The sequence below is a fragment of the Vigna angularis genome, chromosome 1, assembly GCF_016808095.1.
Source record: "Vigna angularis cultivar LongXiaoDou No.4 chromosome 1, ASM1680809v1, whole genome shotgun sequence".
In the NCBI taxonomy this organism is placed as follows: domain Eukaryota; kingdom Viridiplantae; phylum Streptophyta; class Magnoliopsida; order Fabales; family Fabaceae; genus Vigna; species Vigna angularis.
The window spans coordinates 49,215,281-49,359,459 of NC_068970.1; the positions used below are offsets into that span (position 1 = coordinate 49,215,281).

The 144,179-nt window shown below is 34.3% G+C and overlaps 9 protein-coding genes and 1 long non-coding RNA gene across 31 annotated transcripts; 7 read left to right on the plus strand and 3 right to left on the minus strand.

The window, feature by feature from the left end:
* Window positions 1–701: 701 nt before the first annotated feature.
* LOC108320953 (tobamovirus multiplication protein 1) lies at window positions 702–6,793 on the minus strand. Of its 8 annotated transcripts, none has more exons than XM_017552556.2 (12): window positions 6,512–6,787; window positions 6,268–6,358; window positions 6,127–6,179; window positions 5,367–5,459; window positions 5,211–5,282; window positions 5,017–5,101; window positions 2,925–2,970; window positions 2,780–2,843; window positions 2,596–2,649; window positions 2,434–2,511; window positions 980–1,646; window positions 706–889 (listed from the first exon to the last, which is right to left on the minus strand). In XM_017552556.2, the coding sequence occupies exons 1-11, from the start codon at window positions 6,629–6,631 to the stop codon at window positions 1,554–1,556; spliced, it is 849 nt and encodes a 282-aa protein (XP_017408045.1). In that variant the 5' UTR covers window positions 6,632–6,787; the 3' UTR covers window positions 706–889; window positions 980–1,553. The 8 variants fall into 8 exon arrangements, with proteins under 8 accessions (XP_052727507.1, XP_017408044.1, XP_017408040.1 ...); XM_017552553.2 differs by having other exon boundaries at window positions 707–889; window positions 980–1,163; window positions 1,519–1,646; window positions 5,211–5,459; window positions 6,512–6,790; XM_017552554.2 differs by having other exon boundaries at window positions 707–889; window positions 980–1,148; window positions 1,488–1,646; window positions 5,211–5,459; window positions 6,512–6,789.
* Window positions 6,794–16,295: 9,502 nt separating this feature from the next.
* LOC108320952 (probable protein phosphatase 2C 9) lies at window positions 16,296–24,522 on the plus strand. Of its 3 annotated transcripts, XM_017552547.2 has the most exons (6): window positions 16,308–16,601; window positions 16,790–16,886; window positions 19,763–20,002; window positions 20,340–20,616; window positions 23,232–23,386; window positions 24,112–24,522. In XM_017552547.2, exons 2-6 carry the CDS (start codon window positions 16,851–16,853, stop codon window positions 24,250–24,252), a joined length of 849 nt encoding a protein of 282 aa, XP_017408036.1. In that variant the 5' UTR covers window positions 16,308–16,601; window positions 16,790–16,850; the 3' UTR covers window positions 24,253–24,522. The 3 variants fall into 3 exon arrangements, with proteins under 3 accessions (XP_052734499.1, XP_017408036.1, XP_052734501.1); XM_052878539.1 differs by lacking the exon at window positions 24,112–24,522 and having other exon boundaries at window positions 16,296–16,601; window positions 23,232–23,660; XM_052878541.1 differs by lacking the exons at window positions 16,308–16,601; window positions 24,112–24,522 and adding an exon at window positions 18,167–18,219 and having other exon boundaries at window positions 23,232–23,660.
* An 8,878-nt stretch (window positions 24,523–33,400) lies between these two features.
* Window positions 33,401–34,745, plus strand: LOC128195196 (uncharacterized). The gene is made up of 3 exons (XM_052872269.1): window positions 33,401–33,492; window positions 33,817–33,886; window positions 34,248–34,745. Exons 1-3 carry the CDS (start codon window positions 33,401–33,403, stop codon window positions 34,743–34,745), a joined length of 660 nt encoding a protein of 219 aa, XP_052728229.1.
* A 9,260-nt stretch (window positions 34,746–44,005) lies between these two features.
* Window positions 44,006–47,536, plus strand: LOC108320955 (threonine--tRNA ligase, mitochondrial 1). Of its 4 annotated transcripts, none has more exons than XR_008246380.1 (5): window positions 44,006–44,239; window positions 44,652–44,747; window positions 44,837–45,057; window positions 46,029–46,100; window positions 47,139–47,536. XR_008246380.1 is itself a non-coding variant. In XM_052871428.1 (5 exons), exons 1-5 carry the CDS (start codon window positions 44,021–44,023, stop codon window positions 47,150–47,152), a joined length of 543 nt encoding a protein of 180 aa, XP_052727388.1. In that variant the 5' UTR covers window positions 44,006–44,020; the 3' UTR covers window positions 47,153–47,536. The 4 variants fall into 4 exon arrangements, 2 of the variants coding, with proteins under 2 accessions (XP_052727388.1, XP_052727387.1); XR_008246381.1 differs by lacking the exon at window positions 47,139–47,536 and adding an exon at window positions 46,647–47,132; XM_052871428.1 differs by having other exon boundaries at window positions 44,837–44,978.
* Window positions 47,537–49,467: 1,931 nt separating this feature from the next.
* Window positions 49,468–51,575, minus strand: LOC108320943 (uncharacterized). The gene is given in 2 exon segments (XM_052871100.1): window positions 49,468–49,802; window positions 51,124–51,575. A coding segment is annotated over 1 exon segment (282 nt). The 5' UTR covers window positions 51,425–51,575; the 3' UTR covers window positions 49,468–49,802; window positions 51,124–51,142.
* Window positions 51,576–52,716: 1,141 nt separating this feature from the next.
* On the plus strand, window positions 52,717–81,549 carry LOC108320951 (outer envelope protein 64, mitochondrial). Of its 9 annotated transcripts, none has more exons than XR_008248606.1 (13): window positions 52,717–53,111; window positions 53,641–53,793; window positions 53,874–53,998; window positions 56,932–57,057; window positions 57,405–57,587; window positions 57,768–57,909; window positions 61,063–61,231; window positions 61,450–61,584; window positions 61,687–61,887; window positions 74,461–74,616; window positions 74,886–74,937; window positions 80,746–80,815; window positions 81,113–81,179. XR_008248606.1 is itself a non-coding variant. In XM_052877069.1 (13 exons), exons 1-13 carry the CDS (start codon window positions 52,867–52,869, stop codon window positions 81,193–81,195), a joined length of 1,812 nt encoding a protein of 603 aa, XP_052733029.1. In that variant the 5' UTR covers window positions 52,718–52,866; the 3' UTR covers window positions 81,196–81,549. The 9 variants fall into 9 exon arrangements, 4 of the variants coding, with proteins under 4 accessions (XP_052733037.1, XP_052733041.1, XP_052733029.1 ...); XM_052877069.1 differs by having other exon boundaries at window positions 52,718–53,111; window positions 74,461–74,588; window positions 81,113–81,549; XM_052877073.1 differs by having other exon boundaries at window positions 52,718–53,111; window positions 74,461–74,579; window positions 81,113–81,549.
* Window positions 81,550–96,946: 15,397 nt separating this feature from the next.
* Window positions 96,947–105,143, plus strand: LOC128195510 (uncharacterized). Its single transcript, XR_008247137.1, has 3 exons — window positions 96,947–98,668; window positions 98,791–98,886; window positions 105,033–105,143. It is a non-coding gene; the product is annotated as an uncharacterized LOC128195510 (long non-coding RNA).
* Window positions 102,562–104,455, minus strand: LOC108320948 (berberine bridge enzyme-like 8). The gene has a single exon (XM_017552544.2). It carries the CDS (start codon window positions 104,350–104,352, stop codon window positions 102,739–102,741), a length of 1,614 nt encoding a protein of 537 aa, XP_017408033.1. The 5' UTR covers window positions 104,353–104,455; the 3' UTR covers window positions 102,562–102,738.
* An 11,630-nt stretch (window positions 105,144–116,773) lies between the features above and the next one.
* On the plus strand, window positions 116,774–122,701 carry LOC108320942 (metacaspase-3). 2 transcript variants are annotated; one of them, XM_017552539.2, is made up of 5 exons: window positions 116,774–117,501; window positions 117,966–118,296; window positions 118,398–118,515; window positions 118,618–118,800; window positions 122,488–122,701. In XM_017552539.2, the coding sequence occupies exons 1-5, from the start codon at window positions 117,003–117,005 to the stop codon at window positions 122,545–122,547; spliced, it is 1,191 nt and encodes a 396-aa protein (XP_017408028.2). In that variant the 5' UTR covers window positions 116,774–117,002; the 3' UTR covers window positions 122,548–122,701. The 2 variants fall into 2 exon arrangements, with proteins under 2 accessions (XP_017408028.2, XP_052722667.1); XM_052866707.1 differs by lacking the exon at window positions 122,488–122,701 and adding an exon at window positions 119,421–119,550.
* Window positions 122,702–124,195: 1,494 nt separating this feature from the next.
* Window positions 124,196–125,954, plus strand: LOC108320950 (metacaspase-3). The gene is made up of 5 exons (XM_017552545.2): window positions 124,196–124,705; window positions 124,856–125,192; window positions 125,259–125,376; window positions 125,452–125,649; window positions 125,770–125,954. The coding sequence occupies exons 1-5, from the start codon at window positions 124,264–124,266 to the stop codon at window positions 125,827–125,829; spliced, it is 1,155 nt and encodes a 384-aa protein (XP_017408034.1). The 5' UTR covers window positions 124,196–124,263; the 3' UTR covers window positions 125,830–125,954.
* The last annotated feature ends 18,225 nt before the right edge of the window (window positions 125,955–144,179 follow it).

Here is a 144,179-nt window from a genome sequence, read left to right on the forward strand (position 1 = left end):
AGACTACTGCTCTCAACAAATTTGCTGGTATTATGGCCACAACATCATGTTAATGTCAACACTTAAGCCACTAATGAAACAATTTAAAACAGTTTCCTCTTCAAACCTTCTGATCTATTAGCCAACGTCATGAATTTTAAGTAGTAATCCGATACTGATCCATGTTGTTGCAACTTGAAGAGATCTGTCATTGGGAAATCGAATGGTGAAGGTCCAAATTAAGACTCCAAAGCACGAGTTAACGTTGTTCAAGTGGTGGCTGCTTCGATCTTTTGTAACTTCTGACACTATGGTATCAGCTCTTTCTCGAAATACACTAAAGCAATTTCCACCCTATTTGAATCAGGCGTATGATAGTTAAAGAACTTGTCTGCTTTAAATATCCACCCTAGGATCGGAGTCGAACCATCAAAATGGAAACCCAGTGAAATATCCTTTACCATAGGAACCATGGCGAACGGAATAACCTTCGTTGCTGATCCTAAGTTCAATGAACTTCCCAAAGATTGAGATGCATTTTCTAACAATTGTTGTAATGCTATTTGGATTGGTCCATCTTCTTGTCCTATGATTTGGATTGCACTGTAAGAGCTGCTTCGAGCTTCTCACGGTTAACGATAAACAATACATATAGTCGAAATTTTTTTTACCTCATTTTGTAACTCTCCTTCATAAGTGTGTCTCAACCAAGAGTCAATTAAAACACCAATGTACCAGTTCTTCTAGAATTTGAGGGAACAAAAAATTGCTTTTGTATTAATAGAAAAGAAATGTATATTGTTTGTAACAACAATCAACAAAAAATTGAGGGAGCAAATAATTTATGAAAGAAGAAAATGTGGTTGCAGTGGCCATAACTTCTGAGAAATCAATTTGGGATGAATCATTCCTGAAATGAAATTGGGGAATAAAGAGATAAGGTTAGAGAGAAGGTTACAAAAAATATAGCAGGAAGAAGGATAGCAGAAAAGAATCATACCACACTTGTCCTCAATGGGTGGAATTGGGTGAATCCACGCATTTTTATACTCTCTTCTCATATGTGTGCTTTTACGCACCTCTGCCTTCTCCTCATTGCTTGCCACGTGGCCCTCACTCTCCACCAATTTTCCCACTCTCTTTGAATCCTTCTTCACGCGTGTTACAGACTGCAAGAGTTATGACTGCAAGAGTTATGATTATTGAGACAAATATTATAATACTATCCGGACCCATTACCATCCCTATTATTATTAACATGAACCTTATTTTCACTTTTACTGAATTTTTAGTTTCCAAGTATCATAATTAATAGTAATAGTAAAGCATAGGCTAGATAGTGGACACGGTTTCTTTAATGCTAGTTTTCACTTTAGAAAAACAGAAATAGAAAGGAGATGTAGTTTAGAGAATAAACGACATTAATTGAATAAAAGGAAATTATGAATATACAGAACAGTTATGGACCATATCAGACCGAAGATATGTAGAAAAAAAAGGTTATGGACCATCTCAGACTGAAGATATAAAGGAACAGACATTGAGTGTTGGTGGGAGGCTTTTAAATGCACAACTCATCTAATGGGGTGGTACTGGTCAGAAACTCGTCGTGGGGGCAGCTTTCGCAGTATGAAGAGCACCAACGCTGAGGGAACAATCTCTACCATCTGCAGTACAGAACAATCCAGGGAGAAAGAACCATTCAGGTTGAGAATCAGAATACAAGGGAATTTTAAGCAAATGTTGATATTTGTATTGATCATATGAAATCCTTCTGGTCTGTTTAGGGTGACAAAAATATTATGTTCTTGGAGGATGTCACATGACACTTTGATATGATGCTAATGAATTAAATGCATTGTTAGGTGTATATGATCTCAAATCATATCATAGAAAGTATGCACTTAAACATTTAAATAGTAACTGATAATAATTATAATAATAGAATAATAATCTTAAATCATAAGGTGGTCAAGAAAAACTTTTTTGGTATTGCTAGCAGTTAGAAAATTCAAAATAAAAAGATTTTGCTAAAATTTATATTAGAAATGCATTGAAAAAAGGGGAATTAATGATACTTTCTAATGAAAGAATCCTTTGTTTACACCTTAATAGGTGCCCACTGGCCAGGACTTCTGTCCTTTTTTGTTGGGGAGCAGTAATTACACTAATGAAAAGTTTCCATTGTTTACAACTTAAACAAGTACTCACTAGTTAAGATGTTTACTCCTTTTAACAAGTTACCCACTGGTTAGCATTTGCATTTTATGTTGTGTGAAAAATTTCTATTTTTACTCCTTAACTGGTTCCCACTGGTTAGGATTTGCCTTTTTTTCTGTAGTAAATCAAATGATATTTTGATCACCAAATAGAGTAGTCATTGGTTTAGTAGAGAAATTTAACGCAAAAATTAAACATGATTCCCTGGCTAAGAAATACAAGAAGTTGACTTACCAAATAGTAAACCAGGTTAAGAATGGGATGGTTCAAGACATCAAGATCTGTATTCTTACCAAATACAGAAAATGCAAGCTATATCAAAGGTGAAAACTAACATCATGTCAGAAAACAATAACTATAAATAAATACAGTAGCTTTAAATGGGAAGGAACTCACCAAAGCACATCTTATCAGAAAACAAGTGCAACAAATACTAGTAACAGACCCAACCTGCCATGGTGAAACGTTAGTCACAAACAGCAAGAGCTTTAAAGCATACAGTTTTTACCTCACACAGTTTAAGGATATATTTCTCTCTAAGGTTGAAAAGCCTGAAGCAACAAATATTTCAGAAAATAACCTCGTAAAGTTTCTTTTGACGGCCTCTAGATTCAATGGGGAAACGCCTCAATAAGAAAAACAACCTACGCCATCCTGAAAAGGTTAGTGTACAATGGCCAACAAAGGATTGTGCCATCTGAAAGACAACATGTTAGTTAGCTTACCTTCCACCGTACAACAAAAATCCAAGAAGAGAAAAGAATGATATAACTGCAAAAGAACATTAAAGCAAAGGTCACAATACCAAACAACTATACATGAAGTTTCTTAGTAGCGATAATCGATTCACATATTCTCGAGTTTCTATTTTAAGAGTGTTAGTGGGATTTCAGAACAAATTCCCCTGTTTGCGAAATGCAAAATAAGCACCATGCAGAAGCAAAAGTTAAGAGTAAGAGTAAGCATACAAGTATGTTCTCTTTCTCAAAGAATCGCTTGAAGAATCTCCCCTCTTGTATGAGCATTTCTCAATTCTCACCAAATATGTGAAAAAGGAACCACCTTTCTTCGCACCCATAGCTTCTCTCCAATATCTAATCCTTCTAGATTGGCATTGTCTTGGTCATTATCTCAAACGAATTAACGTTTGTATTGATCTTTTCTATCTTCAAAGCTTCTCATATCCAATGATATGATGTGTTTAGAGCGTGAATGGAATATGGCTAGATAGACTGTACTTCAATTATCTAAATTCACCTCATAATCATATGGATTCTGTGCATTTAACTTAGGAAATTCTTCATCCATGGATTTCTTAACACACTTCTATTGTAGAAATGCAATTTTCTTCAAAAGTAATTAAATAACCTAATATAGATTTTCTGGAATAAACATCTTTGGCCATATTTAAATCTTAATATCCAACGAGCATGGAATTTCCATTACCAAAATACAAACTCCTTTTGGTAGTTCCTCTTAGATACCTTTTTATCCATTGCCATATCTAAAATCTTAAGCGTGGAATTTCCATTGCCAAAACACAAACTCCTTTTAGTAGATCCTCTTATCTTAGATACCCTTGTGTCCATTCATAGCTTCTAGGATTTGATAAGAATCTATTCTCTAAGAACATAAGCAATATATGGTATATTTCATAGCTTCTAGGATTTGATAAGAATCTATTATCTTAGAACATAAGCAATACATGGCTTTGTACCAATCTTTCATGGCAAAAGACTTGCTCAAATCCTTCGTGAGATGTAATCCACCAAGTTTAGTTTAGCACTAAAAGATGGTTAACTTGCTCCGTGTGTATTTCTTCTTCCAAGTCTCCCTATGGGAAATTAGTTTTAACATCAAGTTCTTCAATCTCCAAGTTTAGTTTAGTACTAAAAGATGTTATCCTCACTACTGGTAAAAAAGAGTCTCGTCAAAATCTATGTCTTCGTAACCCTTCACAACAATTTGTTCTTTATATTCACAACAATTTGTAATGTCAATGTTTTCTTTCTTCTGGCAATCTGATGTCCATGTCGTTCACTTTTGGAAATACCGCAAATCATGGGATTAGTTCTCCTTCAAGGATTGAATTTCTTCATTCATGTGCATGCAACCATTTGTCATTGATCTTAATGGCTTCTTCAAAGCTGTGAAGTTTCCCTTCATCTGACATATTTTGTCACGAACTACCTTAAAATTTGGCTTCCCAGATATCTTGAACTGTTTGATCCTCAAACATACCATATATTTGCTTCGAACAATTCTCTTCTCTGAAGAGACCCATAACTTGAAACCAAAGTTCATCTCTATGAGTATATGAAGAAAACTTTTACACCCAAATATACTCACAAGAGGTTTTCTTTCTATATATCATACTTTATCGGTATCTCTTCTCCATCATTATATGAAGGTGAGAGATGTTGATCAGATTAGTAGCCCTTCTGATCGTATCCCCATATTCCGAGAACTCCGGAATTAAAACTTCAGGAAATTCCCTCCTGGATGAGGGCAAAATAGGAGCACTATGTAAAAGTATTTGAGTAAAAGATTTGTCTTTCTTCTTTTAAGAAGATTGAAAGGATTGAATAGAATGAAATACTCTCCCTATAGGAGATGAAAAAACCGTTCATCATTCATATAAAGTTGTGATTCTTCACTCTTTATGTAAAAAGATAGATAAAGAGATGTGATTCTTAGGAGAAATGTTTCATCGAAGAGGAATTCCAACAACATTTCCAACAACATTATTTGAGGGCAAGATGAAAATTAAATAGACACATAAAAGTCATCAACTATAGTCATGTTGATAGAAATAACCTGAAAGGAAGAGTTCTGCAGCTTCCAAGCCTGTAGCAGGTTTGCTTGCAATCATGTAAATCCACATGTAAATCCAGAGGCAGATCTATTATTATCAGGCGAGATGATTAAAATAAAATCATTACATTAACTAGTAAGAATTCTTATTTTAAGGACTAGAATGGTGGACAAGGAAATCAAGATTGTGCACTTGCCTGTACCAAGTAAATAAAACCATTAATAATAACATAAGCAGGCCTAAGTTTCTGTGAGGGTTCACTTCTTGCCTGAATACATTCGAGACAGATAAAGAAAATATTCCATAAAATAATGACTGTTAATGTAGTTCTCCCAAAAGAAAGTAAACATACCTCGTGATATATCTCAGCCCAGAACAAGACAAGCAATGTACACGTAGAAAAAAACAGAAGACTAGGAAGCTCCATTAACATCTGCTCTAGTGCCTATAAACGTAATGTGATAATAGGTCAGAACATGAACAGAAACACTTAAGGAGGATAAGCTGACTGGACAAAAGAAAAATAAAGGTTGAAAAAAAAGACAGATAGATGAAAGCCTAGCAGAAGGGTAGTAAATTTGTAATTCAGAACATTTTCTTATAAACTGGTTTGTTATTTATTCTTAGGGGAGGGGAAAATTATTGCATGGTCCGACGTCATGGATCACCATGTTTTTAAGACCAAACTCCATGTAATTAGTAACTAAGTTTTTCAATTTACAATGAAGAGTAAATAAAAGCAGGCCACAATTGGACCTGACCATAGCTTATTATGATCTTGGACTACACACTAATTGAACTTGTTTTATAAGTCATAGTAGAAACTAAAAACATGTAATGGACTTCTTAAAATGGGGCAAGAAAATACAATTGACTGAAACCTCTTTGGTCATGATATTTATCAACAGACAAAATTAAAAAATCTTGATGAAACTAACTATTTTCATAATCCATCTTCCATTGTAAACTCAATCATTCAAAATCCAAGCTTAGCAAAAGACACGATGTGCTCTACTTTAATCCTACTTCCCTAACCTACCAACATAAGCAATAAATGAAGAAGTGGGATTAATGCTTAAATTACAGTATGAGATTTTAGAATAGAAAAATACCTTTGCTCTTATTGCAAAAACACTTTTGTATAAACCGAAAAGGACAGCCCTCACTGCAAGCGTAATATGGATTCATCAAGCATAAAAATAAAAACAAATAAGCTATCAGAGCTGTTTATAGACTATTCACAAGTCACATACATCCATTGACAACAAAGTTCATCAAGTGGAAAATCTTCTGCATTGTCCACCCATCTTCAGGTACCCTTATTTGAATTCGCACCAGTTGTACCTGAGAAATAAACAGGTTACGATTATGGGTTCCTTTGCAAAAATCTGGCTTGGGCACAAACAGCTACAAACCCATATTTTACCAAATTGGCACACAATTCACATCTCAGGCACCAAAAGACAACCATTCACATTCTGCATGAAGAAAACCTACGCATTCAGAGTTCACAGGGGTTGCAAAACAATGACCCTCATAGAGAAACATCAGTGTTGGATCATAAATGAGACCAAGGTATAAGCGACACAAAGGGCATAGTAAGTGCCTCTCTGCCATTGATCCGAGTCATCAATCTGGTTCCACCATTGGAATGCACTCACAAACTCAGGCTCTCCTTCTATGAACCCAAAGCTCTTGGTTCGGAGTCCAAATGCCATAACAGGATTGGAAATGACGAAGGAGTTAATAACAAGGAAAGTTTCAGTGCACCGCGAAAAGTGAATAGAATGTGACGTGGCTAGGTCCAAATTGCACCCGTATGTGGGTGGTGTGACACGTGTAGCATGGTGGCATATTCGTTAATTATGCAGGAGACATGCTTTGCTTTGGTTTCTGAGATGGGATTAGACGAAGATGACGCATGATTGATTTGATGCGAGATTAGTAACAACAACTTTTGGTTTGTGACCTAAATGGATTTATATTTTTACTTTTGACTTTATCATTTTCCTCGGATCAATCAGTGCAAAGATACGTTGACTTACTTGTTCAGTAAATAAATTACTAACAGAAGAAAAAAAAACTACCTACAAAATAAATATTTTTGTATATATAATTTTAATATTGTTAATTTTTATTATTTATATTTATGTATTTATTTTATATTTATGCATGAAAATTATAAGACCGGAAAATAAGAATTTTAGAAATAAAGTTTTTGTTAAAACTTGATAATATTTTCTTTTAAGAGTTTATATGTTTAATAAAGTATTGTGTATAAATATTTTTGTTAAAATATAATTATATTAATTTTTTGATGTTATTTTAATTAAGTATAACATATGATTGGTCTGTTGTTAATATGGTGATGTGTATGTTTGATAGTACCAATACGATGGATTGGCTTGTTGATAGATCAGTGGTATAGGATTGAGTGATTTTGGGTTTAATTCTAAGTTCAGAGTAAAGAGGAAAACTTTAATTATTTGAACCTGGAGCATAAATTAAATAAAGGAGTGTAGAAATAAAAAACATGCAAAATAAATTAAATAAAAATAAATAGATAGAGGATTGAACCTGGAATAGAAGAAAGATAGATGTTAAAGATAGATATTTAGATAGAGTTAGATTTTAAAATATATTATTTTAAGTAAGAGAATATTAGACACAGGTTTTAAGTGATTTATAAAAACTAAGGTGTAAGGGAGAAGGATGACATTTGTTTTTAGAAACTCTACATCAAAGAGAGAAACATAGAGAAAGAGAGAAGAAGGACATTTTTTGGAGAGAAGAGAAAGGGTTGTAACAAACCTTAGTGCAATGGGAGATTTGTGGTGTTTTTGAAGTATAGATATAAAGCCCTAGTATTGGTCATGGTATGGAGAAGTTTACCTTTATTTGTTTGTTGTTGTATGTTATATGTTCTTGATTATTTTGATTGATAATCATTGTTTTGATGCATATGTACATGATTATGATTATCATTATTTGTAGTTGGGTAAGGATTGTGTATATATGGGCATAGAGTTTATGTAATGTTTGTGTTGGATTTTCCCTATGAAAGTATGTATGGTTTTGTTGGGTTATACCAAGATAATAGGTTTTGATGCTAAGGGGGACCAACTTATGTAATGTTTGTGTTGGGTTTTTTCTATGAAAGTATGTATGGGTTTGTTGGGTTATACCAAGATAATAGGTTTTGATACTAAGGGGGGACCAAGTTATGATGCTCGGGGGTTTTACTATGCAAATATACGTTATATAGAATGGTATGATGATCATATGCAATATGTTGGGTTTGTTTAGGTTGTAATATGCATAATGATGGGTTTTGGATGCTTCCAGTAATGTAATGTATGTATTAGGATTTGTTCATAAACGTATATGAGGCTTGAATGCATGCATGATGTTTTAGGTATGTTCCCTAGAGTTAATGTATATGTGTTTTGAATACTTGAATTATGTTCAGGATGTGTTTCAAATTTGATTTGAGCTATGTTTCAGAAATAATCGATTATATGGGATGATAATCGATTATCCTTTCATATGTGATGATTTTAGAAGTTTGATGTGCTAAGGTCATTAAGATAATCGATTATCTTAATTTAAAATCCATTATCACAGTATAATTTAAGAAAAATATGAGTTCTTTGGAATAATCGATTATCACTTATGATAATTGATTATTCCTATGCATTTTTGTTAAAAATGATAAATTTGAAGAAGAATAGATGTAGATTAGGGATGACAACGGGTCGGGTCGGGTACGGATAGTGTCTACCCACAACCCGACCCGTAAATGAAAACTACACTCGCAACCCACCTGCTACCTACGCGGATACCCATTTCAAAAAACCCGTAGATATTTTAAAACTTGCGGATACTGCAAATATTAAAAAATATATATTTTATATATTTTTAAAATAAAATTTAAATAAAATTACAAAAAAAAAATATAAATTTTAATATAAAAAACATAAATTAAAATTTAATTTTAATTAAATTTAATCTAATAAAATATAAATTAAATTTAATTAAATAAAACATGAATTAAATTTTTATTTTTATTTTTTTGAGTAAGGGATATCCACAGGTCGGGTGGTATAATATCCACACCCGACCCGTTTATAAGCAGGTATTAAAAATACCCGCAACCCGCGGATAGTAAATACTCGCATGTACCAACTATCCGTCGTGGATTTTATCTATGAATATCCACGAACGTAGCTATTTTTGTCATCCCTAATGTGAACCAAGCTTTAGGAGCTATAAATCGTGATGATAATTAGAGAATGAGATTAATGACTATGTTTAGGGTTAGATTTGACTTTTGAATCGGTGATGGAGCATGCACAAAAGTGTATGTGGTTAATGAGCATGAGGCATGTGAGATTAATCTACTTGTTGTACCTAGTAAATCCTGAGACTATTTGTGGATAGGTGCTCCCTTTGACATTGGTTGTTGAAAAGGGAGGAATATTCTCTTTGACATTTGTTGTTGAAAAGGGGTGACTCTCTTTGATATTTGTTGAAAAGAGAGTGATGTTCTCTTTGGCAAATAGTTATAGAAAAGAGAATGATGTTCGAGTACTGAATCTTCTTTGGTGGGGATAGATGTTTCGCCTTGTGTGATAGGGGAACAGGTCTAAAGCTAGAAGAAAGATGACTCACATATGCCTGTAGGAGAGGCTACAGTTGGGTGAGGTAGGGTACAAGAGTGTGACTTAGTCTTGTCATGATGAAGATCATGGTTTGGTGATGCTCATGGTGTTATTCATGATTGGGATAATCATGATAATGATGTATCTATGATGATGGTCATGGTATTGAAGGTTCTCCTAGTTATGCTATGTTGATAATGGTATTACTATAATGGTTATAGTAAGTAGTTAGCACAAATGTTAATGAGTGGAAAAATCAAGAGTCTGTGTGTGAGATGTTAGTGATAACATCAAGGGTTAGGGATTGTGGATGAAGGATAAAAGATCGAGCATCGAAGATCAAGGATCAATATCCTTAAACAACGTATTAGAGGTTGGATAATTGACATTGACCCTACATCTCGAAACACTTTCAAAATCTTTTTTTTTTCATCTTAAAAAAGCTATTTTCAAAGGACTAATGTTTTATGGTATGGACACACTCATCATGTCAATGCAAATAGTCCTTATAATAATATCTTAAAATTAGCATTCATTTCTTTTAAACATCCCAAGTATATTTTTTTTAATCCTTGCAAGAGTTGAAATTTGGAGAGATATAATATTCCATGAAATACTTTGAACCCTAGTTTTAGTTAAGCTTGCATGGTTGATCTTACAAACTTTAAATACGAAAGAAAATTCCTCATTATTTTGAAAAAAAAATGCGTAGATTGTCTTAACAATTTATTTGATGAAGCGAATTTTTTCTTTTTTAACTTCCAAAAGAAATTTTTCCTGTTAATTTTCACAAATTTTTTCATTATCTCTTGCTTTTAGTGGTAAAGGTTTCAATGTGTATAACCAATGTTATTGAAATAAGTATTAGAAACACTCCTCTATCAAATTGACAAGGTCTTTCTAACATTAAAGGACTAATTTCTATAAACATAAAATAACAAAGAATGTTAACATTACCATTAGAGAAAGAAAAGAAAATTCATTTATTCTCTACAAGCAACTTGACTTCTTGACTTCTTTATTTAACTGTTGAATCTTGTAGAGTGAGGATTGGTTAATGAAAATATATTTTTTCTATCATTTAATTGCTTGTAATGTTAGTAGAACTTATGAATGATCATAGTACATGTTTCGGTTATGGGGTTGAGTCACCAAACTCCTTCACAATTTGCCTTCTTGTCGTCCGGTCACGCTTCAAGCTTTGTTGTCTTGCTCTTCCGTCCGAGAGGGAACCTGTCAAAGATCCTCCGATGCCAAAGTTAGTATTCGAACCGTTCGGCAATTCAATAGAACAATAATAAATATGCAGTAAATGCAACCTATCTACCACTTACCTTTGACCTGTATTTATAGTTTTCGCCATGGGCTTGGGATTAGTGAAAAGTTAATCATGGCCCAATTCTAGCCCAATGGCTCTAATCATTATTTGCCTTAATCATGGTTTTAATGACCCAGTTCACCTACCGACCGATCTTGTACAACCGTCCGGTTAAATCGATTCGGCGCTGTTCCCTTTGGACTGCTCGGTCTGTACGGTACATGGTTATTACTCACCCGAGTGAAAGGATGAATGATCGAGTAGAACAGTATGCAGTGAGTGTTTATGCAAGCTGTCTAGCAATGCTATGAGAGGACCAAAGTCAAAGGAAAAAGGAATTTGAGTGCCGTGAGTGAGACACAGAGAGCGCAGTAAAAAAGATTGAAGAAATGCCGGCGATTAGGTTGATGTCGGTGCTGCTCTCTGGACCGCCCGGTCCGTATGGTACACGCCGGTGGTTAGGTTGATGTCGGCGCTGCTCTCTGGACCGCCCGATCCGTATGGTACAGTACACAATTTATTATTGACTAGAGATATATTGTATGAAAACTATTTTGTCTTTTGAGAATCATTTAAATCTTTTTAAACTTAGTAAATCATGTGTCTAACCATTAATAAATCTCACTTTAAAAAAAAATACTTTCATTATCACTACAAGAAGTAGAAGATAAAGAATTTGAGAAAAAAAAAGATGAATGCTTACTATACTCACATGTCTTTCTTCTCCTAAGACCATAGTTCTTTTGTTAGAACAATTAGAAACAATGTATTTATATTCTAAGTATTTAAAAACATTTAATTAAACCATTATTATGAATATTTAATTCAAATATTTTTAATTGTTTAGAAAATCTTACGTGCTCTCATTAAAATGAGTAATGATCTACTCACTCCAAGAGCCAACAAAATGGATTATCCTCAATAACAACCTTTAATCTTATTTTATCAACGTATGAGATTAATAGATTATATGCACATATTAATTAGGATAATGATACTTTAACAATATTGTTTGACAACATTTTGACACGGGTTACGTGTCAAAATGTGACTGGTCCACATGGAAATGAAAATAGAAAATGTAAAATGACGTGGAAACAAAATTAGGGGCAGGTTTTGAATTGAGAGGGTTTCAATTTAACTTTTCAGAATTTGAATTTGAGGCACTTTTAGAGAGATAAGCCAAGCTCAGAGAGAGAATGCAAAAATTGTACAGAGAGAACCCAAGCTCATAGAGAGAACGCGAACCCTGAAGAGAAGTTCTTCCCTCCACCCATCCACCCATTTTCGTGTTGATTCCCAAGAGCGTCGTCGGAGTGTCGGAGTCCTGGAGTGCCACCATTGACGAAACTCACCCACCCACCGATGCAGTCACAACTAGAGTGTCGGAGAGAACCCGAACCCTAGAGAGAAGGACTTCCCTCCCACCCTCCCATTTTTGTGCTTCTTCCGAAAAGTGTGTGTGTTTTGATCATCATTTAGCATCGTTGTTGAAATTAAAGGTTCTTGGAGATGTAAGTCAATATTAGAAGTTCAACAACACCTTGATGTAAAGATGTCATCTTCGTAGTTGGCCTGCATGTGCAAAACCTTTGCCTAAAGTACCCACTTATTTTGCCTTCGCTACCATTGTTGTTTTTGCATCATGAGTTTGACAAAATATGGTTCCTTGGCCACAAAATTCTTCATAAATGGCATAATAATTGGTTCCACATCACTTTTAAGTTGAAAAAGAGGATGAGACATAAATTAGGCTGCCTAATATGAGTGTCATCTTCCTAGTTGACCCGCCTGTGCAAAACCTTGCACGAAGTACCCATTTATTTTGTCTTTGATACCACTAATGTATCTACATCATGAGTTTGACAAAATATACTTCCTTGGCCACGAAATTGATCATAAATAGCATAATAATTGGTTCCACATCACTTTTAAGTTCAAAAATTGACGAGACATAAATTAGGAAGTCCAAAATGAGTGTCATCTTCCTAGTTGACCCGGGTGTGCAAAACCTTTGCCTGAAGTATCCAGTTATTTAGTCTTTGATACCACTGTTGTATCTACACCATGAGTTTGACAAAATATGCTTCCTTGGTCACATAACTGTTCATAAATGGCATAATAATTGTTTCCACATCAATTTTAAGTTGAAAAAAGTATGAGAAGTAAATTAGGCAGTCGATGACTTTTAAGATGGAACAAGTCAATGTACCTTGTTGTGCATAATTTGAAGGTATTTATTGGGCACGACAACAAGATTACTCTGGTTCACAAAATCTAGAATTCAACTGAGATTAGATTCGTTATCCAAGATGAAGAATGAAAGAAAGGAAGAAATTTTAAGTGAAATTGGAGTTAGGGTTTATGAGAGAAAACGAAGGTCTAGCGGCACAAGGATTTGATGGCGGTGGCCTCTTCAACATAATTCCTCGACCATGGCATAATAGTGAAAAGGTTTGGATATATGTGATTGTGAGAGTGAGTATTGAAATTGCAGAGCGCATAGATGGTGGTTTTCACATTGAATGGTGCTTCAAAATGCTGAAGCGTTCGGCTCCAACAACTGCGAACACAATTCCAGTGAATGGTTGGACGCTCCTTTGTCGGTGAACGACTGGTTGTGGTCAACGAAGATTTGTGGGTGGGAGGATCTTCTCTGGTTCTCGTGGGTTCTCTATCCGAGATTTCAAATTTTTGAAACCCCAAAATAAAGATGCCTAAATGAAAACCCTGCAACCCTCTGACTTGCATTTCCACATCATTTTCCTTTTTCAAAGTTGTTTTTCATGTGAACCAGTCACATTTTGACACATGACCGTCTCAAAATGTTGTCAAAATATGTTATCAAAGTGATTATCCTATTAATTATCTCTTATGAAAATCATAACATTTTTTCTTGTAAAAGCGTCCTAATTATGTCACCTCTTTATTAACATACTAAAAATATATATTGAAGACAAAAAGAGAAAGTAAAATAGTTATCCATGGATGAAATTATGAATTTATCTTTTCTTTTATTTTTTTTACTCTGCATATATAATATAATTATAGTATTCAAAATATTGTAATAAAATATAATTAAGTGTAAGTATGATCATAATTATATTTCATTTAAATAAGTAATGTTAACTTTTATTTTAATAATTAATTATTTTAAGAAAATATCTGTTTTTCTTTTCTTTTGCTTAACATCTATGGAGTATTGGTACAATACGTTATTTTTTATTTACTTTTTCTTTTGGTAAAATAATAAAGTGAAAAATTAGATATATATATATATATATATATATATATATATATATATATATTTATATTTATATTTACATTAGAAGATATGGAAATTATACTTGTTAAATAACGCTTTAGTTGAGTCTAATAAATTAAAATTAGATGCTAATTAAATTCATTTTATATTTTGGATTTGCTTAAAACGTATTCGCACAGTAAACCTTTTTATATCTTCATTCAATTTCATATGTAAAATAAGTTATTAACTTTTATGATAATTAATTAAAAATATTTTAAATTGATTTCTGACTAATTAATAATGCATAGACCTTTTATGTTTAATAGTCCTGTTGAACAATTTTACATTGTCCTACATAGTTATCATAGAAATCAATAGAAAATGGTACTTTTACACAAAGACTTTTTTACAGCCGTTAATACTATCTTTCATTATTCTTCATTCTCTTTTTTTTTTCCTTTAGTAATACAAAAATTTACTTTGTAAGGATCATTTTATTCTTATAAAATATTATTAAATGATAATTATTGGTGTCAAATACTTTTTTTTTTCTATAAATATAATTATCTTACAGGTGATAATGTAAAACTATTACATTATAGTAGATTTTCTTTGTTAAAGTTTAACCATGGACGTCTACATTCTAAATTTGGAATTCAACTTTTTTATATTGTCCCTTGTTAAATCTTCAAAATATATTGATTAACATTGATGTTTCAAAATATATTTAACATGTTTTTAATACTATTGTGAAAATGGGTTGAAATTTATAAGTTATCTCGGTCCACCACGAATTCAAATCGAATTAGTTGAAAAAAACTTTGAGAATTGAGTTTATCCGGATTGAACCTACAGTGAGTCAGTTAGTTCATCAATTCACCTAATTTTTCTAATAATTATTTTATGTTGGATTAGTCATTTTATAAAATATCAAAAAGAGACTCGAGTAGAATTATTTTTGTATGGAATAATTAGGTAACATGAAAAGTTCACGAATCTATACTTAATAACTTAAATTTTATGCAAAAATAATATTGAATCCTTATGAAACTACTAAAAATTTTGTTGAAAAAATTTTATGATCTTGTGTGTGAATGAAATCTTATGTTTGGTTGATCATAAATAAGTAAGTCGGATTAGATTGATTCACTAAATAGTCAATCTATAATAAGTCCTACCCAATGATATTGAATAGTCCGTTTTGACAACACCATTTTTTAATATATTGGAAGAATATAAAAACTCAACCAGGACTAGTTAATTCTTACAAAAGAAATACTCAAATTCAATTTAAATATGATAATAATGTAATATTTTATAATATTATTAAATTATACATGTCAGAAGTTATCCAATACAAATAAATAATAGAAACATTCATAAATTTATTATCTTAAGATTTTAATTAATATTATTAATTATTTTTATAAAAATTTATTTTGAATTTATTACTATCAATTTTTTTCCTTTTAAAAACCCTAAGAATATATCAAAATCGATAACTAACCAGTAACAACTCAGAAAAATATGAAAAGTAATATGGAATCTTTCCTATTTCTCCAATTAAAAACCTAACAAAAAAAAATCCAAATATTGTGGTCCATCTACCATATTATTAATGTTTAGAAAAATAGAAGCTTTTGTTTGCTGTACAGAATCCAAGTCTTTGTAGTAATAATTTTACAGCACTCGAGTACACAAAGGAGTATTGTACTGTGCTATTGTAATTTGGTTTGTTTTTCCTTTTGACTCTTTTGGGGAGGAAGCAAGAAGGAGAACATGGAAGGTTGAAAATTTGGCCGACCTTGGAGTGGACCCCCCAGATCGGGTGAGAAACTCCACCAATGAATGACAATGCAGTAGAATACAAAACAATACAATCAGCTTGTTCGATGTTGGGTTTATAGGAAGGAAGGAACTATGTAATGTAATCACGTTATTATTGTGAAGTCAAGTGAATTCTGAAAACAAAAACAGCTGTAATAAATCATAGAAAGAAACAAACAAAGAAACAGTGTCAGCAATAAAACAAGGCACAGAGAAACTGCAAAAGTCAACAAGGGCAACCTATGCCTTTTGGCCCCATTCTCATTCCGTTGCTAACAAAACTGCGCAAAGACTTTCTCAACAAAACCAATACAAGACGGTTATCTAAGTCTACTCTTTCAACCATCCATCCCCTATTCCATCTTCCTATTCCTATATTATCAATCAATAAAATTTCACTCCTTATACGTTCTTCTCCTTCTTCCCTTTAATTTCTGCCTCTCTCTCGCTCTTTCCTTCCTTTAACAATTAACTAGAGACGACCCAATTGACTTCCAGATCTTTTTCCAGGGAAAAGTTTTGATTTTTGGATCGGTAAGGGAGTTTTTGGATTACCAATTCATTATCTGGGTGTTGGGAATTTCCTTTTTTTTTATCTTCTTTTTTTGAATTTCTTTTCTGGGATGATTGAATTGCTTCCTTTATTGATCGGCTTTCTTTTGGAACTTTTTAGTTTTGGACTTTCACTCGCGTTGAGCTCTTTTTTTTTTTTTTTTTTGCAGTTTTGTGGTAAGAGTTAGATGTTGACTGATAGACGGAAAGTTTGAGGTGGGGCTGGATTATATGGACAGTCTTTGTTGCTTCAGCTCTGTCAGCCAGGTGAGGAATTCTGTCCCTTTGGAATATTTTCTTTTTCTTTTGGAAATAATCAATCTCCATATGAGGATGTGAGGATGTCATGTGGTGAATTGCTGATTGAGAGTTGAGATTTAAGCTCTGCTGCTGTGCTAGAGAATGGACTTGGGACTTTTCCAAATTTTATTTTCTTAATCTTGATGAGAAAGGTTCTGTGAATTGATTATTTCTGTTCAAACAGTTGCCAATAACCAGCTTTTCTGAAAGCTTAAGCTTTTGATAGAGACATAACAATATTTTTTTCATATCTCTAACATGTTCGTCCGTGCGAGAATGTTTTGGACTTGACGACTACAAAATGAATGAGTTTGAGATATCTCATACCGACATTTAATTATAAAGAACAGTGGGGCCTTGGAGGATTTTCCTATAATAGGAATGCACTACAAGAATGGATGAAATTGATAAGTGACTGTGTTATTTGTGATAAAACAATGGAGCTCATCAGGCTTAAAAGGAGATTTTCTAAATAGCTACAAGACCAACTGTGTTTTATGGTATGTCTTAGAAATTTGGTTTGGGTCTAATTCAACACTACGATATTTACTTGTGAGGTGAGAGTTTTTTCTTACGTATATACTTTAATTTGGTCATTGAGTTAATTGATGTAGGAACTCCATCTCACTTCCCTCAATGATAATTGGATATTTCAAGTGTGAAGTTTGCAGAATTGAACATTTGTGGGTTGTCTAATAATAATGACATAATAGCAAGTGACTTGATCAGATAAACTGGAATCTTAGAATTTGAATTTTAGTCTAACTCAATCAACAAAACCAGTTTGCTTTGGGCGAAGTATCTTCCATTATATACTTAATTTGGTTATACCAGGAGGCATTGTGATATTTCCAACAGTATTGATAGCTGGGTGGTGAAGTTCTAGCTATAGCGCAAGTATTCTGGAAATAGAATATTTTGTTAGATGAATGTTCTTTCTAGATAAAATAGGATTAGTAATGGATATTTACATAGGAATACCACCTTTCGAGGAACATTTGACATAATCTTGCCTGAAATGGTTTGTCCACGTGTGGAAGCGAACAATTGAATCACCTGTTGAAAGAATTGGTTAGATGGAGGATAGATCAATGACAGGGTAGTGGTTGACCAAGGAAAACTCCAAGAGAAAATATTGAAAAAGCCTTGAATGTAAAAGCTCTTTCTCATAATTTGGTTTTATACAGTAGACATTGGTATTGTTTGATTCATGTACCTGCAATCATATGGTTTTGTTGTATATACAGTAAAGGTTTCACAGAAACTCATGAACCCTTGGTCATAGAAGCACTAATTCCAAGTGAGATCATCTTCTGTTTCTCTCAAGATTAAACCAATGAATTGTTGGTCCTTCCTTTGTTAATTTAGGCTATATAATCTTCACTTCTTTGCACTTCAAATTATTTTTCTGCCTAAGTGATCCATTCTTCACCTCTGACGATCTTCACTTTCTTAACTGGCATAAAATGCAAACCTTGGAAATTCAATCTGACCCCTGGTTGGAATAACTCCTTTCCTTATGATTGGAATTTTCTTTTTACTCCATTGTTCTCTTTCCAAGCATTCTCACAGAGGTACTGCAAAATGATTGTTGAATAATGTTTATAAGAGAAGTGGATGGTTGCCACGATGAATGTCCAAAACGTCAGTTGAGGACTGGAATGTGAAATTGAGTCTTCTGAATTGGCTTGATCAACATATAGCTGGAAGAGAACATGGTGAATGACACAGCAAAAGAATATATCTAAATTAAACAAACTGCCAAAAAAAAATATACCAACTATGCCAGCCAGTTTAGGAATAAGAACCAAGTAGCTATTGTGTAGCGTAATGGAAAGAAATGGGCCAAAGAAGGCAAAAGCAGATAAACCCACGTAAGGAGTTAATTTGAGGAAAAAGAGAGACGAAAGCTAAACACACCCGTAAAAGTACAACATGAATGCAAGAATAACATGGGCGCAAGCAACCATTAGGATACAAATGTTATCAGACAATGGAAGCTTCTCAACTTCAAACTTGGTCACAGATATAGTGATGGAATCAGATCATCAGATCATCAGATCAGAGATGGTGCCATGTCAACTAATTCTCTTAAGCTATTAAGTGAAAGCCTAAAAATGACTTTATATTTGTTTACAATGGCTACCAGTTAATTTGAAAATAAGTTGGCATATACTGACAGAAGGCTAGTCAAGAATGTGAAGACAATCGGTAATAGGTAAACTTGAGCAGCTTGTGTTGACTATCTGTTTGAAGGAAGAAATAGTCCTTTATGGATTTTTCTTTTGGGAAAATTTATTTTAGTAGATTTGAAGGTCAGGACATGCCAAGAGGCTCAAAGAGGGTTAGTCACTTCCTGGCTTCTTCCTTCACTGCCTGAAAATATTGGTGCCAGAGTGGCCAGAAGTGTTACTTGCATCATGAGAGAAAGAATATGGTTGGTTTTGTGAGATGAATAATTCACAAATCATGATCAATCTTTTACTGGATCAGAAATGTTGATACTGAAACAGGTTGGAAAGAGAACAATGGAGTAAAAACCCCATATGTTTAGTTACGCTGACAGATAATATTTTGGTACCATGCCAATGATGGATTTCTTGCAGCATCTGGGCATTGATTAAATAGAAAACCCCATAGCTAGATGGAAATATGAGATCATTATTAATATGTTTCTTCATTTTGTTTCTCACATTGTCTTAGTGACATCTTCCAACTCATTCCCTTTTGGTAATAATAGATATAAAGTTTTTCTTTCCTTTCCGTTATTATACATTATTGAAATATGTTAAACAAAATCTATAAACTCTCCTGTTGTTGCATTTCAATTTCTCTATCTGAAGGTGGTTGGAGGAAGATCTTCATCTAACTCTGGCAAGGGCAAGAGCAGTCAGTCCTCAGTCAAATATGGCTATAGCCTAGTCAAAGGGAAAGCAAACCATCCCATGGAGGACTACCATGTAGCAAAATTTGTCGAGTTTAATGGGCGAGAGCTTGGCCTTTTTGCTATATATGATGGACACCTGGGAGACAGTGTACCAGCCTATTTACAAAAGCATCTGTTTCCTAATATCTTGAAGGAAGTAAGTTGTTGAATCAAACTGAAGAGCTGTTATGCATTTATCATAATTTCATCTGATTTATCTGGATAAGAGTTTTGTTCATTTCAATTTTATATTGCTTATAGTATACTGATTTTCTTTTTCTCAAGTTCCTATACTTTTTGGCAATCAATATACTGCTATCAACCATATGAATGATAAGTCCTTTTAGTTTTAAAGTCTTGAAGAGGTTGGTAGTAAGATCTCTGTCCTAGCAAGATAAATTTGAAAGATCAAATACTGGTAAATTTGGCTTATTGTACCTTTTCTTACTATCTTTAGTATATTTATGATTGTGAATTTGTGATTCTTTATCCAGGAGGACTTCTGGAATGATCCATTCATGTCCATTTCTAATGCCTATGTAACAACAGATCAGGAAATTCTTTCTCATAGTCCTGATTTGGGACGAGGAGGATCAACTGCAGTGACTGCAATTCTCATAAATAATCAGAAATTATGGGTAGCCAATGTAGGAGATTCTCGAGCTGTTGTGTCAAGGGGAGGGGAGGCTGCACAGATGACAACTGATCATGAGCCCAATACTGAGAGGGGCAGCATTGAGACAAGAGGTGGCTTTGTCTCAAACATGCCAGGTTCATCAATTAACCCTCTGCAAGTTCTGAGTTGTTGCCTTAGGTGTTCTATGCTGATTTTTTTTTTTCTTCCCATAATGAGATTTTACAAGTCTCAATCTATTTTTCCTTTTCAAATTACATTTAACTGAGAGATGGACATGATATGTGTGTGTGAGAGAGAGGTTTGACTGTTCTATATGCATGATTTGTACTCATTAGAAAAGTAAAGGATGGGTTGAAAGAAAAGAATGAAAGTTTAAAAAAAGTGAAGGATAGGTTAAAATAAATCAAAGTAAGCTGCAGCCAATGTAAGTAACCTGAATTTAAATGTAAGATATTGTCCATATTGCTTTATATATGGCCACCATTCCAATTTTTAGATGGTTGGATCTTATGAGATATCTATAAAGTAGAATGAGTATCATATGGTTGTGGCTAATGCATGTTAAGTTGTTAACTTCATTACACGAGAATAAATTCAAGATAGATTTCTGTAATTTATTCAGCAGTGAAATTTATTTTGAGAGATGATTTTCTCAGACTTAATGACAATTATTTATATATGTATATGTTTAGTCCTTTCTTGAAAAAGTGAGTTAGATGTCATGTGCAAAGCTGCTTGGTTATCACAACACAACTTCATTTGTTGAATTAATGTTCCCTGAATTTTAATTTTGTAGTTATTATTTAATCCAAATAAAATCACAAGCAGCTATGGTCAAGCTCTATACTCACATTAAACCTTTGATCAAATAATGTGATACGAACTAATCATGGTTTTGTCTTGTTGGAAGCTTACCTTAACAATGGACACTCATAACCTGCCATAGTTATGACCATTTTGGGAGTTGTCCGGATTCTAGTCTTAAAAAGTAGGTGGTGTTAAGAAATGGACTTTAAGTCTAATTCAACCTTACAAAAATGGTTTGTAAGGTGAGGTTTACATCCAATATTGTGATTTGGTCTTATCTCTAGTCAATATAAGATCTCTACCACACTCCTCATGCCTAAGCATATACAACTCGAGCGTGGGATTATATATCTATGGGTGGTTCGATAACCAGACGATAACATGTGGAACAATAAATGTAGCAAAGAACGAACTTTGCTGGATAGACTCTAATATAGCTCTGATACTATGTTAAGAAGTGAATTTTAAACCTAACTTAACCCTACAAAACCAACTTATAAGATGAGGTTTTCACCTACTTGTATATTGTAATTTAGTCTTATCTCTAGTTAATGTGAAATCTCGTAGAAATTAAAAAAAAAAGTGTATTCCAAGAGGTAGTAGAACATATGTTCACTCTTGAAGGATTCCACCATCATTATGAGAGGTTAGGAGGAGAGGTGTGATAATTTAAGTATACTAAATCATATTCGTGAATGAAGTCATTTACCACCATTGTAAATGAGAGCTCTTGGCAAGAGAGAAGAGACTATATTAAGAGGAAGATTGTGTGAAGGGAGGAAAATTTAATAGAAGAGACGCGAGAGTCACATGCAAGTGAGATAGTCTTTATCATTCTATTGAAATTTTTGAGTGGGATACTCGGGTTTTTGCTATTTGGGAAGAGTTCCTCAAGTCTATTCATAAAACTTATGTTATAATTGTAGAAATAGAGCTGCGCAACAGAAGTGTGGTTGGCCCATAAGTCACCTGTCCTTAGATCAGAATCAGGCTTTAATACCTTCTTAGAAAATGAATTTTAAATATAACTTTACTTTACAAAATCAGTATAAGGTAACTTATATACTTACTTATATACTATAATTTAGACATATCTTTAGTCAATGTAGGAACTTCAACAACTTATAATTAAGAGGGTTTTTCAAATTTGTTAAAAAAAATTGTAATGAGAACAATTTTTTAAAAGAGTGAACATTTGTTGAGATGTTCTTGTGGACATAAACAAGAAATGTAGCCAATAAGTGTATTATTTTGGAATGGAATCATTTGCTTCTAGGGTGTGCTGAAAAAAAATTCGTTTGCCTAAGTGTTCTAAGTTGTCTTTAACTGATGGTCCAAATGGTTACTATTTTCTGTGTTAAAACCCAACCACAGGGGCATGCTACTCATTGTGGCTACACTTAATCAATCCCAGTTTATCACATGTTCACTTTGTAGAATGACTCTGAACTTCTCTGTTTGGACTCTGTTCATCATTGAGCATCTTTTTTTTCTCTTTAATCATGATTTGTTATTACTATTACCATAATATCATTATGGTTTATGATTACTATCATCGTTATTTTTTTTTCTAGAGAATAAAGGAAAAAGCCTTATAGTTCAACATAGTTTCCTACACTTTTGGATAAGTATTACACACTGAGGAGAAACCATATGAGGAGGAATGATTTGACATCACTGTAAAGTCCAAATTGCATGAACAATTTTTTATTGAATAACTTTATCACCATCATCACAGTTACTAATTAAACGTTTATCAAATAAATTAGATCTGTATCACTAATAATTTGAAAAAACAAAACAATGTTATACTTTCAAAATGAATTAAGAATTATTTGATTACATACATTCTATATGAAATATGATTGAAAATATTAGGATTCCTTTTTGTTGAATGCTTTCTATTTTGTAATAATTTCTTCATTTTTGTGGTTTATATCAGGTGATGTTGCAAGAGTGAATGGGCAGCTAGCAGTTTCTCGAGCCTTTGGAGACAAAAACCTCAAAACACACTTGCGATCTGATCCTGACATTCAGTACGCTGATATCACCCCAGATGTTGAACTTTTGATACTTGCTAGTGATGGTCTATGGAAGGTTGATGTTATTCTCTTTTTCTCTATTTTTCCATTAAGGCAAAACTGCACTTTCCATGCCTTAATTCACCTTGAATTTTTTATTTCTTTTACTTCTGTCCTCCAACAATTTAATTCATTTTTATTTCAACTTTTCTCAAATCCAAAAGTTTGTCCCAATTTCTGACTAACAACATCATTGCAATTGCTAATAGTGGCAGCCTATGTGTGGACAAGTGCATCATTGGCACTACATCTAGGGTTCCATTTCATTACCATTCCCAATATTTTGAGTCCAGATTCTCTTCTGAATTTTTTCTGTTACCTATCTGTTGAACCTTCAAAATACACTAAAAGGTTAATAACACACACTTCCAAAAAGCACTATAATTGAGTCAAATAATCAAGAATCACTAAAAAGTGTTTGATAGTGTGTTGCTGCTAATAGTTGCAAGTGTTTTTTTTATGCCATACATGCAAGTTCCATTAGCATTTCAGCAGGTTCAGTGGTTGGGAACTTGGGATGAGGGTTGAAAAGTTTAAGTCTATATCAAAATAAGTTTCTCTTGTAGGTAATTTATGCATAAAGTTTTTACATTATACATTTTATTTTCTTGGAAGTGTTAACACAGAAGTCTTAGACAATAGAAAATGAAACTCAATGATGCATCAGGAAATTGGGAAAGGAAAAACACATTGTTTTGGCAAATAATTATTCCATGTACTTAAAATTTGCACTTATTCCAGGTAATGGGAAATCAAGAAGCTGTTGATATTGCAAGAAGAATAAAGGATCCACAAAAAGCAGCCAAACAACTAGCCACTGAGGCATTGAACAGAGACAGTAAGGATGATATTTCCTGCATTGTAGTTCGTTTCAAGGGTTGAAAATTGGAACATACACACTCTCTAAAATCAGGGTATATATTTATATATATATTATTCTACAAATCAAGATGCAATTCCATACCCATGAAAATCCATCATTAATTTGGAATATCCTGCAAAATAGGTTTTGCCCCTTCCCTTCATATGTAAAAATATAAAATTTAAATTCTCGAATTTAGGTCGTGGCGTTTAGTATTTCTTGATTTCTTCGTGGTGTAGATTCACACAATAATTTTCTTTCAATATGCATTATTATTATTATTATTATTATTACTATTATTATTATTATTATTTATTATTATTATTGTGTCGTGGAGCAGTGTGAAGAAGATGACAGCAGCAGTTTATAATTTCAACTGGGTAATTTATACATTTATTTTATAAACCGATGGTATGATATGGTTGAAATGACCTAACTTGTGTATTTAAATTATTATTTAAAATTATTGTTGCGAATTTAAGTCACAATGAGTATTTTCTGTTGGGAATTTAAATTATTATTTAAAATTGTTGTTTAAAATATTAAATTTATTTTCCTTTTCACCATAGGTGTGCCCACCAATATTAAAGAGTTAAATTCTCGCCGTGTGATTTGGTGCGGCTTTTATTTGGGCTTTTTTTTTCATTTCCATAATCTCTAACTGTGCTTTTATAACTTTTAGAATAATTATTTTATTTTCTACGAAAGTGACTTCTGAATATCTATTATGGAAAATTTTTAAATAAATATTTTAAAGTTTTTGAAACATGAGTCTTAGAATAAGATTTTTAGAAAAGAATTTCTGAAATAAATTTATCGAAACAGAATTTTAAGGAGAAATTTTTCAAAACAGAAAATTGTTTTCTGGAACAAGTTTTTCGGAACATATGTGATATATATTAGAGAAAGTTTTCTGAAATACATAAAATACGTTTTGGAACGAGTTTTCAAAATGAATTTCTTTCTACAATTTCCAAATATATAAAAAAGAAAAAAATTCCAAGAACGTGTTCTAGAAAACAATTTCCAAATCTGAATATATTTGTCAAAATACGTAATACATTTAAAAAAATACTTTCCGGATTAGTAAATCTGAAATTTTGTTTATGTTTTTTTTTTAATTCAGAAGTCTTTTATAAATCTGAAAAAAATAAATAACAAAGAACATTTTTCTATATAAAAGTTTAAAACCACAATGCAAATTAATTTTTATCATATTTTTTGAAACTCGTTATAGGTACATTATTGTAAAACATTAGTTATCACCCGCAAATCCCTCACTTTGGTGAGATGGGATGAGGAAGTCATCCTACAAATCTACTCTCTCACTCTTGCGAATTCGGGAAAGTGAACACATTCGATACATGCCAATTCGCACTTGCAAATCCTTTCGCACAGTAAACCCTCTCAAAGAAACACATCCTTGGTGATTCAGTGTCGGAACTCTAAATATGTTGTACAAATTCACATATGATATTTTCGCCCTTGTTTGTTCCTTTTACCTTGTTTGATGACACGAAGATCTATTGAGTACATACAATTTTTCAGTTGAAACAAGCAACAACTAAAGAATCTTTTTTTTTCCTTTTTCTGTGTTCACAGAGTAACTATAAATTGGCTGAATCTTAAGTCACCTTTTTCCTGCTGTATACCAAAGCCAATGAGATAGTGGTAATTTTGACCAATTTACTACAATGGAAACAAAATCGGTGACCGACATGAATCCAATCGGAATGGTTGTTTGAAATTTTCATAAGTTAATTTAATTTTTGGAGTGGTATATATGAGTTAGTCTGCCTGTTTTGGCTCATGCAACATGGGTATTTCACCATACACCTCCAAGTCTTTCACTTTGCACCTCCAAATATTCTCAAAATGTCAATATTGTCCATACTTAAAACAGTATTAATATTTAAAAGAATTAAATGGTCAAAGATTCTCTAAAATATCAGTTATTATTCCTCAGCAGGAGCTATTATTTTTCACACTTGCGCATTTGAAAGCACATCACATCTCACTTTCTCTCTTTCTCTCTTTCGTTCCTCCCCTCTTTCGCATCTCATTTGAACAACACACTCTCTACTTCCAGGCACACTTCAGCAACACAGAGGCACCACAACACCATAGGTTCGTCTTCTTCCACTACTTCCAAGCACATTCCAGGCACACACAAACACCACAACTTCGTCTTCTTAAGTACCAGAGGTTCGTCTTGTTATTTCTGTGGAGGTTGAAGTTGTTTTTGTTGTTGGATCCAACGACACACCACATTGTTTCGTGTTTGTCATTTTGGTGGTGTTGTTCCTTTCGTCGATGTGAGACCTGTCAATTTGGCCCTCCTTACATGGTTTGGCCCTAACCCGCGTGGGTTGGGGCCAAAAAAACCACAGGGCCAAAAAGTCCCTCGCAGAAAAAGTCCACGGGGCCAAAATATCTTCAAAAGCCCTGTGGACCAGGGCTAACCCATGGGCCTTTTTTTTAGAAAAAATGTTCATTTTGAATACAAGAAAAAATATAATTAACTCCTAATTTGTTACAAAAATAGTTACTATAGAAAATAAATTGAAATTTTTATAAGAGGAGAGTTCTAAAATCAAGAAGCAAAAGCAAAATGACAATATTTATTGAGTTAGATTCTCTAAGTATATAATTAAAAGATCATTTTATAAATTTGAAATTTAAATATTTAATTTCACTTTTTTTTTAAGTTATAAGTAAGAAATTAAATTTTTATCTAAAATTATCCTAATTGAAATTTAAGAGAAGATTTTCTCTAATTGAAGCTCTTGATTTAAAAAAGTAGGCTTCTTTATTTTCTTAGAAAGTTATTGAAAAAGAAATTAAATATAAATGATTTTCTTTTTCATTTTATACTCAACATATCATGTTCATAACAAAAATAAAAAATAAAAAGAAAAAACCCATAAACCTTGTGCAGACTGAAGTTGTATTCGCCCATAGAATTCAATCTCGTCATACTACTCACTCAAAATGTTTACATTTTAAATGTCATAAACATAAATATAAACATAAACATAAACATACATTTATGTTATGTGTTCTAGTTGAAAGTTAAAAATAAATTATTTAATGTGTTAGTTAAAGAATTGAAACACTATAACATTTGTCATTCTTTAGTACTTTAGGTCTATTTAAAATTTTCATTTTTTTTATAAATTTTTAAGAAATTAACTTTCTTTTTATAATATATCTTATGGTGATTTTGAGAGAAGATTATCAGAGAGAAAAAAACAAAATAAAACATAAGTTTAATTTACACATAAAATATTAATACTATTTTTGATCAAAAAATTTTAGATAATAAATTTTTGAATTATTTTTAATTTTAAATAATTAAAAGCAGACTGAGTGATATTTTAGAAGTCGAGAAAACAAAACAGTGATTCTTTTTAAGAACTGTAAAAGCAGTGCAAATATTATTAATTGGTGTCTGCAACATAAGACATAATTTTATTAAAATTGACAACAAAATAAAGCATTTTTATAATATTTCAGTAAAATAAATTTGTAATACTATTTAGTTGTATAAAATTAAGTGTGTGGTTTGCAATTGTTTTTAATTATTTAAAAAAGTGGTTATTTTGAATATTAAATATTCTATTATACTATAATTAATTAGTTTTATTTAATAATTTGAAATAGGAAATCAATTACATGAATATAAAATTTAGTACTTTTAATAGTTACTATTAAGAATGTTGAAGTTTAGTTTCCAAAAAAATTTTAGTGGGCTAAACTCATCTTAACCCTGACCCTAACCCCCTTGAGATGGGGGTTGGGGCTTTTTTTTGGCCCCCATTTGAGGGACTTCTTAAGAGGGGGCTTTTTCAAGAGTGGGTTAGGGCTAGTCCCGGATCATGGGTCAAATTGACACCTCTAGTCGACGTTGCTTCTACTCGCTGCTAGCCAAAAGTTGGTGGATTCCCATATTTATTTTCAATTGGATAGTGTGTTGTAGATATAGATCTTGTAGGGTAGTATTTATAGAGGATTAAAAGTTGTTATGTTACTATTTTCACGACTGATTTGCACTTAATCTATTATCCAAACGCGATGAGATTGGATCAGATCTAGATAATTGATTCATCCGATATAGGTTGAATTAATTATCCAAATCCAATTCAGTCCTCTTTGCGTTTGGATATCCGATTCGTAACCTCTTCAATTTTTTTTAATGATTTAATGATTATAAATGTTCTATTTATATTTTTCCTATAATAAATGTTCTCTTTTATAAATTTTCTGTTATGTTAATTATTTTTATGGTTAATAAAATTTAATTATTTTTATAGACATAATAATATTTAATTATATTTATAGACATATATTTAATTTTTTTAATGAATTAAATATTTAAGTTTTGATTAAGCTATGTTGATTTTAATTATTTTATGTTTTTTTATAGTTTTATGGTTTTTATTTTATTTAAATTGTTATATTTTAATTAATTAGTTTTTTTATATAAATAGTGGAATTAATTTTATTTATTTTGAATTCTATAATTATTTGAAATGGATGTTTTCTGTGTAATGTTGTTAATAAAAAAAAATGGAATAGATATGCCTCGTATTTGAGGTGCACCTTCACATGACGGAGAGAGTTTCTCACAGGGTAAGAGGAGGAGACCTACTACTTCTACTCACAGAAGACATGGAGTAGCTTAGCATAATGTTAATGTTGAGGAGCTTGAAGATGTGAGGGTTGAGGAGGATGCAATTGAGGAGCATGATATTGAGGAGGAGGAGCATCAGAATGTTCCTGAAGGTGAATTTCTTGCAGGTCCAGTAGATGTTTTAGTACTGACACATTACATTCACCATGTTGTCTATGCAATATGGCAGGGTCGGGTAAGTGCAAAACTTTAATTGTAATTATTATTGTCTAGTTGAAATAAATTTTATATTAAATATTATTGTTTAGGTTCGGAAAAGATCAAGTTGATCTCCCATGGGAAGAAGTTAAACAAACTAGGATCTTGCCACGAGGGCATTATAGACATCGTGTATGGTTCTGGTTTGATGTCTCTGGTGGGCATCTCATATGACTACGTCGATAAGAGTCTAGATTTCATTTCGAGACCAACAGTTTTCATCTCCCCGTAGGTGAGATGTCTGTGACTTTAGATGATGTGTCATCCTTGCTGCACCTCTCAATTTTAGGCTAGTGTTGTAATATGGAGGAAGTAGACTTTGAAGAAAGTCGACGTGCCATTGTGGAGCTTTTAGGCGTGAATGACGGGAGAGCTAATGCTGAGATACATGCAGCTCATGGTGCGAAAGTGAGCTGACTTCGAGAGATCTATGCTGAGTATTGTGAGCAGTAGTAGTGGGAGTACGTTGCCCAGGCATATTTGTTGCATCTAGTTAGATGCACTATATTTGTTGATAAGACTGCCACATCCATTCTTGTGTCTTACCTTTTGCTCTTTAGAGACGTACATGCATGTGGCCGATATGCGTAGGGCGTTTCTACACTAGCATATATATATATATATATATATATATATATATATATATATATATATATATATATATATATATATATATATGAGCAACTAGGAGATGCCAACTTGGCTTCCACTAGGCAGATGACAAGTTATTTGAATCTATTACAAGTACAAATATAGTTTACACTTTGATTTGCTTGAATTGTTTCAATGTGGATTATGAAATAATTTTTAATTTTTAATTTTGTAGAGTTGGATATATGAGCACTTCCCTACATTGGGAAGAAGGCGTCTAGTGTCTTTGTACATGGAAGACAGATCACGTGTTGTAAAGTGGGAGTCACCGAGGTAGGGTTCCACCCTCGTAGAGGTAAGGGTACACTTGGCTGACTGACATATGGTTCAGTCACTTGGTCCCTATTTGAGTCACATCGGGAGACTCGTCCTTTTTACGACATTTGTATGTTCTTGCGATGGATCAGGATTGGTGACACGCTAAGCCGTCATTTGCGTGAGCGTGTTTTGAGCCAGTTTGGGTTTCAACAATCCATCCCTCGAGACCTACCCATTGTTGCATATGCGGACATATTGGCGACCAATAATGTCTGGTTGCACTTTCAACATCATGTTGTTAGGGTTGTGTTCATCGATAGATTCCCATCTGACTATGTTGATAGTTACCTTCCGTGGTTTGAGATGATATCCCATCATTACATTATTCTTGTTGTCGATGAACACCGGTCGAATCTTGCTCCCAGACTCCGACGTGATATTCCAGATGAAGTATCGCATCGTCGTAGATTGCCTTCACAGTCTAGTGTGCTGGTATGTTTACCTACATTTTTTATGTTATATAATTGTTTTGTGATTGTTTATATAATTGTGTGTCATTATTATAATGCAGGATGTAGTGAAGCACTTTGTCATCGTTAAACTAAACAATGATCATAAAAATAATTACCACACATATTGTAACTATATACAAAGCATTTCCCACATAATAGAATAAGATAACAAACCACAAAGTTGAAAGTCAACTAAAACACATGAATAAGTCAACTATGCACTAACCATACTTCCTCTTTTCAACATACACCTACTAAATGATGACAAACTCATTTACCTCCGAAAGTGAACCCCACATGGGTCCATCACTTTCCTATAGTGTCCTTTTTTATGTTTGCACATGCACATATGAGGTTTTCATGCATTCATAACTTTCTATACACACACAAGGGTCCAGGCCTATTAATTTTTCCTTTATTGAAGTCTTAAACCCACGTGAATCTCCATGCAAACCATTTTTGCTTTTCTCCCATGAACCCATCAACACAAAATTCTATACAAAAACCTAATAGACTATCTCACCAAACTTATTATCACTTAACCATCATCATAACAACCTAGAACACTAAACTGCAATCACTATATCACTAGGCAATACCCCAACTCATTCCAAATGCACCCAACAACCCACGTAAGTTAATGAAATTCTCTTTTTCATGATTACCTATAATTTGTTTGCACATTAAACTCCCAATTTTAAAAGCCAAAGTCACTATGCGCAGATGCCCATATCACGCCCCCAACATTTTCTCAAGATAAAACCATAATAAGCATGTTCACTCCCCCAAGCCACAACCCTATAACTTGTTTGCACATTATAGGTTTATGGATGCATTCACATTACATGTATATATTATAATGCATAAATTATTGATCACAAGGTTAGATATATTTAATAAAATATGTATGATATATTTAAATACATTTATGGTCAAAAGCATAGCATGAGATATATTTAATAAAATATGTATGAGATATTTTAATATATTTATGGTTACAAGCATAGCATGAGTTAATAAAATATATATGTCTTTCATGTCGAGGAGAAATCATTAAGATTGTTATTAATATGATATATACAAGCATGAGATCTTAAAAAAATAGTTTTATGTGGTTGTAAAATATTTATAAATATGAAAAAACTTGACTAAATATTTATTCATTTACATATATTCTTTAAAATTTATTCAAGCTCTTTAATTATTTTTAGTTAAGAAATGAATTTTTATCTTTAACCTAAGATATTATAATATGTACTAACATTTCTTATTTATTTAAAAATAATATAAAACCTTAGAAATTTATTTATAAACTAATATTTTAGATATTTATTGATTTCTCTGGGACGATGGTGGCCGCTGTTTGCTTAAGGGAGTGGTCTATGCAAATCCACTTATCTTTTAATTTTTAATTCAAACATAATTTTAGAATACATATCTCCAATATTTCTAGAAGATGGGTGTTGCAAAATAAAATAAAAAAAATCTTATTTAGTTTTTTCTCTTTTATATGTATACTTAATTTTGTCTCTTATCTAAAAAAATCCTGATCCAGTCTTTAATACAATTCTCTTTTATATCTTATTTTTATTTTTGAGTGCAATTCATGTTTTTAATATATTCATTTTTATTTTCCATCCCTCTAAACTTTTTTTACCTACATCTTTACTCCTTTCACATCTTCTCCCAATTTTCAAACCAACATACCTATGGGTGGTCAGGACATCCGATATTATAAATTAATTTAAGAATTTTTACATAAAAAGAAAAAAATTGTTAAAAGGTAAAAAAAAATTGTTAAAAGGTAAAAAATACGTTTTTTTTATATTGAGAAACTTTACAAAACTGGAAATTATATTAGGTACACTATTGCAATTTAAAAAATAAAAAAGTAAAATGATTGACCAATAATTTATATATTATAATATATACATGTAATAGGTAATAGGTGAATCGATGTTGTGCTGATGTGTCCCGCTAAATATAAAATAATTTAAAAAAAATATTTTAAGTTTTTTTAAAAGTAAATATAACAACAATAAATTAAGTTATATATATATATATAATAAAAATTTACTAAGATAATAAATTAAAAAATTAAAAAAAGAAAAAGAGGAGAAGTTTTGTTGAATTGTAAATAAAAACAGATTCAGTTACACTTTTCATGTATAAATTTGTAATTTACTTCAAAAATCATAAGAGAAATTTTTTTACAGTATCTTGTTAAATGCTTTCTAGTTGCTTTTGTTCTACCTCGTGGCTTCAAATCTCAGCATTCTCTCTCTTTTTTTTTGGTGCTTTTTGCCTCTTCTCTCTTAAATCCTAGATTGTATCAAGAGCTTAATGGCAAAAGATTTTTGTGGAGTTGTGGATGTAATAAGTCTGGAAGAGTGTGGTGTATATTCCAGAAAAAGTGTTATTTGGAAGGATAAATCCTTAGAGTGAATAAGGAGGTTCAAGAAGCTTCAAGGTTAAATCAAAAAGAATATGACAGGGTTTGGAAGAATACAGGGGCCACTTCTAATATTCGATGGAGAGTTGTTTAATGATTAGAGCATCAAGATGCAAGCCATATTTGGCTTCCAGGATGTTTCAGATGTGATAGATGAGGGCTTGCTTGAGTTGAACTCAAAGGCTACTAATGAAGATAAAAGAAACTAGAAAATGCAGTAGAAACTGGACAATAAGACACATTTTCTTCTTTATCAGTGTGTCAGTCCAAAGATCTTTAACAAGATCTCAAAGGTTGTCACTACTAAAGAAATATGGGAGATATTGGTGAAGATCTATGGGAATGGTGACAAGAACAAGAAGGTGAGACTACAAACATTGAGAAGGTAGTTTGAAATTTTGACCATGGATGAAAGTGAAACTGTGGCAGAATATTTTGACAAGGTGCAGGAGCTGGTTAATGCTATGAGGGCATGTAAAGATGACATTACAAACCAGTATGTGGTGGATAAAATTATGAGAACCCTAACTCCAACTATCACCTCATTTGAGGGATTATGAGTTATTCTATGATGCTATTGTTACAATATGAGGGAATTTTGTACATTATGTCCTAACAACATAAGCTAAACCCATTGAGTTTGAACAAGGTATTACAAATAAGAGATGGTAGAAGGCAAAGCAGGAGGAAATTGAGTCTCTTGAGAAGAGTCAGACATGGGAATTGACTAATTTACCTTTATATAAGAAGCCAATAGAATTAAAGTGGATCTACAAGTCAAAAATAAATCCACAGGTTGTTGTTGTAAATACAAAGCCAGGTTGGTTGCTAAAGGATTTCTACAGAAGGCTGAAGTGGATTATGGGGAACTTTTTGCTCATGTAGCAAGGGTTAAGACAATCAGGTTGATAATATCTTTAGCAGCTAAATTTCATTAGTATTTGCATCAACTAGATGTGAAATCTGCTTTCTTAAATGGTAAACTAGAAAAAGAGGCGTATGTTTTTCAACCATAGGGGTTTGAGATCAAAGTGCACCAACACAAGGTGTATAGCTGAGAAAGGCTCTTTATGGGATTAAACAAGCCCCAAGGGCCTGGAACCAGGGAATTGATGGCTTCATGCACATTATTGGGTTTGAGAAATGTGTTTTAGAACATGGGTTGTATGTGTAGTGTTGTCAACATAATCGCAAACTAGAAAAGTTGATAGTTTGCCTGTATGTTGATGATCTCCTAATTATTGGAAGTAGTGCGAGCTAATTTCTAATTTCAAACCCCAAATGCTAAAGGAGTTTGAGATAAGTGGTTTGGGAAGGCTTAGCTACTTTCTCGGGATCAAATTCATTGAGACTGGGTGTGAAATTGTGATGCATCAGTCAATGTATGTTTTAGACTTGTTAAAGAGGTTTGACATGCTAAATTTCAATGCTGCCAACACCCAAGCAGAACTGGGATTAAGGTTGGAAAAGGAGCCAGAGGAGGAAGCTGTAGATCCTACAACTTATAGGAAAATTATTGGAAGCCTGAGATATCTCTGTAACACTAGACCAGATTTGTGTAAGGCGAAGTATATAGCTGCCTGCGAAGCTACGTGTCAAGCATCTTGGTTGGTTTCTTTGATGGAAGGGTTGAAGGTTGAGTTAGCTGGAAAAGTTAGACTATTTGTAGACAACAAGTCAACCATTGATCTAGCAAAGCATGCTACATCCCATGGGAGGAGTAAGCATATGGAAACCATATTCCACTAGATCAGAGAACAAGTCAGCAATGGAAAGCTAGAGGTGGTATGCTGCAGATCCGAAGACCAACTCACAGATATACTCACCAAAGCATTGAGTGCTTTCTAAACCAAAGAAAGCTAATTGGTGTCGTGACAGCTAACACCTTTGAAGATCGTGCAGAAGGGTGTTTGAAACCCTAGGTTTCATCGGTGAGAGGAGGTTTGCTCGGAGAAGAAGGGTTTTTCCTGATATAAATCGGTGAAAAGTGTTTGTTTCCTTGGAGAAGAAAGGTTTTTCCCGATTTTAATCGATGAAAACTGTTTCTTTCATGGGAGAATAAGGGTTTTTCAGATTCAATCAGTGAAAGGAGTTTCTTTTCTTCAAAGAAAGGGGATTTCAATTTCGAATTAGGGTTTTAGATTTAAGGAGGAGTGTTGAATTGTAAATCAAAAATAGATTCAATTACACTTTTCATGTATAAATTTGTAATCTACTTCAAAAATCATAACAGAGTAACTTTTACATTATCTTGTTGAGAGCTTTCTTGTTTCTTTTGTTCTTCACCCTCGTTGCTTTAGATCTCAGCCCTCTCTCTTTTTCTTTTGGTGCTTTTCCCCTCTTTCTCTCTCTAAAACCCTAGAAGTTTAAAAACCAAAAGTAACACTTTATTCATGCATTTTTAGAAGAAACCTTGAAAATTGTGTCGACTTAAGCTTTAAACCTTGCATTCATATAGTTTGCATATTTGTTCTTTTATTTATCCCTTTGTTTTGATTTTTGTAATAGTGGTGTTGGTCTGTTATTGTTCTTCTTTTTTCCATTTAATAAGCATAAGTTATTCATCATAATTGCTTTTTCCCTTACAATGCTCAACCACAGTTCTAACCTGTTTCATGAGCCTTTTCTTGAGCATTCTTTGCAGCTATTCAATCATTCTTTTTGGCAGCAAAAACCATTAGATTTTCAACCATTTTGTGAGCAGCCATCCTTGCATTTGCAACAACAACTATGACACTCACATAGGAACCAATATACTGCACCAGAGCAGGAAAATTTCCAATCATGGCAGCCATAATTTGTGATAAGTGGGAGTAGGGGATTCCATCATCAGATCTTCAAGGAATGGTCATTCAAGTGGCTCAAATGGTAGTTGTTGTCAAAAAGTTGACTAGGAGAGCTGAAGGGGAAAAAGTGGCAACAACTAATGAAGCACCATTGATGGTAGCTGTTGTCTAAGAGTTTCAAACTATTGAGAGCCCAACCACCTCTATAACTAATACAACTATTTAGTACAAGAGTCTATCTATCACTCAAAACAGCACACACACAGAATACTGGACAAAAACAATATATTATTCTGGTAAGCAAGAATACATTGTATAGTACCCAACTCTTAAGGGAGCACTCTCCCTCGACATGAACAACCTCTTACTAAAACAACTAATATCAAAAGCTCCCCTTGACACAAGACCTCCCAGCCTTCTTATAAAGGCCCCCCAAACCAACTAACAACTAATTACTAATTTTTTCCTTTTTCCTGCACCTATTACCCAACCTATCACATTATATCCTATCAGTAACTGCATACTCCAATCCTTTTTTCACTGATTTACATCCTGCTCCAAATTTTATTAATGCTAATTCCTATTTGATTATGAGGGATGATTGTGTTGATGCATCAATTAATATTTCTGAATCTGAATCTTATGAACATAATTATACTGAAACTGATTTTGAAAAGCTAGTTGCTAGTTTTAGGGAGTTGACAATTATTCGTGAGTGTAATAATTTTGTTGTTATCCTTATATCTGATTTGACCATTGCTAGTGCTCAATTAAGTGAACATGTGCATTCTAATGGTGATTTGAGTATTGAACCTCATTCAAAAATTGATTATATTGCTACTGATTTGAACTCTGATTTAAAAGTTGAACCTAAAGTATAATTTAATTTCAAAAATTCTAAAGAGTATTTGCAAAAAGATGAGAAAAGTTGTTGACCATGTTTTGGTGTTGCAGTATGAAATGGATTTTGATGCTGATTTATGTGATCCTGAAATTGATTTCATTATGTTTGATCATATGCATGATGAACCTTTAGAAGTTGTTACTACTCCTTGCTTTGATCATTCTAATATCACAAATTTATCATTTTCCATTGATATAGTTCATATACATGCATCTAGTGTTTTTGATGATTGCATAAATTTAAATGCACTTCTTGATGATGAATCTAATGCTCATGATGATAGCTATGTAGTTTTTGATGATGTGAGAATTGATATGGATGATTTTGAAAATACTTGTACTAATCTACGATTAGAACTTAAACTTAATGTTGTTGAGTCTTTAAACTCTTTAGAAGTGAGCAATAAAAAAATCACTGGTTGTACATGCATTGGGGGAGGTCGTGCTATTTGTGAAGAAATTAGCTTTGCCATATGTTCTGCTTCTAAGTGTTTTGCAAGTGTTGAAATTGAAATTGATTCAAAGGAACAAGAAGCACCTTTGGCGGGTGGTTTTGTTGATCCTAGAGTCATTATGGTGAATGATGTTGTTGATGCAATAGTTGTTATGTTAGAGGATGTAGTTCTATATTTTGTTGATTCCTTTATGCTTGTTGGATGTTAGAACTAATGTTGTTGACTTATTTTCTTAAATGTGTTCTAATTTTCCAAGTGTAGTTCGGGTGAATGAATTAGAGCTAGTAGTTGCTTTTGTGAATGCTTCAAAGGTTTCAAAGGTCATTCCACCATCAACATCTAGTGAAGCAAGAGTTGCTACTTCTAAAGTAGGGTGCCCAAGAAGAGTTCACTATGGAAAAGATCAAGTTGCACATCCTGGTTGAGGATAATAGTATAAAATTGATAAGTCCATTCCTATTTTTTCTTTTTAATAATAAGTTTATATTAGTAGATAACATAACTTTAAGGAGCCTAATAAATATTAGGATAAAGAATATGTTTTTTTTAAAATAAATAAGATAAACAAGTTTTATTTTTCTTTTAGCTTTATAGTTTTAGTTTTATGTCTTTAGTTCCAATTTTGTTTCTGTACATTTTATGGTCTTTGGTGTTCTTTTTCAGTTCTATTTTTGTATAAATTTGTTTCTATTTGTCCTGAACTTGTTTGTCTTTGTTAGTTTACTTGTCTTTGTTTTATGTCTTTGTTTATCTTTGTTAATATAAATCCCAAATCAAAATAATCCTTAGATTCTTGTGAGGGATGGTGAGAATTTAGGAATTTAGAGAACGGGAAAGTGTGTGGTCAGAGGTGAAATTGAAAGAAAGAGAGTCTGAAAAAAAAATCTGGTTGGTCTGAAAAGAGAAGAAAAAGTCTTGAGAAGAGAAACAATGAAAAAGAATGGTCAAGTTTGAGTTGAAAAGAAAGACCTGAAAAAGAGAAAGTGTCAAAATGAGAAAAATAGAAAATATATGTTTGGGTCACTAAGTGGATTTGCATGGAATGCAACATCCAAAAGATTTGAAACAATGAAGTTTGGAGGACCTAATATATGTATTAATGATATATCTTAGCATTTGAATTTTATTTTGACATTTTAAGCATTTATTAATTCATGGTTTGGTTGAATATTGCATTTTAGGCAATGCCTTTTACAGCTAAGTGGGCTGTTACTACCATTAGACACTATGATATAATGGTTGAGTTGTGGGCCACTGATCGGGCTACTAGGAGTGGAGTTTGAACAGCTAGGCAAGCACGACGACTTTGTTAGGAGGTTCGTATACAAGTTGATGTGAATGAACAAATGGAATACATTTCTGAAGAACCTATCTTTCAAGGGTTCAATGACCCAATTGCCCCATCCCCTCCACTTATGGATGAGTATAGTCTGGGAGATACTCAATATGTGCCTTTTGTTCCATCCGTAGGGACATCATCTTCACATGGCTCAAAGCGGGAGGCACCTATGGTCGACATAATGGACGCACAATTTCATAAGTTAACAACACGGTCATGGACATAATGGGATCTAGTAATGCTCATTTTGAGAAAATATCAAACATGACAAAGCGTCAAATGACTGCCATTGAGAAGCGAAATGATATTCTCAATAACCAAGTGGAGATCATGCGTCGCACCCCTACATTCCAATACATGGAGGGCGACATATGGGAGATGTTATATGCAATGAACATATCAGACGATACACTTATGGAGTAGTGTTATGATTTTCTCTATGCAAATCCTAGTTGCACAAAAAGGTTAATGAGAATATGCCCACATCGTAGATTGAATAAGTTGTGTAACATGACGATGAGGTGTAGTTGAGTCCACGTATATATCTTTAATAGTCTTAAGTCCATTTCTATTGTAACATTTTGTGTCTTCCTTGTATTGTAATATGGTATTGTTCCTATTAATATTGAACAATGTTGCATTATTTTTGCTCTTCCTTCAATTGTTGTTATTAATATTATATTGATCTTATGACATTTGTTGTTTTAAATTTTTTGTTTTGTTGAAGTTATTACTTAATGACATCATCATCACATAAAAGGACCCAAAAAAGTCGTAAGGGAAAACAACCAGTGACTACACAGACACTCCTACACATACGAGACCATCTATTGAAGAAGTATTAAATCAACGTCGTTTCGTGAGCGACAATCATCAAACAGAACACTCCGCTACTGATTTCTATACAAGAAATGTTGTGGTTACATAGATTATGAATTTTGAATCATTTGCGACCTCATGTCTATATTTTCATCATTACCTCATCTTTTAAGGAGTAGCAGATTTTGTGAGATTGGAACGACCATTCTATTTAAATTTGATCAAAGTCCTATATTCAAATCTAAAGATCTCAGCAGATGATTATCTTCATAATGAGGTGAACAAAAAGATAATCAAATTAAAACTAGCTGATTGGTTGAATGTTGCTCATCTAAAGTACGAGGGTAAAAAATTATCCTTCGCAAATATACCAGATGACTTCCCCTTTGACCGCGAGATGACATTGGCTACTATGGTAAGACAAGAAATGTAGGGTCAATGTCTAAAAATGGTTGGTTGTTTGAACATTAATAAAGACTTTTGGATTATGTTATCGTGCATATGTTGACTACACGCACTAGAAATTTTGCAAAATTGTTGCAAGAAGATATCTTTATGTTTTGGGCTTAAAGTTAATATATTTATCAATTGGCCTCATCACATCATTCAACATTTGCTTAAATGTAAGGCGAGTGACATACCTCTATCATATGGTGTATTGATCACCTAAATCATGTAACACAGTGGATACATCTTGATGTTGATGGCAATCATCATATTGGAAGCAAACAACATTTTTTAACCAATTCTTTTAGGAAGTTGAACATTCTCAACGTCAATGGTGTTTGGTAGCACGATGTTGGTGATGATGAAGACGAAGAAAAACCACAACATCAAAGTGGTCAACATGACGACCCTGTGCAACATCACCCCTATCCTTCAAATCCTCATATGATGACTCAATGTCGGAGGAGGTACAAAACTTGCAAAACAAAATACAAGATATGTAACAAATGTAGGGGCGTGTTTAACGAATTGAAGATAACTTGGTCAACTTATCTCTAGACATGAACCGACAATTTGCTAACCTCAATTATAATGTTAACTTAATTATGCACAAATTAGATGATTAAGTTGATAATATTTGATAAGTGTATTACATGACATTATGAATTTGCTTTATTATATTACATTAACTTATGTCTCTAATTTGCTACATTACATCAACTTCAATTTTATTTGATTTCACAATTATTTTTTATTCTTTTATTTATTGTTAATGTCACCTTAATGAACTTTAAATCATATGAGTTCTCAAACAATTGACGAATTGGAAAAACCAAATACTGAAACAAGAAGACTATGTGCCATTATAAACTGACAATCACAAGCCATGGAGCGTCAAAATGCACGATTAACAGCCACAACCATTGAAATTGGTACAACTCATTCATCTAATCATACCTTAGAAAAAATTGGTAACTTATTAAAGACTATGAACATTTAAGACGATAACTTATTCAGAGCTGCTTCGAGTTTCTGTCTTCACATCCATTCCAAACAAGACGACGTCTAATAGGGATGTCAATACAATATCGTTTGAAAGGTTGCTTACATGCATAACCAAAGGAACTTCATTTAAACTATGATAAATATAGTTGTACCTTGTTTGATTCGAAAACTTTTTATATAATATAATATTGTAACTTCACTCAATTATTTGTTTTATCATGAATATTCAATTTCACTTCAATAAAAAAAAATTATACCACTTGACAGTAAAATATATTCATAAAATATTATATTTTAAAAATAATTATTTCACTTTACTTAAATACAAATTTTTTTCATTTTAAAAAATAATTTTTTTTCTCCTTATAATAATTTTTACAATTATATATATTATTAATAATTATCATTTTATAGTACTTTCACTATTAAGAGCATTTTGGTAATATTTCGTTTCTATCAATTAAACTATTTTTTTTATCTGTTACATCAGTCAAATTCTACACTAATTTTCACAAATTTTACTTTCAAATCTGTTGTAACTCGTCCCAAAATCCCTTCAAAAAAACAATAACCAACTTACCCTCAAATATCCATCCATTTCATGTTTCTCAACTCTATCTTTCAAAGTGAACTTATCTTTAAGGAGTCTTCTCTTAAGATAATAGATTTGAGGGAATAAATAGATGTATTTGGAAGAGGTAAAGTTTCTGTCTTTATTTTTAATAAATTTGAAAGTAAAAGTGAAAAGATTTAAAAGGAAGCAATTTTATGACAAAAAAAATAAAATTTTCATAAATTAAAATATAGTATTATTAATTTTTTATAATTATATATATATATATATATAAAAACCAGAACCGGTTTCCTAACCTCGTAATCAAAGCTTTCTCATGTAATAGAATCGATTATGTTTAATAGAACGGATTCGAGAATCAATTCTTAAGCCATCATCTCTTCAAGAAGCCACCATCTCTAGTTCTGCCAGCGAAGGTCATTCCTTGCTCTACCAAACGTACATGAGACATATACGGTGACCATGCCTAGTGAGGGTAGAGGTTGTTCGGAAGACGCTGGTTTGGGAGCAAATTTGACTTGGGACATGACTAAGGATGACAAAAAAATTTGCGTCCGCGGATATCCGCAGATAAAATATGCGATGGGTAGTTACTATCCGCGAATATTCCGCTTCTAAGATGCAAGTATTATACTATCTGATCCACGGGTACCCGTTACCTGCAAAAAATAATAATAAAAATTTAATTTATATTTTTAAAAATTAATTTTTTTTATTACTCTAGAAACTTTAATAATAGTGGTTTAGGGTTCTAATGACTAGGGCCTTGGGTCATCAAGTTCCTTTCAATTACTTTTTTTTACAAAATGAAAACAACACCCGTTAGGTCTCGCAGAAGCCACATCACCATTACGCACATCCTCTCAAGTTCTTCCATTCTCTCGAGCATCTCTTTTTCGCAATTTCATTGTGCGCGAACCACAACTTCGTCTTCCTCTCAAGTTTTCATCACCACAGAACCTCCATTTCATTAACATAATCTCCATTTCCATTATAACCACTAGTACAAAAATCACGTACAACGTCGAATATTTTGGACTTTTAACGGCGAATTCGAGAACAATGTCATATTAGGAGACGTTAAATTGACGTCGAATTTAAAAAATTCGACGTTAACGTCCAATTTTGTCAATATACGACGTTAACGTCCAATTTTGTCAGTATACGACGTTAACTTAATGTCGAATTTTCTTAATATACGACGTTAATCATTTTTTTTGTTTTTTTAATTAATTGTGATCCTTTTTTAGAACTTTACGAGACCTGAAAAATAGAAAAACAATAAATTTCAGTTTTTGGTATTTTATAAAGCAAGAACTATGAACGTAGTATCAACAACAAACAACAATAACCAACAACAAACAAGTTCAATCAAACAGCAACAACAAACAAGTTCACCAAAAAAACAATAAAAAAGTTCAACAAATAAGTTCTTCAAAACGAAAACGAAAACTAACCTTCAAAAGATGAGTTTGTCGGAATAAAGTGTCGTCACCAATGACAAAGAAAGCAGAATGCGTCTATGAAGAACAAAAGCACAAAAATAATCGGTCAAAACAAACGAAAATCATACATAAAATGTATTTGTATCAAATGAATGAAAGATTACATGTGATGGTCGTCAAACTTCGTTCGAGAAAAGTTTGAGAAGAGAAGAGGGTGTCACGCGCTAAGATAAAGTGAATGAATTTTCAATCTCCCATTCAAATTTTTATTGAATTCACTAACCTTTTGACGTCTAACGCTGGGGCATTCGACGTTTTATATCCTTTTACGTCGAATTACAATTCTAAACTACGTTTAATAATTGCATTTATTTACAAAAATGTCACCGGTCATTTTTAACGTTGGCTATTTAGTGGTTGGACGTTAAACGTGTGACAATATACGTTGTTTTTGTACTAGTGAACCTAGCCTCTATTCGAAGCCTTTCCACTTTCTATTCACATATCTTTGAATGACAACATCTTCCGTTAGGGTTTTTCATCCTTTTTTCATCTTTTTCCTCCATTTTAACTGATTAAACCTACTTTTGCATCGATTAAAAGTATTTCCACCGATCAATCTCTTGTTTCCACCAATTAATCGGTCTAGATTAGGGTTCTTCTAGATTTTAGGATTTTTCACTCTTCATTTTTTATTTTACATTCTCCTTCGAATTTTTACCATTCTGCTGCGTTATTCTTTGTTGGAAAAAACTTCGAGAAGACATTTAAAGTATATTTTTTAAATATTTGCAGATTAAAAATGAGTATTCAACAGATACCCATGAGTTAAAAAAATCTACAAATTATTTTATATAAATATCCAGTAAATAGTAGAACGAATTATAGATAAATTTTTTACATGGAGATCGGGTTGGAGATAAATATTGTTCGTACCCAACCCGATATTATTTGTACCCATTCCGTTTGCAGATAGATATTAACCCGTTGCTACTGCAAAGAAAGGGATATTATTTTCACTAAATTCCCCATTTTAGTGATGGAACGAGGAAACTATTAGGCAAATCCACTTTCTCACCCTCTTGCCAATTTCTAGAAACGAACAACGTGACACTTGTAAATCCGTATCTCCAAATCTCAGTAGATGAGTGGAGGAGAACAGACATCTTAGAAAGAAGATCAAAAATGATTCTTTGACACGGCTAAAGAAATTGACACTCATTTGACACGGGTGGGGCCCAATTTTTCTGAATGTCATTAAGGGCAAAGTTGTCATTTACGGTGCGTGAAAAGTTTATTGAAAGTTTTCGTTCCTTTCATAGTCGACCCTTTCATCTTGGAAGAGGAAGTCTAGGGTTAGGGTTGAGAGAGAGCGAGAAAGAAAAGAAAAAAGGAGAACTCCATGGCTGCCACAGGCTGGACGTGATCGGTGATCAGAAGAGTTGGAATCGGCAAAGTGCGAAGCATCAGGTTTGTCCCCTTTCTATTCCTTTCTTGTTTTGTCATCATTTCTCTATCTTTCGTTTTCTTTTTGATTCATTTTCGAAAACCCTAGAGTAAAGGGGCAAGGGCGTGAGATAGAGAGTTTTCTTTTTGATTCAGTTTCGAAAACACCAAATGCTCTACTACAGGCACATTCCTCCAATTCGCCCTTGATTCCTCTCTGCATCATATCCTCTAATTTGCTTATGTTGGCAGTTTCATTTTGTGTATGACAGCACTCATTTCTTCTCTTCATCTTTATGTTGATATGGGTGAAGGGTTTTCACTCGCATCTACACACTCCATTTTTTATTTTCATAATGTTTTATTATTTTCTGTGGAATGTGACATTTGAAAGCTTTTCTATCTTTGTGCTTATATTCTGTGTAAAACCTTGCAGTTGTTGAATGAAGGGGATGGGGCATTCTATGGACCAAAGATAGACATCAGTGTATCTGATGCATTAATTAAGAAATTTCAGTGTGCAACTTTGCAGGTTTGCCACGCTCAGATAGATTTGTGTTCACATGATTTAGTTTTGGATAACTTGTCATGTAATAGCTAGGTGAATGTGGTTACTTGCAGCTTAACTTCCAGCTTCCTGATCGTTTGAAGTTGGAATTCTCTGCTGAGGATGAAGCCAAAATTGAGAGACCTGTAATGATACATAGAGCAATTCTAGGATCTGTTGAACACATGTTTGCCATACTTTTAGAGCACTACAAGGGTAAATGGCCTTTCTGGCTCAATCCTCTTCAAGTAATTGTATGTCTTGTGTTTGGAAAATCACTATCTTATGCACTACAGTTAAGCAACTCTGAATTTTATGCTTTATTCTTTGATATATTTGCTTATACCTATTAAATGATACAAATGTTGTACTGACATATCTTGTGGCAGCACCTGTATTTTTTTCATGCCTGTAAATTAATTGTCTAGTACTCTCATAATTGGCTTTTCCTTGTTTATTTCTGAGCTTTTCTGTATCATGTTGAAACCGTTGAAGCAGTTTGATTTTGTTACTAAATTTTGTTCAGTCCATCTCATACATTTTTAAATAAACTTCCAGCTGTAATCTGATCACAAAGTTCGAGCAATCTCCTTGAATAGTTGAATATCTTAGAGTGTGTTCGGTTTTTCAGAATTCTTTCTATTTTTTGCAAAACGATCATTAAAATTCCACCTTGTACAATATTTTGGAAATAGGAAACAGGGAAATATATCATATTTGTAATCATTAGCAAAGGCAGGAAACATTTCTTAAATCAAACAGGCTATTGACTTTTTATTATCTGTTTGTAATTTGTTAGGATACTTGTACTGCTATATATATCTTTCTACTTTTACAAAAGGCTCATTAAAATTCCACCTTGTACAATATTTTGGAAATAGGAAACAGGGAAAAATATCATATTTGAAATTACTAGATTTTGTACCTTGTACGATACCAAAGTGTATGTATTATTCTATTGTAATATTTTAAAAGCTGTTACTTGTAATGAATTTTATTCAAGTTGTTATATATTTGGAACCTTAAGTAGAGTATTCTAATTCATTTAAATGCAACTAAACTAGTTTAGTCTCCGAAATGACTTGGTATCAGTTTTATAACTTATTATATCAAACAACTTTAATAGTCGTTTTGTGTCTTTTAATATTTGGGGATTTTATTTTTTATGAAAATTTTTGTATACTAAATGTTTAGTAAATCTGTAATTGAAAGCTGTTTCTTAATTGAAGAGAAATGTCTTTAAATTGAAGTTGTGACATTTTGCAGGTACGAGAAGCACAATTAGCTCAGTACAAGTACATGTTGGTTGTCGGAGAGGAGGAAGCAAATACTGGACAGGTTCTTCATTTTTCCCTTATCATAAATAATCCTTTTCTTTTTCTCTGTTGACATATCATCATGCATTTCATATTTATTTGACCTAGGGTTGCTAACAACTGTAAACACAGTTATTAATGAATTTCTCACACTTGGATAATTATGTTTGGATTAATTAGAAGTGTATAAAATGAAGAAGTATCTTCACTTTTATGTCTTAAGTATATACAATAAATATTCTCTTGGTAAATGGTTTATATTTGTGAATTTTTCCCTTCCATTTGTGAATAACAACTTAGGAATTGAAATTTGAAAAAGGGGAGAAACACTCTTAAGAATTCAAGAGCGTCATATCAAGGGAGAATATTAAGTTGGATACTGGAGTGGCTTTAGCGTTAATAGAATGTGCGTATAGATTTTTGTGGGTGGTGAAATTGAAGAGGGTTGAAAGTATTGGAAGTATCATGTGGGTGTTAGTGTTTTAATTTGTGGATTGGAAATTGGAAGTATATATGCTGTGTTGTTTTAATTGATTCTAGTTACATGTGTTGTGATTCTTTTTAACAGGTTGTATGGCCATCTGAAGTTGTCGTGATAGATTTACTCTGCTTTCATAAAGTAGGAACAACTAAAATAAGTTATAGAAATTTATTGGTTGCTCTAAGTGTACTAATTTTCGTGTTTCCATCATGCTTGATGATATGAAGTGCTTTATTGGAAGTTAATTGTTCTCCACAAGCACATAACCATTGGGAATGGTCACATATCAACCAAGTAACAATATAGAAATATTTATCCTTTAGCTACAATTATAACTAAGGTGGTTGTATCTTGATTGATACCGCATGCATTTTTAATCTTTTAGGCACACCAATAAGGAGGAAATTTAAAGAGATGTACATTTATTGGAAAGATGGATAGGATACTTAGTAGGATAAACAATTACATTCAAGCACAGATTTTTAAAGAGGCTAATGCAGTTTTAACAAAGAATTATTGTGGTGTTATATATTTTTTGAACTTTTTTTATCACTTTGAATATACTCCCCGTATGTGCAGGTTTTTGCAAGTGATATTGATTGCCGAAGTGATGAACTAGTATGTCTATCAATACTAATTGTTACCAAAATCCTCCAACACGTTCCGTTGATGACATCCTTAGCAAATTGATTTCACCTGTTTACAACGACAAACATGAAAGCAGTGGATCAAACAAGAACAATTAAAAGTAAAACAAATTGAGGACTTTCATAATTTGTTGATTTGTATTTCAATTTTATCCTTGTCATTTTTGAATATTGTGCGTGGTTACACGACTTTGTTATGTAGTACAATTAGTGAAGTACTAAAGTTGGTTTCATGAATGTGTTGTTGCATTAAGTGGTAATGTCATGTATGTTATGTTCTAAGTTTTATATGATGTTGTGATATAAAAAAAATTGACAAATTCGTATAGTAAATGGTTAAAGATGTTATATATTAAAGTGGTTTTGTACAACTGACGAAATGATTAATAACGAAATAAATTGCACCCAATGTTGCAGTTGAATAACTCTTAAACCATAGCACAACGAAGTACAATGATTAAAGCAAATAATTATGAACATCCTGCAAAAATCAAAGATAAATGGCACAAGTAAGTGAAAAACTGATTTCACAAGCATTGGTCCAGTAAGTGGTTATGTCTTAAGTGTTATGTGGTTATTTGTTAAGGTAGTTATGTACAAATAAATAATAATAAAGTAGTTAAATTCAATATCAATGATCACATTTATTAGTGCAGTAAGTACTTATGTACTCATGCCTAAGTGGTATTTTACTCAATTGTTTACGAACAACAAATGTTGTGGTTTTTGAGGTTAGATTTCATCAAATATATTAGTGCAGTATATGGTTATCTGCTGAATCCTATGTGGTTATTTTTTAAAGAGGTTTTGTACAACAATAAAAGTGGTTAAATTCAATATCAATGATCACATTTTTTTGGTGTAGTAAGTGGTTATATAATAGGTGTTATGTGGTTTTACACTCAATTTCTTATGAACAACAAATGTTGTGGTTTTTGAGGTTAGATTTCATCAAATATATTGGTGCAGTATGTGGTTATCTACTAAGTCTTACGTGGTTATTTGTGAAAAAAGTTCTGTACAACAATAAAAGTGGTTAAATTCAATATCAATGATCACATTTTTTTGGTGTAGTAAGTGGTTATATAATAGGTGTTATGTGGTTTTACACTCAATTTCTTATGAACAACAAATGTTGTGGTTTTTGAGGTTAGATTTCATCAAATATATTGGTGCAGAATATGGTTATCTACTAAATCTTATGTGGTTATTTTTGAAAAAGGTTATGTACAACAATAATAGTGGTTAAATTCAATAACAATGATCACATTTCTTTGGTGCAGTAAATTGTTATATGTTAGGTCTTATGTGGTTTTATATTCAATTGCTTATGAACAATAAATGTTATGGTTTTTGAGGTTAGATTTCATCAAATATATTGGTGCAGTATGTGGTTATCTACTAAGTCGTATGTAGTGATTTCTGAAAGAGGTTATGTACAACAATAAAAGTGGTTAAATTCAATAACAATAATCACATTTCTTTGGTGCAGTAAATTTTTATATATTAGGTCTTGTGTGGTTTTATACTCAATTGCTTATGAACAACAAATGTTGTGATTTTTGAGGTTAGATTTCATCAAATATATTGGTGCAGTATATGGTTATCTGCTCAATCCAATGTGGTTATTTTTCAAAGAGGTTTTGTACAACAATAAAAGTGGTTAAATTCAATATCAATGATCACATTTTTTTGGTGTAGTAAGTGGTTATATAATAGGTGTTATGTGGTTTTACACTCAATTTCTTATGAACAACAAATGTTGTGGTTTTTGAGGTTAGATTTCATCAAATATATTGGTGCAGTATGTGGTTATTTTTGAAAAAGGTTTTGTACAACAATAATAGTGGTTAAATTCAATAACAATGATCACATTGCTTTGGTGCAGTAAATTGTTATATATTAGGTCTTATGTGGTTTTATATTCAATTGTTTATGAACAATAAATGTTATGGTTTTTGAGGTTAGATTTCATCAAATATATTGGTGCAGTATGTGGTTATCTACTAAGTCGTATGTGGTGATTTCTGAAAGAGGTTCTATACAACAATATAAGTAGTTAAATTCAATATCAATGATCGCATTTCTTTGGTGCAAACATTGTCCCACCATCCTTATTTCATCATATCTGTCAAATATCACCAAGATGAAATTCATTACCATGAATCATTATCACCTTATCTTGCAAATGTAAGGACTATTATATGGTTGGCATCCAAACTTTTATATATAACCAAACTTATATTTTAAACCATGAAACATTTTATATTGAATCATTATATTCATAAACATTAAACAATACAACATATTCTTCATTACACAAACTAAACAACCTGAAAACCAATAACATAAATTGTATCCTAATAAATCATATTTCATGGACATTGTGTTCAATATGTATATCAATCAAGTCATGTTGACCTTCTATTACAATTTCTTCCCCATCTTTAGTGTATTCAACTTGTTCATGTTCTCCTACTTCATGATTTCATCATTGCCTATAACATCCCACATTTCTTCATTACCCTACTTCGAAGAACATTTTCTTTCTTTGTGTCTGACAAACCATCTGTTGTCGCAAAAGTTGTAATTGTTCCTCCAATAACATTACTCTTGTTAAATATTACAGTTAAAAGCCTCTTATCATAAATCATATTCAAATAAACATATACATAAATAATACAAATCGTTGTGTAATCAAATAAAAATGATTAGTTAACGTACCGTGTAACGTTCCTATATTTGGATGTTACCAAATTGCAGCAAAAATTAAAAAGTTTGCATCAATATGTACAATCTGTTATGTCTCAAATATGTAAATCAATTAATATTTTAAACAATATGATCATTTTGACTATTTTAGCATAACATTTAAAGTTTGTCAGTAATTCTATTATACACTAATCAACATAGAACATCACAATTATACCATATAACTCCGTAAAACCATACTAGCATAGCATATAATAACATCATGATCCATTCTCACATAATAACCTTTAATTTCTAGCATTTCATTTAATAGATGCATTCTTTTGGTGCTGCTATGTTGGTCTTATTTATTATGGTCGTTACTAATGGAGCTAGTGCTAGTTTGTAGGTGCGCTAGTTTGGATGGAGATGCTAATCGGCTAGTTTATTTTATTGTGCCACCTGAAAGCAGTTTATTTAATATGAACCTGGTGTAGCACATTGGCAGGAGAATTCTCAAGCTCCCTTCCAAAAATGATTCCAGAAGAAACATTTGCTGCAAATTTAAGTTTCTTCTCCAAAAGAAATGAAGGCATAATTAATAGACCACAATAGCTTTTGCCAGCCTTAGCAAAACCTTACCATGGATCTTCGTGTAGAAGAAAAGATAAAACATGGTTGGTAGGAGGACACAGTCTATAAAAAAGTAGTCAAATCTTACACACCAAGTAAAATCATTAACAATAACTGTTATGCTTATAATCATATTAACAAAAACCCAGTACCAATATTCTCCAAAACTTTAATGATGACATTTGAAATTCTATATCCCATAAACTACGGTAAAACCCAGAAAAAAGGGCAATGTAGGCTTGCAATTCTAATGAGCACATCCACTACAAGCAACTAATCAGACTCATTATATAATAGAGACCAACAAAGTACTTTTTTTTTCATGGCCATGTGTCAACATTTTACTTTTGTAACATAAAAAGACAATCGTGGAATATTTCAAGACATGAAAAATGAAAGAACCATATAACAGTGGAGCTTTCTCAGTCATTCTATCCGCATCCAAAACTTTATTCAAATTCACAATACATTACAACAACAATAAACTATATATTACAACAACAATAAACTGAAGAACTCGATTAAATATGTGTGCAACTAATAATCAAAGTAAATATTAAGCACAATGAAACTGAGGCGAAAAAAAAACTAACATTTTTCTCAAGAAGAGTGTTAGCCCCTGCACGCGGGGCTATCATCAAAATTCTTCAATGGATATTTCGCCGTCACCATGCCGACCTCGAAGACGATATCGTCGTCGGAGGATCGGATTCCGGTGATCGACCACCACTTGAAGAATGCGCGAACCCTAATTCCGTCAAGTTCCGCAATTTACCCCTACACGATTTTCCAAGAGAGGGTGTCGGAGTAGGTGGCAACGAAGTTGTCCGCCGGGAGCTTGATTTTGCACGCGCCACTGAGCTTGACGGTAAACTCCCCGCTAGTCCGGTTCATGGCATATCCCAGGACGGTGGTGGCGGGAAGAAGACTGGAGGGTAAGTCGTAGCTGACGAGTTACATGTGAGCCTGCGAAAGCGTGATTTTTGGCGTTTTAAGGTTAGGTTTTTGGAACGAATTGGCCACGAGATTAAGAAGCAGAGCGAGTACGCACAAGATTTTGGGAGCGAAACCTTCACACCTATAAAAAACCTTCACAATCGCCGATTGAACAAGCTTTTTTAAATGGAAATCGAAGGCGCCAATGAAAAACGATGGAAAACAATACGCCAGAGAAAACAAACCTAAATGGCCTAAATGGGATGTTCGAACGAACCTCGAAAGAAAACTTACCCAAATTTTGGTCTTTCCCCTTTTACCCTTACTCAATCTGCAAGTTTTTTTAGAAAACGCTGACGTGGAGCGTGTCAAAATGAATGTGAGCTCCACATCAGCGTGTCAATGTATTACCACCCAAAGAAGATAGTAAAAAAAAATGAAAATTTATTAAACTTTAGAAATTATTTGATGGATTGTTAATTTTTTTAATAAAATTAATTAACTAAAATTTTTAAAATTTTATTAATAATTATTTATAATATAATAACAAAGAATAAACATTTATTTGTTTAATTAATTATGAGATAATTTTTAAATATAAGTTATTATAAATGTGAGAAAAAATAACTGTTTCTCCTTCTCTTCGCATGAACGAGCATAAAGATGAAAATGTATTCTTTTTTTATTGTTTTTTACCATTTTTCTAGATCGATTTCGAACTATCATTTCAAATCTGTCCTGTAAAATTTCGGTCGTAGGAAACAAACACACCACGAACTTTAGGTGAAATGTTTTGACATGTAGGCACAAAAGTAGAAATTTTTTCTTGGTACTTGTTTAATACCTACATTTATATAATTTATCTTGGTCTTGATATTAAATTTTTTAAATCAGTATCAATTTGTTCCTCTTTGACACATTCAACGTGATAACAAAATCAGACATCAGAAATAAAATGAAACTAACTTAAAAAGTTAAAAGACGTATCAAAATCAGACATAAGAAATAAAATGAAACTAATTTAAAATTAAAAGACGTAATTGAAAATTTTAATAGCATACGGATTAAATCAAATCAATCATATAAATATAAGAAAAAAAAAGTAGTTTAACCAAACAAAATTCCGTTATATAAAAGTAAAAATAAAGCTGTAAAAAATAGGAATACAGAAAAAATTATTGGTGTTCAAATTTATAAATGACAATTCAAATAAATATAAATAAAATTAAATAAAGCCCCATAAATTACAGAAAAGAAAATCTGGCGATCCCATATAGGCCGTAAGAGTTCTGTTTTAGTTTCTCCTTTTCTTTCTTATGCTCAAGAGCCTTCTACACTAAAACCCACCCAAAACCCACTATTCTAATCACCTTTTGAACACTCCATTTCTCTGCTTGATCATGTCACAATCACTGAAGCTAATCAAGGAACATGCCTCCAACCCCAAATTCTGGTTGATCATCGGAGTAGGAGTTGCCGGGATTGCGGTTCTGGTGGAGACACGGCGTAGAACACGGCGGAATAAAACACACAAACAAGACTTTGGTGCTTTTGTTGAGCGCTTTGAGATACTTCCCTTTCCCCAGCTTCCTCCTCCTGCTGCCAAACAATCGCTCTCTGCTCTAACGTTTGCCATAAACGAAACGTTCGTTCTTTTCAACCTCCCCCCAATTTTTTCGAGTTTTTCTTCAGTTTGATTATAAAAGTTGACATTTTTGTTAATTATCCACGTTTTTCTTTAATGGGGTTGAGAGAAAATTTTCTGATGTTATGTCATGCAAGGTCTGTGATATCATGACATTTGATTTGCAATAAAGGACATTGTTGTTAGTCTCAGGCTCTGGTTATGTTTTAGCGTTCGTTTGAGTAAAAGGTTTACATTTTTTGTTTTTGGTTTTTACTTTCCTGGTGTCAAAAAAAGTATTTGCTTAAAGGTTTGAGGTTTGGGATATGATGTTTGGGAAATACTTTCTAAAATTTGTTGAATTTTACATAATTTCGAGTGAAACTTATTCGATATGAAGTATGCATTACCGAATTTTGTAATTTCTTATAAAATTCAATCAATAATAGATAGAGTATTTAAGGAGTGTAAGATAATATCATTTGGTGTGATATTGTTGTGGTTTCTGATTTAAATGATATTTTGGGCTTGTATTTGTTGGGGTTGGCAGGTTTGATGTTAAAGGTTATGTGACGGGGTTTGGAAATCCTACGTGGAAGAGTACACACAAGGCAGCGGAGAAAACTGCAGTTGTGGTGACTGCTCTGCTCAAGAGTGGAGCCACTTGTGTTGGCAAGACTGTTGTGGACGAATTCTCTTTTGGGTGATGAGTCCTTTAGAAGTCCTTTAGCTTCGTTTAGTAAACTGAAACAATTTGATATACTTAAGCCATTGTTATGTCAGGATTTCTGGTGAGAACAAGTATTATGGAACTCCAACTAATCCTCGGATGCCATCATGTACACCAGGAGGGTCTTCTTGTGGTTCAGCAGTGGCAGTTGCTGCAGGGCTTGTGGACTTTGCCGTTGGTAAGTTTATGTGTTACCCATAATAACTTGAAATTCTATTTTTTATGCGTAATGGTACTTTTAAATTATTTTAGTCATTTGAGAATATGTCATTTTCAATCTAGCAATCCGCCCTTTGTCTTGCTTTGGTGATTCTTCTGCAATTGTGTTTTTTGAATGTTATCCTATTAAGTTATAAAAAAACCAACCAAGCCTTTAGCCATTAGGTGTGTATGCAGCACCACAATATTCTATCATAAATCATGTTGATAACAAACTTTTTTAATCGACCCTCTAAAATATTCTTAACAGTTTCTTTCCTAGCTTTTTTTTGAGTTGTTTTTAGCGCTAGCGATTAGGCTACCTGCTATCTGATTTATTTTCCTTAATGGGGCTTCTACAGCTTGTCCACATGTGTCCAAACTCCAAACTAGCTAAGGTGAGTTTCTATCGTCTTTTCTATGTTAGGTGCTACCTTGACATTTTTTCCAATGCATTTGTACCAAACCTTATCTTGTCTGGTGGTATGTCCCTCATCCTAGTCAACATTCTCATCTTTTCTACATTGAGTTTATTCTCTTTTTCAAGGTTTTAAACTCGTGAGTCTACTTACACCTGTGGGAACTCGATAGACTCTCGTAAGAGTCTTCTTCATGCGGAAAAAATGTAATACCTATATAGATGTTAAAATTTCAGCAACTGAATAGCAACAAAAAAAATAGCAAATAAAACTCTAAAGTCCAAACAACAACCTAGTCCCAGCATAGATGTTTTGTGGCATTGAAAACGTGGGAAGAGAATTCCCAAAACACATAAAGAACAAAACATAAAAGGAAGAAAGATTTCCAACATAGGAGGCCAAAAACAGAGAATAAAAGTGGGGAGCATGAAGAGCTTACCTCTTTGTAGACATAGTGGCCAAATTGCAGAGGAGAAGGAAATGATCTAAAGGCTCAAAATGCAGTCCCAACTTGAGCACTCAAAATTTCACGCAATTATGAGTATAGCACAATGCTTTTGATAGCGTCACATAGGAGAATCAAGGTGGGGAGGAGTGCAAAAACAAAGCAAAAGAAAAAAGAGGGCAAAATCAAAGCAAAGAAAAAAGAGGGAAGAATATTTTTATCGCAGTTCCTTTTGGAGCTCCAAATTTGCAACTAAATGATGTTCCCTGGTGTTCAATTGATAAAGAAGTTTATTTTACTCAAATGGACTCGCTGGCTCAATAGTAATCGCATGAGTCAGCTCAAGTTTGTCTGAGTCAGCATGAGTCTACATTGAAACCAAGTCACACGATTTAACTTGCAGCCATTCTCAAGACTTAGACTTATTTAGTTTGCGAGTTAATTCAAGAGTTTGATAACCATGCTTTTTTAACTTTTTACTTCCAAACATTTTCTTCATTCAATATCATCACCAGTTTTGCAGTTGTAGTAAATTTTTCCTTTGAGCTAAAGTAGTTCTATTGTTTGGTCACATAACATAAAAAACACTCATCCATTTCATGTACCCTGCTTGAATCCTATAATTTATTTACATCTTCCTTTATTCTTAGTTTTTCTATTTGTTGAACCGCAAGTACTTAAAGTATAAGACCTTCAGTGTTTTTTTGGTGTATTTCTTTGAATTTACTATTATTCTGTTAACTTGTTCTATTAAATAAAATTAGTTTCTTCCCTATGTTTCTATGGTACCAAGTACCAATTTTGTAAAAGTTAAAGTTATATCACACAATGTTTTGATAGGAACCCATAATTGAAAAGAGAAAGAAGAGTAATATTCTTCATTGACTAGACATAAAAGAACACAAAATAGGAGAGCACTCTCTCCTCCAAGGGTTTCCCCTTCACAAAGAGTTAAAGCTCAAACTACAAAATTATCATCTCCCCTCCAAGGGACTGATTGGTCTAATTGGTCTAATTATATAGACCAACTCCCAACGGACAGCACTGCTTCCACTTATTTTTCCATTCGTTCCTTCCTTTATTCACTGCTCCCTTTTACTTTTCCTTCTACAATAAAACTTTCCTATCCTATCATTCCTTCTATAATACCTATTCCACTCTTCCTCATTATTTACATGCCTAACAGTTTCAAATATTTGGAATTCTTGCATTTTCAATTTGAACTTGCGAAGATTACCATTGTTTCTTCACTTGGTTAATGAGAGAACTGGGGGATGATTCAATTTATATATTCATTATTTCTTCTTCTTAATGCTGATTTATTTAATTAGGTTTATAGTAATTTCTTTTTTGTATGCTGTAGTTTCTCATGTAAAACCAATGCTAACCACACACATTATTTAAGGAGTGTCCTCATTCTAGTCTAGTTCCTTAAACCTATTATAGTTCTTATTGCAGTAGTGAGCTGAGTAGGGGCTTGATGATGTTTTGAAAATGAAGTTATTTTTCATGGTGATTATTAGAAAGTGAGTTTAAGTCTAACTTATTCTCACAAAATTTACTTGTAAGATGGGAATTTTACACCACACTCTCTCACGCTGAGGCATTGGCATCTCTTGTGTGGGATTAGATATTCAAGAGTTGTCATATAACGAGTGGCATGATAGGCATAACTAACCTCACTAGGATAGGCTCTGATATCATATTAGAAAGTGAATTTAAGCTTAGCTTATCTTCACAAAATCAGCTAATGAGATGAAGAGTACACCCCACTTATAAATTATAATCTGACCTTATCTTTAGTTAACATGAGATCTCTAATAGTGATCCATAGCATAATAGTTGCATAAGTTTTGTGATTTCAAGTCTTAGTTCGTTTTTGTGGTATTTTCATTATATTATAGCTAGATGGCATGCTAAGCATGATCTTTTTTATTTTATCTAGGATAGACATAATTCGCACATGGAATTGTATTGAGGCCTTGAAAACTTGTTACTTGATTTTACATAACTATATATTTAACATGGAAGATTATTGTGTCTTGGCAGGTACTGATACTGTAGGATGTGTGAGGGTTCCAGCAGCACTCTGTGGTATTTTTGGTTTTCGACCATCCCATGGGGCTGTATCCACCATTGGAGTTCTTCCAAATGCACAAAGCTTAGACACTATTGGTAAGATTCATAAGTTTTTTTGTTGCCATGATTTTAATCAATACTTGACCATCAGTTATATGTGTTAACACTTGAGATTTTGTCATTTTGCTAACGTGGCTAACTTTAAGGAAATAGCATAGAGCAATTAGATTAAAGACTCAGACAATATATAGTTAGTAGTGCTTTGTAAAGTTGTACAATATAAGAACGATTAAACATGTTAATGGTCTTGATTTGCATCCGGAGTTGAAAATATGATTTAGTAAGAAATCACCACATCATGAGGTGAATGGGATTTCATTTTTTAATACATTAGTCTATGTTACTAAGATTTTTTATTACTCTATTGTTTAATTGATTTGTAGGACTGTTTGCTTGTGATCCATCTGTCCTACATCGTGTTGGACATGTTTTACTTCAATTGAGTTCAGTGGAGACCAAAAGGTCCAGGCGAATAATATTTGCTGATGATCTTTCTCAGTTATCCACAATTCCTACACAGAGGACAATACATGTTATTGGTAAAGCTATTAAGAATATGTCTGGGTGTAAGTTTCTTGATCTTTGAAGACCACTTGTTCCTCCTTTCATATTAGTAACTAGTAAATTGATTATTAAAATACTAGTTTTCTATAAGAACAAAGTTTAGCACTAGACTGAATCACAAAAAGAAGAGAAAATTGTGGAAATTATGTTATGACGTGTTTTTAGTCTATTTGGTTTTTCAGATCAGAATCCAAAGCATTTGAATATCTGTCAGTACATTGAATCTAAGGTGCCCAGTCTAAGGCTTCATGAGCAATCAACACACCAGCAAAATGAAACATCTATATTGAAAACTCTCTCTTCTGTTATGCTTTTATTACAAGGGTATTCCTTTTTAAGTTTGGAAGTTTTTCGTTTGATTTATTATAGTATATCACCTTGTGCTGTATGCTTTTCTATTAAAAATTTATTACGAAAGAGAATGGAGTTGTATGAGTAAGCATTGGATGATTCTCTAAATGGATTACAAATATAAAAGAAAACATGGTATAATGAAACTCGCCAATCTGGGTAGCAGGAATTGGGAGTACACTAAAATAAAGACAATCGAAACTCAAGAGATTGTGTAAATTGTGTATAGTTCTTCATTCAATTTTAGTGGTTCTCATGCAGACAAGCACACATACAATTCAAGGTATAGGCAATAGTAGAGAATCAGAAAATATAATATGAAACTATATGAAATTGTATTGATACTATATATGTGAAATGCAAAAAGAGAGGATGTCTTCTACCCCAGAGCAATGCTCCTACAAAGGGATAAATCTCTACTCACAAACAACCTGATATTCTCTTCCCCTTTTTTTACTCCCTAACGGACCCCTATAACAGAAATGCACACCCCCACTCACATTTCCTTCTCTCTCTCTCTCTGCCACATCAACATTCTATCCTTTGTGCCTATTTTTCCTCAAATAGACCCTCCAAATTTTGGGCCTATTCTCTTGACTTGTATTCTGCTCCCCTAAGCCTAAAATATTCTCCATGGGCCTATCAGGTTCTTTATTTAGAAACTTGAGAAGTTTCAGTGTTGAAAATATAATCGAAAAGTTGTCAACTCAATAAGCTTGTAGAAAATTCTACTTTTTTAGCAAGGATTTCATTCACTTGGTTGTTTTAAGTGTCTTAGATTCCTATTCTTTTGCTAATATGAATATCATTGTGTATATATGCCTTTTGGACAACATACTATGGGTAGGCCATGCCTAGAATATTTTCTTAAACAATTTAATGTTGGGAAAGATAACAAAAGAATATCTTTCCTCTCACACAAGTGAGGTTCTCTTCCTTCAAATCTCTCTGTTTTAGTTTGTACAAATATATATATATATATGTATGAAACCAATAAAAGGATTTGGCTTTTATAGCCTAGGTGCTAATGAGTGAGCCTTATATTAAGGGGAGCTTTTATTCATTTCTTTACTATAGCTTTCCTTCAAACTCTCCCATATTTCCATTTTTCTTATTTACTATTTATTTATTTCCTTATTTTTTATTTTGCACCAAAGAAGGAAACTCAACGTATTTTTTGTTTTCAATTTTTACTTGGCCATTTGTGAGGACTTGGTCATCTATATTAGTTGTTATCATTAGTATGAATTTTCTCAAGTTGCAATTGCTTGGATTCCAATATATCATGTATTCCACTGATATATTGTACATTGATATGTTTTGATCTGAGGTGAAAGCTCAAATTTTTTACTATCATAATGCTCAATGTAATTTTATCGTCCATTCCATAACTCGTGATGCAAGATCTGTAATAGTTTTTTGTATATTCCAAAATGCTGAAGTCCTACATTGCCTACTTAACTCTATTTTCGAGGGTTTATATACCTACACACTCCTATACCTTCAAAGTGAAAAGCAAGAGTTGTGGAATTAGTGTGCAAGAAGTTGAGGCATGAGATTGGGCCCCCTTGGGCTTTTCAAGTAGTTTGCCAATTTCTCCCATGCGTGTGCTATAAGGAGGTTGTTGTCCTTTTTACCATTTGTTTTGTTTAACATTTTCTTTTTACCTTTCATTAATATGTATCCTTATCTAGGTTTTTTGGTTTTTTACTATATGACTGTTGGGCTGTCCTTAGTTCCCGTGTTCCCGAGATACTTATGTCCCACAATTTCCTCATAATCATCGTGCCATAACATCCATGTTCCCATGGACATTACTTGTATCTTACAATGTTACTCTGTGATTTCTGTAATGTTACTTCTTTCATGTTAGTTGGGAGCGTATGACCTTGATGGTCACGTTCATGTACTTTACAAATATGAGAGTCACCTCTTCTAAATTACACTTTCGCTTACTCTTCTTCTCCAGTGTTAGGTTTTTGTGTGCTCTTACTAGTTTTGAGTCTCATGCGAAGATCCTGTTTTATCCTAGGGCTTGTGCAACATATTGTTGATAAGACTTTAAGGGCAGTGCTCAACATCTTAGGAAGATGTCATGTTCGTGTTCTTAATATTATTTTTTTACAATGTTATGGATTTATGGCTGGCAATATGGACATCTAAACCAACTCTGCATCCAAGAAGTGCAACGCAAACAATCTTTGCCAAACCTTTTCCAGACATTTCAAAAACTAAAGTCTTCGCTTTCAAAACTCGTGATGATGGTAGTAATTTGTCTCTACTTTGTTAGACATGTACGATGTTGCTTTCACTATTACCACATCAAAACCCGATGCTAGTATATCTGGAAAGGACACTAAAGACCGGTCACTTACAAATAAGGTATGTCTACATGTTTTGTCTAGCACACTTTAAGGAAAGAAAAGCTATTGGGACTCTTATTCTCAAATACATTATCAAAATTGTGGTCATACAGATTTGTTATATGAAATTACTATTGTTGGGAGATGATCAAAGATAAAGACATCATAATACAGATCAACGAATATAACAAATTTCTTGAAGATATTAAAGCAAAAATATTATCCTACCTGATAAATTCGGTTTGGGATTGCTGCTAGAAAAGCTCGGAAAAGGTATGATAAAAAAAACTAATCACAAGAAGTAAAATAAACTTATTTTTCTCATCCTAATGCATCTAACTCCACTTTCAAGAAGAAGGGAACTTGTTTTGTCTGTGGAAAGCTTGGTTATCATGTACCTCAGTGCAAGCATAGAGCCAAGGAGGACAATCCTCTTAAGGAAAATTGAGCTGAAGGGGAAGATACAATTGTTATGGTCTTTTTGAAGCATATATTGTGACTAATGTGAGCAAATGGATGGTAGTTCTGGGGGATACCAGACACTTTTGTGCAAACAAGAATGTTTTTTTTTACCTCCTACACTAGTGTGAGTGATGTTGAAGAACAAGTGTAGAATATTAAATCTCTTTGTATTAGTTCTGTTTTCTCAATATACATAAAACATCTCTGCAGTTTGAGAAATATACAGTTTCAGCTCAATGTCTCTGTCTTCCCTATAGTTTAATTGGCTTTAAATCTATTTTACATGTTTTTGTCTCCTCAGGTATGAATTTAAGACCAATCATGAAGAATGGGTTAAATCACTCAAATTCAAGTTAGGTCGTGGTGTGCCTGATCATGTTATTGCAGCCATTAGTACTCTATATGATAATATAAAAGCATTGTATAAAGTCAGGACTGAAATGCGAGGAGCTTTCCAAAGTCTATTAAAGGTAGTAGTATTTTTCTTACTCTTGTTTCTTTTGTAGATTTTCTAAGGCGGTGAACTTTCATTTAAATTATTAGATTATATTTGTGGCTGACTTGAAGATAGATGAGCAAGTAATTTACTTTAATTCTTATAGTGAAGTAGCTCAATTAATTTTAGCATGTGCACTGTATGCTTGAATACTGCCCTATTATCTTCTGGTATTGATTGATTGTTCCCCAGGATGATGGAATATTAGTTATCCCTACTGTAGCAGACAACCTATTAAAGCTTAATACAACTATAGGTTTTTCTTCGGAGTTCCACGACAGAACATTTGCAGTATCGAGCATTGCTAGTGTATCTGGATGTTGTCAGGTAATCTGACAACTTTTAGATTCGGTGGTAATATTTTTTTTTTATTATTCATTGTACTGTAATTTTCTTTGGCTTATATATAAGCTCTTACATTATGTGCAGGTTACAATTCCATTAGGATATCATGATGGTTGTTGTGTGTCTGTTTCATTCGTCTCTTTTCATGGAGCTGATAAATTTCTTTTGGATACGGTCTTGGATATTTATTCAACTCTTCGAGAACGAGTTAGTGTTGATTCTGATTTGTTGTCATTACCTGATATTAGTGGCAACAGGGAAACTTCTGAACTTTTAAAAGAGAAGGTTAGATTTCACTGAGCAATTACTCTAGGTCACATATTATTTCTCAAAAAGTTTGTTGGTTTATTTATTTGGTTAATCTCATGATTTGAAGTTGGATGCTGCCAAACTTGGTCTTTGTGTTTCAAATTGAAATGTTTGAGTTTTTTTGATAATCTTAGAAGTGAGTTTTAGATTCAACAAAATCTTATAAAATTGGTTTACATGACGAGATTCGCATTCTGTTAGGAATCTGGGTAAGAATCCTAACTCACTCACTCTCTAACACACACCAGTAAACACAAGTCAAGAATTGAGTAAAAGTTGTATTGTATCACAGCCAAAGAATCAAGAATACAATCTATAGTCCAAGAGCTTAACCTCCTTCACCAAGTTCAAAACCGGTCAACCCAAATGAGTGTAGTAACTAACTAACTGAAACTACAAAAGAGGTCCCTTATATAGACCTTTTCCCGCCCCTCTTAACTGTTCAGCAGTTAAGTATTCTTTCTCACTTTCCTACTCTCTTCCTTCTTTCATACACCCTCCATGTCCTAACATTACTCCCCCCCTGAAAATCAACCTTGTCCCCAAGGTTGAACTCAGGAAACTGTTCCTGCATTGTCCTGTCTTTCCAAGTGGCATTATCCGCCCCTCCTTCTTGCCATTCCACCAATACTTGCTCCCTCCGGTCCTCCCCTTGCTGTTGGATTCGTCTGTCTAGGACCTTGGTCGGCCAGCAAGATGGTCCATCCATTTGCAAATCCGCTGGCAAATCTTTCTCCACGTTTCTCGGCCCTATGGCCAGTTTCAGCTGGATACATGAAAAACAGGGTGGATCCTTGCAGTCTCTAGTAGTAACAACCTGAATGCCACCTCTCCTACCTTCTGGATGACCTTGAACGGCCCATAATACCTTGCTGCCAATTTTGGGTGCAGTCACACGGGCATGGACAATTGTCTATGTGGTCTTATCTTCAAATACACCCCGTCATCCACCTTTATAGTCACTGGCCTTCTCTTCCGATTAGCTTGCTTCACCATCATGTCTTGAGCTCTCGTCAGATGGAACCGGAGCTGTTGTAGTGCCTCATCCCGTGTCTGTAGCTCTTGAGCTATTGCTTCTACCAACGTCTCCCCCGGAATGAACCTGGATAAGACTGGTGGTGTTCTTCCATAGACTGTTTTGAATGGTGTGCATTTGGCAGCCCCTTGATAACTGGTGTTATACCAGTACTACGCCCAAGGAAGAATTACGTTCCAACTCTTCGGCTGTTCAGAACAGAAACACCACAAATACCCGTCCAAAACACGATTCAGCACTTCCGTCTGCCCCATCTATCTCTGGATGGTACGTCGTGCTCATATGGAGATGAGTTCCCTACGTCCTTTAATCTCCCCATTGCACTCCTGGCCGCCTCCGTCCATATGAAATTTCCCTTCTTCAACATCTCGGTTAGAGGTCTCGCTATCTTGCCATAATCCCTAACGAATCTGCGATAATATCCGGTCAGACCTAAAAACCCCCTCAATGCTTTCAGTGTCTTTGGTTCTTCCCATGCAACGACCACCTCCACCTTTTCTCTATCCATTTCTACCCCTTCCTCCGTTATCACATGCCCCAAATATCTGATTGAGGTTTTCCCAAATTCGCTTTTCCTTTTATTAGCTACCGACTGCTGTTGCTGTAATCTGCCCAGCACGGTACGCACTTGCTACAAATGCTCTATCCATGTGGCGCTGTAAACTAGAATGTCGTTGAATAAGACGAGCACGAACTTCCTTAAATATAGTCTAAACAGCTCGTTCATGGCGCTCTGGAAGGTGGCAGGGGCGTTGGTGAGGCCGAATGGCATCACCAAAAACTCATAATGCCCCGAGTGCGTCCTAAACACAGTCTTTCAGATATCTTCTTCCCCCATCTTGATTTGGTGGTACCCGGCTTTAAGGTCCACCTTTGAAAAATACCACGCCCCTCTAAGCTCGTCCAACAACTCCTCTATCACCGGGATGGGGAACTTGTTTGGGACCGTGGCTCTGTTGAGAGCTCGACAGTCTATACAAAATCGCCAACTACCGTTTTTTTTTCTTTACTAGAATTACGGGACTCGAGTAGGGACTTGTACTCGGTCTAATAATCCCAGCTTTTAACATTTCTGCCACCTGTCGTTCGATCTCTTCCTTCATGACATGTGGATAGCGGTATGGACGAACGTGTACAGGATCCGCCCCATCTTTTAAAGTGATTTGATGGCTCTCTTCCCTGTCAGGTGGGAGTCCCTGGGCTTCCCTAAAAACCCCCTCATACTTTTCCAGAATTTCCCCCCATCTCTTTCTTCTACTCCTTTGTCAGCTCTCTTTCTCCACTATGCTCTCGCCCCTGATCCCTGCATTCCAGACTCCAAACCAGGGCCCAAGTTTCTACCCCGTTCATCTTCAATAGAGTTTCTGGTTCGGCCACCCTTCTCTCCAGTCTCGGGTCTCCCCTGATGATAACTCTTTTCCCTGCCTTCTGGAACGACACGATTAACTCCCCCCAGTTCACCGTAATCTTCCCCAGCTTGGCTAGCCACTCCACTCCACTCCAAGGATCATGTCTACACCACCCAGCTCGAACAAGTAGAACTTCTCTATGATCTCTACTCCCCCATACTGACTACCACCCTTGGACAACAACCTCGGGTCCTCTTGTGGCCATCCCCCAAACTTACTTGATACGGAGGGGTGTCTTCCTGGTCAAGCTTCAGCTCCTCCACCAACCCTCGGCTGATGAAGTTGTGACTTGCACCACTGTCCACTAATATCAGTATCTCCTTTTCCCCTACTCTTCCCTGTAGCTTCAGCGTTTTGGGTTGTGAAAGCCCGCCGGCAGAGAAAGCCGATAACTCCATTCGGGGTGGCTCTGCTACTTCCTCTCCCTTCTATAACTCCCTCTTCATCCTCCGCCAACACTACCACCCGTATGCTTCTCTTAGGGCATTGGTGCCCAGGGCCAAAAGGGCCTCCACACCTAAAACACCTCCCTTCTTCCCTCCTCCTCAAAAACTCTGGGTAGGGTAGGTTTCGCGAATTTCGACCTCGGTTACCACTTCCCGTCGGGTTGTACGCCTTACTGATCTGACGTTCTCGGTTGGGGCCGTTCTTCCTGAGTTATTCCTAATGGGTTCGGTTTTCACCTCCACCGCCCCTCCTCCTGTCGTTTGACCCCAAGATTAGGTATTCTTGGGTGCTGTCCAACCGCTCAGACCTAACCCGTGTAGCGCCTCTTCGACATCCCGCGCGATTTTCATTGCCGCCATCAAATTTTGCGGATTGTGTGGCCGTATTTGGCACCGCAGTTCCTCTCTTAGGCCCGCCAGAAAATATCCCAATAGCTAGTCGTCCGAAAACGCCTTCGTTTGTCTAACCAGCGCTTCGAAATCCCGCACATATTCCTCCACGGTGCCCGTTTGTCTTATCGCTGCCATCCTCTCAAAAATACCCCCTCGATTACGACTGTCAAACCTGATCAACAAAGCCTCCTTGAGCCCCTCCCACGAGCGGTCGCTCGCTTTCTCTTTCCAGAACTTAAACCAGTAGTCAGCGCTTCCTTCCATGCTAAGGTACGCCAGTTCGACCTTCTCTGCCTTTGCTACTTTCTCAATTTCAAACAACTTTTCTGCCCGATTAATCCAATTCAGAGGGTCCGGTCCTTCAAAGGTGGGTAACTCCACCTTTTGTCTCCAATTGAGTTGCCCCTCCGCTCGTTCCCCGTCTCTCTCTCTCTCCACCTCGTCCCTCCGTTGGCCATTGACTAACCCCTGACTCCCGTTGGAGTTCTCTTCCGTCTGTTTGGTTCGTGCACCTATGATCCTCATCAGTTCTTGGATATCTTTGCGCATCGCAATCGAATCTTGACGGTTCGCCGCTGATTCCGCCTTCAAACCGTCCACCGTCATTTCAATATGCTCCAACCGTCCTTCCACCCCGTTCATTCTTCCTTCAATTCGGTTCTCCAAAGCATGCAACTTCCCTTCCATCTTGTTCTTCCTCCGATTGGGATCCCGCAGGTCGGACCACTTTTTTAGGAATCTCGGTAAGAATCCTAACTCACTCACTCTCTAACACACACCAGTAAACACAAGTCAAGAATTGAGTAAGAATTGTATTGTATTCACAGCCAAAGAATCAAAAATACAATCTATAGTCCAGGAGCTAACCTCCTTCACCAGGTTCAAAACCGGTCAACCCAAATGAGTGTAGTAACTAACTAACTGAAACTACAAAAGAGGTCCCTTATATAGACCTTTTCCCGCCCCTCTTAACTGTTCAGCAGTTAAGTATTCTTTCTCACTTTCCTACTCTCTTCCTTCTTTCATACACCCTCCACGTCCTAACACATTTACTCATATATATCATTTGATCATATCTCTAAATGAGGTGAGATTTCCAAAACACTCTCACATACCAAAAATTGAACATCTCTAGTGTGGGTTAGATATTTCTAGGTGGTTTGATAGCGGTTGACCTAATAGGCTAACAAATCTTGCTAGTACGGACTTTGATATTGTCTTAGAAAACAAAGATAGTAACTACTTTATTGATTAGGCCCATGAACTGATTGAAAATATGACTTCTAGTGATAATGATGTTCAAAGTGAGAGAGGTGAACCTCAAAAGAAAGGTATGTTTGAACTTCAATCCCAAGATGCTTTGTTTGCTCAAAATAAAGTTACGACTCAGCAGCTTGAATCCTTGATGAAGAAACTTTCCCAATTGCCAAAAGAGCTTCAAAATGTATCTCAGGCTCAACATCAACCATTTGTGCAAGGTTGTGAATTGTGTGGTGGTGATCACCAAAATGGACAATGTGTTGTTCAGTCCACTACTAAGGAAGGGGCGAATTACATGGGAAACCAGGGCCGTCAAGGCAATTATGGTAATTACAACCAAGGATGGAGACCTCATCCTAGTATGGAACATGCTAGTTCTTCTAATAGACCACCAAACCAACAACAACCAATACACACTCAAGAGGAGACTTCTCACATAAATTTGATTTTTCATTGTTCCCAGCACTTCATCCAAAACTTCACCCTAAAACAACTGCTTTTATCTCCAGGATGTTCCATTGCTTCTACCACATTAAACGTTACAGTCTCATCATGCAGTCTAACCCTGAGATGGCCATCATCCACATCAATGATCACTTTAGCAGTTTTCATGAATGGTCTACCAAGAATAAGGGGGACTTTAGTATCCTCCTCCATATCTAAAATGACAAAATCCATCAAAAAAGTGAATTTGTCCACTTTAACCAAACCATCTTCTATGATACCACATGGATGCTTGATAGACCTATCTGCTAATTGGAGTGTCATTCTTGTGGGGTTTACCTCCATATCACTAATTTTCTTCAACATAGAAAGATGCATCAAATTAGTACTTGCTCCCAAATCAATCAATGCCTTTCCCAATGGGTAATTTTCAAATGATGCAAGGAATGGTAAAACTTCTTGGATCTTTAAATTTAGGTGGAAGAAGTTTTTGAATGATAGCACTACAATTCCCTTGCACTTCTATTGTCTCTTCTTCAATATATTTTCTTTTCTTTGTTAACAAATCCTTCATGAATCTTGCATATGAAGGCATTTGTTGAAAAGGGAATTGTAATCTCCAATTTCTTGAAAATAGCCATAAATCTTGAGAGTTGGCTTTCCTTTTCCTTCCTAGATAAGGTCTTGGGGTAAGGTAAAAGCTTCGCCACTTGTTTTTCCTCATAACTCTCTCCCTCATCTTTCTTTTTATCTTCCTCAACTTCTTCCTTACTATCTTCTTCCTCAACAATGACATCTTTTTCACTTTTCTTCCTTACAACTACTCCATCCAACACCTTACCACTCCTAGTAGTGATAGCCTTGCAATGCTCTTTAGGATTAGGTTCAGTGTTTGGCCCAAAAGTATTATCAGGTTTATCTTCCAATTTCTTAGCCAATTGGCCAGTTTGAACTTCAAGATTCCTAAGGGAAAATTTTGTGCTCTTTTCATTAGACATGGACATTTCCATAAATTGATGAAGAGTCTCTTCAAGCAAAGATGGTTGTTGTTGGTTTGGTGGTCTATTAGAAGGCTTAGCCTGTTCCATACTAGGATGAGGTCTCCATCCTTGGTTGTAATTACCATAATTGCCTTGACGGCTCTGGTTTCCCATGTAATTCGCCCCTTCCTTAGTAGTGGACTGAACAACACATTGTCCATTTTGGTGATCACCACCACACAATTCACAACCTTGCACAAATGGTTGATGTTGAGCCTGAGATACATTTTGAAGCTCTTTTGGCAATTGGGAAAGTTTCTTCATCAAGGATTCAAGCTGTTGAGTCATAATTTTGTTTTGAGCCAAAAAAGCATCTTGGGATTGAAGTCCAAACATACCTTTCTTTTGAGGTTCACCTCTCTCACTTTGAACATCATTATCACTAGAAGTCATATTTTTAATTAGTTCACGGGCCTAATCAGGTGTCTTCCACCTAATATTACCTCCAATTGAGGCTTCTAACATTAATTTTGTGTGAGATTTTAATCCTCCTAAGAAAATTTTAAGTTGACTGGGAGCATCAAATCCATGTGTAGGGATCTTTCTTAACAATGATCCCAAGTTTGTGTCAATGACTCCTCAGGTTCTTGTTGAAAAGATGAGATCTCTTGTTTATGAGATCTTTTGTTTTCCTTTGTTGATTTTAGATTGAGGAAAATACTTATCCAGGAATTTAGCCACAATTTCCTCCCAAATAGTTAAGCTCCCTTCTGGAAAAGAATTTAACCTGGCATTGCTAGCTAGAGAGAAGGGAAAAAGGCCAAGTCTTATTGCCTCATCTGACATTTGATGTATTTTCACAATGTTACAAATTTCTAGAAAAGTGGCCAAACGTGTGTAAGGAATGCAAGTCACATATATATGGGTGTAGTCCCTGCAGTTTTGTAGATTTCAGCTACTACTGTTGATCCCGTCACCCAGCCATCATTGATGAGGATTTAGTGTAGTCCCTGCAGTTTTGTAGCTCTTAGCTTTCAGCTACCACTGTTGATCCCGTCACTCATCCATCATTGATTGAAGAATCAGTCCTTGCAGTTTGTCATTGGCCACCACTGCTTTTTCTTCATCCACTTTTGAAGTTGAAGTTTCACAAGCTGCTGTTAGTCCATCTATGTTTGCCTCACACTCTTGAAGACAAATCATCTAGTTCAACACCGAGTTCATCTATTCCAAGCTTAGTACATACAATCTGTATGCTCCAGCTTGAGGGGGAGTGTTAGAATTATTGTATTTGTATTTAGATCTGAGTGTGTATGTGCTGTATGTGAGTGTGTATTCCATTCACTTAATCCTATAAATATAGGATTAAGGAGAAGGGATGTAACATGTAAGAGAACCATTTTCATTCAATACATTAGAATTATTGTATTTTTATTTAGATCTGAGTGTGTATGTGCTGTATGTGAGTGTGTATTCCATTCACTTAATCCTATAAATATAGAATTAAGGAGAAGGGATGTAACATGTAAGAGAACCATTTCATTCAAGAGAATTCCACTTTCACATGGTATCAGAGCAAGTTCTCTGATCCTCTTCTACTGGTCTCTGCCGTCTGCCGGCGGCCGGCCGCCAAGTCCGCCAGCAACCCCTCATATTTCAGTGGGCATTTCTTTTCTGCTTAAATCTGTGCCACAGTCAGCACCCGTCCAGATCCAGCCAGCCACTGCTGTCGCCGCCTCTTTCCGCAGCAGTCGCTGCTAACTCCGTCACTGCCGGCCGCTGCTGCCGCCGCCGTCGTCACAGCCGGCCACCGTCACAGTTTCGACGGGTGACCTGCGGATTTGGACCGTCTCTTCAAGCGACGGCCAACCACGCCGGTTTCGAGAGCCAGTTCTCTGTCACGCGCCGCCACGCAGCGCTTCTTTCCGGCCACTCCGTCGCCGACCGTCGGCCACCGTCACAGATTCGACCGGTGACCAGCAGATCTGGAGCGTCTCCTCGAGCGACGACCAACCCCACCGGTGCCGGCGTCTGATTCTTCCGAACGCGCCGCCACGAGGGCCAAATAAGTCCGCCGTTGACCACCGTCCGCCGCCGGCCACCGTCGCAGATTCGACCGATGACCAGCGGATCTGGATCGCCTCTTCGAGCGCGGCCTAACCCCGGTGGTCGCCGTCTCTGTACCCGCTCACCGCGCCTCCACGCGCCGCCTGTCTCCAATTGAGTGTCGGCCGCGTGTTCTGCACGCGCCGCCTTCCTGGTGTCGGAGTTTCACTGCGACACCTCCATAGCCGTCGCCGGAACTCCCTCTCTCTGCTCCGACCATCAGAGCAGCCATTGCTGCAATCTTTGTCAAGGCGCCGTTTGCCGCTGTCCAGGCGCGTTTGCTGCTGTCCAGGCGCCGTTTGCCGCTGTCCAGGCGCCGTTTGCCGCTGTCCAGGCGCCGTTTGCCGCTGTCCAGACGTCATTTGCTGCTGTCCCGCACCGTTTTCCACTGTCCAGCCACTGTTTGCTGCTGTCCGCGCCGTTTGACCACTGTCCAACCACCATTGACCTCTGTCCAGGTGCCGTTTCCGCTGTCCGGCGCCGTTTTGCTGTTGTCCAAGCGAAGTTTGCCGCTGTTTGGCACTGTTTGCCACTTTTCGGTGCGAGAGTTAGCTCGATGTTTGGCACTGTTTGCCGTTGTTCAGTGCTAGAGTTAGCACTGTTTGCTGTTGTTGGGTGCTAGAGTTAGCACTGTTTGCTGTTGTTGGGTGCTAGAGTTAGCACTGTTTGCCGCTGTTCGGTGCTAGAGTTAGCCCGATCTTCTTGTGATACACTGCTAAGTATCACCACTTGGGAGTTGTCCAGCAAAGAATTTGGACCTCCAATTTGGATCTTTGATGCCTTTGTTTCAGCATTGTAGCTTAATCTTGTGTTTTGTTTTAGTGGTCCAGCAACTGTGATATTCCACATTTCCGCCGTTCACACTAAGGGGGAGTACACGTTTCCAAGACACTGCAAGTCACATATATATGGGTGTAGTCCCTGCAGTTTTGTAGATTTCAGCTACTACTGTTGATCCCGTCACCCAGCCATCATTGATGAGGATTTAGTATAGTCCCTACAGTTTTGTAGCTCTTAGCTTTCAGCTACCACTGTTGATCCCGTCACTCATCCATCATTGATTGGAGAATCAGTCCTTGCAGTTTGTCATTGGCCACCACTGCTTTTTCTTCATCCACTTTTGAAGTTGAAGTTTCACAAGCTGCTGTTAGTCCATCTATGTTTGCCTCACACTCTTGAAGACAAATCATCTAGTTCAACACCGAGTTCATCTATTCCAAGCTTAGTACATACAATCTGTATGCTCCAGCTTGAGGGGGAGTGTTAGAATTATTGTATTTGTATTTAGATCTGAGTGTGTATGTGCTGTATGTGAGTGTATGTGAGTGTATGTGAGTGTGTATTCCATTCACTTAATCCTATAAATATAGGATTAAGGAGAAGGGATGTAACATGTAAGAGAACCATTTCATTCAAGAGAATTACCATTTTAACACAAACCATTAAATTGATTACTTTGGACAAGATGAATCAAAGCTGGCTTCATTTTCATATTAGCAGCATTCACCACTGGACGGGGTATGCTATTAAAATTCAAAGGTGTTGAGAATGAAGCATAATCTTCCAAGGTGCGGCGACCTTTATCTTGTCCATCATCCTGATTTCATGCCACTTTCTTATCCTTAAGTTCAGAAGAAGAAAGAGTGTTTGAGGGAGAACATAAACTAGCTTCCCTAACTTCTCTTTTTCTATTTTGTCTCCTACGCCTACTGTTATTCCTACGAGCTGTTCTCTCTATTTCAGAATCAAACAAGTTTTCGGCTTTTGTTCTGCTTTTCATGCAGAACAAATAGAGCTAGACTAAGCAACCCGAGGAAATAACTAAAATCAAAATACAACCTATCTACCAAAATTAAAAGACAATGGATGTATAGATAATGAAACAAAATTGAATATGGTAAACAATCAAACAATTGGACTAACAATAACAAGAAAATCCCCGACAACAACGCCAAAAACTTGATAACTTTTTGGCAAGTATACCAATTCGTTACAAGTAGTAAGTGTAAGTACATAGTATCGTTCTCCCAAGGGACTTGTGTTATGTTGTCTAATTGGACTCATTTACCAAAATCAATTTAGTTATGATAACAGTAGAATTCATATTAGTTAAATTGTATTGAAATAAAAAGAACTTTAAAATTATGATTTAAAATTTAAAAGGAAGCTTCATTAGAATTGGGTTCCTGAATCACTTTACAATAACATTCTGGACAATATTTCATACGTTCAAACATTCACATCATTGTATACTTGGTTCAATTCCTTAAATCAAGTTCTAAATATATATGTTAAATTATTTATTCCTTAATTAACTTAACATAATTTGCATTAAAATTTGATGCTTAAGAATGACCAGAAGAAAATACGTTATTCCTAACATCGTTCCTTTTGGTTGTTCTTTCTTATGTCCACATTTAAGTTCACTTTCCAGTAAACACAAACATTTAGAATTTCATTATACTACCATATAATGACAAGAAACACAAGAAGAGCATTTGAATACACTATATATTAAACAGGAAAATTACATCAAAATGAGTTCAGTAATTCTAATGAAGTAGACTTCTAGCTACTTCTAGTCATATAGAACGTACATATTTGAAGCAATTCCTTGCAAAATGGTGTCTTGATATCTTGAAGTAACCTCCTGGAGTTCCTCTGAAGTTTTTTGCGTTTTTCTTTCCCAAGAACTAACTCTTTTTCTGTCTTTCTTGAATTAAAAACCAATTTAGATTTAATTAATTCGCTCAGCGCACAATTATGCATGCCCTGAGCGAAAACTCAATTGCTAATCCTTTAATTGACCTAATTCGCTCAGCGAGTTGTGATGGTGCGCTAAGCAAATAATCTTCCTTGTAGCCTTAGCGAATGATGACTGGCTTAGCGGGAAACTGTAGACAACACTCCAATGATGTACAAAATTCCTATACAAAGGACTACACAACTTTCTTACTCACTATTACAATTTTTATACGAGGAAAACACATTGTTTCATGAATAAGCACAACTTTGAATTAATTAATAAGTATGAAAACAAATATTTTTCATACTTATCACCTTGGTGAAATCCCACTAGCTTTGCTTGGTTTAATTTAAATCAGTTCTGTCGAATTTGAACTTCAATGTTAGGCCTAAAAAATTTGTCCTGCCTTATGTATTTTTAGCCTTTGGTGACCATTTGTCAACTAGCCTTGAGTTTCTCCAGCAGCCCATTCACTTATAGAACTGGATCTATCAGCTCTACACGATAAAAAACCAAATCTGTAAAAACTATTGTTCTAAAAGCATTTAGACCATTTGGAGTATGAAGTCCAAAACAGATTTTAAGGTCAGGTCTTTCATTTGGAATATGGTACATTAAAGAATTCAAATGAACAACATAGAGCTCTGTGGCTTGATATCTTCGTAATGTGTGGTGTTTCCTTGGTACATGTTCTTGACCTGTACTTGCATTGTTCTGATGCTGTTTCATTATTTTTCAATTATGGTTTATTGATTTTCTCTTTTGTAATTATTTTCTAGTCAATAATTTTCTTCTTTGATAGCTAAAAAAGATAGTTCATATCAGTTTGAAAAGGTCATTTGGAAGCATATATATGTTTAATGTTAAAATTGAAGGCAATGGCACTTAGTAGTAGTTCTGATGCATAAAGCTTTTTGAATTGACATTTTTGTGACGTGTGGTATTTTCTTGGTCCATTTTCCTCACCTGTACTTGAATTGCTTTGCTGCTGTTTCGTTATTTTTCAATTATAGTTGATTGGTTCACTCTTTTGTAATTATTTTCTCATCTTAATGATTTTCTTCTTTTGATAGCTAAAAGAACTAGTTCAGATTAGTTTGAAAAGGTCGTTTGGAAACATATGTATGTTGAATGTTAAATTTGAAGACCATGGTACATAGTAGTTCTGAGTTGTTTATGTATTGAATCTGCCAATAGGGTAATTTGGAAAAGATTCAAAAGATTATTGACACAGGATAACTCTTGGAAGCGTCAATTATTGAAAAATTTTTAGGCTCACATGTATCATAATTGCAGTCATTTGAGAGAACGACCCTCTATATTTTTTTAGGAAAGAAAATGAGAGATAAGATTTTGAAATGTGAATTGAAGAGAAAATTGAAGGAAAGAAAATTTTGAATTTTTTTCCCTATGGGTCAATCTTTTCTTCTACCAAACAAAAGTAATTAATCCCCAAACTATCCTTAAAGACCATAGAGATCGATATTTGGGTGACTAGAGAAAAAAAATTGTGTAATGGATATAAATAGCAATTATTATTCCCAAACCTTTTTTTAAAATAAGAAATCAATATATAGCCGTTGTTCATCCCAACCTATGATGAGCAACTCAAATTTTATCTTGGCATCATATAACAAAATCATGCTTAGATTCATTTGCTTTAAGAGTAAATAGTGGTATAAACCGATGGATAATTTTATATAAGCCACCATAAAGACATAATTTTCAGGGAAATGTAGCATTTAAAGAAAAGCAATGGAGTAAGGCACTCAATTACTACACCGAGGCCATCAAATTGAATGGGACGAATTCAACGTACTACTGCAATCGAGCAGCTGCTCATTTAAAGTTAGGATGGTATAAGGTTTATCATATTTGTCAATTGGTACTGTGATATTTTGCACCATTTTTGTTGAATTTAGATTCTTTGCTAGGTTTTTTTTTTGTACTATCCCTCTGTTGTGCTTTCAAAATACATTGATGGATACTGATTTTAATGTTTTAAAATATATTAAAAAGAGTTTTAATATACCAATATCAGTCTAATTTTAATGTTCAGCAGATAACTGCCCTAAGAGAACTCCATTAAAACGCCCAGTAGAGAATCTAAACTCATTTATGTCTTACTGGTATTTACCCTTTGAAATTATGCAGCTTTCAGGACGCTGCAGAGGACTGCAGTAAGGCAATATTGCTTGATAAAATGGTGAGAAAATGGGCATGTGAATGTGATAATGACTGTGAATTTTTTTTTTTATGATATATTATTTTAGTTATTACAATTTTTAAACCTTAATAATTGTTGGAAGTCCCACATCGACTAGAGATAAAGTCAATTCAGTGTATATAAACCTCACCCTATAAGCCGGTTTTGTGGGGTTGAGTTAGGCTTAAAGTCCACTTCTAACATGGTATCAGAGCCATGATTAGAGCCTATCCTAGTGATATTTGTTGTTTGCTGGGCATATTGTTCCACCTGCTATCGGGCTGCTATCGGACCACCCATTAAAAATGTCTAATCCCACGCTCGAGATGTATATACCTCGGCGTGAGGGGGTGTGTTGGAAGTCTCACATCGACTAGAGATAAGGCTAATTCAGTGTATATAAGTGGGTCCAAACCTCACCCTATAAGCCGGTTTTGTGGGGTTGAGTTAGGTTTAAAGTCCACTTCTAACAATAATCTTCAATCCTTGGATGGAGTCATACCAAATATCATATCCTCTAATATTTATTTTTAAAGTGTTGTTCACACCATCTTACCTAACAAATATCTGTCTTTTGCATAGAAACACACCATGTTAGGAGATCGTGAGTTTATGAGAGAAGGAATAAAACATTAAATGCCTAACGGCCTTAACTGCCTTAGCAGTTAGGAGGAGCGGGGTTATTGGTTGTATAAATAGCAAATAAACAATTGTAGTTGGGGGATTGGTTTTGTTTTGTAGTTCTAACAGGGTTATCATCCTGAGGGGGGAGGTTAGGCTCTTTAGAGGGAGGTTATGCTCCTAAACCCAGTCCTTGTAAAGAGATTCTTTTACGGTGAATAATAGCAAAACATATTCTTCCATTAATATTTCTATCTTTTGAGTGTGTTCTTGTTAGGTTCCAAACCCAGGAACCTAACACACCACATGTGCTTGTTTTTGTGTACCTTGATAATGATTGATTTGGATGGAATGTTTATGTCAGAAGAAAGAAAATGGGGTCAGGAAAAGAAGGAGTGAGAAGTTAGTTAGGATGGGGAATGACGTGTCAAGAATCCATGGATGGGGAATTCTATTGTAGGAGAGAGAAGGGAGAGTGTGAAGGGATACGGGGTAGGAAGTTGTGAGTTAGTTAGGAGGAGAGTGATCCTCTGGAGGAGTCTAGTGCTCTGGGGTTGCCTTGTTGCTGGAGAGTTATCAACTCAATAACTTTTTACTGCATAATATTCTCAATAATACAGACTTGGATATTCAGTTATTTCTTGGATTTTATCATTGGTTCGACTTGGTGGATCCCGAGAAGAACAAGCATTGCTGTCCATGCCACCTAAAATGTCTGATCGAGTTGAAGCATTGGAGGAGATATTGTTAGCGATGGAAGTGTCAATACGGGAAACGTTAAGGGAATTTCGTCAATTAATGTTGGAAGAGTTTACTAAGTTGCGTAACGGGCAAGTGAGAGATCATCGAGAATCTCCATTTTCAGATATTGATTCAATAGGATTGTAGCAAAGAATGTGGAATTGCCATCATTTGATGGCACTGACCTTGTGGGATGGATTACGAGAGCAAAGACATATTTTGAAGTGCAAGGATCTACAGAGGAGGTGAAGGTCTGATTAGCCAAATTGAGTATGGAAGGTGCAACCATTCATTGGTTCAATCTTCTAGAAGAAGTAGAAGTGGGGTTGTTGTGGACCAAGTTAAAAAGGGAGTTGATCAGTCGTTATGGTGGTTGTATTAGCGATAATCCTTTCAAGGAGTTGAAAGATTTGTTGCAGATGGGTAGCATAGACGAGTACCTGGCGGAGTTTGAGTACATCTCTTATTAAGTGTTGCGTTTACTAGAGGTGCAATATCTGGGCTATTTTGTTGGAGGATTGAGATCGGAGATTTGGCGAAGGGTGCACACCTTCAACCCTGTGAATCGTCTCCAAGCCATGCACCTGGCTCGAGATGTGGAAGTAGAATTGCAAGGAGAGGGATTTCAGTGTGAAGGAGGAGTACAGGTTTGGAAACGCAGTTGAGATTGGGGTATGGGTTAGGGAGAGAAGTTTGGATCTGGATCGGGTCAAGGCCCAAATTCAGGGAGATTAGGAGTTGGATTAGGCCCAACACAAGGCACACAAACTAAGCCCTTATTAGTAGGGAGTTCAAGCCCTCATGAGTCATGCTCTGTGACACAACAAAGCAATCATGTTTCCGGTGATCTTTTTCTGGCCGCTCAGAATAGCGGCACGAAGCATTTGCCTTATTCCAAATTGATCAACAGGAAAGCTCAGGGGATTTGTTTTAGATGTGGTAAAAAATACCACCCTTTGCATCTATGCACGAAGCAGCAACTGCGAATGGTGTTAGTTGAGGTTGAAGTGTCGTGGTTATTGCGAGTGAGATGCGAGAAGAAGAAGATGATCGTACCTTGGAGTGTGGTTCTATGAGGCTGTTCGTAGAGGTTGAAGTGTCGTGGGGTGGTCGGAATCGCCCTTCAACTTTGTGCATAGAGGGTCGTCTCAATGGAGTAACCATGGGAGTGCTGATTAATAGTGAGGCCAGTCACAATTTCATCTCTCCTTATGTAGTGGCTGCTCTAGAGTTGAAAGTGGACAAAAAGAAACTGATTAGGGTGCATTTAGGAGATGGGCACAGGGTGTCTATTGTGGGGAAATGGGAGAAGTTGGACGTTCAACTAAGAGATAGTTAAGCCATATGTGTTGGAGTTGGGAGACAAAGACATCATTTTAGGAGTTTCTTGGTTGCCAAAATTTGGGAAGGTTACTTTTGATTGGGAGGAGATGACTAAGTTTTGTTTTGCCGGACAAATATCTAGAACTACAAGGTCATAAATTGAGAAAACATGGACAACGGATATCGTCAATAACGTCCTTACAGAGTTTGGTGAAGGAGAATAATTTGGAAGAAATGTCCACTTTGAAGCAGAGTTTATATGAGAAACAAGTTGGAGATATTCAACTGATTTTATTAGCATTTTTGGTTGTATTCCAAGAGCCACAAGGGTTGCCACCTTGTAGAGATGTGGTGCATTTAATTACATTGCATTCAGAAGCGATAGCAGTAAGTGTGCGACCATATTGGTACCCTTATCATCATAAAGAGGAGATTGAAAAACAGGTTGGAGAGATGTTGAAACAAGGAATTATTAGGTGCTTTTTCCAGCTTGCTAATTCTTCTTAAGAAAGACAGCTCTTGGCGCATGTGTGGATTATAAGGAGTTGAATAAAGTCACAATTCCCAATAAATACCCAATTCCGGTGGTAGAGGAGTTATTGGATGAGTTACATGGCGCAACTTATTTTTCTAAACTAGACTTGAAATCTGGGTATCATCAAATATGCATGGCGGAGGAAGATGTTCATAAAACGGCTTTCAGAACACATGAGGGTCACTATGAATTTTTTGTGATGCAATTTGGTTTGACGAATGTCCCTACAACTTTTCAGTCTACTATGAATCAGATTTTTAAGCCTTACTTGCGGATGTTTGTACTAGTATTCTTTGATGACATACTAGTTTACAGTAAAGGATGGGAAGAGAATTTGAAGCACTTAATTATAGTGTTTGAGTTGTTGTGTGAACAATCTTTTATGGTTAATAGAAAAAAAGTGTGTTTTGGGGAGTAGACAAGTAGAATACTTAGGTCATCTAATTTCTGAGCAAGGAATTGAAGTGGATCTAGAAAAAAATTAAAAGTGTGGTAAATTGGCATGTTCCTCGTAATGTTAAGGGTGTGAGGGGTTTTCTGGGACTGACGGGGTATTACTGAAAGTTTATTGCGGGTTGTGGCAAGATTGTTAGGCCCCTCACTGAATTGATGAAGAAGGATGGCTTCCATTGGGCCCCATAACATTATTGGCTTTTGAGGAATTAAAAAAGGTGATGACTTAAGCCTCCCTATTGGCTTGACCTAACTTTTCTAAGCTGTTTGAAATTGAGTGTGACACTTCAGGAGCACGTATAGGAGCAGTATTGATGCAAGACCGTCAAACGTTAGCTTATTTCAATAGAGCTTTGTCAACGACTACTAATTTAAATAAGTCAGCCTATGAGAAAGAACTAATGGCATTAGTGTTGGCAGTCCAACATTGGAGACCATACCTGATTGGAAGGAGTTATAAGGTGTATTTGGACCAGAAGAGTTTGAGACACCTTTTACATCAAAGGATCACCACAGAGGCTCAACAAAATTGGTTGGCAAAGCTGTTGACTTGTCACGAATGTTCGAAGATGGTGAATTGAGGGAGATTCAGTCTTTTCCCATATGGTTGTAGTAACAACACATCCAAAAGGAAATGGAAGTAGATCCCTTCTTGCAGCAAGTGGTGCAAAAGTTGCAACAGGAGGAATCATCTGTTGTAGATTTCAGTCTGCAACGAGGAGTATTATTTTACAAAGGACGCTTAGTATTGTCAGCTAAGTCAGATTTAATTCCTACCATTTTAACCGAGTTTCATTCTTCGCTAGTATGGGGTTACTCGGGTTTTTTAAGAACCTATAAACGCATCATAGGAAATTTATATTGGACTGGTATGAAGAAGACGATTCAAGAATTTGTTAAAGCATGTGATGTGTGCCAACGACATAAATATGAAGCAACGTCTCCAGCAGGATTACTTCAGCCCTTGCCTATTCCAGATAGGATTTAGGAAGATATTTCCCTAGACTTCATTACGGGTTTACCAAAATCGAAAGGGTTTCAAGCTATATTTGTAGTGGTGGATTGGTTGTATAAATATGGCCACTTTATTTTGCTGAAACATCCTTACACTGCAAGGAAGATTGTTGAATTGTTTGCTAAGGAAATTGTAAGACTTATTCCACAGTCGATTGTTAGTGATAGAGACCCTTTGTTTATGAGCCTCTTTTGGTAGGAATTATTTCGGTTACAGGGAACAACTTTGAAAATGAGTTCTTCTTATCATCATGAGACAAATGGTCAAATGGAAGTGGTAAACCAATGTTTAGAAGCTTATTTACGATGTTTTGTGTCAGAACAGCCCAATAACTAGACATATTGGGTACTTTGGGCATAATTATGGTATAATGCAACTTTTCATGGATCAACAGGAAAGACTCCTTTCGAAATCGTTTATGGGAGAACACCACCTACATTAGTGTGCTTTACACAAGGAGAAACACGCGTAGAAGCTATAGCCGTTGACTTGGTTGATGGAGATGAGGTGCTACTACAGAGTCGATTTCCTTCTTTTAGCCTTGAGGACAATGCTGTTGTTGCATGAGGGAGTAATGATATGACTCGTGGGAAGTGAACATGGGTCTGTTACTTAGCAAGGAACAATTATAGAAGGAACATTTAGGCCCAAAATATGGAATGTTTATGTCAAAAGAAAGAAAATGGGGTTAGGAAAAGAAAGAGTGAGAAGTTAGTTAGGATGGGGAATGACGTGTCAAGAATCCAAAGATGGGGGAATTCTGTTATAGGAGAGAGAAGGGAGAGTGTGAAAGGGTAGGAAGTTGTGAGTTGGTTAGGAGGAGAGTGATCCTTTGGAGGAGTCTAGTGTTATGGGGTTGCCTTGTTGTAGAGCTATCAGCTCAATAACTTTTTACTGCATAATATTCTCAATAATAGAGCTATCAGCTCAATAACTTTTTACTGCATAATATTCTCAATAATATAGACTTGGATATTCAGTTATTTCTTGGTTTTTATCAGATCAATTGTTTAATTTCTGTACTTTCTGTCATTCCTTTACATCACGAAGCCAGCTGAATTTTGCAAATATTTACAAAATGATATGTTTTGTTAAGAATAATGCATATATTTCCTTGCAGAATGTAAAGGCATATCTGAGACGTGGAGCTGCTAAAGAATCACTACTATGTTATGAAGGGGCACTTGAAGGCAAGTCTTGATTATTTTTTAAATGTATTTGGCTTACACCTATTTAATTCTATTAAAATCTTGGATTATTTCCATGACACCGGACAATGTCCTGGCAACGTACGGTTGGTTATGGCTGGTCTGTCTGAGTAATAAACATTTCCAGGTCTTGGTTGGATTCTTGCATTGGTGTATGGTTCATTGTTGTCATGTTTGCAGCACTTGTTTTACTTATTCGTGGGTTTGTCTTCCCAGTACTTTTATATATTTGACGCTGTTGCTATTACTGCCTCATCTTTTTTTTTTCTTGTTTTGCAGATTTCAAGCATGCTCTTGTTCTTGAACCACAAAACAAGGATGCTAGTCTAGCTGAGAAAAGACTTAGAAAACTGATGAGTTAAGACTTGGTGTGCTTTTTTCTCCATTGGCCTCACCCCTTCAATATAATGTTAATAGCCACCTTCCGGGTGAAGGAAATAGAAGAGATGAGCCCTTATTAATGAGGCGCTTCATTTTTCTCATTTTGTGTATATCTTGCAAGAAATCTCATTCAACCCTATTTGATTATGCTTATAATTTTGGATCTACATTAATGAGAATGTAGTTGCCCCCTGTACATTTAAAGCGAATGGTACAGCAGCTTATTTACTTTTCCTTTTAGGTGTTGCATTTTCTAATTTCTTAGTTTTTATAACAGAAAAACCTACTTGGGGTGCTGTTGTTAAATAAATAATTTACTCCAGTTCCTCAACCAATGTGATTATCAAAATAATGTATTTCATATTTTCTAAAAGTTAACATCAACTTAGTTACTCACCGCCAATGCACTGATGGTGCCGAATACTGCTGCATTACCACCTTGCCGTACTGTGAGAGTGGAGGCAGCTAAGTCAGCCCCCTGCATTGGAATCCGGTATCGATTTGCCATTTCGCAAGCCCCAATTGCTGAATGAATGGAGAAGACCTGGTTGAAACCCTTTGTTCCTGACACCATATAAACAAACACCACATTAACCCATGGTGACTTGGATTGGAATGTGTAATAATGACTCAATTGAAACTCATTGCTCCTCGTAGATGCATTCAAGATGGGGTTGATGGAGAAGGCTTGAACCGGAGAGTTGCATTACGATGAAGACAGACTTGCTCGATGGGGGATCGCGAGGCATAGTTATGGGTACTCAAATGAATTTGGGACCTTTGATGTTAGCTGGTTGTGGTGATTCCACAGGAATTCACTTGATTTATCCTTAGGTACTCTAACATTCTCATAACAGCAGGATTTTGATGTATGATCAATCTGATTAGTAAAAGCATGCTACAGATGAAGGTTTGCTTATGTATAGAAATCTCATAGCCTTCAATTTGCTACTTTTACCGGTATAGCCAATTCCTTGCTTATTATGTACACTCTTTTGTGATCCTAACAAGGTTTCAAGGTTGGAGCTACTTAAAGTAAATTTTGACACCATGTTCATTAAATATTTAATTCTCTCTAATTGTGTTGGATAATTTATACATTCTTGAACTTTCATCTTACTCTCTTTTATGATTTGCCCAGGTGAATTCTTCAAACTTTCTAGTTCAATTTTTAGGCTTTCATTGTCTTTGTGTAGATTTTCTATTCTATCTTCTAGGCACCTCTTTTCACTCTTAAGCTTATTTATGGAATATTGCATCTTTCTAGCTTCTTCATGTAATTCCTAAAAAACATCAAGAAGTTGATAATACATGTCTTCAATGCATTCATCCTCAAATATGCTCTCACTACTTTGTGAAGACATTGATCCAGCCATCAAGCACATGTTGGTTTCCTTTCTGAGACTCTCATCTGAATCATTTGAGGAGGAGCTTGAGGTACTATCCTCTGAAGCTATATAGGCCTTTTTCTTCCTCTGATTTTTACCGTCATGAATGGTTTTTTCTTCCAGTTTTTGTTTCATTTTAATTACAGGACATTCAGGCTTGATGTGTCCCACTTTGCCACATTCACAGCAAGTTGGTGTAGCTGATTTTCCTTTTCTCCTATTTGTCCTTGCATTACCTACAAAATCAGAGTTAGTTTTATTTTTGAACTTAACAATTTGTGAGAACCTTTTTACCATAAAGTTTGTTTCCACATTAGATTTGTCAGCTTCAATCTCATCTTCTGCATCATGTCTTCTTGAGCTTGCTTTGCTAGCTATTTTTGCTACTGTTTTAAAAGCAATAGGGTGTCTTTGCTCTCTTTCTTCTTCTTCTTTCAATCTTCCCAATTCAAGCTCATGTTCTCTTAGTTTTCCAAACAAAGTGGCCATATTCATGGTGGTTAAATCTCTAGATTATTAAATATCAGTGATCTTAGGTTGCCAACTCCTATTCAAACTCTTTAGGATTTTGATGTTTAGCTCTTCTTTATCAAAGGTCTTCCCAAAAGCAAGAAGGTAATTCACTATGAGAGTGAACCGTTTTTGTACATCATATATTGTTTCACCATTTTTCTTCCTAAACATATTATATTATTGAATTAAGGAATTCTTCCTTGCACTTTTCGCTTCATCTCTTCCTTCATGAGTTACCTCCAAAACATCCCACATTCCTTTAATTGTTTTACAAATCGAGATCCTATAAAATTCATCAATAATGAGTGTGGAATAGATGATGTTCTTGGCTCTAACATCATAATCAACCCTCTTGCTTTCATCATTTGTCCATTCAAAAAACTCCTTTGGTTTGATCTTTCCATTTTCCATCTTGGTTGGTTCATAGTAGGGGTGGGCAAACTGCACTATTTGCACTGCACTATAAATCTATTACAATTAACTATAAAATAGTTTAAAAAAACTGAACTGCACTAGAAAATAGTTCAAAAAAACTGAACTAAACTACTTTTTAGTTCAGTTAACTACAAAACAATTCAGTTAACTACAATGCACCTTTTTCTAATAAATAAATGTAGTTTTGCACTAGTACAACTGTCAATGGCTAATCATTGATAGAGTTAAAAGAATTAGTTCAATTTGATTTTTTTTTAATAATTACAAACAAATAAATTAATATTCAATAACATCACAGCATTTAAAAAAATTAAATTATAAATCTATATAATTAGAATTAGTGAATAATTATAATAAAAAAATTAAAAAAATTAATGAAATATTATTGGTACTATTTTATCATATTATTAAAATTAAATTAATAACTATAATTATTTATCATTACTATTTATTATTAATTTAAAAATATAAAATGTCTAAAATTTGATTCTCATATTAAATATAGTTTAATTTAATAATATAAATTTGTTTATATATTATTTTATATAGATTAAAAACTTAATCTCTAAAAAATATTTCTGTTTATCTCTGTTTTGCGTTATTCAAAATATTTTTATTTTGACAATTATCTAGTTTAATATAAAAACTGTCATCTTTCTTCTCTTCTCACCTTTTTCTGAATTCTCATATATATATATATATATATATATATATATATATATATATATAATATTATATTTTATAATTATTTACATAAGTATTTTTATCTTTTTATTTTTACAATTATAGTTAATTTTATTAAGTTATAAAAATAATTACCTGTTTTTGAAATATAATTACAATATAATAAAATTTAGTTTTTTTTAAAATAGATAATTATTTTATTATAAATTTAATAATATCATTTTATTTTAATAATTATTATAATAATAGTTAACTTTTTAAGAGACTTGAAAAAGAACATTTATTTATTTATCATATATATATATATATATATATATATATAAATAAGTGACGTAAAAAAAATTATCTCATGTCGTCACAGAAAACAAAATTAATAAAATCTAAATTATATATATATATATATATATATATATATATATATATATATATATATATATATATATATATATATACCCGTGCCTTTATTTCTTATGTTTGTGTTGTTGGAAATAGAAGAAGAGCAAAACAATTAAACAATAAGTAAAATAAAGTACATAGTTTGAAGTAGTTAACTAAATTGTTAATAAAAGAAGTTCAGATTTTTTGAACTGAACTACAAATAAGTATAATTCAGTTTTTATAAAAAGTAGTTTAGTTTTTATAGTATAAAATAGTATAGATAATCCATAGTTTAGTATAATTTAGTTAATCATGCCCAGCCCTAGTTCATAGGGTTCATTGATTACAACATCCTATACATCTTTGTCTATTGACTCTAAGAAGATCTTCATTTTTATCTTTCAAAAAGGGTAATTCTCATTCGCAAATAGTGGTGGTCTATTTGTGGATGCACCTTCTCCAAAATCAAGATCAATTTAATCGATTAAAATACGAATTTCCAACTCTGGTGATTGTTAGAAAAGAAAGACCTTATATCTCAAACCAAGAAGGTGATGGAGGGGGGTGAATTAGTTTTAACCCTTTTCCAAATATTTTTGAAATCTTTATCAGTTCTTGAAGCTTGAAATCAATAATCAAAGGTTAATGAATCAATTAAGATAAAGAGAATGAGAGAGAGATCAAGACACAACAATATATATTGGTTCGGCTATCACAAGCCTACATCAAGTCTTCCTTCAACAACATTAGTCGAAGGGAATCCATTAATAATGATTTGAGTTTACAAGAATACAATGAAAACACTCAATTCCACTCCTCACACCACTTAAACCAAAAATAGAATTTAAAAGAGATGAATTACTCAATCTCTCACTATCCTCGCACAGGTATCCAAACACATATTACAAACGAAACCTGGTCAAAACATACTTTCAAAAGTGCATATATATAAGAAAGTTGAAGTCCAAAGTGGTCTTCAAATATCTTGATGTATAATCACCAAATGAAGCTTAATTTCTCCAAGAATAGTTCTTGAGATCACATGTAATCAAAGCTCAACAAATCTGTTAGTATTTGAAAATTAAAACATTATAGATTATGTTATGTGCATAACCTATTATGTTTTTCTCTATGTTTTAACATATTATTACTCGTGAATAATTGATTATTTGAGCATTTATTTAAGCATCTTTTTCAACTAACCTAACATATTAGGTTATTTGTATAATGGATTAGACCTTATGTTCTATTGTAATCGATTATTGAACTTATATAACTATTTATATTGACACTTAGACTTATACGTCATCTATTTGCCTTTCTTAACAGATTATATTACTTATATAACAAATTATGCTTGTCTCTCTGTTTTAACCAATTATACAACTTATATAATCGATTATAATAAAGTAATTTGCCCTTGTCATACAATCTAAGTGTTCTAACTTAATGTAATGGATTATACCACTTATCTAATCGATTAATATTATGAGAAACTAAATTTCTAATATATTTTAAGCTTGTTTCACTCACTATGGATTCAAACATCAAGCACTAACATGTTAAAGATATTATATTATGTCATTTTATTGTGCAAGAATGATTAAAACCATTTTTAATCATTTAAACCTATTCATCATCAAAAACCAAAATGTATAAGGATTAGCTCCCCCTAACAACATAAAGCAATTATGTATTTGTTGGGAAACTAATCAGGGTTAATATCTACTTTCTTGACTACTAACTTGGCAATAATGAAGTTGTCTTATAAAGTAGTATTAATTTGATAGCTTCAATAACAACATATCACCTTAATTATAAGATCACGTATTGCTACCTTTTTTTTGGTATATATGTATTTTGTAATTATTAGAAAAATGCAACATTATTATTTTACCTTATATTACTTTTCTTTGTTGGTATCAGAACTGTAAAGCTTTGAAAGCTCTTTATCCAATAAAAATCATGGTATCCGCTGTGGATTCAAAGTCCAAAAGTGATGTCCTATCCACTTTGTTTGTCAAGTTGGACAGAGATAATTATCCTCTATGGAAATCTTTAGTGAACTCCATAATCAAAGGCTGCAGGCTCGATGGGCACATACTAAGTACAAAGGATTGTCCTGAAGAATTCATAATTTCTACATATTTAAGCAAGAAATTAAATCTTGCGTTTGAAGATTAGTAGGCTCATGATTCACAACTCCTTGGATGGTTGATGAATTCAATGACTATTGAAATGGAAACACAATTGTTGCATTGTGAAACCTCAAAACAACTATGGGATGAAGCCAAAAGCCTAACAGTTGCACACACAAGGTCTTAAGTCAAATATAAGTTTCACAACATCAAAAAAGGAAAGATGAAGATGGAAGAATAGTTAGTCAAGATGAAAAATCTCGCGGACAAGCTTAAACTTGCAAGCAACCCCATTTCCAATTCAGATATAATCATTCAAACTTTGAATGGGTTAGATTCTGATTATAATCCTATGGTGGTAAAGTTATCTTATCAATCTAATCTCACTTGGGTTGTTCTGCAAGCTCAATTACTAACCTTTGAGAGTATACTTGATCAATTGAATAATCTCACCAACCTAACTCTTAAAACCTCAATAAATATTGTCAACAAAACTGACTACAAAGGCAAAAACTTCAACCCAAACAAGAATTGGAGAGGTTCTAGTAGCACATGGAGAGGCTCTAATTTTAGAGGTTGGAGAGGAGGCAGAGGAAGAGGAAGAATGTATAAGCCAACGTGTCAAGTTTGCAACAAGGTCGGGCACATAATAGTAAATTGCTACTTTAGGTTTTATATGTCTTAGTCAAACTCTAATTATTCAATAGGTAGTGACAAACAAAGACCAAACAATGCCTTCATAGTCTCATAAAGCTTTCCTCAAGATTATGATTGGTACTTTGATAGTGGTGCAAGTAATCACGTGACACACCAAATTGATAAATTCGATGATCTGGTCGAGCATCATGGTAAGAACTCATTAATAGTTGGAAGTGGTGAAAAAGTGAAGATTATTGCTACTAAACTCACTTAACTTACATGATGTCCTATATGTGCCCAACGTTACCAAAAACCTATTAAGTGTGTCGAAATTAACTTTTGACAATAATGTTTTGGTTGAGTTTGATGCAAATTATTACTTTGTGAAGGACAAGTTGACAGGGAAGACAATTCTAAGAGAGATACTTAAAGATGGCTTGTATAAAATCTCGAGGAATAAAAGGGACCCATGTTCTTACAGGTTAAATATCAAAATGTAGACGTTAGAGATAAAAGAGATAATCACAGAATGTTCCTCTCTTGAAGCAAAATCTAAAAAGATAGTACAACTTACTTCAAGCAAAGGACTGAAAAAGCATGCATGCTCTAACAAAGTTGACTTAGACAACGATTGTTGTGAAAAAAAGAAAAAAAAATTACAAGTATCGAGACTATCAATTACAAATCTAGTCTAACGGACAAATACTCATAAATACTATGTATAGAAGATCTCTCAAGAAGAAAATCAAGAGGATAACTACAAAGCATAAGAAAAACTTACAACGAAAAATTCATTCTAAAGAGAAAATGAGAGAAAGAGCTCAAGGAAAGATTACATCTGAGCTGAAGAAAAGAGAAGAGAAAAGAAAAAGAGGAAATAGCTCAAGGAAAAAAATATATCTTAGTTGAGGAAATAGCTCAAGGTCATTGATTCTAAATGGGTCTTCAAAACCAAGTGCAAAGTAAATAGGAAAATTGAAGGAAGAAAGGCCAGATTAGTTGCAAAAGAATTTCAACAAATAGCTGGATTGAATTATGAAGAAACTTTCAGTCCAGTTGTCAAAGCTAATGTCGCAACCGGAATCGCGACGGGACGACGATCCAAAAAAAACGCGAGTCGAAAAAAGAGATTGGGAGTCGCCACCATAGTTTATTCTGGAAAACTACGGAAAAACCATAAAATGATAAGGCATGGTCTGCAAAAATGAGATTCTAAGTTCGGGAGTCGGTTACGTGTAGGGAAGGTATTAACACCCTACAACGCCTGCCCTAAGGCAGTACCTTTAATTAAATACGCGAATATGATGTGGTTTTCAAAATGTTTAATTGTCCCCTAAAATAAAATTCTAAAGAACAAAATATATTTTTTTAGTTTTTTGTGCCCGACAAGGATTGACCTTGCTCCTACATATTCTCATAAAAAATGAGAAATCAGGGTTTTGTAGTTCTTTTGAAACTGCTTGAGAAGTTTGTTTGGAAATTGTTTGAAATTTTGTTTTGAAATGATTATGGATAAATTTGGATTTTTGGGGAAGTAAACCTGACAAGGACTAACCTTGCTCCTACGTATCTCCACTTTTGATGGAGAATCAAGGATCACGTAGTTCTAGCAAGGCGATGTTGTTTGTAGTTTTGAAAAAGTGAATGTTTTTGGTTTTTTGAAGTTTTTATATTTTTGGTATTTTTATTTAGGAAAATGAAAAGGTTTTTAGCACAACGACGATGCGTGCGATCACACATGTGCCTAAACCTTTAAAACATATTTTTGTAATTTTTTGATGTAATATTTAGATTTTTTGCGTAATGAGCACTAGCCTGATGCGTACGATCGCACGAGCACTCACACGACTTTTTTTTTTGTTTATTTTATATTTTGGGCAATGAGTACTAGGCTGATGCGTACGATCGCACGAGTACTCATACCGATATTTATATCATTAAATTTTTTTTAAAGTTTTATATGTTTTTTATTTTTTTGTAATTTTTATGCAAAACGAAACAAACAAATTTAATAGATATAAATAAAACAAAGGGATGAGAGTTACTATACAAACGGGGTTACATGCAATAAAAACATAAAAAATAAAAGCCAAAGAGAAAGCCTAAGAGGCATAGGGGTACAGAGATAAAAACCGTGCAGAATAAAATTGGAGCTCCTTTTCTTCAACTTTGTATCTGTCCAAGTGGTGTAGAAATGAAATTTGGGAGTGCATCCCGAAACGTGTTTTGAGGCCCACTCTTTTCTCTCCTTTTTTTATTTTTATTGGCAAAAACAGGCTGGGTTTTAAAGCCCACACGAAATGGAGGTGTGAATGGAAAGTAAGGGGTGCGTGAAAAAGTTCCTTTTTTTTGTTTTGTTTTAGGGTTTGGATGGGTGCGCAGGTGAAGAATGGGGTACACAAAGAAGAAAGGTTTTTATATTTTTATTTCATTTTATATATTTTTTGTTTATTTTTTTTTCTTAGAAAGAGTTGGGTCCCTTTCTCTCTGAGCTAGAGAAGCCAAAGGTGCTCTAACTGCCACCGCAGGAGGGGCGGAGGGGGCTTCTACCCGGACCATGACATTGCCGGCAATACCAAGACGCCGACCACCGCACCACCGCTTCTACGAGCCAGCCATTCCGTCACTGCTCCTCCGGACCAAACACCACGCCACCGTCGCGCCTCGATCCAGCCACCACGTCACTGCTTCTTCCAGTTTTACCGTCGGTGACAACCAAAGGAGGGTTTCTCCTCTGTCGCACCTGTGCGCGGACCGCCGCTCCCCTTGAAATGTCTTCTGCCTCTTTGCCAACTTGTTTTGTGGTTTGAATCTGTTTTGGTGTTCTTTGTTGCCAGAGCAACGAATGGAGAAAGATCAAGATGGTGGAACTGGTGTTTGGTTGTGTATAAGGGGTAAGGATGAAGAGATGATGTTGGAGGTGGTATATGGATGAAGATGATGTTATGATGATGAAGATTGGGGAAATGGCCGTGAGGTATGGGTGAAGATTGATGATTGGGTGTGTGTGAATGATAATGGTCGTAGTATCTGGGGAGGTGAAGTAGGGGATGGATAATGATGGGTGTTCCCGATGGTTGTGGGATAAGGGGTTAGGATGAAGATGATGGGTATTGGCTGTCCGTGAGGTGTTGGTAGTGATGAGCCGAGGAAGGTGAATGTTGTTGAAGGGGAAGGGCCATGAGGTAAGGTGAAGGTGATGATGTTAGGTTGATGGAGGGGAATAGAAGTTGGAAAATGATGAGAGTCAGATGATGATGGCCTCAAGTAGCCGTGGGTATCCCCCCCTTTCAGTGAAGATGATGGGCTCCTTAAATTGGCAGAAGGAGTAAACTTTGTCGCCAGCTTTCATTGGCTCATAGGTGTCGGCAGACTGTTGATAATGGAATCATTAGTTGGAGGGTTGGTGAAGTGGGAAACAAAGATAGTGGAAATAATTAAGGGTAGGGTCCCTTTAAAACAAAGCCAGCACCGAACGACCGAAACTCAAATTGGACGAATGGTAAATAAAGAGGAGTGATCTGCACGAACGAGCTGTAGATGAGCGAGCGTTTTTAAAAATATTACTGTTTGGACGAGCGCCTGAACAAGCTATTTGCCGAACGTTGTTTTCTGCTGGGCCGAACGCACAAACCGAACGCTGGAAGAAAATGACCGAACGGTTGAGGCTAGGAAACACCGAACGTCCAAAATGAACGAATTGCCGAACGGGCGAATAGTGAACGCTTAAGCATGATCAAACGGTTGAGGCCGAGGACGAACGTCCTAAAGGATCGAGACGAACGTCTGTGATATTATTCAATAAAGAACGAACGTTTGCATGCAGAGGGAAGGAACCGATCGTCAAAAAGATTTGGAGCAGAGAAGCGAACGGTCCGTGAAATTGATCAAAACGAACGGTAGCTCAGTGTAGAGAAGCCGAACAGTGGTGCACGACGAACGGTTGCGCATGGTAGAGGGCGAACAGTATAAAGATCTGGAGAATAGGAATGCACGGAAGAGGCCGAACGCTAGACGTAGTACGAGCGCACACAAGAAAGGACGAGCGGTAGATGAGAGAGAGCGAGCGGTAGGTGAGAGAGGACGAACGGTAGAATAAGAAAGGACGAGCGTTTTCTTGTAGGGGAAGTAGCTGAACGTCAGAGGACGAACGCTCTTTTATTTTTTATTTATTTTTATTTTATTTTTTACATTTTTATTTTTATTTTTTTTTTATTTTTTTATTTTTTACACTCCTGATGAAAATAAAAATAAAATGAATCTATTTAGCCAATCCGGACGAAATTGGGTGTTGACAGCTAATATAGTTCGAACCATGCTTTCAATTGCAGTACATCTCAATTGCAAGGTCAAACAGTTGGACATAAACAATGCATTCCTGATAATGCTAATTCTCACCATTATCTAAGCATGAATTTAAGAGCAAAATCAACTCCTTTCTAGCTTGTAACTTGCTAAATCCTCTCTTTTATCTTAGTTTCATGAATAAATGTGTTTTAGGCTACATTGATGAGATTTCATCTATAATCCCTTTATTTTGTAGTAATACAATGATTGGAAGAACCTCCACGAAAAGTATAAAGCTGAACTAACCACAGAAGCAAGCAGATCTGCACAAAATAGAAGAAAACACAATGATGCTGCAGAGACTCACGCCGGGCGCCTACTGACCTGGGCGGCGCCGGGCGTGAGGTAGCTGACCCATGGCGCGCCAGGCGCCGGTCTGTCGGGCCGCCGGGCGCGACTTTTTGCTGATGTGGCAGAAACGCTTTATTTAACCCTGGAACGCGAAGGGCTTGGGGTCTTTAGTTCTTTGGAGGTGCGATTTCACGGCTGGAGCTAATGGAGGGCGTGAGGAGCTTGTGGGAACATCTCCTCCTCTTCCGTTGGGTCTCATTCTTCTTCCATCTTCCATGTTTGTAAGCTTTAGGGTTCTCCATGGAAGTGGAGAACCAGATTCGTTTTGTTAGGGATTGTTGTAGCCTATGGATTCTTGTGTAATGGATGATTGATTTGATTATATATATGCCTTTTCTATCAATTGCTAGTATTCTTGTTTCCAATCTTAAAGCTTGCATGTAATAGGAATGTTCATGACTTGAATTTGGGGTTTCATGGATTATGGGGACGTAAGATGGAACCTAGAACTGAAACAAGAGTCCTTGTGGTCATTGATTCTAGGGATGGAAGATGATTCACATGTTGTCTTAAGATCCTAGCTCTTTAATGCGGGTTTGCTTGTTAGATTGTCCAAGGAATTGGAGTTTAATAGGGAAAACCTAGGCTCTTTCACCTAAGGGATTGGGGCTAGAGTGTTTTAGTGGATTGACTTTAGTAAATTGATAGAGAGGAGATAAAATTGGTTATACACAAGCGTGCATTGGTGAAAACTAACCTTAGCAATGTCATTTCATACCATTTCTAGTCTTTTCCATTTCCAAGTGTCTTCAATACCAAAGTCCAACCTTGTAATTATGTATGAATTTACATTTCTGCACTTGTTCTGTATATTGATGTTATGTTATTGAGTCTATATGAGTTGTTAATCGCACAATTCTCTAGCATTACGAGTCTCTTGGGAAAACGATACCCGGTCTTACTGGTTTATTACTTGAACGATTTGGTGCACTTGCCAAATAAATTAACAATTCCTAAATGGCTACCTTAAAGAAACTCTGTTTATGCATCAACCAAAAGGATTTGTAGACCCAACTAAACCTGAACATGTCTCCAAGTTAACTAAGGCAATCTATGGATTGAAATAGACTTCAAGAGCCTGGCTTGACAGCCTAAAAATGGCCTTACTCAGTTAGGGTTTTAAGAACACAAAAAGTGATTCCTCACTCTCTCTAAGAGGTACAAATCACATTAAATTTCTACTTATATATGTGGTTGATATAATTGTCACGTGGAACGAAACCAAATTTTTAGAATCCTTCATCAAGCAACTCAATATTATGTTTTTGCTTAATGATCTTGGTCTATTACACTACTTCTTACGCAATCGAAATACATAGGAGACACCTTGAGAAAATTCAAAATGGAAAAGGCTTCATCTTGTCCAAATCCTATGGTAACTGGCAAGTGATAAATCATTATTTTGAACTATTCACTTAGCTTTTCGCACCAAATTATATTAGTGAATTGTGTTTAATTCTCCGTTATTATCTCATTTTCATTAATTGGGCTTAATTTGATCAGTAATTCATATTTTTAATTAATTTAGATTATTTGAATCTAATTATTCTAATTATTAATTGCAAGACAATTTTGGAATTATGGTTAGGACTCCAACACCATTTAATATCGTTTTGTAATTTTATATATGTTAGTTTTGGGCCAGATTTGACTTTTGGGCCTATTTTTGGTCAATATTTTTTAAGAAGCCCATATAGAGGGCATTTTCGTCTTTTGCGCTTTTAAAACCCCAAATCAGATTTGGGAAAGCTCCTCTCCCTTCATTTTACGTTTTTCTTCTTAGGGTTCCTAGCATTGGGCGTTTGTCACCTCCCCCTTTATGGGGGTTTTAAGTTTGCTTTCGTTCTCTTTTTTCTTCTATTGAATGAATTTTGTTTTCAATTTGATTTACAATTTCGTCTCTTATTTCCATTTACGTTTCCAATTTCATTTTTCCCTCTTTCATTTCTGTCCATTTATGTTTTCGAAGTTCATTTACGTTTTCTAGTTCAATTTGCGTTTTGTAGTTGCATTTAGTTTCAATTTTGATTCCAGAATTGCATTTTCTATTATGCTTCGTTTCTATTTCGTTTGCTGCTATTCCAGAATGAATTCACTTTCATTTTACTGCTATAATTTTGATTTAATGTTAGCTTAGAGTTGCTAGGTGGGTCATTAGCAAAATTGCATCATTTCCATTAAATTTCTGAGTTGGAAGTGTGTTTTTATATGTTGCTTTGACTTGGCTAATATTGAATATGTTTTGTGCTTGTGATTGGGTATACGCTTAGTTGCCTAATTGGTGTGTAATCTTCGCTTAGTTGATGAAACTGTATGGTGCAGAATTGGTTGAATATTAGCATTGTGTTCGCTTAGTTCGCATTGTGAAAACATGGTTAGTCTTTGCTTAGTTGGTTAACTTGTGTTTGATTAGGGGTTAGAGGAGTGAGTATTTGTTGCTAATCTGTGATTTGAAGCATTGTAATTGAGCTAGTGACCAATCATTTTTAATTAGTGTTTGATTTCGTTCATTTTAGTTCACTCAAAACTGTCCAAAAACCACCCCCACCACGTGTTCGATCTAATTCCTGAACCACATTTGGTCCTTGAGAGACAACCTAGGAGTCACTTCCTAGTATTATACTGCACTTAATTTCATATTAAATTTGATTCGGGTATGGGCTCGATCAAATTTTGGTGTCGTTGTCAGGGATATTTTCTTCTCTGTTCTCCTCCCTTCCCCACTTTTATTGCACTTGTCCATGATCCTTTGATTGTACTGATTGCTCTGATCTTATGCTTATAACATATTGAGGACACTGTGTAGTTTATGTGTGGTATATTGGGAGAGATTTTCACTTTTTCTTTGTTTCATTTTTTCTTTATTTCATTTTTTCTTTGTTTCACTTTTTCTTTGTTTCACTTTTTCTTTGTTTCACTTTTTCTTGTTTCATTTTTTGTTTTCTTTATGCTTTTCTTGGTTTAGATTTTTCTAGTCTTAGGTTATTTTTGTTCTGTTTTAAGCTTGTGTATGTGTACAATTTTGCATGTTTCTCTTCATTCCTGGATTTTGTTTAGGCTGTAGGCTTTTCCTTCACGTGATTGATAATATTGGTTTGAAATATTGGTTTTTCTTTGCTTGGAAAGATGATTGTGATTTTTGAGAGGTTGATTTGATTGTGACAAATACCTTGTGTGAGATTTGAGCCACTTTATGTTCTTTCTTGTGTGTGATATATCTCTTGATTGCTTGCACATATGCCTTGCCGTGACTCTTTTTGATGATTCTTGATTAATATGCATGTTTGGAAGTGATAAAGGCAATTTTGTTCTTCAGCCTCTCTAGCCAAATAAGCCTACCCTATTTTGATCCTTTGATAACCCCTTTGAGCCTATGTTTTCCCCTGTTCTTTGTTTTCAAGCTCATTAATTACCTTTAAGTGAAAAACCATGATCACCTTAACCTTAGGGAATTTTGGAGCTTTGAAAGTGTTTTGGGAACAAGTGTGGTCTTCTTGGGGATTTTGATGAATTGGCTAGTTGGTTTCTCTTCTTAGTTGTTTTGTAAATATGTGTACATCTTGTCTCTTACAATTGTGTTCTAAAAAGAGAGAAAAGAAAAATAGAGAAAACTGAGAAAAATAAAAATTTGAATAATGGAGTCAAGAAGAGGATTGAATTAGAGGTTTTTGGTGTGATTTAATTGTATTTTCACTTGTTCCCCATTGCTCCTCTATTTCTTTTGGTTTGTAGCTTCTCATCAATATGTTATCCTCCTTTGTCCTTGGCCCCATTACAACCATAAAAAGACCTTTTGATTTGAACATGCATATGTTTTTTAGTGTTGATATTAGAGGCTTGTCAAGTCTATTTGTGTTTGCTTTCTTGAGTGCGTTGAGTTGACATTTTTTATCTTAGACACTTGAGAGAAGCATTGATAGTGCATATGTGAGGTTCTGTTGCTTTTGATTCACCTCTTGAGTCGATTGATTATTTTGCCATGTGTTGAATTGCTTGGATGATTTCCATGAGTATCTGCTTTCTCTGATTACCTATGTTGGAGGTTGTCTACTCCTTTTCTCTTTCATTGAGGATTGTGCAAATCTGTTTGTTTACTTGTGTGTCTTTTTGTTTTTGTTTTAGTTTCTTAAAGGTTGTGTCACTCTCTTGATATCTTTTGAATTGTTCCTTGTTCTGTGTCTTGATTTTACCCAAGAGTGCAAAAGACTAAGTGTGGTCTATTTTGATAAATCATTATTTTGTACTATTCACTTAGATTTCCACACCAAATTATATTAGTGAATTGTGTTTAATTCTCCATTATTGTCTCATTTTCACTAATTTGGCTTAATTTGATCAATAATTCATTTTGTTAATTAATTTGGATTATTTGAATCTAATTATTCTAATTATTTATTGTAGAACAATTTTGGAATTATGGTTAGGACTACAACACCATTTAATTTCGTTTTGTAATTTTATATATGTTAGTTTTGGGCCATATTTGACTTTTGGGCTAATTTTTGGTCAATATTTTATAAAAAGCCCTTTGTGGGGGTTTTAGGTTTGCTTTCGTTCTACTTTTTCTTGTATTGAATGAATTTCATTTTCAATTTGATTTTCAATTTCGTCTATTGCTTCCATTTACGTTTCCAATTTCGTTTTTTCCTCTTTCGTTATTGTCCATTTATGTTTTCGAAGTTCATTGACGTTTTCTAGTTCAATTTGCGTTTTGGAGTTGCGTTTAGTTTCCAATTTTGATTCCAAAATTGCGTTTTCTATTGTGCTTCGTTTGTATTTTGTTTGCTGCTATTCCAAAATGAATTCACTTCCGTTTGCTGTTGTAATTTTGATTTAATGTTAGCTTAGAGTTGCTTGGTGGGTCATTAGCGAAATTGCATCGTTTCCATGAGATTTATGAGTTGGTAGTGTGTTTTTTTTTGCTACTCTGACTTGACTAATATTGAATTTATTTTGTGCTTGTGATTGGGTATATGCTTAGTTGCCTAATTGGTGTGTAATCTTCGCTTAGTTGACGAAACTGTATGGTGAAAAATTGGTTGAATATTAACATTGCGTTCGCTTAGTTCGTATTTATGAAAACATTGTTAGTCTTCGCTTAATTGGTTAACTTGTGTTCGATTAGGGGTTAAAGGAGTGAGTATTTGTTGCTAATCTGTGATTGAAAGCATTGTAATTGAGCTAGTGACCAATCATTTTTAAATAGTGTTTGATTTCGTTCATTTTAGTTCACTCAAAACTGTCCAAAAACCACCCCCACCACGTGTTCGATCTAATTCCTGAACCACATTTGGTCCTTGAGAGACAACCTATGAGTCACTTCCTAGTATTATATTGCACTTAATTGCATATTAAATTTGATTCGGGTAAGGTCTTGATCAACAAGAAATTTACAACTGGGGAGAAGTTAGAAGACCCAACCTTGTTTAGACAAGCTATAAGAGCATTGCAATACTTAAAGAACATAACACCTGATATAGCTTTCTCAGTCAACAAGCTCAACCAATTCATGAGTTCTCCCACTATAGATCACTGGCAAGGCATCAAAAGAAAATTGAAATATCTTCAAGGTACCATCCAACACTGCTTACACATTAAACCATCCACTAACTTAGACTTAATAGGCTTCTCAAATGCAGATTGGGCCATAAATATGGATGACAAAATCCATGGCAGGTCAATGTGTCTTCCTTGGTGAAACACTTATCTCTTGGTCCTTAAGGAAGCAAAAGGTAGTCTCAAGGTCTAGTACAAAGTCACAATATAGAGCCCTTGCTGACTTAGCTGTTGAAATAGCCTAGACCCGTTCACTCCTTGATGAGCTAAGACAACCTCTACCAAGAAAACCAACACTATGGTGTGACAACTTGAGTTCCAAGGCATTAGCCTCAAATCTGGTTATGCATTCTCGATCCAAACACATTGAAATTGATGTACACTACATTAGAGATCAAGTACTAAAAAATGAGATTGTTGTAACCTATCACTACAAGAAATGCAGTAATTACCGAAGGATAAATACCGAAGGCTTTTTGGACCGTCGGTAATATCGATTTACCGAAGGCTTTACCGAAGGGCATGTGAGGTGGTAATTACCGAAGGATTGTGACCGTCGATAATGGCTGAGTGGAAATACCGAAGGCTTACGACCGTCGGTATAAGCATCGACTTAATGAAATGCGAATTTGGGATTTCCCTCTCCCATTGTCCCAAATTGTTTTCACGCAAGTCTTCCTTTCTCCCTTTACCCGAAATTTCTTTCTCCGAACACTACTCCCTTTCTTGATTCCCCAATCCATTTGAGTCCAAGAAAATTGTTTGTCCTTTGCTCCCAATCAACATTGGCTTCCTTCTTCGGTTGGTGGTGGTGAGGGGAGGCTTGGAGCTGGTTTGGTGCTGTCGCTACGAGAGGTTGGGTGGTGCGTTTCTGTCATCTTGGTTAGGGGTTTTCTTTGACGACTATTCTACGGTAGAGGCTGAGTTGCTGCCTTTTGTGCTGTGGAGGAGGCTATGTTAGAGGGAGGGTGTGGACAATCCTTGCGGTGGAGGTTTTGTGTTGCCTTACTTCCCCTGCCGTCAAGGTAAGTAGGTTTCTTATTGAACCTGCATGTGTTGAGCCCTTATTCTTCGTAAGAGGGTGTTTGATAATTACTATTTGTTGGTGTTACGTTTTGGTAATGTAACTTGTCCATTATTGTACAAGGTCTGAGTGACAGAAGGTGTGGAAGGTTCCAACACAGTAGGTTAAAGCTGGTTGCAAAAGGGCTGCACTCAAGTGTCCAATAGTTATCATTTACAGGTAGGTAAAGTTCATTCTGTTGTGTTTGTCATGCTCATTGTGTTCTGTTAATTGCCTTATGAACTGAGAGCCAATCATAATTGAATTTGGATTGTAAAGTTTGCAATTTGAGCATGTATGAGTTGTCTATTTTGATGATAGCCTTGATGGGAAATAAATTGTGCACTTTGAGCATAGAAACTGTAGTTGATGCTGTTTTAGTTTGCTGTTGATTGATCTATCTAAAATACTATAGCCTTGATGGGAATGAGCCTTTTTCCCTACACCTAAACTTCAAATAACTCACAAAACTGAATAACACTACACAATGAGCATATAGTAGGAGAGGTTACTTGTTAAGTAACCCTACCATTCAACCTTTCCAAAATAACTTTCTGCCAAAGTTATTCACTGTTTCCCCCTGAAATTGGCTTCCATAATAGTCCCACATATGAAATAAGGAAAGAGTGAGTAGAGGAACTGCCCATTATTGCAATATAGATGTCGTGATTGCACCAGCTCAATGATAGAAGTGAATGTTAATGAGCCTATTTGGAAGTAGAAGCCCACCCTATAAATATGGTAACCTCAATTAAATTCATACACACAGATCTTGCACTTTTTTCAACCACCAGTTGCCAAGGAATCAAATTAAGTCTCAACTGGATCTGTGTTCAACCTTTTCCATAATATACATAATTCTTTCCTTACTTTCTATCTTCTGCTATAATTGTCATTCTCATTCTTCTTTGTTTGTGTCATTTGTAGCTTTATTTTTTCAGTTTCAGTTTTGTCTTAGTCATGTGCATTTGTTGATTATTACCATTTGTATCTTTTAGTGTTGTTGAAGGTTGCTTAAGGTGTAGTCAACCATAATAAGCAATGGAATGCAATATGCATAGCTTGGTTCCTAAAATCCTTACCATTTCACTGTTTCAGAATTTAATTGTAGTTTTTCACCTTGGTCAACTTCTTTGAATTTTTCATTCTGAGTTTGGTCATGCTAAGCCTTTTAATTGTAGCTTAGTTTAGTACAGTTACACATTCTTGAGTCAATTAAATTGTTGTCCAACCTTTGCTTGTTTTGAAATCTGATTTTGGTGTTATAATGGTGTAATTTGCTGCATAAATTGGCTATGGCAGGGTTGATTTTCGAATTTTGCTGTTTTTATGGTATTGGAAAGCTTGAACAAGCTTAAATTGGTGTTCTAAAGTTGATAGTACTGTTGAATTGGTCATATGTTAGCTTATATGCAGATTTGGTCTTTACACCATCACTTTTTTGTTTCTTAAGCAATGTGCAAGTTTGTTTAATGATATGAAACATGTTCCAAGTAATAGCAACCTGTATTAATCACTAAAGTGCAAAAAGCATAGTTGAGTTGCTAATAAATCCTGAATCAAGGTGCTGTTATTGCTTTTTTGATCAATCTTTTCACCGTGATTGATATCTTTGCTTGTGTCTTAGGTGTTTAAATTCTTCTAGCTGATTCTCTGCAGTTATATCAAGTGTTTTAGGATGTCTTAGAGTCATTGTAACTGTTGTCTTCATTTCATTTCACTGAATTCTAAATTCTGGTGTAGTTTTGGTAACATTTTCATGCATATTTGGCTATAGCAAGTATGATTTGTTGAATGTTGTTGTGTTTGTGCATATACAAAGTTTGAGCAAGTTTATTTTTCCATTTTAAAGTTGTGTGCACTGTTCAAATGGTCATTTTTATGCCTATATGCATAATCATCTCTTAAACCATCAAAATTGGCTTTAAAATGGAAGTGAACCAGTGAATTCACATTGCAAGATGTTTTCAAACTATTTGTGTTTAAACATCTTTAAAATGATGATACAAAGTTGTTTGATGCAACAATTGAGCTGCTGAATGACTTCCAATCAATATTGGGTTTAAAACCACCAAATTATAAGCATTTTCCTAGTGCAGTGTTCAAATCAAGTAGTGTTTGAAAATTTGTTTGCTCCAATTTTCGATTCTGGGTTGGCATGTGCAGGTTTATGTTTCCAAATGTAAGGATATGACTAAAACATTGTAAAAAATCCATAAAAAGCAAAACAATAACCTAAAACTCAAAGTTTGAGTATTTAGTACCTAAAAAGTGTACTTATAAGGTGACAAATTGTCATTTCACCTAATGTAGACTCATTCTAAGGTATGTGAACATCCTAACATGTCTAAACTAGTGGAATGAAGCTAGGAAACTTGTCAAAAGCAAAGAATTACCTAGCCAGCAAAGGTCAAAGTTGACAACATGTTATCTCACCCAAGTTGCTCATCTCATAAACATTGTTTCTTTCCTCCATCATGGGGTGCCAAAACATCACTTTCCTCCACTAAAACACCAGGACCAGCCTAAGACAAGATCAAAAGTGCTTAAAACTCACTTCTTTTAACAATGGTGACCCCTGTTCACCTGACTGAGTACCTGTGTTGGACTTTCTGTACAAAATCCAATTTTCTCTCGGGTAATCGTTTACAGTGTCCTTGTAATCGATTACAGTGTCAAAGAAGGTGTAAATTTGATTTCTAAGGCATAATTTGAAAGGTCTTTGAGTATAGATTCCAACAAAACAAGAATCAACTCATTTGGAGTTCGGTGGAGAAAGTTATGAGCAAAAGAACAAGCAAAGGTCAGAGTTGGCAAAAATATATGAAACGCTAACTTGAAACAATAAACTGTACCAACTCAGATGTCCAAAAATTACAAATTAGTAGTCATTGGAAAGATTTTTGAGTCTAGTTTCTAATAAAAAAAGAATCACATCATTTGGAGGTCGGTGGGAAAAGTTATCAGTAAAATAGCCAACAAAGATCAAAGTTGACAGCATGTTATCTCACTCAAGTTGCTCATCTCATAAACATTGTTTCTTTCCTCCATCATGGGGTGCCAAAACATCACTTTCCTCCATCATTGGGACATAATCACATCACTAACCTCCCTCTCCCACCACTGAAACACAAGGAACAACCTAAGACAAGTGCAAAAGTGCCTAAAAGTCACTTCTTTTTTCAATGGTGACCCCTGTTCACCTTACTGAGTACCTGTGTTGGACTTTCTGTACAAATTCCAACTTTCTCTCGGGTAATCGTTTACAGGGTTGGTGTAAACGATTACCAGACCCCTGTTCACCTGACTGAGTACCCTCCATTATACTTTTTTTTTCAGCTATTCGGTAATTACCGAAGGCTTTTGGCCCTCGGTAATTACCGAAGGCTTTTGGCCCTCGGTAATTACCGAAGGCTTTTGGCCCTCGGTAAATGTTAGCGACAAGCCATTTACCGAGGGCTGTTTGGCCGTCGATAAGCCTTCGGTAATTACCTTTTACCGACGGTTTTGGGCTGTTTCCGAGGGTTTCTGGCCTTCGGTAATGCCCTTCTTTTTTGTAGTGTATGTTCCATCAGTTGATCAAATGGCTTACTGTCTCACAAAAGCATTAACTCACACGCGATTCAACCAACTCAAAGACAAACTTGGTGTGTGACTCCTTCGTCCATCAGTTTAAAGGAGAGAATTAGAGACAAGATCCCTTAATGTGTGCAACCATAATTGCCTTTGATATTATCAATAATTTGTTGTCTTATTTACTTTCAATGCCTTAATGTTAGCCTTAATTATAAGATCAACTTTTTTTTATATATGTATTATGTAATTATTAGAATAATACAACATCATTCTTTTACCTTCTATTACTTTTCTTTGTCAGGACAGGATAAATATTATTTCATACAACAAATAATTTCCAAACGAGCAAGTTTAATGACAAAATATAAGTCTAAACTGGTTTTCTAGTTGCTCAAAGATACATTTTGTCCTCAATTTGACCTTTATTTATACCTCGTTAAGCCTTGAAGGTTTGTTCTATTCTGACACAATACTATGAGCAGATGCAAGTGATGGAATGCTCTGTTCATATCTGAAAAAATTGCTTGGATCTACCTTGCTCTTTATCTTCACCAGCCTATCAAAGTTTGTTTTGAAATACTTCTTACCCCAAACACTAGCCTGAGCATAAGTAGCATTTCCAGGTCCATTGACACCTATATCAACATCTCTATAGTTCAAATATGAACTCCTAGGTGAACTTGACATATAAGGGGTCATGTAATCATACAGGCTCCGAATCGCATGTAAAGATCGATTAGCAACATCTTCACTCTTCTCTTTCCAAATCACTGAGTACTGAATTTTATATATGTTACCACCCCTGTGTGGAAATGGTGTTTCCTTCTCAGAAATCTCACTCATTTTCCCCCCATAAGGGTTGAGTGTGAGAACAGGCTTTTCTAGTTCCATCATCTTCTTCCATATACCTTCAAGAGCAGCTTTGGAAATGGGTTTCTGCACGTAATCTGATTTCTTCTTCAGGAATTTCTCTGGTGTACCATGCCTTTCAAGCAAAGCTTTAGCCGAAGTCCCCACTGGAAAATTATCCCAGAACAACACGGAATTGATCCAACTCATTTGAATGCACTGTTCACCAACTAAACCCAGTTGAGGGAAGCTCGCGTTCATCACATGAACCAGCTCTTGTGCATTTCCGAGAAACAAAGCGTTGAACTTGGCCCTTATCGTCTTCTTACCCATTCTTGTCACAGGACTAAGAACCACTCTAATAAACAAACCATCATGTATCTTATTAGCAACATACTGCCACTGATGAACAATATCACTGGCACCTTGTTCCAATGTTTTCTCAATTCTGAAAACCGTTACAACCTCAGGCACGGGAACCAACTTGATTTTCCATGAAACAATGACCCCAAAGCTTGCTCCCCCACCTCCTCTAATGGCCCAGAAAAGATCCTCCCCCATTCCTTTCCTGTCCAAGACTCTCCCTTCAGCATCCACAATTAGGGCATCCAAAATATGATCAACAGAGATACCAAACCTTCTCATCATGTTCCCATACCCTCCTCCACTGAAGTGCCCTCCAACACCAACACTGTGACACACCCCAGCTGGGAAACCAAGGATCTTGCTCTTCTCAGCAATCCCGTAATAAAGTTCACCAATCGTTGACCCCGACTCAACCCACACAGTCTGGTCCTGCACGTTAACCTTCACTGATCTCAACATGAACATGTCCAAAATGGAAAATGGGGCTTTCGCCACGTACGAAAGGCCATCGTAGTCATGCCCCCCACTTCTTATTCTCATCTCAAGACCGAACTTTTTGCAGCAGATGATGGAGGCTTGGATGTGGGAAACGTGGTTTGGTGCCACAATGAAGGATGGTTTTGGAGTTGTGGGGGAACTGAATCTGAGGTTTCTGATGTAGGCCTCCAAGATAGGAGGGTACGAGGAGTTGTTGGGGAAATAGGTTACTGCAGAGATTGGATGGGAGGGGTCAGAATGAAGAGAGAGACATTGGGGAATGGTGTCTGGAACTGCCATTACAACGTGCAGCAGAAAGATTGAGATGAAGGGTATGATTGAAAACATGGTTCTTGTGGATGGATTCGGAGACTCCATAGTTCAATACTTCAGTTGCACATTTGAAAGGAGGAAGCCACAGATATGAAGATGATGAGTCAAACACTGTGGGTCTCGCTGATAAATAAAGAAAACATGGGTGTCTTCTTATAACCTTTGGGTTTAATAAATGGAAGCTAAAAATAACTTCAAAGAGATGAAATAAAAGAAAGAGAAAACATTAAACGTGATTAACGAGTTCTTAAAAGAGACATAAGAAATTAAATAAGACCAATTAATCATACGTTTTTTATACGAATTTCAAGAATTTATGACTTAACGTATAGTAGTTATGAAAAGAGGCGAAATAATATAGGAATAGAAAAACCTCCTCTATTTTATTTTATTTTTTTAATGTATTTTTTTCGCATACTAAAAAATTAATAAAGTTCAAATTTATCATAAATTTTGAATATTTTTAATTGAATCATTATTAAAAAAATTGTGTATCGAGCATTCAATTTTTTTATATTTTTTCATTAACCAAATAATGACCTGTTTTTATGTTCCTTTCTTTTTCTTATTATCTTCTATGTTTAAAAATTGTAAGATTTTATAGTTAATATAGTAATTAATGTACAAGAATAAATTAATTTTACTGTGTATATTGTCATTGAAAACATGTTGAATAATAGATGTTTAATCAATGTTGATGATAGATAGTCTCTTGATTCTTGTAGGTGATGATGACGTGGAAGTCAAGGCAGAGCATGATAATCTCGTTATTCAACATTTTTAATGAAAACAATAAAAGTCTTTTGAAATATCAACTAATATTTGTAAGGACTGGGAAAAATAATTTAACTATACTAAATTATGGTTAACTGAATTATTTTATACTAAAAAATTAATCTATTTTAACCAAAAATTAATTATATTATTATCTAATTCAGTTTAAAAAAATTATATTTATTATATTTTTAATGTAGTTAACTGAAAACTAGATCTTTGCTTCTGTTTAGTGATTTCTTTCATTTTCATTTTGTCTTAAAGCATAAGTTCGATGGTTAACTACTTGGAAAAGCCAACCTAGTTATCTATAGTATCAATTTTATCTCATTTTTAAATACTTATTTTTTATTTGTTTAAATTTATGTTTACGCAAATCAATCTAATGTAGTTTTTTGGAGATACTGAACCACTATGGTTTTATTTCATTCTCAACTAATCTAACTCAACTAAAACATAAATAAAGTCTTTGCTAAAAAATATTGATCAGTATAAAAATTAATATTTTTAAATATTTAACATTTTTAATGTTTTTAAGTATGATCCTTAGTTATTTTTTATTTTAACATTAAAATAAAAAGTATCAATTAATATAATTAAAATAAAATTTAAGTTAAGATAATAATTATGTTTTGATTATAATTTAATTAATTAATATATTTTTGTCAACTAACGGTAAACTCTTCTGTTTTATACTTTATTTTAAAGTTTTTATATTATTGTTTTAAATAAACATTACTTTTTAATAAATTGTATATATTTATTATTTTATATTTAAATAAAGATTAACTAGACATAGTATTTTAATATGGACCGGAACACTCTCATTTTCTCAATATTTTGATTCCACGGTTAAGGATTCATAATTATATATTTTATTTAGCGTTTTTTATGGATGACAATATGCTTAACTTTTGAATACAAAATTTAGTTCAGTTATTAGTTAATTGATATAAGTTCAGTTTAATTGAACAATAAATCAAAAATTATATTAAGTAGTTTAGTTTTTTTAGTTTATTAAAAATATAGTTAATTATAATTTAATTATAGTTAAATATAGTTTAGTTAACTATCCCTAGTCCTAATACTTACCTCATTAGTTTATGCATATTTAAGGTGTATTGGTCTATGTTTTATAAATATCACTGTTGTAGCATGAGTTATGATTAATGTTTAAGTTATACTTTAAATTAGAGTTAGCTCAGAGAGTAACTATGAGTTGAAATATCTAATTTTTAGTTAGAAATATAAAAATGGATTTAAATCTGCAACGAAATATCTAAGTTTTAGTTAGAAATATAAATTGGATTTAAATCTGCAACGGGTTCAAACTTAATTAGGCATTACAAAAAAATTGTTATTATTATCGATTTGTAAAGGATTTTGATGACCGGTATGAAATTTATATTGTAGAAGTTTTTTTTGGAGAGTTTTAATTTCCTATTATAGATTATTATTTTGTGGAGGTTTGAAATTCTTTTATTTATAATTACCTATCTACATTCATAATTTTTTAATTTAATAAAATTTATATTTTATAATAAGAAAAATAAAATATATAAAATTGTTAAATACACAAAATGTAAAGACCTGAACAATAGAGTGTTATAAAGCAGATTGGTGTATTAGAATAAGGAGATAGATTAATTTACTTTAAAATAATCTGATAATATAAAATGAAATTTTATAAACACTTCTCATTATTCTAAGAACACTTCATCTCTCTAGAACTCTATTCCTCAGAGTTCTCTGACTTCTCTCTACAAATTCTCTTTGCTGAGTTTTCTGTTCGATGATCAGGAAGTGCCTAGGCGATCCTGGCGTTGAGAGCTTCAATATTGACCGATCAATTTCTCGTTTTTCAACTAGTAAGTTGTCTCCCTTTTCTGTCCGTTCTTCTCTGAGTTGTGAGCATGCAATGATTCTGGTTGCATGTGATTAATAGTTATTCCTTCCATTTCTAGCTCAATTTAGGTTCTAAATGTGGTTCTCTATCACAAATTGGTGAGTTATAGGTTTCTGTTGAGTTTCCTTGCTGTGCAAGGTACGGTTGAAGCGTTTCTGTGAGCTGATTGTCTATCTCTGAGGTAAGGGGAGCTAGCCACTGTATTGAATTGTTGTATGAACTGTTTATGTGTTGAATTTGATAGTATTTGACTGTTTGAGACTAAATTGTTAGTTCTAGAGCAATGTGAATTGAATGTGCTGGAAAGATGAAATTATGAAACTGTGATATGTTGTTGATGAACTGATGTGGATGAATTTATATGTTGTAATGTGTGTAAATTGGTGATTGGATTTGGCTGTGATGTGTTGTAGTGTTGTTGAAGTAAAGAGTAAAGTGAATTGGACTAGTTTAGTGTATTTTAAGGAAGTGAGGTAGTGAAATTGAGAATTTGTGGTCAAGGGCTGTTGGTGACTGATGGGATAGTGTAGATAGGTTATATGTGACTGGTTTGAGTCCAAAATGGTCAAAAACAGGTTTCAAGTGATAGAATTGGTTTTGGGTCTATAAGTTGATGAATTGGAGGTTTTAGAGTAGAGATTGGTGCATAAACACTTTATATTGGTGTTAGGAATGTTTAGAATCCTTTAGTCAAGTTTAATTTAGTATATACATCGAATTAGGAGTGTTAGAAGTTGGCCAAGTTGAGTAGACTTGGTAAGGAGTGGTTGAGTTGTGTAATTCTGCAGAATTTCGTTCTGCAGATTATGCAGACTCGTTGTGCGAATGGATTCGCATAGCGAGTTACCTTGGCGATATGCTCTCTGTCAATGTACCCGCATAACGAATGGGTGCGTTGTGCGAGTGATTTGAGAGGGTTGCTCTTTGTTTGTCAATCTACATAGCGAGTGTAATCGCTATGCGACTGGTTGGGGTCTGGAACCATTATTCATTTTATTCGATCAGCGAGTGGGTCTCGCTCTGCGAGTGCTTGGGGGGTCAAGTCTCTGGATGAGGCTCTTGCGTAGCGAATTGGGTCGCTATGCGAGGGGTTGGGGTCTGTAGCATTTTACAATTTTATTCGCATAGCCAGTTTAGTCGCTATGCAAGGGATCCAGAGTAGTTGGTCTCTGTCTTGGGTTTTTGCAAGGCGAGTTAGGTCGTTGTGCGAGAAGCTTATGGTCTCGCTATGCGAAGGTGTGCGCTGTGTGAGGGGTACGTTCTAGTTCAAGTCTTGTGTGTTCTTATGTTGTTTGATATGTATCAATAAGTGTTGTATGAAGTAAGTTGAAGTTGTATCATGTAATATCTGTGGTGATTGTGGTATGTTGTAATCAAAATGGTAAATTTCAAGTGTGGTTTGTGGACGTAATTCCATGATCCTCAAGGAGAGGAGACATGGTGGTGCTCTATGTTGTGATTCAAAGTGGAATCTCTAGTTGAGATTCAAGTAAGTTTAGAATGGATGCAGGAGCTCAGTCTTGGGGGTTATCCTGAAACTCTAATGGTCTTTCATTCTCAAGTTGAGAGGATTGATCCATGTCGTGAGGAGTAGCAGGAGGTCCTAGTCTTGGGTGCTTCCAGTATGGCCCAAGGTGAGTGATAACGGACTAACCTCGTGAGTGTGGTAGGGTGAAACCCATTGGCAATGGCTTTGCAAAGCAGTAGAAGCCACCATGAGTGCACGACCCGCCATAGCTCGGCAATCATTCTAAGTCCGGACAGTCGGAGTCAGTGTGTGTTATGTGTGAAGGGTTTAAGTGATGAAGATGGATATTATGATTGTATGAATTCTATTAATTGTGGTATGATTAGTCTTTGTTTAAACTAGCTTACCCTGTTTTGTGCTTATGTTTTGTATGTTCTGTTGTTCTTCTTCTACGATGACCATCCTTTGGATGTGAGCAGCAGAAGAAGAGGTCTCTTTGGAGCAAGCATTGAATGGAGGTGATGCTGCTGCTGAGTAGTTGTGTTTGGTTCTTTATAGCCTTGTAGATAGTTTTGGAATAGTCTTCGGTCTGTATATAAAATTTTAAATTTATAGTTGTTTTTGGATGACTGTAAAGGTATCACTTTATGTTTTAGATAGATAACTGTACTACTTTATCATGCATGTTGCTTCTCCTTATTATAGTCTATACTATATATATTGGGATGTTACACAAAAATTAATCTAAAATTAATTTCATTGATCATTTAACATAAAGTACATTAATTAACAATTACAAGATAAATATAAAAAAAATACATGATATTTAAGTATTAACATTGCAAGAATGTTAATGAATTAAACATAGTCACTACAAAACATCATTCATCCAAACTTTTGCACATAAGTTCAATACTCTCAAAAGCAAAGGACTTTTATTCAATTATCATTCATTATTGGTGTTTGAGTTTGAGCAAAAGGGCCAGACTTCTTTGGCTCCCAATGATATTGACCAAGAACTGGTTTAGCGGCCTTAGTCTATAATTACAATCATCACTCAATAGGTCAGAAGCTTCCTTAGCATACTTCTCCTCGTCTAAAAACCGAGATGCATGGCATGTCTTTCTCTAAACATGACAACCGATATGGTGAATATATATATTATTTATATATAATTTGTGTGAAGGATTGAATTGAAAAGATAATTGTGCAAACATATAAGGATAAACAATAGTGAAATTTAAAATTAACACTTTATTAGGAAAATAACCTTGCAAAATTGGCACAAAAATTACTCCTCCACCAACTCACAAAACACTTTCTTTAAAGTCAATTATACTCTGCAGACAAGATCCACAACTATAAGAATAACAACTTAGAGTAACAACCAAAGACAATGATACATGAGAGTGCAACTGAGAATGGGAGCAAATAAAAACTCCATATTGGAAGAGTCCAACACCAAGAATGAGCATGGATAAAATATACTCCCAATCTAAAGGAAAATACATTCACAAGATTAAAGGTTGGAGTAAAACATAACATGGACAAACAAATACTGTAAAAGCTTATGAAAATTGCATCACATTTCTCCTATCATTTAGCTTTATGAAAATCACATTAAAATGAATGAAACAAAAGACAACCACATGGTGAAAGAAGGCATAAAGAGATACCTACCATTGCTAAAATTTAAATCACAAACAAAAAGGATCCTTCTCCGCAATATATTAATACAATTTGGATCAAAATATAATACTAATCAATAATAACTCTAAATTTCAGTTAAATTTGCTACGTAATTAAAAAATACAATACCTAAATGTAATTAATATAAAAAATAGATATCCACATAAGAGAAAATATATAATCATTGTTTACCAATACCAGTGAGTATATAATAAGATACTCATAACTTGAGTAACACAATTATCCACTTTCTTCATCTTCGCAGCTCATCACCACTACTTTCCTTTACCTTGTCGTTGTCCTTTGTCATCCACGGAGTTCACCACGCTGGATATCAGGGAGACCACCAACAGCACCAACGTGATCCTCTTTCCATTCTGCGGTGTTCACATTTTCTCTTCCATGATGAGCCCTTACTTTTTTGGCGTCGTAGCAACTATAACATTTCAACTCCTTCGGCGAACTCCTCCGGCGACTGGAAACACCACCAGAGTCTTTCTACCCCGTCTCTCTTTCTCTCTCAAATGTGAGAACTCCTTGTGATTTTTATTCTCCTTCCCATGATGGTTCACGAAAATTGGTTGGATTTGTTGAACTGGAGGTTGTTTAGAGGTTGAGAGTCATTTGTTGGTGGCAAAGCTCATGAAAAACGAAAAATGAAAGAAGGAGAGAAAGGAGAAAGGATGAAGAAGATGAATCAGATTGCGACATTTACCGACAAATAATTGACCGAAAAATTTTTCTTTCGATAATTACCAACGGAATAAAAAATCCGCTGGTAAAATTTACCGACGTTACTTTTATCGATGGATGTTTGGACGTCGGTAATCCATCGCTAATTACCATTTACGGAAAAATTTTGTGCATTATCGACAAAATTTGGCCATCTCTAATATCCGTTTTTATTGCAACTCCTTCCTTTTCATTCATCTCCATATGTTCAAATTCTCTTTTGAGAGCTTGTACCCAGACCTGCCTCACACGGATATCTCATTTATATGCCACTTCCACAATTTCTCATGCTTCTTTTGCTGATTTTGCATTAGCTATTTTCTCGAACCTCAATTCATCCACTACATTATACAAAACGTACAAAGTCGATGTCTTTGACCCGTGTCTTTTTTAATGCAACAATCTGGGTCACTATCTAATGTTCATCCTCCGCAAATTCATTGTACCCATCCTCTACTATGTCCCATATATCTTGGGATCTTATAAGAACCTTCATCTACAGATATCAATTGTCGTAATTAATCTTTTCTGACAATTATGACACACTCATTCCATGGACTAACTTTGTCATCTCTCCTCACAAAAAATTCATACACTTACTTTTTCCTTCACGGTATTATACTATCCTTTCTCTCTCTTTCTCTCTCTCTCTCTCTCTCTCTCTCTCTCTCTCTCTCTCTCTCTCTCTCTCTCTCTCTCTCTCTCTCTCTCTCTCTCTCTCTCGGTACTCAAAGTATAAAGCTTTGATACCACTTTGTTAAAATATAAATCTCGTCGTTGTCGCAATCGTAATCGCGACAGGGACGACAAAATTGTTTAAAAAATAGTTTAAAATTTTGAAAATTAGAGTTTGGAGTCGCCACCATAGTTTATATTAGAAAGAATGACCCTATTTCTCAAACTAAGAGGGGAGGGGGGTGAATTGGCTTTAATCCGTTTTGAGATCTTTTTGAAATCTTGATTAGTTCTTGCCTCTTGAAATCAATAAACAAAGATTAATGAAACAACAAAGATAAATAGAATGAGAGAAAGATCCAAACACACAATCTATATTGGTTCGACCACGCCTACATTTAGTCCTCCTTCAATCAACCTGAGTTGAAAGGAATCCACTATAATGATTGAGTTTACAATAATATAGAGACAACCCTCTCAATGCACTCCTCTCACAACTCAAATCAAAATAGCAACACAAGAGATGAACAACCTCAATCTCTTACAAATACAAAGAGAAATCTCAGCTCTTAAACCTGACTATACTCAACACAGGTATTCAATACAAATTATTTGAAGAACCTGATCTTTAAAACACTTTTCACACTGTAGATTAAACCAGAACCAATGTAGTCTAATGTCTTGAATTGAATTCTTGTTGTTTGATCACCAAGAAAGCTTTGATTCCTCCAAGAACTTATCTTTGAGAACACCTATACACAAACTCAGAAGATTTGTCAGTATCTGAAAATTTTAACTTATAAAAATAGTTCTCAAGTCACATATATATAGGACTTTTGAATTATGTCGCAGTTTAGTCCATTATATTATATGCATAATCTATTATGCTTAAGTTTCTATTTTAACAGATTGTTATTCATGCATAATCAATTATATGTACAATTAAGCCTATAACTTCCTTTTTCGACTAACTTACCATATTAGGTTATTTGTATAATGGATTAGATTATATTCTCTATTTTAACCAATTAACAAACTTATGTAATTGATTATATCAACACTTAACCATATTAGTCATTCATTTACCATCCTTAACAGATTATCTCACTTATATAATAGATTATGGCATTTTCTCTGTTTTAATCAGTTATAATAGATTATCTCACTTATATAATAGTCCATAAAGTGCCTTTTTTAGTTTGAAAATGCGATCAAGAAACTCAAAGTCTTGGAAACCAAGAGGTTGCTTTACGAAGACTTCTTCTTTGATGTAGCCATTTAGAAAAACACATCCATTTGATATAACTTGAAGTTGAGCATAGATGCAATAACTAGTAAGATCCTTATTGCTTCAAGCCTTGCAACAAGTGCATATGTCTCACCATAATTTATCCCTTCTTCTTGACTATATCCTTTTTGCCACAAGTCTAGCCTTGTTCTTTACAATAGCTCCAGAATCATCCATCTTGTTTCTAAAGACTCGTTTGGTTCCAATCACTTATGAGAACTATCTCTAGGAACAAGCTCCCACACATTATTTCTCTTGAATTGATTTAGTTCCTCTCGCATGGCCAAAAACCAGTTTTCATCTTTCAATGCATCATTGGCATTTTTGGGTTCAATTAGACATACAAAAGCAACATTCATACAGAATTGACCCAATTGTCTTCTTGTGGATACTCCTTTGGTAATGTCTCCTATAATGTTAGTTTTTAACACACCCTTTGGAATTGTCCAGTCCTTTATGGGGTTTGCACTGGTTTCTGTTTCGATATCGCCAAGAGCTTGTACTTCTTGAATATCTTCAATGTATTGTTCCATACCTACATCTGATTCACCTGTAATTGATTCACATCCATCTAAACTTTCTCTTGGCTACATTTTGTTAGTCATGTTATCAAAGTTTTCATCAAAACCTACATGAATGGATTCTTCAATAGTTAAAGTGTGTTTATTATATATCCTATAGGATTTGTTGGTTAATGAGTAACCTATAAAAATTCCTTCATCAGCTTTAGAGTCAAACTTGCCTAAATTGCTTTTACCATTGGTCAACACAAAACATTTGCAACCAAAAACTCTTAAATAAGTAATGTTAGACTTTCTTCCTTTGAATAGTTCATAAGGAGTGAGATTTAGCATAAGTCTTATGATAGTTCTATTTAGCACATAACAAGTTGTACTAACAGCATCAGCCCAAAAATGTTTAGGCAGAGATGTGGGGTGTAGGGTTTCAAAAATTTTAAAATAGGAGAGAGGAATCTTGGTAAAAGATTCTTATTCTCTATTAGAAGGACAAAAGGATAAACAGGGTTATTAACAAAAAATTGGAGGTGTAGGACGAGATTGTGAGGTGTATGGAAAACGTCTCGAGAGAAAATTGCAAAAGCTTCACCTTTTCTTCGAAACTATCATCTCTTCTGGTGGTCATTATGTGAGAGAAAATCAAAATTGAAATATTACGATTCTAGAATCCATAGCCTTAAAAAAAAGGCTTAATATTTATTTTGGTCTCTATATTCGTCACTTTTGTTCAAAGTGGTCCTCAAGTTTTTTTGGCATTTAAAGTTGTCTCCTTTTTTGTAAATTTTTGTGCAATTTGGTCATTTTCGTTGATGGCGTCTAAATCGCTAACGGCGTAATGTTCACCAAAGTCAATATTGAATGAGCTGACAATTTTGAATATATGCGACAAATTAAGGGGAAGTGACGTGGCAATGTTAAGTTAAAGTTATTTCTGTAAAACGAAATTAACATTGGTTTCAAAGGGACTATTCAATTTAAGTTGAAGAAATTAGTGAAATTGTTGTTCAATTTGAGTTCGTTGTTCATTGAAATTGCAATTGTAGGAGTGTAGGTCACGTAAGTGTTCTTAACTTGATGTTGTGTTTGTTGTATTGGGGTTTTAGGGTTTATTGTCGCGTTCAATATGTTAATTGTGTTTGTGTGTGCATTGAGGTTGATGGAGATGGCGGTTCATGAAGTGGTGGAGAAAATCTCGCGATTTAGGGTTTGTTCTCGCGATGGCGCAATGTTCTTCACGGTGTTTGTGTGTGCCGCAGGTTTTTGATGATGAAGGAAGTTGAAGGAGAATAATGATGGAGGTTTAATGCATCATAGTGGTCTATTGGTGGCGATGGATGATTTCGTGATGGTAGATTCACGATTCCCAATGACTACGATTTGAGGTTTAGAGGAAGATGAAGGCAGAAGAGATGCTTGTTGGAGATGAGCGTCGTAGGTTGCTTTGGTCTCGCGATGGTCTGTAAAGGAAACTGGGTTCTGATCTTGGGTTTTGTTGCTTCGGTTTATAGGTGTTGTGATGGACATGGTTGACGGAGGTGCAAGGATTTCGTGGTGGTGCTATGGTGATGGAGCCTAGCGCGATAAAGATGGTTTGGCCATGGATTCATTTTCATGGTGGCGTGAACCTGGGTTCACGGTGGTGAACTTTGTGCCTTGCACTGGTGACGCAAGGCCATGGCAGCTAAGGTGCTTGAGGTTGAAGATGGAAGATGATGAAACAACCAAGATGAAGATGATGAGGTGGACAACCACGTCAGACAAAATGGACCCATCATTCACTAATAGCTGACCTTGACTATGTATAGTTAACAATTTAGATGTCGTGAGTAAAAATAACCAAATTGAACAAATTTTACAAAAGAGGAAACGATTTTGAATGCCGAAAAAACTCGATGACCACTTTAAACAGAAAAATATAAAGACCAAAATAGGTATTAAGTCTAAAAAAATATAATATATATACTATTTGAAATACAAATTTATATTTCAAATTGAATAAGTTAAAATATAAATTTATATTCGGATAATTAAGAAGATATAAAATTAATAATTTTAAATTCTAAATTATATAATCTAAAATATTGACGGATTTCTAAATCCAAAATTATACTTTTAATAGAGGTATAATTAGAATTTTGAAAAAATATGGGAGTGCAGGAAAAGAACATGGAGGTGCATGAAGAAATTCTCACTCATTCATTTCAAAGTTATAATTTGTCGCTTCTTAATAGATCAGCTTTTTAACATGAGCCAATGAAGTATAATGTATACCATTGCTAAATCGAGTATCATGCTGTATCAATTGGTTATTTCTTCCGGAACCCCTACAATTACTAATGGGACCTTACACTCATAGAAAGACTAAACTACGCCTCACCAATGCATTACACTAATAGAAAAAGGCTATACACTTCACCACTTCATCATATCACTAATCTCGCTACTAACACCTCTGTCACTGCTTGCATCAACCGTCGGTGCAAAGGTACAAGAGAGAATATTGTAAAGGTAGAAGGAAAGTATTTTCTGAAATATATTTTATGAAACACATTTCACGTGAAATGTTTCGAAAAATTTATTTCGAAGTTATTCCTATACATTTTTTAAAGTTTGTTTCAGAATTTTTTTTTCGAAAAACGTTTTTCAAAATACTTTGTTTTAAATTTTGGGAAGTTATATTTCGGAAAGTTTGCAAATATATGTAATTCAGAAATCACTTTTACAATGCCATTTTGATAATTTGGACGGGTGCCCAAAGAAATTCTGAAGGTCCAGGAAGTAAAAGTCATACCAGTTAAGTAGTTTTAGCTCCTACTCTATCCAGCTAGCCCAATTGTTAAAACTATGCATAATAACGAGTTTAAAGAGTGAAAAAATAATGTATTAGAAGAAAGTAAAGATAACTCTAATAGTTACCATGCTTTACAGTAGTCCAATATCGGTGATTTCACACATAATAAGAAATAAAATCTTAAATCTTTGGCATATATACCAAGCTCTGGAGAGGCGTGAATGAAAACGTTAACTGCTGGATTATAACAAATAAGTTAATTAGACAAATTTATAATTTTCTTTTTACACCTTTATATAAAAAACATAGAACAACTTTTATACGTATTAATTACCAATTATTTTTATGTTAATTTATTACGAATATATTAATGAGATGCTTACTCATTTTCTTATGCAAGTGAGTGTATTTCTTAGTCTATGAAGTTGAGAGCATCTGGTTCTTACTGCTATCATAGGGAGAATAAGGATCAGAACCATATCTTTTTTAGCAGACGCAAATTTGATAAAGAATTCTTAACACATTTTCTGATTTCCCACTCACTTTTCAGTTTCTCCTCTTTATGACTCCTTAACAACTCACTGCTGTGGGGTTCTTCAACGTTATACAAATAAGCATCTGCCAACTTTTTTCCAACACCGGGATTGGATTCTATGTTTGTTTATCTTTTTCAAAAGAGAAAGTAAATGAATGCACGCTTTCTGGGGGCCCTTAATTTCTCATTGTCAATTATGCAGAACACAATTTTCAAATTTCAACTTAGGAAAAGTTTACTTAACGTCTAGGTAAGTGCATGAACATATTGTGAGAGCTGAAGCATATGAGTCTGCATCATAAATTTTGATGCTGCATCAATGGAAGCTTCATCTAAATGCAGAAGGTACAGAAAGGGTGTTTCTGTGAATGGTTGCTATGCCTCCAAATATATCTCTAGTTCTCAGTCAAATGGGGAAGCAAAAGTTACTTGTAGATGTTGCAAAGAAGAGTGTCACTGCTTATTGCCCTCAAGAACAAACTTACCCTTTGGCAATTCAACTTTGGGATCACATAGTTCAAAGAAAGAATGTGGAATATGCTGTCCAGTGAAAAAAATTGGATCCAAATTGCTGAAACTTGGTAATTTAGGAGCTTCAAACAAAGATGAAAATTTGCTTAGTGGGTCATTATCTCATTCAATGCCCTCTTCCTCAGCCTTTTCTAGCACTAGCAGGTATAATAAACGAGCGGTTCTCTGTGGAGTTTCTTACAGAAGGAAATTCAGACTCAGAGGAATCATTAATGACATTACTAACATGAAGGAACTGCTGATCAAGAATTTTGACTTTCCAAATGAGTGCATACGAATCCTCACAGGTCTCTCTAGAAATTTCTTATTTGTTTCTGTTCATTTGATGGATCAGTAACTTAGTCAGTTAATCTATATCTTTCTGGTTTGTATCAAAGCTTCACAAAGTATGTCTAAAAGCACATGAATACAGTAATTTGATACTATACAATTTAGTTCACAGCTGGTTCGAAAGTTGGTTAATACGAATAAAGTTCGTTGGTATCTATGAGTGTAAATCTCATGTAAAAAAGGAGAAAATTGAATATCATATAAGTCCATGTACTTCAAATCATAAACTTATTACAAGTTTTTTGTTGAAAATGATGTCTTGGACTTAACTATCCTTTGTTGTTGTGTTTCCCAGTTAACTTTTTCCTCAAAAGACTTCAAATTTTACTGATTCTGATACAAGTCTTCAGTAACATATGTTGAACACCCCAGTTGTGCCAAAATATTTTCTTATTTGAAAACTGAATGATGAATTTGGCAGAACATGGGGAAAACGGCAATTTGATACCAACGAAACACAACATAATGGAATCCTTAAGGTGGCTTGTGAAGGACGCTGAGCCAGGAGACTCATTAGTGTTTTACTTCTCGGGACACGGTTCTCAGCAGCCAGATTTGAAAGAAGATGAAATTGATGGGTTTGATGAGACTCTTTGCCCTGTTGACTATTTGATAGAAGGAATGATCATTGACAATGAAATCAATTCCACCATAGTTTGGCCACTAAAGAAAGGTGTCACACTTCATGCTATTGTTGATGCATGTCATAGCGGCACAATTCTTGATCTTCTGTTTGTTTACAATCAAGAAAGGTAAGTGCCCTTTTTTCTGGTTTTCTGCTATATGAATTTTCTACTTTCATTGACCACACCCACATAAAAAGAATCTAAATTTGAACGATGCAATGTTGTAGTGGGATTTGGGAGGATAACAAGCCGCCATCAAAAGAACCTATAAGAAAACATTCAAGTGGTGGATTGGCGATTTGTCTTAGTGCTTGTGAAGATAACCAGACAGCTTGTGATAGCTCTGTAAGAATGAATAATGTTTTGGTTTTTTGTTTTGGCAATGCAATGTAGTTTGATTTGTATAGTTGTTGACGTGATGGTGTGGGTTTTGAGCAACCTACGTAGGTTTTTGGTGGAAAGGGAATGAATGGTGTTCTGACTTATCTTTTCACAAAAGCAATCAGAGAATACCCTGGAATAACTTATGGGCGTCTCCTACAAAATATGCATGAAGAGATTAAGAAGATTAACAGAAGCAAATGCAATAACCGCATATTGCAACATATCTTCAATCGTAAAATTGCACAGGTTTGGATTCCATCACCATTCTTTCTGCATTCAAATTATATATGATGTTTTCCTAATTATTGATAAATAATATATATATATATATATATAAATTTTAATATAATAAAAAAATTAATTGTAGTATTATTAAAAAAATTTATTTTCGTTAATTTTATATAAATTACTGAGAATTAAGGTACTTAAATATATATTTTTTGTTTATAATATATATGTCATGTCACATATTTAATCTTAGTTTTGTAAATTTAAAACCCTTAATAATTACTTCAAGTTAATTAATTATTAATGTTAATTTTTTTAATAAATTTATAATACTTATCAAAGGTCATACATATATTCAATTATATTAACTCTATACTAAACTTAAATAACTAAAATTGTTATAATAATATTTTATTTTTTTATTGTAGTAAAAATGAATGTTATTTATCATAATTTTTCTTAGATTTGAAAATTTTCGATTGCGAATATTAATTATTATAGTAGTTTAAAAAAATTACAGATCTAAGGTAGATTAATGAAATTCATTTTGTTTTAAATTTGATGAATTAGATAATTAAACGTTATAAATAAGAACGAAGGAAGAAGATCCTTTTTCTAATGTTTTCTTTGCTTTTCAGCTAATAACTTAAGCAGGAGTAGAATATCTGAGTCCGATTTGTGTAATTTTGAGTGGAGTTGATATTTGAATGAATGAGACACTTGTATAGAATTAGTCAAATAAGTGAATAGAGATAAATATCTCGAATTATGCAAAAGTGATATAATGTATAATTAATGCATTACAATATTCCTCTTATAAGTTATATGATAAAGTTTTAATAAAGTTATAAAATTAGAGCAAATCGGTAAAATATTAAAGAAAATATACATACGTGACATATATTTGTGTCACTCCTACGCTTTCTCATTGTTAAGAATTCCTACATGCACCATCTTCTAATAATGTATAATATCATATAGATATATTATAAATCATAATAGATACACAAAAAACAAGTTAGTGATAATTTAAAACTTATAAATTTTAAATAAAAAGAAAATATACTATAAATTCAGAAAATAGATTATTTATAGCTTTCACAATTCATGTAATCAACGTCTAAACATAAAGATTCTCATAGCTCGTTCACATATTAATAATCATAGATACAACATTTGGAGGATTGATGTATTGACTAGTTCCTAGAGATCATGCACCTACCATTACTAATCGTTCATATCCCTTAGGAGTTATAACTATAACATGTTTGAGCATTCTCCTGATCCACAGAACATGACAGTGTAAATTCTAACGAGTTTCACACTGTCGACATTCTATATATGAACCTTCATCGACTCTTTCAACTAGTTATATATTTTTATCAATATGAATCAAATTACTAGTAGAGTCAGGATGATTTCGTTCTGTTATTACATAAAGCGTTCAAGACCATATATGGATTTATTTAATCTACTAACTAAAGGTTGGCTAGTGATAGAGAAGCAATTATGATTATAACCTTGAGGAATGTTCATAAAATTCTTCACTAAGATTACCATTTAAAAAAACATTGTTTATGCCAAGTTGAGCTAGAGTCTAGTTTTTAGAGACAACAATCAAGAGAAGAAATCCAATTAGAGTACAAATTTTAACAACAGGAGAAAAATTTCTTGAAAATAAATACAAAATTGTTGAGAAAACCTCGAGCCACTAGTCTAACTTTGTGCTTAGAAATTGTCCCATTAGAGTTTAATTTCAATTTAAACAACCATTTAGATGGAATTTTTACCAGGGAGAAAGGGAACAACAGTCTAAGTTTGGTTTAAATCCATAGTTTGTAGCTCAACTTCTATAACAACTTTCCAAAGAGAATGTTTGATAGCTTGATTATAGGTCTAAGGTTCAAAATGAGAGGAGATTTGACAAATGAATAGCATATGAGATCAGGAAAGGCAAGAATAATGAAGATAATTACGTATAGGATAAACACTATAAGAATTAGAGCTTATATTATAGAAATGATAATTAAAGAGATAATTAGGGGTATCAATGTTACAAGAAGGCCTACATGGAGGAGGATGTTATTGACCTCAATTAAAGGTGTCGATTTTATCGAACAAGTATATTGTTTCAATTGTAGCATGGAGGAGGATGTTATTGACCTCAATTAAAGGTGTCGATTTTATCCAACAAGTATATTGTTTCAATTGTAGCATAATAAGGTTGTATGCATAGGGATTTGGTTTGATAAAACAATAATATATAATTTATTCAAGTTTGTAATAACAAAATGATAAAGGTTTGATAGTTTAAAATAAGTTTGAATGAAAATAAAGATAAGTGATGTTGATTAAGTTGTTGGGATTGAACTTGCCTTCTTTCACTTAATTGCACTATCCTTGATTCTTCCAAGTGCGTTAGAGAGTAGTAAATGTTTAATAATGAATTATTTACTTACTTACCTCGTGTGTTGTGCTATTTATACAATATTTTATAAGATTTTTTTTACTTGGATGAACCTAGTCCATGTGGCTAATTACCATGATTTGTCTTTAATTAGCCAATTATTCTAATAATCTGTTAATCTTGATGTTAATATAGTCAATGTAATCAATGCTTGTTACAGCGATTTCCTTGGTCGATATGTAGTCGGTCAAGGTGTCATGATATATCCTTATATCATAAGGGCCAAGTACATCTAGACACAAGTGGCTGAGATGTACTTGGACACATGTGGTACACATTTTATTATTAAAATAGTCGAGTGTCATTATTTAAAAACAATTATATGTCTTAAATATCATTTTTTAGATTCTCATATTCTCTCCAATAAAAAAATAATTCGTCCTAAAATATTCACTCATCTGGTAGAAGCTAAGGACTTCTCACTTTATCTTATAACAACCACCTAGATTCATCTAGCTTACTATATCCAAACATACTCACAAAACTTAAATCCTACCTTTGTGTTATTTGTTCTAGTGCTCAACAGTATAAACTGACCAAGTCATCTCCCCCAAGCACAAATCTTCAACTTTCACCTCTAAAATTTGAATAAATCTTTTCTTCTAACATTCAGTTTGTAGTTGATATGTTGAACTCGTTTCCCACATGCTTTCTACTATCTCTTGTAAGGTTTGTTAAAATCTAAAGATAAATTTGGGTCTCAGTCTAAAACATGCTAATTAGCACTTCACACCACATTACTCTTACCTTGATGTAGAACATATATGTTCAATAATTGGATTGAATAGAATCATAACTCTCGTCCACAAGAGTCATACAGTGCGCTCCGATTTTCAAATATATAAGCAGTGAGGGAGGAAATATAAAGAGAAGGTAAAAAAACTCTGAAAAATTATTTATAAAAAGATAATGTTTTTTAAAATAATAAAACTCATTTATTACAAAACTATTTATACCACAATGTTTTATTATTAAAATAATCAGATATTAATATTTTAAAACCACTATTAGTTATAAAATATTATTTTCTAAGTTCTCAATATACTAAAATCATACTCATAAGATGTTTTAAATTTTGTCATACATTATAGTATTTTACGAGTCATATTGCTTATATAAATAGCATGATTAGTGTTTTTAAGGTTATTAATAAATTTTACTTGTCTGAAAATGGGCATTGCATCACTTGCTAAATATATAGTTTTTATTTTCATGATGAAAGTGAATATATGTTGCAGGATCCTCTTCTATCATCATCGGAGAAATTTGATGTTTCTACGACAATGTTCTCCTTGTGAGACGAGTTAACTTGAATATTTGTTTTGAATAACTTGATGCTTAATTAGCACCACTTAATGGTTGTGGTATTGAAGAACATCAGCATTTTACTTTCAGTAATTGTAGTGACCTATTGTAATCAGCATTTTTCATTATTTTATAAAATAAATATTAATGGGATATATTCTGAAATATTAACCTCGAGTTATTTCTCGATATTAATAATTTTTTAAAATTAAAGTTAATCAATTTTTTTTATTATTATAGTCTTAATTTTTTTATTAAAATATATCATTTTTCAAACAACATTAATTAGGATATTTTTGTCAATATTAATATTTTTTGTTGTCTAATAACTAATATTTATTTTCAATTAACATTATTTCTTAATTTTAAACAATATTAGTTAAGGTTGTTTTCGATCAATATTAAGACTAGTTTTTAATCGATATCATCTAGAATTTTAGCTCATGTCAACGAAATTACTATTAGGTTAATGTGAAAGAGTTTGTTAATAAAAAATTATAAATATATAATTTTCTATTTGACAATGTTAATATTATTTATCCGTTTATGTAGACTATAATTATTTCTTAATTGACATTTATTATGATTTTAGAAAGATGACACTTCAATTTATGTTAACTAGATTTTAATTTTTTCTTTGCAGTGTTTTTTTTTTCAATGTTTATAAGGTTGAAATAATAATATTTATCTTTGATAATAATTGAAAAACTTTATGAAAATAAATACAGTAAATAATATTTATCAACTAAATATATTAACAGAGTTATTAAATGAAAATTCTTTACGTTAATTAGCTATTTCAAATTTTATCACAATCTAATAAATGTTCACTTTCATGATAGATTTTCAGTTTCATAATTTATTTTCACTAAAAGTATTATTTATATTTCAACAATTATTTAGTTTTATTTACTTCAGATTATTTACAATTTTATCAGCCATAAGTTCACTAAAGTTTTAACCTATTTAAAATAACCTTTTATAATCTTTTTCTCTTATATGTAAAGGGCGAATAGTTCCTAAGTATAAATCTATTATTGAAAGTAATCAATATTCTCTATTTATCGAACTATATTGCGCTACATATACATATATCAAGTCATGCATTATATTTATTTATTAGTTTTAAAGTTCTAGAATTAATATTGCAAACCCCTTTTAATAATCCACTCTTTAACCATTTTTCTTTCTTTATACACAATATGGAAAATCTAAACTGAGGAAACTTCACGGCTTTAAACCACCAAGACTTCGTGGGAATTTTAAACTGCTACGACTTTACTAAGATATTAAACTGCTGGAACAGAGGTTTTAAACTCTCTGAACTTTTAAACTATACAATAACTTTAATATACTTAAAATTTTCGTTGTTGTCTAATAAAAAATGCTTTTAAATTATACAATATCTTTAATATTTACCTATAATGTTTTTCTTACAGATATTTTGAAAAGGATTATTCAAGTGAATAAGATGTATTCATCGGTTCCTTATTCCCGATTCTTGATTAACGGTAATCTGCATTCGACAAATAAAAAACAAAAGCAAGTCAATATATTCAGCCTCCACTTAGAAAAGCAATCAGAATCGTATTCTGCATAAATAGATAGCAGAAGCAGAATTTCATCACAGAAACATTTGAAAAAGCTATTATACATAGTATGCGTTCATAGTTTCTAATACCCTTAGTTTCTTTCCGAGGCCTGACGAAATGGCAAGTAGACAAGAAAGGTGCATCCACTGTGGAGTTCTACTTGTGGTGCCAGCAGAGGTGAATGTCTTTGAGTGTGGAGTGTGCCATGGCATCACCCAGATTAGACCCTCCACAGCTCCATGGAGTACTCAAGCCTACAACTCCTTTCATAGTTTCACAGGTCGTTTTAGAGGCTTCTTAAATACCATTAGGAGTACTTCTTCAGTTAACACCAATTCTGGTGGCTATTATGGGGCAAATAGTTTTGGCCTCTATCCTCAGCCTCACTCACTAAGGCCATCGTTTCATGTATATGGCTCAAAGAGAGCTGTGCTGTGTGGAATTCGCTACCATGGGAAGAGTTACAAGCTAAAAGGCTCCATCAATGATGCAAAATGCATGAAATACTTTCTCATTAAACACTATGGGTTTCCTAGTGACTCCATTCTCATGCTCACAGGTCTTTCTATATAATTTCATATCATATTGACATTACAAATTCACAAACAGGTTTATCAGTACTTTATTGTCTTAATTACATAGTCATTTTTACAAATCTAGGACTTAAAATCGCACTTTTCGGAAAATTAATTTTCTATATTTGTGGCAGATGACATGGAGGAGAGAAACCAGCTGAGGATCCCTACCAGATATAACATTCTAATGGCCATGAGGTGGCTGCTTGAGAATACCCAGTCAGGGGATTCGTTGGTGTTCCACTTCTCTGGACATGGCACTCAGCAAATCAGCATGGATGGGAACGAAATTGATGGGCTTGATGAAGCGATATGCCCCGTTGATTACGAAGAGCAAGGGAAGATACTCGACGATGAGATCAACACTGCAATCGTTAGGCCCTTACCTAGTGGAGCTAAACTTCATGCCATTGTCGATGCATGCCACAGTGGGACTGTTCTTGATTTGTCTTTCGTCTGCAAGATGAATAGGTCAGTTTGAGAAAGCTTGTTTTTTCAGCAACAATTTCTGAATTGAATGATCTCTGTGTGATGCAGGGAAGGGTATTACTCATGGGAAGATCAAAGATTTCCCAGAGCTAATAAAGGTACAAGTGGAGGGCTAGCTGTTTCTATTTCAGCTTGTGAAGATAGTCAGACCTCCATAGATACCTCTGTAAGTAATATTTAGTTTAGTTTTTCCATAGAGAAAGAAAAGTTGATGAATATTGATGTGGGGTGGTTGATGTAGGCCTTAAGTGGCACTGAAGCTACTGGTGTATTGACCTATAGTTTCATCCAAACGGTGCAAAACGAACCTGGTCTGAGTTATGGTCGATTGCTGAGTGCCATGCGTTCCACCATTCGTGGGACAAAAACAGGCATAGTGCCATTAAATGGTCCAATTGCTTCGATGTTCAACAGACTTCTTGGCATGGAACTGAGACAAGTAATGCTTTCTCCCTTTCACACTTATTATAATAACTTTTACATCAGAAGCTTTATATTGGAATCCTTAACAATGGTGTATAAAGTTGGGATTATAAATGGGTTGGACTTGGATTTGCAGGAGCCACAACTATCGTCTTCTGAGGTGTTTGACGTCTATACCAGTCCTTTTGTACTCTGATCGTTAATTAATTACCTCCTCTCATAAAATAATTGAGACTACATATGCATTACTCAAATTTTTAATTTGGCCTAAATTTCTGATATAATTTAAATTTATTCTAATTGAAATTTGAACTTCTTTTACTACTTCTCAAACTTTTCTAAATTTCTACTCTTCGTGTATCTTTTTAGATAAGCACAAATCTCACTCTAGAGTAGACATGCATTTATGATTTCTTGTAATCATTTATAATAATTATATTAAATAATCTCTAATTTGATCTCGTTTTTTTTTTAAATTATTTCATCATAAAATTAAATATGTTTTTAGTTTCTAACTTTATATATTAAATTAAAATTAGTTTTTCTATTTTAAATTTTGTTATATTTTCTTCTTAAACTTTAAAAAAATAATAAATATAATTCTTTTAACCAATTGAAATTAAATTTTTTGAATTTTTTAAAAAATATTTGAGATTGACATTTAAGTTAAAATATGTTAAAACAACACCATTCTTAAATGTGTTTGACATGGCAAAAACAAATTAACTCAATCACAGTCAATGGAAATAATTACTTTGGATTTTTGTAGATTTAAATTCAAATATTTGGATGAAAATATAAATTTATGTTTTCTAAAATAGATTTGATAGTTATAAATTGGTTTTATACCAATTTTAAAACCATATATTCTTCAAAATTGATTGTAAATAAAAAAAATATTTAAAACCAACGCGTAAATATATTTTTGGTCTCTTAATTTTTAGTGAAAATTGGAATTAGTCCATTTTTAAAACTTTGATCCGTATTAGTTATCCAACTTTAGAAATGTGTGGAATTAGTCTATTTTGAAACTTTCATCCATATTAGTTATCCAACTTTAGAAATGTGTGAATTTAATTCTTTTAACCAAATATGTTAAGTTTATTTGACATTTCAAATGTGTTTCTAAGCTAATGTTGAAGAAGAAATGTGTCAAACAATGTAAACAATTCACACACTATCATGAAACGCACTTGAAACATAAAATAAACTAAACAAAATTTTGTTAAAAAGACTAAATCCACACATTTATAAAGTTAGGGGGCTAAAATGGGTTAAAGTTTCAAAGACAGACTAATTACTATTTTCACTGAAAGTTAAAGGACCAAAAACATATTTAACCATAAATTATGTTAAGTTTATTTGAAGTTTCAAACTCATCTCAACTAACATTGAAGCAAAAATGTGTCAAATGGTGTAAATAACTCATATATTATCATAAATCACGTTTGAAATATCAATTAAACTTAACAAAATTTGGTTAAAAGTACTAAATTCACGCATTTCTAAGATTGGAGGACTAAATTGAGTCAAAGTTTCGATGATGAAATATTTCCAATTTTCACTAAAAGTTAAAGGACCAAAAATATATTTAACACTAAATTATAAATTATGTTAAGTTTATTTGATGTTTCAAATGTATGTCTTAACTAACATTGAAGCAAAAATATGTCAATTGAAGTAAAATTCATTTTTTTTATCATGAAACGACTTGAAATGTCAAATAAAATTAACAAAATTTTGTTAAAGAGACTAAATTCACGCATTTTTAAAATTTGGGGACTAAATTGGGTCAAATTTTCGAAAATGAACTAATTTCAATTTTCATTGAAAGTTAAAGGATCAAATATATATTTAATCATAAATTATGTTAAGTTTATTGACGTTTTAAATGCGGTTTCCAGCTAACATTGAACTAGAGATGTGTCAAAGGATGTAAACAATTCATATGCTAAACACATTTGAAAAGTCAATTAAACTTGACAAAATTTGATTAAAATGATTAAATCCACACATTTATGAAGTTGAAAAACTAAAGTGGATCAAAGTTTTGAGGAGAGACTAATTTTAATTTTCACTTAAAGTTAATGGATCAAAAATATATTTAACCCTAAAAAAATATAAAAGAAATATGTTTAGTGGACACCAAATTTATTCAACGTTATAATAACTAAAATATGATAAAAAAACTAAAAGGTGTTATTATTTAATGCAAAATGTGTTAGAATCGCTGCAGCGGAATTATTAGCGTGGAATAACAAACTAAGAGGGTTTTTAATACGAATGTGTGCCTTTTAATTTCTACTCAATTAAACTTACCAAGCAAATAATAAAGACAAATAAAGAGAGTAAGCTTGAGAGAAATTTGCACAGATGATTTTATCCTGGTTCGGATCTTACCAATCCTACGTCCAGTCGCTTATCTCAAAACAAGATAAACAATTTATTACTCACAAAACAATTACAAATTACAATCACACAGAAACAATTTGTAAGAGTTTAGAAACCACCTCTCTTGATACCACAAGAGATGAACCTACACCTCCTTTGAGTCTTCACAAAGGATGAACACCTCCTCCGAATACTTCACGAAGGATGAACTTCCTCTTCCGAACACCTCCTCAGACACACCAAGGATGAACCTGCTATTTGCTCTGTCACCGTAGCAGGACTTCACCAGCTCCACAGACACGAGTTTCACAAGCCGAACAAGAACACACAAGTCTCAATGATTTCTGAGTACTAGAGCACAAGGGAAGAGTTCTGTTTGAGATGGAGAGTGAGCCATTTTATAGACTCAGCCTCATACCCTTCCATTCTTCGAAAATGGGCCATCTAACGCATTTAATCGATTAATACAAAGATTAATCGATTAAAATGAGTACAACGACTAGTTCTTCAAATCTAAAACCCTCAACGGCTATTGTTAATCGATTATTCTCAAGCATAATCGATTAACTAATCGATTATTATAGGCTTTAATCGATTATTACAGTGCAACGACTAGTTTTCAAAAGCTTGAAAACTCCAACGGTCAGCTTTAATCAATTAAAATGTATTTTAATCGATTAGCTAATAGATTAAAAAAAGTTTTAATCTATTAAAACAGAAAAGGTTGAGTTTTCAGCTTTTACTCGTTTTAATCGATTAATACTTGTTTTAATCGATTAAAACAGTGCGATTTTGACTCTGGACATTAATTATATAATATAAAATTACATGGAATCAAAACCACTAAAAATCTAAGTCCTAGACACTAAACTACAATTATTACAAAAGCTTTACATAGCAATACAAGTCTTCGTAACATCTTGAATCTTGATTTCTCTTGACTTGATTTGGACATCATCAAAACTTCATCTTCATCATTTTGCTAACATTCTCCCCCTTTTTGATGATGATCAAAAACTCCTTTGATTTAAAGCTTTTAGTAATAATCTGGATAAAACACAACTTATGGAAGAAAAAGTGCATTAGTGAATAAACACAAATAAGCAAATAAGCTTTAAACATTTTCTCCCCCTTTTTGATCATAATTAAAAAGTTGTGTTTGATGTTCTCCCCCTAAGATAATACTCCCCCTTAATAAAAGCATGTATGCATATGAGCTAAAAATATTTCAAATTTAAAGATTCTTTCAACCATACACAATAGGATATTTAAAGCTTATAATTTTTAGGATAAAGAACTTATAAAACATTGTTTAGATCTTCATCTTGAGGATTGTCATCATTCTTCGCTTCATTTGTTGTCTACTACAAATCTTCATCATTGCCTGCGTGTAATTCAACTGACTCAAGAGGTTTTGCCTCAAGGTCTACAATTTCATCAAAGACAACATGCACACATTCTTCTATTTCAAATGTTTTCCGATTGAAAACTATATATGCTTTGTATATTAGAAGATACCCAAAAAAAAATAGTTTCATCGGCCTTGGAATAAAATTTTCTTGAATTTTGTTTTAAAGAAATTTTAAATATTAAACAATAGGTACCCAACTACTTGTATGGGTCCTTTGGGTTAGATTTAGAAAAAAAGAAATCATTTTATAACCCAAACATATCTACCACTTGGAACACCATAATGCTTAATTTTACATTTATTTGAAGTATGACCCTTTTTCATACAATAAAAGCATGATACAAAGTTTGTGTTCCTATAAGTTGTTCCTTTTTCTACCCATGTTCTACGGGTTCTATTATTATGTTTATTTTTAATTTTAGGAACATACTTATTTTTAACAACCTTATTTTCATTATTTTTACTACATTCTCCTAAGGTTGTGTGTTCTAGTAGTTTCTTAAAATTTTCACAAGAAGCACATTCATCACTACTAGTAAATTTACCCTTTTCAAAAAATAAAACTTTATTTTTCAAATCTTTGTTTTCTTCAAAAATATTTTCAAAATTTAATTTTAAATTTTTATTTTCTTCAAGAATATTTTCAAAGTCTGATTTCAAATTTTTAAAATCCTTTTTCAATTTCTTATGAGCTTTATCTAATTTTTCAGATTCTACTATTAAAGTAGCATAAGTTTCATGCAATTCATCTTCACTAATTTGACTATAATTATCATAATCGCTAGATGTACTTACTTGGCTTCTAGCGTCGTCGTCACCACTAAACAGATGTTTGCTTCTTCATCAGATTCGCTCAGATCGGAAATTGTGTCGTTGTCATCGTCTCATGCGATGTAGGCTTTCTTTTTCTTGAAGTTTTTCTTTTCCTTTAATTCTTCACCTTTCTTTTGATTTGAGCAGTCTGCTTTTAGATGCCCATTTTCTCCACAGCCATAACATTTATAGTGTGAGGAAGATCCTTGATTTTCTTTCTTTTCGAATTTTAATCTTCCTTTGTCTTTTGATTTCATGAACCTGTTGAGCCTTTTTATCATGAGTCTCAAATTTTCTTCATCTTCCATTTTGCTCTTGCTCTTTTATACCTCAGATTTCAAGGCTAGACTCTTTTTCTTAGTTTTTGCTTTTGCTTCTTCATCTAGTCTTCCGAGGTCAAGTTCATGCTCTCTCAACTTTCCAAATAATGCCGCCATAGTCATTGTGTTGAGATTTTGTGACTCCGAGATTGCAGTCACCTTTGGTTGCCACGACCTATCTAAAGACTTCAAGATTTTAATGTTAAGTTCATCGGTATCAAATGACTTACCCAGTCCAATGAGATGATTGACAATGTTGGTGAAGCGTTTTTGAACGTCTGAAATTGTTTCTCCTTACTTCATCCGGAACATTTCATACTCTTGGATTAAGGAGTTCTTCCTTGCCCTCTTTACATCATCTGTTCCTTCATGCGTCACTCTGAGTACGTCCCACATTTCTTGAGCAGTTTTGCAGACAAAGACTCTGTAGAACTCATCAATAGTCAATGCTGATGTAATGATATTCCGGGCTTTTACGTCATTCTGAAATCTTTTCTTTTCTTCAATGGTCCATTGACCACGGGGCTTTGGTTCCTATGTATTGTCAGTAGGAACAAAAAAGCCAGACGCAATAACATCCCAAATTTCACAATCAATAGATTCAATAAATATTTGCATTCTTACCTTCCAGAATGCATAGTTCTCACCTGTGAATAGTGGGGGTCTATGGATTGATGCACCCTCTGCAAAGGTTTGGTGTGATCCTGCCATTTGAATGACTATCAAAGCAAGCTCTGATGCCAATTGTTAGAATCGCTGCAGCGGAATTATTAGCGTGGAATAACAAACCAAGAGGGTTTTTAATACGAACGTGTGCCTTTTAATTTCTACTCAATTAAACTTACCAAGCAAATAATAAAGACAAATAAAGAGAGTAAGCTTGAGAGAAATTTGCACAGATGATTTTATCCTGGTTCGGATCTTACCAATCCTACGTCCAGTCGCTTATCTCAAAACAAGATAAACATTTTATTACTCACAAAACAATTACAAATTACAATCACACAGAAACAATTTGTAAGAGTTTAGAAATCACCTCTCTTGATACCACAAGAGATGAACCTACACCTCCTTTGAGTCTTCACAAAGGATGAACACCTCCTCCGAATACTTCACGAAGGATGAACTTCCTCTTCCGAACACCTCCTCAGACACACCAAGGATGAACCGACTATTTGCTCTGTCACCGTAGCAGCACTTCACCAGCTCCACAGACACGAGTTTCACAAGCCGAACAAGAACACACAAGTCTCAATGATTTCTGAGTACTAAAGCACAAGGGAAGTGTTCTGTTTGAGATGGAGAGTGAGCCATTTTATAGACTCAGCCTCATACCCTTCCAATCTTCGAAAATGGGCCATCTAACGCATTTAATCGATTAATACAAAGATTAATCGATTAAAATGAGTACAACGGCTAGTTCTTCGAATGTGAAACCCTCAACGGCTATTGTTAATCGATTATTCTCAGGCATAATCGATTATTATAGGCTTTAATCGATTATTACAGTGCAACGACTAGTTTTCAAAAGCTTGAAAAATCCAACGGTCAGCTTTAATCGATTAAAATGTATTTTAATCGATTAGCTAATAGATTAAAAAAAGTTTTAATCTATTAAAACAGAAAAGGTTGAGTTTTCAGCTTTTACTCGTTTTAATCGATTAATACTCGTTTTAATCGATTAAAACAGTGCGATTTTGACTCTGGACATTAATTATATAATATAAAATTACATGGAATCAAAACCACTAAAAATCTAAGTCCTAGACACTAAACTACAATTATTACAAAAGCTTTCCATAGCAATACAAGTCTTCATAACATCTTGAATCTTGATTTCTCTTGACTTGATTTGGACATCATCAAAACTTCATCTTCATCATTTTGCTAACAAAATGTTTTCATATGAAACTTATATATATATATATATATATATATATATATATATATATATATATATATATAATTTGAATCCAATTACTTAGATTACATTGCATTTGGATTGGATTTTTAAAAATTTAATTCATGTCCAACTCACATTTTAGTCTTAACAAATAGACATTAAAGTTGAAATGCACTCAGATTCAAAATGTGTTTTGGTTAGAGCAAAATTAAAATATTGTTAATTAAGTTTTAACCCACCGAAGCTAAAATCATGAAGAAACTATAGTATGAAAAACATTCTACGGAAAGTGTAGAAAATGACAAAGAATAAAATATCATATAAAATTTTCCATTTTATCTAATAAGTGTAGCAACTCATATTAATCACTTAATTGCAAAATGAGTGGTTGAGTTCATCATAAACTTATTTAAAAATCTGCATAAAAATACTTCTCTGGTTTGACATGTGCAATCTGTTTTGTTCAGATTTTTTTTGCATCTACAACTTTGAACAAATTTATTTGATGATGATAAACATGATTGAAGTGTTTCCTTGAATTCTAGTGCAATTTTTTTAGTAAAAAGTGCTGCATAATTGGCTACAGCAGGGGTGTTTTGTTGAATCTGTCCATTTCAGTGCATTTTACACATTTGTGCAACTGTATTTTACCATTTGAAACATGTATGCACTGTTCATTTGGTCAAATTTGAGCTCATATGCAAAATCACTTCCTAAACCATCAATTTTGCCTTATTTTGGAAGTGAAATAGTGATTTTCTAGTGCAGTGTGATTCTTTGCTGTCTTAGTGTCTAAACATGTTCAAATTGATGATAAAAGTTGCCCCAACCATCAAATAATGTTTCCAAACGTGTTTATGCAGAATGACCCATTAAACCACCAAATTTTGCCTAAATGTGGAAGTGAACTTGTGATTTTCTGCTGCATTGTGTCCCTTGACTGTCTTAGTGCTTAAACATTTTCAATTTGATGGTTTAAAGTTGTTAGCACTGTTCGTTTGGTCTTTCTCCAGCCACTGTACCAAATCACCTTTTGAACCATCACTTTTGCCTTAAATTTGCAAGTGCACACCTCGTATTGAGAGCTTGACTGTTTTGGTTGTGTTTCATTGCTTATGGAGTCATTTTTGGTGAATTGAAAGTTGTTTTCTATTGTTCATATGGTCAATTTTGAGCCAAACCGAAATATACTTGCTACATGACCAAATTTTGGTCACTTTTACCAAGTGCACAACTGAAATTCTGCAGTAGATTTTTTCTTGCTTGTTTCACTGCTTCTACATGTTCAATATGATGATATAAACTTCCTTTAGGTGTCATTTGATCCCTAAAACCACTGCCACTCATTTTTACCACTGAAACCATCATTTTTCTACTCAATTTGCTGCTGCAGTGTACATTTTAGTTGCTGTTTGGTTTTTAGTCACAGTTAAATTTCGAATTTGGATTGGAAAAAGCTGGGTTTATCTCCTTTGGTTTCCACATAATTGGATTCCATGTTAAGTCTAAATTATGTTACAGGCACAAGCTCTTGGACGAGCGGTCCATGTTGACGAGGTCTTTGCACAGACCCATGTTCGGAAGGGCACTAATGAATTCGTTGATGAAAGGTCTCGCAAGACTCATGTAAGCAAATAGCACTCCTAGTATTAGTAATCCACATGATTATGTTATCTTCATCATTCTCTGACATTGCTTTTATTGTTTGAACAGGAAGATTTTTCTATGAGACTTTCACAGGTTAGATCCGAACATGGGTCAGCTCCTACACCGGATGATACGAGTAATACAGATGACGACATCCGTAGGACACAGTGCTGGGTCGATGTCGTTGGTGGGAAGAAAAAGGGACGAGTCTACGGTGCAGGACAACTTGCTGCAAACTATACAGCATCGAAAGGAGGTACACTGAAGCATCAACCTTCTTCTTCCACCTCTTCTGCTGACGAGGCCATCCAGCGCTTGACACAGCTATTGGACCAACGTGACCAGGAAAATCGTGCATTGAGAGAAGAATATAGTGACTTGAGAGATGAGTTCTCAAGCTTCAAGACCCTGGTCATGAGAGCGCTGCCTCAAACTTCAGACACTCCTTCCATTACCCCTCCGACCCAGCCACGACCCTCCCTGTCACCCGCCGTCCCTCATCAGCCCACACCAGTCCAGCCCACACCAGTCCAGCCCACACCAGTCCAGCCCACACCAGTCCAGCCATCTACAGATGACCAGGAGGATGAACATCTTTCTGAAGACTATGTAGATTTTTAGTTTCATTTTGTTATTGATCATAGTACATTTAAATGTTATTATGATATTGTTAGAATATAATTGATGTTAGTACATTATGATAACAATGTTATAGTACTTTATGCTTTTCCATCAATGAATATCAAATTTTGGGATGGACAATATATATATGCAGGTCTGTTTGTTTGTAAATTGAAACTGTTATACAGGTCTGTGTGTTGTGAATATGATATGCAGGTATGTGTGGTAGAATAGCAAAACAATTAAAACAGATATTTCTCTGCACCGTACCGAAGGCTTTAACGAGGGCCTTCGCCCTTCGGTAATTACCGAAGGCTTATGGCCTTCGGTAATTACCGAAGGCTTACGGCCTTCGGTAATTACCGAAGGCTTACGGCCTTCGGTAATTACCGAAGGCTTACGGCCTTCGGTAATTACCGAAGGGCGTAAGCCTTCGGTAATGGTTACCGACAGGGGGTTTACCGAGGGCTTTTCGACCGTCGGCAGGCCGTCGATAATGGGCCGTTACCGAAGGCTTTTGGCGTTTTCCGAAGGATTTGGGCCTTCGGTAATGCCCTTCATTACTGTAGTGGATTGATGATGATCAGATAATAAGTAGTTGACGTAAACTTAAAGAATATATATGAACATCATGGTTTCAAAGGAGGTAAAGGTTAGGTTGAGTTTGAATATGTTAAGGGTTGCTTATGGTGGTGGAGTGGGATTAGAAGATTGTTCGATTGGAGTTGGTGTTTCTTCAATAAAAGGTTGAAGGAGAATTATTTGGGTCGAAGCTTTTAGTAATGGTTGCAAAGGTGTCAGTTTAGGGTTCACTGGTTGAGGTTTAGGTTGAGGAATTGATATAGATGGTAAGGTTGTTGGTTGATTGGTGGTGACATGATGACATGTTAAGAGATGACCGATGACTCACCGTTTCTCTTTTTCAAATTACCCACATGAGAATAACACACATAACACTTGTTAAGATCCACTGGTTCCAAATGTGGGAAACATACTTAAGATAAAACTTGGAATTTTTTTACTCACCAATGTACATGGGAGGTTACACCTCCATTGCTTTTTCTTCAATAATTTTGAATCATTGTTTGAGACAGTCCTTCATTATCCTTCCATGATAGATTAAACCCTAGAGCAGTTAGGAGTAGGGGGAGAACTTCTACATAGCCAATCACATGAAATTTTAAGGTTAATTTGAGAGTAAACTCTAGCCTATACACTTTAAGGATTGAATGATATAATCCCTTGAGACTTTTACTTGAATGAGATTGATGTGGATATCATTAAAGGCATAAACACTTAATAATCATGAAGTTCAATATCAAATGGAAGCTCAATACCCAATATAAGACTTAGGAGGACTCATGAAAAAAGCAAGAACCAAATTGGTCCAATAAACTTTGAAAAAGATGGTGATTAAACTAATGTAGGTGCACTTACATGATAGGATACAACATGTGGAGGCCCATATCTGGGAGAAGTTACTTACATGTATTTTTCACTTGGAATAAGAAACAAAAACCTAATTGTTAGACTCATAATAAAATACCTAAACACTTGTTTATGTTGTTTTATTTTTCTTCTATAAAAAGGGTGAATAACCTGGGAATGAAATGGCTTTTTTCTCACAATTAATCCTTATAGATTTATTTGTCATAGATGACAAAACTAAACAAAGAAAACCTTAATTAAAAATCTAAACATATCACATGATCACACAAAAATTGAGATTCATTTTGAGAACATTTGAGTCACATACATTGAGGTATAGTACACATGCAAACTCAAATATCAAATTCACCCCAAAAGGATAAAAAGTGAACTTATTCTATTCTTCAATCTGATTGGGTGGATGTATAGAGTTTTTCACTGGGAGCAATCCTATGGTTCTTGATCTTCAAAAGAATGAAGATCAAGGTCAAAACCTAGAGAGAATATAGAGGAGAAGTTTAAAGAGAAAGTCCAAAGAGATTGTGATTTTATAAAATGAATTTTTGTTAATAAAATACATGTTTATAGCTTTAACCTTTTATCACTAAAATAATGTTGTCACATCTCTTAAAAACCACCACTACTAATTGTAGACCATTTTCTAGATTCTTACGAAATATAATCTATTTGAAATGAAAGAAAAACATACAATGTTACCCCAAATATAATTTATTTGACATTAAAATGAAAATAATAGTGTTTAGAGTTAATAATTGAATAAATAAATCCTATTATACACAAGACTTTTTATGACAAGTAAAATAGGCTTACTAAGACAAGTATTTTGGAGTCATAGAAATTTTTCTCTTTTTATGACAAAACGAAAATTTGTCTAACTTACTATGACACATTTTCAAAAATATGTCATAATAAGTTCAACTTATTATGACAAATATTTGGAGACTTGTCGTTGGCATCGAACCACCACTGCACAAGCTCAGACACTGTGACAAAAGGAGTAGAAACAACAAACCACCGCGATGAAGATGGAGATCACTACACAAGAATGAGAACACAGTCACCATTGTGACTCGTCTCTTACACCTAGTCATCAGCCACAAAGATCTCCATCTTCGCCATGGAAGAAGCAGCCAAAGCACACCTCAACCGTTGATCGAAGTAAGTCGTCGTGACGTAATGTGCCTCTGTCATCGTAGGCCACCACATATTTAAGGTTCTTTAAGTGTCACTTTCCTCATCACCAAACATCACTTTCTTTGAACTCGCGACGAACCTCCATGGCAGAGTGGGATTTTGGAAACCCACAAGAAAGAAGATGAACGTAGCAATGACACATAGAAGATCAAAAAAAAATAACAGGTTACAACGTACCAAAACGAGAAAGAAAGGGTCAAAACCCATTACAGCTTCTAAAAAAACCAAATTGAAGAATTCAAAATATAGGGCTTCTGAAATGGAATTAAGGCACTACAAAAATAATATAATATAATAGGGGTTTTCTTCTGGCGGTTTCTAAAACCTCCAATAATTTTTGGCGGTTTAGTTCAAAACCGCAAGTATGTTTTATTTATTTATTTTTTTTTAATTTTCGGCCGTTTATAATGAAAACCGCAACTAAGGTTTTTTTTTAGAATAAGTTTCTGATGGTCTTTTAATCATTAGTAGTTAAGTTTCTAAATATTTTTTCTCCGATCCTACTTTCTCCTATGCTGCACCTTTTATTTTACTTTTTATTTTCTCCAACATTAGTTTATCCTGCGTTGTGCCTTCATTTTGCATTGTGCGTTTTGTGTTTCTTAGACCTGTCAAAACGGGTCACCTGACTCGGCCTACACGGGTTGGTCACTTAGTGAGCCAACCCGACTCATTTATTAGCGAGCCAGAAAAATTCAAACCCGACTCGACCCACCACGGGTTGGTGGGTAAACGGGTTGACTCACTGACTCACTTAATTACAATTTTTTTTAAATAAAAAAAAATTACAAACTTTCTATAATTCAAATCTAAACAAATTTCACTCTCAACATGGGTGTTTAATTAATTTTGAAAATAAGGAACTTAAATAATTTTTTCATGCAAAAACAAAATAATAAATATTTTTTTATAAAATTAAAATTAAATTTTAATAAAATAAAATTAGGTAGGTGGGTTGGTGGGCCAACCCGGCCCACCACGGGTTCAACCCGCATGAGCCGAGTTAAAATGAGCCGGGTTGAAATTTGACCTGCATAAAAAAATACAATTTTTTTCAAACCCAACCCGGCTTGCTGGGCCATGGCCCGCGGGTTATGACCCATTTTCACAGCTGTCAACACCCAATTTTGTCCGGGTAATTTTTAATTAAGAAAAATAAAAAAAATATATACTTCTTTCCTTTTTTATGATGTTTACTTCATTTTATTTAATTTCACTTGGTTTTATCGATTATTATGTTTGAGTTGATTTTATTTTATATGATTTAATTTTATTTTGTTAGATCTTATATGATTTTACTTTATTTGGTTTTATGTGGGTCTAATTTTATTTAATTTTATTTGTATTTTTATGTGATCTTAGATTTTATTTTTTTACGTTTTTTATTTATTTATGGAATGATTTGATTTGATATTTATTTTGTTTATTTTAATGGATAGCATGTAATTTTATTTGATTTGGTTTAATGCGGTTTAATTTTATTTGATTTGTTTCAAATTTACTTTATTTGATTGACTTCCTTATTTGGATTTATTTCATGTGATTTTATTGTATGTGATTTCATGTGATCTTGTTTCTGTTACTTGTTTTTAGTTTTAGTTAATTTTGTTTGTTTTAAAACTTACTTTATTTTATGATTTCTTGTGTTTCATTTTTATTTCTATTTTAGTTTTATTTATCTTAATTTGTTTTATTTATGGAATTATTTGATTTTGATTAATGTGATTTAATTTGGTAGTAATTTCATTTGATTTGAGATTCCAATGTGTCTTCTGTTGATAATCTTCCTATTGCACCTTTAGACATTGCTCCTTTCCAATTATTCTCCAACGTGCCATTCATTGTTCTCCTCAGTCAATCACTTTCTTTTCCTAGCCGCCCACTAAGTTTTGCAATCATACTTTCATTTCTCCTCTTCCACCAATTAACTTAATCCTTCGTTTGTTGCAAATAATTTCTCCCATCAACCCATAATTTCACAAAAAGCATGAATCAGATCAACAGGAAGCAATCAGGAAGCTGACAGATACCATATCATAAGATCTAATTTTATATATACCAATTGAGGTATCACATGGAGGACAGTTCACAATTTTCTACCTTTACCAACCCTCCAATGAGAGTTTGCCGACGGTCTTCATCTCTGTCCATTTAAAGAAGAAGGAAGCCATAACCAAAGGGGGGGAGGTCCACCATCTTCCATCCCTCAGCCCCTCACCCGTAACCATCCCGACACACTTCCATTACAATACCTTCTTCGTTTTCATCCCCAACACCCGAAGACATATAGCCAATATCTTCGTTTTCATCTCTAACACCTTATCTCACAGCCAACAACTCACGGGGAGCCCCTTCATCTTCTCCATTTTCATCTCCAACAACACAACCACTTCCAGCATCATTATTCCCATCTCTGAGACCCTTGATCACTCACCACACCTGGGAACGCCACCAAACCGGACTAAGGGCCAGTTTTCATCACTTCTGAGATGGATCCCTAACACCCACCGTGACCCAACCACCTCACCTTCCTCCATTTTCATCATCCAACTTCAAATTCAAATTTTCAATCATCTTCAACTCTCACAAGAAAAAAACCCACTCACTTAAAACCATACCCTCCAAAACCAATTCACCCCAACAAACAGAGAACCCAAATATGACCACGACCATTCTCCAACCCCTCTGCTCCTCTCACCCGTAACCATCCCAACCTTTTCTTCTTCACAACTCACTCACTACCTCCACTACATTTCCCGTCACCATATCACCCGTTCTTACCATTTTTCAATTACCCAAGCCAAGAGGGAAACGCACTCACTCACCGAATAGCCTCCACCCAATCCCTCTCCATTTTCTGTTAACTCCGGAAACCCCTATTCATCAATCATCTCCAAAACCTCTCACACCATCACCCATAAACTAACCACAACACAACCAAATAACCCAACCCATTCCCAAATCACCATCAATAGCAGGGAGGGGGCAAGATCTGACGCTACGGCCAGTGGCGGCCTTGGAAACGCCTGAGAACTGCCGGCGACATTAGAGATCAGGCGGAGGACTCTTCGCGGCAGCCGGCTTGGCAGAGACGGCCTCACGCACGCGAGGGGAAGAAAAAAAAGGGAGCTCAGACTCCAGCGGTGAGCGGCGGTGGTCAGCGTACCGGCGGTGGCTCGGACTGCAGCTGGCGGAAGTCGGTTTTGGCGGAGGCAGTGGCGTCGCGTGATTGGGTGGAGATGCTCCCGTCGACTGGTCTGAGAGGAATACCTAGGCTTTGGTGTTTGATGAAGAGGATAAAAAATCCTGGGAGTGTTTTTGAAGTAAAAAAAAAGGGAAGGGGCTTTGGACCCATTTGACTAAATCCTTTTCCCAGAAACATATGTTTCCATTCACACTTTCGTGCGGGCTTAAGCCCATCTGTGCAATCTAAATAAACAAAGAAGGAATTGGGCCCAAATACACACATTTCAGAATACACCACCAGTTTCATCCTTTCACCCCTGACAGATACAAAAGTTGGAAGGAGGGATTTTGGCCCAAACTAAGGGGGCTCCAATTTTACTCCACACGCAACACTGGTTTTCATCTCTACACCCCTGACAGACAAAGGAGCTTCAAATTTACTCTCTGCACTCCAGATTTTTTTTTTATCTCGGCACCCCTGGTCGGTTTGTTTTCTCTCGCTTTATTTTAAGTTTTTACTTCTTTATTTTTATGTAATCCATTTGTATGATAGCCTCTATCCCTTTTTTTTATTGGTATTTATTGGATTTGTTTTACATAAAAAAGTACAAAAAAATATAAAATAAACAAAACAAAGCCGTGTGAGTGCTCGTGCGATCGTACGCATCAGCCTAGTGCTCATTACGCAAACAATAAGAAAAAAGCCGTGTGAGTACTCGTGCGATCATACGCATCAGCCTAGGGCTCATTACGCAAAATTAAAAGATAAATTAAAAATTAAAAAAATATGTTTTAAAGGTCAAGCACATGTGTGATCGCTCGCATCGTCCTTGTGCTAGATATCTTTCCTTTTTATAAAAAATATTACATGTGTGATCGCACGCATCGTGCTTGTGCTGAAAACATTGTCTTTTATAAAAACACCAAAAAAAATATAAAATTTTCAAAAACTAAAAACATTCACACAACAAACAATCTGTCTGACAGAACTACGTGATCCTTGATTCTCCATCAAAAGTGGAGATACGTAGGAGCAAGGCCAGTCCTTGTCAGGTTCATTTTCCCAAAAATCCAAAATCAATTTCTTCAAGCAAATTTCTCAAACAATTTCAAAAAGAACTACGTACCCCTGATTTCTCACATGAGAATACGTAGGAGCAAGGTCAATCCTTGTCGGGCTTCCTAAAAAATAAAAAATATATTTTTCTTTGCATCGTCTTGTAATTTTATTTTCGGGGAATAATAATCATTTTAAAAACCACATCGACTTTGCACGTTTAATTAAAGGTACTGCCTTCAGGCAGGCGTTGTAGGGTGCTAATACCTTCCCTACACGTAACCGACTCCCGAACTTCGAATCTCATGTTTGTAGACCATTGCCTTATCATTTTATGGTTTTTCCGTAGTTTTCCAGAATAAACTATGGTGGCGACTCCAAAATCTCTTTTTCAAACCTGCGTTCGTTTTTATTTTACGGATCGTCGTCCCGTCGCGATTCCGGTTGCGACAGATGGCGACTCCACTGGGGACATGAAAGAGAGTCAGGCCATTTAATTAGATAAGCGAATTCGATGTGGTTTTTCTTTGTGTTTTATTCCCTTTGTCTTTATCTAGGTTTAATATTTGAAATAATTGCATGTGAGTTTCTTTTACTTTTTATTTATGTTTGAAATAATTGTTCCTACTTATTTGTGTTTATTGTTGCAATTGTTATTTTACATTATAATCTCCCTCTACACATTATGCATATCATGAGTGGGGCCCTACACCCGGGTCTGAGCGCAACTTAGAAATAGAGGAGTTGTGTAGCGGTGTCACTCTGGGATGTACTTCCTGTCTGGCTATCGTGAGAACTCCAGCTAGAGTCTGTTCTCTTCATTTGTGTCTCCACATCTAGTTGATTACTCTGACTGTTGTGGAGAAACAGTGAAAAGAGCCATAGCTCTGGTGGCCTTGATTTAAGAATTAGGAAACCATCCTGGTGAGTGCATGTATGTGATCTTAGAACCTTAAGTACCATCCTTCGATTAAGACACGAAAGGGAGATCGTTTTGTCATTCCTTTTTCATCTTTTCTTTGTATACAGCAAATAAATGTACCAAAAAAAAACGTAAAACATTTTAGAGCAATAAAAATGTACATGTTCTGATTCATATGTATTTTGTTTTGCATTTATCTTGTTATCGAGTTCATGGAATAATTCTCAAGAAAATAAAAATAAAATTGTGAAATAAAAATAATGTTTTTGAAGCAAAATAGAATTGTTTGGTCCAATGACTTAACTCGATAAAAATAACCAAATTTGTTTATCATTGGTTTGAAATATTTATCAGACTTTCATGATATGAAAATGTTCAAGATCATCATTTGTCCACGATCCCCATCGCCTATTTTAGTTCGTAAAAGTAAAATTGTCATACAAGGAGCATTTCTTAGGTTCACCAGTTCAACCTTGTCTAACCGGTGTGAAGCTCAAATCATGATCCATTATGAGTTTAAACCTTGTTTTTCTTAACCCAAGTCGTGTCGAGCCTGGCCCATCACTCGTGTCTAGGTATGAACCTTGTGTTTGTCATCAACCTCGTGTTCTAACCGAGTCATGTCCAACCTTAAATCTTCATTCATTAATATGTCTTATTATTGGTTATCAGCCTCTCTGTGTTTAAGCCCGAATGCGTCTCCCGTTTGCAAGTGTCATTCGTTTTCAAGATCATTAAGAGTCAACCCAATCTTCCATTTCCACCTCCATTCAAGTCATGATAAACATGTGTTTTGTGTAGGGGCATATTTCCGCGTCTGTCTTAACGTGAGTTCATATTGGTCAATTTTTAGTCCCTGGGCGCATAAGCTTTTCCAGATTAGGGGCAAATTCGTGTTCATGTTTGTTTACCAAAAAAATGTTGAAGCATTTTTAAAATCTTGAACAATTTTATACATGATTATTCAGATGTTTTTTTTCAAATTCAATGACAAATTAATTGTTTTTCTTTCGGACCAAGTAAAAGAAGAGGAAAATTTTGAGAAGAGTTCCATGAACCCAGATTGCATAATATGTGTAAATTAATTTGTATATATTTTTGAACATGTACGTAAAACAAAAAAATATACATTTAATTTACATTACTACAAATAAAGGCCTTCAAGTGGCCGAAACATAAAAACAAAATTACAAAAAAAATTAATAATAATAAAAAAGAAAATTACAAAAAAAATAATGTTTGCAGATCTATGGAGTTCTTGTCTTCTGTCGGTATTCTCGAGTTTTGTAAGATGAAAGTCTGTACAAAACTTGTTAGATCTCAAACAACAAAAATATAACAAAAAAAACATAATAATAAAGGAAACATTAAAAGTACATATTACGGAAGTCATCCAGGTTCGACCACTGGCCATAAAAAACAAAGAAAGAAAATAGAAAAACAAATTCAAACAAAAAAAGGCAAATAAAGCAAATAAGCAAAGCATAATAAAGATGTTCAGGGTTCGATCAATGTTGATCGTTAATATTACAGACAAAAAAAATAATAATGAAAATAAAAAAAAAGGTTCATCGAAAAAATTCCCGTGCTGGTTGTGGTGGTCTAAGGGAGAGCTCCGTCGACGGAGCTCTG

Coding starts and splice junctions, on each gene's coding strand:
- LOC108320953 (XM_017552551.2), bottom strand. CDS start 6,631: ATGGCAGAGAGGCACTTACTATGCCCTTTGTGTCGCTTATACCTTGGT. Junction 6,180..6,267: donor GAACTTTGTTGTCAATGGAT/GTATGTGACTTG, acceptor TTACGCTTGCAG/TGAGGGCTGTCCTTTTCGGT. Junction 2,650..2,779: donor GTCAAAAGAAACTTTACGAG/GTTATTTTCTGA, acceptor TCACCATGGCAG/GTTGGGTCTGTTACTAGTAT.
- LOC108320952 (XM_052878539.1), top strand. CDS start 16,851: ATGGACAGTCTTTGTTGCTTCAGCTCTGTCAGCCAG. Junction 16,887..19,762: donor GCTTCAGCTCTGTCAGCCAG/GTGAGGAATTCT, acceptor CTCTATCTGAAG/GTGGTTGGAGGAAGATCTTC. Junction 20,617..23,231: donor CTTTGTCTCAAACATGCCAG/GTTCATCAATTA, acceptor GGTTTATATCAG/GTGATGTTGCAAGAGTGAAT.
- LOC128195196 (XM_052872269.1), top strand. CDS start 33,401: ATGGATGAAAGTGAAACTGTGGCAGAATATTTTGACAAGGTGCAGGAG. Junction 33,493..33,816: donor AAAGATGACATTACAAACCA/GTATGTGGTGGA, acceptor ATACAAAGCCAG/GTTGGTTGCTAAAGGATTTC. Junction 33,887..34,247: donor TTTTTGCTCATGTAGCAAGG/GTTAAGACAATC, acceptor TATTGGAAGTAG/TGCGAGCTAATTTCTAATTT.
- LOC108320955 (XM_052871427.1), top strand. CDS start 44,021: ATGTCATTAAGGGCAAAGTTGTCATTTACGGTGCGTGAAAAGTTTATT. Junction 44,240..44,651: donor GGCAAAGTGCGAAGCATCAG/GTTTGTCCCCTT, acceptor AAAACCTTGCAG/TTGTTGAATGAAGGGGATGG. Junction 44,979..46,028: donor ACTTTTAGAGCACTACAAGG/GTAAATGGCCTT, acceptor GACATTTTGCAG/GTACGAGAAGCACAATTAGC.
- LOC108320951 (XM_052877069.1), top strand. CDS start 52,867: ATGTCACAATCACTGAAGCTAATCAAGGAACATGCCTCCAACCCCAAA. Junction 53,112..53,640: donor ACGTTTGCCATAAACGAAAC/GTTCGTTCTTTT, acceptor TGGGGTTGGCAG/GTTTGATGTTAAAGGTTATG. Junction 61,888..74,460: donor CTGAACTTTTAAAAGAGAAG/GTTAGATTTCAC, acceptor CATAATTTTCAG/GGAAATGTAGCATTTAAAGA.
- LOC108320948 (XM_017552544.2), bottom strand. CDS start 104,352: ATGGAGTCTCCGAATCCATCCACAAGAACCATGTTTTCAATCATACCC.
- LOC108320942 (XM_017552539.2), top strand. CDS start 117,003: ATGGAAGCTTCATCTAAATGCAGAAGGTACAGAAAGGGTGTTTCTGTG. Junction 117,502..117,965: donor GTGCATACGAATCCTCACAG/GTCTCTCTAGAA, acceptor TGAATTTGGCAG/AACATGGGGAAAACGGCAAT. Junction 118,801..122,487: donor TCAATCGTAAAATTGCACAG/GTTTGGATTCCA, acceptor TATATGTTGCAG/GATCCTCTTCTATCATCATC.
- LOC108320950 (XM_017552545.2), top strand. CDS start 124,264: ATGGCAAGTAGACAAGAAAGGTGCATCCACTGTGGAGTTCTACTTGTG. Junction 125,193..125,258: donor TTCGTCTGCAAGATGAATAG/GTCAGTTTGAGA, acceptor TGTGTGATGCAG/GGAAGGGTATTACTCATGGG. Junction 125,377..125,451: donor AGACCTCCATAGATACCTCT/GTAAGTAATATT, acceptor TGGTTGATGTAG/GCCTTAAGTGGCACTGAAGC.